This window comes from Hyperoodon ampullatus (assembly GCF_949752795.1).
Source record: "Hyperoodon ampullatus genome assembly, chromosome: X".
Lineage (NCBI taxonomy): Eukaryota > Metazoa > Chordata > Mammalia > Artiodactyla > Ziphiidae > Hyperoodon > Hyperoodon ampullatus.
Genome location: NC_136913.1, coordinates 14,059,065 through 14,203,243, shown reverse-complemented (window position 1 = coordinate 14,203,243; position 144,179 = coordinate 14,059,065). Strand labels below are relative to the sequence as shown.

The 144,179-nt window shown below is 43.0% G+C and overlaps 5 protein-coding genes and 2 pseudogenes across 9 annotated transcripts in view; 3 read left to right on the top strand and 4 right to left on the bottom strand.

Annotated features, from left to right (window-relative positions):
* Nucleotides 1-29, top strand: part of AP1S2 (adaptor related protein complex 1 subunit sigma 2) — a gene marked incomplete at both ends in the record, with an annotated part of 25,079 nt that extends 25,050 nt beyond the window's left edge. For both annotated transcript variants that reach the window (XM_079728299.1, XM_079728301.1), the window contains one exon: nucleotides 1-29. This exon is cut by the window's left edge and continues 19 nt beyond it. In XM_079728299.1, the coding sequence (XP_079584425.1) occupies nucleotides 1-29 (29 nt within the window).
* Nucleotides 30-4,253: 4,224 nt separating this feature from the next.
* ZRSR2 (zinc finger CCCH-type, RNA binding motif and serine/arginine rich 2) lies at nucleotides 4,254-30,178 on the bottom strand. 2 transcript variants are annotated; one of them, XM_079728296.1, is made up of 11 exons: nucleotides 30,015-30,178; nucleotides 29,527-29,606; nucleotides 26,071-26,164; nucleotides 21,701-21,809; nucleotides 21,421-21,507; nucleotides 18,557-18,595; nucleotides 17,832-17,950; nucleotides 11,786-11,999; nucleotides 7,671-7,726; nucleotides 6,783-6,892; nucleotides 4,254-4,754 (listed from the first exon to the last, which is right to left on the bottom strand). In XM_079728296.1, the coding sequence occupies exons 1-11, from the start codon at nucleotides 30,053-30,055 to the stop codon at nucleotides 4,303-4,305; spliced, it is 1,401 nt and encodes a 466-aa protein (XP_079584422.1). In that variant the 5' UTR covers nucleotides 30,056-30,178; the 3' UTR covers nucleotides 4,254-4,302. The 2 variants fall into 2 exon arrangements, with proteins under 2 accessions (XP_079584422.1, XP_079584423.1); XM_079728297.1 differs by having other exon boundaries at nucleotides 11,786-11,945.
* A 7,512-nt stretch (nucleotides 30,179-37,690) lies between these two features.
* On the bottom strand, nucleotides 37,691-121,846 carry LOC307069568 (carbonic anhydrase 5B, mitochondrial; the record flags this gene model as incomplete). Its single annotated transcript, XM_079727961.1, has 8 exons — nucleotides 121,738-121,846; nucleotides 64,264-64,450; nucleotides 53,768-53,965; nucleotides 46,851-46,969; nucleotides 44,775-44,870; nucleotides 44,175-44,237; nucleotides 42,963-43,118; nucleotides 37,691-37,885 (listed from the first exon to the last, which is right to left on the bottom strand). The coding sequence occupies exons 1-8, from the start codon at nucleotides 121,795-121,797 to the stop codon at nucleotides 37,691-37,693; spliced, it is 1,074 nt and encodes a 357-aa protein (XP_079584087.1). The 5' UTR covers nucleotides 121,798-121,846.
* On the top strand, nucleotides 90,692-91,350 carry LOC307069037 (phosphatidylethanolamine-binding protein 1-like; annotated as a pseudogene). Its single transcript has one exon. The product of its transcript is annotated as a phosphatidylethanolamine-binding protein 1-like (transcript).
* On the top strand, nucleotides 97,770-119,973 carry LOC307069036 (collectrin-like; the record flags this gene model as incomplete). The annotated part of the gene is made up of 4 exons (XM_079727188.1): nucleotides 97,770-97,827; nucleotides 98,144-98,202; nucleotides 102,798-102,883; nucleotides 119,862-119,973. The coding sequence occupies 4 exons, from the start codon at nucleotides 97,770-97,772 to the stop codon at nucleotides 119,971-119,973; spliced, it is 315 nt and encodes a 104-aa protein (XP_079583314.1).
* Nucleotides 121,847-122,348: 502 nt separating the features above from the next.
* LOC307069567 (carbonic anhydrase 5B, mitochondrial-like) lies at nucleotides 122,349-138,029 on the bottom strand (the record flags this gene model as incomplete). The annotated part of the gene is made up of 3 exons (XM_079727960.1): nucleotides 122,349-122,605; nucleotides 128,564-128,761; nucleotides 137,888-138,029. The coding sequence occupies 3 exons, from the start codon at nucleotides 138,027-138,029 to the stop codon at nucleotides 122,349-122,351; spliced, it is 597 nt and encodes a 198-aa protein (XP_079584086.1).
* On the bottom strand, nucleotides 135,500-136,212 carry LOC307069949 (ferritin heavy chain-like; annotated as a pseudogene). Its single transcript has one exon. The product of its transcript is annotated as a ferritin heavy chain-like (transcript).
* Nucleotides 138,030-144,179: the final 6,150 nt, after the last annotated feature.

The following is a 144,179-nucleotide window of genomic DNA, read 5'->3' as shown; positions in this document are numbered from 1 at the left end:
GCGTTCTTGAAGAAATTGGACTGACATAACTCTCCTCCCCTGTTGATGACTTCTTGTGGCATTTCACACACTGTAGATGGTCACTGCCTTCATGTCCATGTTAGCTAATGGTGTAAGATGACGTCTTGTCAGTATTACTGTTCTGCTAAGCTGCTTCATTCAGGCCTACACAATCTTTTTTTAAAGGGAATTTTGGTTAATCAAGTGATAATAAGGGACTTAAATACGAATTAGAACGAATGCAGGAAAAGAAAGATACTTTTTCTGGCTATTTTAAAGTTTATAGGTCTGTTTCTCTTGAATAGATTATTATCATTACCTTGATTATGTGTATCTATGAATATGACACAATCAGGCAATATACATTTATTAATTACTGTCTTTGGCAAAAAAGTTAAATTATGTGAAACCTGGTTTTATGAAACCAAAGACTAGTGCATTTTAGTATATGTGCGAATAAAGGGAATTGACATGTCACATATCAAATGAATAAAAATTTCACTCTATGTTGAAACTTTAGAAAAAAAACAAATGTATACCAAAGACCCTTATTAGAAACTAAACACCTTAAGACAAAGGGAATACACAAAAGACTACGGGAATGATGCTGTTTTACACTAAAAATTATTTCTTAGGCATTCCAGACCTGGGACGAGGAACAGAGATCAGCTGTTTCGTAATAGTAAGCACGTTATTTTTAAGGCCAAGGAACACTTGACTCCTGAGATGTTTGTTGTTGTCATAGTCATTTAGTCACTTAGTTGTATTCTTTTTGATGCCCCCAAAATAAAATGGAAATGTTGACTTACCAGGGATTCTTAATAACAGTATGTTAGGGAAAATGTTTTACTCCCTTCACAAAGTGTTGCATAAGTCATTGTTTAAAGCACGAATATTCCTTCCAGGGTGCTTGTTACAGCCAAATTTATTTTACTCCCCTATTGCTTCCCTCCACTTAGAAGTGCAGCAAACTTTAGGGCAGCTTCCTTCCCTTCTGTGGCACTGCCTAGTTATTGGAAGTCATAAATATAAAAACAGATACCACCTCTCATATGAAAGTGTGAGTTGAATGAGGTAAAATGGCACTAGCGGGCTCTATATTTTTAAAGGATATACAGTTGTTTCAATGTCACTTTTATACATCTATGTATGTAAACATGTCTTCACAGTTTACACTTTCATTTGTATCTGCTGGGCTGGATTAAGCTTTGTTGTGATTGTGACCAATATTCAGGCCACATGAGCACATCTTATCACATCGCCAATTAGTTGTAATAAATGTCCAATGTACACCACTGTTGTGTGTTTTTATCTGTCTCTTTCCAAAAGTTTGTCAAATTATGAAGAACTGCTGAAGGAAGAATTTAAAGAAAAAATTTTTTGAGTAAAATGTTGAAAATTCACCCACATTTGAATGTGGTGGTGGTTAAAAGCACACACAAGATAAATGGCGGAAGATTTAAGGAGTCTTCATGTACTTCAAGCTCATTAAAAAATAATGTGGAGTCCATGCTACTGAGAGCTTATCTACACATTTATTTTCAATCAATAAATACTGCTTTTAAAACCTTGATGCAGTTGACTCTTTCTGAATGAGCAACTCAGATCACTCCAGGTAATCAGAGGTATTCCAAATCAACTGGAGTCCCCCCCACCACTAACTGGAGGTGCTAGCACACTTGCTGAAATGGACAGGTATGTGCCAACTACTGCCTAGTATGAGTAGCAAATCAAAATTTTGGTTAAGGGACTGCCTATTAAGTACAGATAGGAAATGTTACATACAAAAGTGGATTTTTTTTTTTTAAAGTATACTCTGATTTCTGGAAAAAATAGGAAAACAATGAAATGAGGATATTTAAGATCAAGGAAACAACTACCATCAAATGAATTTGCTAGTCTGCTAAAAGTAGATATGTGTGCAATTAAAAGAAAAGGATACGTGTAGATTTAAAGAGCCTCCAACATGCAGCTATCCACTGAAAACAGGCATATGGCCTTCTGCTGGCAATGTAGAGTTGGAATTTTTGAATCACAAATAGTAATCAAATTGTAAGTTTAAAAATGCATTAGTAAGTCTAAGTTCAAGATGGACATTTATCAGGATAATGACCCAGTCAGTGGTTTAAAAACTACTTCCTTCCATCCCTCTCATACTACCCATTAACACTTGAGGGAAAAGTCACCAACATCTTTGCCTTGAGGGCAAGCTGGTGTTCATCTCTTTTTTTCCTCCATGAGCTATTAAGATGAATATTCAGCTTTGAATGCCCACTTTTAATTGTGTATGTCTTGGCTGTATTTAGAAAAGGATTGAAAAATTTTGAATTTAGTGAGAATTATTCAGCATTTGTGAATCCAGTAGATACAGAAAATTTTCAGTCATTTTTAGGGTAGAGGCATTTAAATTCTGGAACAAATCAAATTTTCTTTTTCTTTTTTTTGGCCGCACCACATGGCCTGTGGGATCTTAGTTCCCCGACCAGGGATTGAACCCCGGGCCCACGGCAGTGAAAGCGCTGAGTCCTAACCACTGGACCACCAGAGAATTCCCACAAATCAATTTTTAAAGTAAAATGTGTTCTGGACCACATAATTCCTTTCCTTTAGACTACAGATTAAAGAACTTTCATTTTCCACAGATACCACTCAGAAATCCCAATCTTGAAGAAATTTCTTTTCCTATTTCTGTTAAACTCAGTATTTTGTGCATCCTTAAGTCATTTCCAAATCTCAAGTTGCCAAATGCCACATACTCGGAAACTCGAGATCTCCAGTACGTCAATGGAGAGGAGGTTACTAAGAAAATAAAAAATTTATAAGGAAGTATGAGAGCATATTTTCTTTTTTATGATCTGAAACCTAAGAATGATATTTTGTCTTAAGCTTTTTATTTATTTATTTTTTTGGCCATGCAGGGTATCTTAGTTCTCCAACCAGGGATTGAACCTAGGCCCCTGGCAGTGAGAGCGTGGAGTCCTAAGCACTGGACCACCAGGGAAGTCCCTAATTTTTTTTCAAGCAAGTTTCTCTGACCACTCTTTTTTACCAGAATTGCTTTAACACCAGGCATATTCAGTAGCAACAAACTCTGTAACACTAAAAAAGACGAACATCCTAATGGAAAACTATGGGGTAGGAGGGAGGGGAAAAAATTGACTCCACCCTTTAGTACTTAAAGTGAATTTTAAAGTAAAAAAGCTATTCGGCTATTAACATGTAAAAAATCCAACAATTATTAATAATTTGGGGCAACCAACCAAACTTAATGCCCATTAAATACAGAAAAATGTGTTTGGCTTAGCCAATATGTGCAGAGATGAATAAACATAAAATTTACCAAACCGGCAAAGGTTACAGTAATTTGGTGCAGGAACAGCAAAATTTATTGTTGACGGTAAATTTTTTTGTAGTCTTTATGGAGGGCAAATCTGGAAAGACTTCTGTATTCATATTTCTTGATATAATTTATCCTAGGGAAATGACCAGTAATGTATGAAAGTATTTAAGGAAATCCACCACAGGATTGTTTATAGCACAGGATTCTTTAATAGTTCAAAACTTAAAATAACTTAAAAATCCAACAATAGGGATACTGTTGAATAAATTGATAGATCCACACTATGCAGTGAGTGAAAATAACAGTAACACTAGGGCTTGATGAAATAGGACAATGTTTGGTGTGAAAAAAAGCATATTCACTGCAGACACGTTATCTTTGTGTAAAAAAAATGTGTACACACCCATACACCCATAAGAGAAAAAAAAAAGACTTAAATAAAGCAATGCTCCAGTGTTAATTGGTTTTTTGTGTTTTTGTTTTTTGTTTTTTTTTTTTTTTTTGCAGTACGCGGGCCTCTCACTGCTGTGGCCTCTCCCATTGCGGAGCACAGGCTCTGGACGCGCAGGCTCAGCGGCCATGGCTCACGGGCCCCGCCGCTCCGCGGCATGTGGGATCTTCCCGGACCGGGGCATGAACCCGTGTCCTCTGCAAAGGCAGGCGGACTCTCAACCACTGCGCCACCAGGGAAGCCCAATTGGTTATCTTTAAGGGTCAGGATTATAAATAATTTTTGTGTTGTATACATTTTATGTTTTCTAGGTTTTCTATAGTAAGCACACTGTGATTACCAGAGAATAGAAGTATTTTTAAATAGGGTTCCAGGCTACATAGGCTTTTGCCAGACTTGCTAACCAACGTGAGCTGAGAGCCCTCTATCCAACTACGCAACCGCCATAATAAAGGGTGTACAATCACTGAAGGACGTGGTAAGTTTATTTGGATTTGGGACTCTGCAGAGTTCAGTCTCGGCTCCCCGACGTCCTCCTGCCACGGCTCCTGGACCTGGAGGAGCTCCGGCTGCGGCTCCGGCGGCTGCGGCTGCCCCGGCCACGGCTGCGGCCCCTTTTTCTTCCTCTGCTTCGGGAACTGTGCCTCTCCCGGCTTTTGGACGCGTGCTTGTGGGATTTCTTGCCCCCGTGGCTCCTCCTCCTCCTCCTCTCGGCCTCCCCGTTCCTCTTGTAGGAGTGGGCCGGCCCGGGGCTCCTCCTCCTCCTCCGCGGCCTACTGTAGTAGTCGTCGTGGCGGCCCGGTCGGTTCCTCCTGTCTGAGTTCTTACTGAAGCAGGAGCCAGTCCGATCCGGAGACAGGTACATGTCTCGATTCGCTTCCCAAAATTCATTGTTGGGATTTCTGAACACGTGAAGAAAGTTGCAGTGTTTCCCTCTTGGACACTGCTGTATTTCAAATAAACCTGCAGTGGCACAGTGAGGAAACGGCATTTACTGCTGGCACTTCATCCTTTTCAGAAGGTACATTTCTGATGTTCGCTTGTGATAGGACTATTTTCTCCTTACGTACATTGATGTCATAGATTGGGTTCCCCGAATTTCAAAAATATTCAATGCTCTAACAAAGGGCACTGTGAAAAGTAACAGATAAGAACTTTTAATTAACCAGAATGCCCTGTACCCCTACTGGATTATGGTGTGGAGTGCAACCGAACCAATGGCGAACACATTATTTTTTCTAGGCTTTTACCATTCTGCTGACTGACAATGTAGATTCCTAATTAACACTGAAGAACCAGCCCTGGGAGTCCCCCTGGCAACATGCTTTGAGGGCACGGTGGTGGGAGGACCAAACCACTGACCAAAAGAAAGAGCCTATCATAAGTAGAAGATCCTGTATTTTCTTATACTTCAAGAGGATGATAAACACTGGCCTAATGCTTTAAATTTACCAGGTGCTTTTAGCATGGAAGATTTTTGTCAAAGGTGAAATCTACTTGAACAATTTAGAGATCTTTTGGGAATTTTCAAACTTTTTTAAAAGCGGTGAATTCCCTAAATATGTAAAAGAGTTAAAAGTGAAATACCTCCATACCACACACTATATACAAAAAGTCAGTCGAAATGGATCAGAGTCCTAAACGTAAGCTATGAAACTATAAAACTCTTTGAGGAAAACATACAAGTAAATCTTCGTGACACGGGCTAAGCAATGGATTCTTAGATATGACACCAAAAGCGCAAGCAAAAAAAGAAAATAGAAAAATTGGACTTCCTCAAAATAAAAAAATTTTGTGCTTCAGAGGACAACATCAGCGTGAAAGGGACCTGTCTGTAGAATATATCAAGAACTCTTACAACTCAATAAGACATATAACCTAATGAAAAATGGGCAAAGCATCTGAACAGACATCTGTCCAAAGATGATATACAGTGGCCAATAATCCAATAATAAGGACACGACAAAATGCTCATTAGTTACTAGGAAAAATAAAGCTGTTATTTAAAAAATAACAAGCGCAATAAATAGTCTCCTGCTTTGGGGGAGTCAAAGTCACACTCAGAAGCACCTCACTGAAATGGAGAAAACGGACCCATCGCTTTCAGCACCCCAGTCTTTAAATCAGGCATAATGGTTCTTCTGCTTTGCCAAAGCAAGGAATTCTAAATTCCTTTTTTTTCTCCCTTCAAATAAATGGTTTTTAAGTGAGAGCATCCATTAAGACCAGGTTGCCAAAGATTCAGACTTTATAAATTATAGATTTTGAAATAAGAGGTTTTAAGCAGGCGAGTATAAAGCAAAGCAAAGCAAAGGGTAAGGGAAGTGGTCCCCTAAGACACGGGCAGCTCCTCTCGTAGCTCCCGGATCACTTCAACAAGAAGTGGTTCCGCGAAGCCCATCTGATAGAAATCAAAACAGAATGAGCCCTTCAAAACTGCCAGCTACTCAAAGGACTGACTCATTTCCTGACTTGGCAGCCACTGTCTGATGAGTCAGCCTGACTGAATGTGCCCTGACCAGGTTCTACAGCTATAATCAATCTTTACAACACAAAAGCTTGTATTTCAATAAGGCAGGAAGTGTCACAGGTAATGTTTTGGTGGCAAAGATGACAGAAGGTTCATTAGGGATAAAGATGGGAAAAAACCCAGCTCAAGTGAGGAGCCAATGAATAGAAAACACTTCTGAGACTGCAATCAGGAGACGGCATCCCTGATAGACACAACTTCTCAGGCTTCCTGCAGAGCCCAGGACTTCGAGCACCGACTCTGTCACCTATACATTGTGACCCCAGTCACCTCATCCATAAAGTGACCCACAAGGTCGGTTACAGGTCTGAACTGTGATGTGCTTTATATAATGATCTCTGCTCATCTACCAGGTGACGCAAAAGCTATGCTTCACACCTTTAAAAGGCTGGGTTTTTTCCTAAAGCTATCCCTTTATATGACAGTGGAACAGTGGGGAAAAAAGTCATGTTGTATTTTACCACAAATTGCCATTTTCCATCGGGTCACTGGGCAGAATTCGCACTGAAGCTGTCGTCCTGCGTACCACCGTCCATTAAACAGAGAAAGGGCTGCTTGGCATTCTTCTTCCCTTTAAACCACAAATTAAAGGATGCACTTTAGAGTAACTTTCTAATATGCAGATTAACCCTATTGTTAATTAACCCTTGTATTTGTTTACTGTAGGACCACCTAGTTCACTGCTTTTGTGCTACCTAGGGAGTCCTCATTACAGCATTCAAGGTCCTGAAGCTCACAATTTATTCAGGAACCGTTTTGTTTTTTAGTCTTTTTTACTAACCCTCCCAGAGGTTTTGATGCAAGGAAGTCGACTTGAGTCAAAGCTTCTTAAACCAAAAGATTGGACCATTAAAAATGCAGAAGGTTTTCCATTGTCACTGCCTGTTCCTTCTCAGCTCAGATCACTGTCCTTCCTATTATTCAATACAATGGTTAATTTATCCCATTAGCCATGGTGGCACAGGCAAACAGCAAGATGAGCAGAAACAACACACTAACTGCTTGCTCTCTTAGCGGGCCAAATGCACACTGAAATTATTTGGGGCTTTTATTCGGGGTTCTCTATTCTAGTTATCCCTTTTTAGTTTGTGTTTTAATTTTAAAATTATATAAGTAAAAAATTAACTATACTGCAAAAAATTAAAAACTCTCTAAGTATACGAAAAATGAAATACAAATGTATAATTTTCTAATCCTTTCCATATTTCTAGGTCAGCTCTTAATATTTACATTTTTAAAAATACCATGCATATGAAAGCTATATATTCAGTGGAAAAATCCCAGATGTCAATGTAATCACAACACTATATTGTGACAAATGTGAAGATGTTTATGTTCAGAATACTTACGATTGATATTGAACATACACATTGCCCCTGAGATGAGGTTCCAAGTTGCAGCTGACCTAAGGAGCAATGAAGAATTGCATCATTAAAAAACAAACAAAACAAGACAAAAACCTAAGGAAAAGAAGCCCTCCAGTCATCAAATGCATTTTTTGTCCAGGCCAACATTACCAAAAGTTGTTATCAATTGAAGATTCCAAAATTAAGATACTACCCCACTCTCACGTCTATTTAAGGCGTACTTCAGCAGATGGTAGTGTTGCAGGCCCCAATTACCTGATCCCTGTTGATCCTGATTCTTTTTTGTCCAAAGATATGAAATGTTTCACACATGCATAAAAATAGAGACTATTTAAAAAAAAGTAAAAAAATATAGAGACTAGAAATCAGCCCCTATATACACCACCCAGATTTAACACTAACATTTTCCATTTTTGACTGAGAATGTTTAAATACATAAAACATGAAAGACCCAGTTGAAGCCCTTCCATCCTATTCTTCTCCCTCCTCCATCACATAGGTGAACACTATCCTGAGGTTGGGTGTAACCTTCACATTCCAAACACACACACACACACACACACCCATCTACACAGACACAACACCCACAGCCATACATACACACACACAGGCATATACACATATATCATATGTGTGCCATAAAATATATACATATATTATGTATAGACATACAAAGAAGTGTATGTCTGTTATGTACATATGGGTATACACATTTATGTACATATATGCTAAGAAGCACGTATATATATTGATAAACAATATACAGTATGGCTTTGTACATTTTAAATTTTTATATAAATAATATTTATTTCACATCCTTTTTTCAAGATGTAATCATGTAAACTTAATGACTCATTTTAAACTACTGAATACTGGCTATATCAAATTATCAAATTTATTTATCCACTCCTCTAATGATGCATATCCAAGGTGCTTCCAATTTTTCATCAACAAACAGCGATGCAGTCAGCATGCCTGAACGCATCTCTGGGCGGTAGGACTTTGTCTAGTGTGCATGACCGGAAGTAGTATGCTGATTTGTAGGCTCCATGTACTTTCAACCTCACTAGGTACTGACAAACTGCTCTCTAAAGTGGTTTTACTGGGCTTCCCTGGTGGCGCAGTGGTTGAGAGTCCGCCTGCCGATGCAGGGGACACGGGTTCGTGCCCCGGTCCAGGAGGATCCCATGTGCTGCGGAGCGGCTGGGCCCGTGAGCCACGGCCGCTGAGCCTGCGCGACCGGAGCCTGTGCTCCGCAACGGGAGAGGCCACAGCAGTGAGAGGCCCGTGTACCGCAAAAAACAAAAACAAAAACAAAAAAAACAAAAAAAAATAAAGTGGTTTTACTAATTTACACAACCTCGCCCATGCTTGATATTAGAATTCATAATTTTTTTCCCGATGGGTATGAATAACATCTCATTTTAATATGCACTGTTCCCATTACTAGTGAGGTTGAACATTGACCACTTGTCTTAAAAAATGACAAATCTGATTTCGTTTTACATAATGGTATAAAAAGGTCCTCAAATATTCATACTAATGTTTAGCATTTCTTTTCAAAATGAATCTATCAATATAATTTTACAACTTAGTTGCAGAGTATTTTTTTTTTTTAAATGTTCTATTAACGTGCAAGCATTTTTTTTTTAATGTTCTTAATTAATTTATTTATTTTTGCTGTGTTGGGTCTTCGTTTCTGTGCGAGGGCTTTCTCCAGTTGCGGCGAGTGGGGGCCACTCTTCATCGCGGTGTGCGGGCCTCTCACTGTCATGGCCTCTCTTGTTGCGGAGCACAGGCTCCAGACGCGCAGGCTCAGTAGTTGTGGCTCACGGGCCTAGTTGCTCCGCGGCATGTGGGATCCTCCCAGACCAGGGCTCGAACCCGTGTCCCCTGCATTAGCAGGCAGATTCTCAACCACTGCGCCACCAGGGAAGCCCCAGAGTATTTTTATTAGAGCATCCCAAGAGAGGCAGGATGCCTACCGACTGACAGTACTGACTGACACCATCCTTAGAAGGAAGACTGGGGGGGGGGGTACCTAGTGGCGCAGTGGTTAAGAATCCGCCTGCCAAGGCAGGGGACACGGGTTCGAGCCCTGGTCCAGGAAGATCCCACATGCCGTGGAGCAACTAAGCCCGTGTGCCACAACTACTGAGCCTGTGCCCTAGAGCCCGCTTGCCACAACTACTGAGCCCACGTACCTAGAGCCTGTGCTCCGCAACAAGAGAAGCCACCGCAACAGAAGCACACATGCCGCAACGAAGTGTAGCCCCCGCTCACTGCAACTAGAGAAAGCCTGTACGCAGCAACAAAGGCCAACGCAGCCAAAAATTAAATAAATAAATACATTTATTTTTTAAAAAAAAGGAAGATTGGGGACTTCCCTGGTGGGCCAGTGGTCAAGACTTTGCCTTCCGCCTTCCAATGCAGGGGGTGCGGGTTTGATCCCTAGTCAGGGAGTCGGGGTGTTAAGATCCCACATGCCTCTCAAAATCTTAAAAAAAAAAAAAAAAAAAGAGAGAGAGAGAGAAGGAAGACTGAAAGGCCTCAGGAGGCCACGTCAGCCGCACCAGGGCCCTTAGAGATCATTTAAGCCAGTGGTTCCCAAAGATCCGTTATTAATTTTCCATGATGAATTTGATGTTTTGGAAATTTTTCTACTAAAAATTTATTAAACAGCTTTCCATTTATAACTGCCAATGTGATTAGCATGAGCCTGGCTGACAGAATTCTCAACAAAAGGAAAAAACAAACCCATGGTTAGTAGGTACGGCCTGTTGCAGATAATGGGGGTGATTTCCATTAAGCAGCCTGAGGTGTTGAAAGCAGCTCCAGCACTAACTTCCCAGAAGCAGTATGATGTAGGGACCCCATGAGGGAAAACACTGATGTAGTCCAGTCCTCGCCCTTTAGGGATGAGGAAAAGGCACAAAGAGGCAAAGGGCCCATGGCTAGTCACCACACCAGCTCCTCAGCGGCGCTTCTCACGTGGCACCGAGTCGTGTGTGGCCAGGCACTTAGAAGTACTGTGAAGACGGGAAAGTGCATGCAACAGAAAGAAAAGGTAAAGGGGAAAGAGAAATTTTGAAAGAATTTTTTAAAATCTTGAAATCAGTAGAAAGAAGGATAGCCTTGAATTTCACGAGGGCCGCAGTTGCTCTGTTTCTTGGCTGTTCCAACTTTCTACCGTCATTTCCAACTAGCAGAAAAAATTCACAGCTTTATTCCTATCTCTTTCCAAATTATGGGCCATTTCCCCCATCCTAACATAACAAAATCATTCAGGTTCGGATCTGATCAAATCGCAGACAGCAGGAGGCTTCACTGTGTTAGGATTTGACCAGTGGGCCCAGGAGCAGCAGCCATTACACCTGACTTCATGCTTGCTTTAAGGAATGTTTTAAAATAACTCTAATCTGAACACTTCTTTTACCCCCTATGCTGCATCACGAACCATGACTCTGGGAACACTATGTTCAGTATTGAGAGTATCCAGTGAATAAAAACAAAGTAAAAATAAAAAAGGAAAAGGAATCAAGGTTTATGTTCTTGGGTAGCTCCAGAAGAAAGAACATGCACCTTGGGTGGAAGCTGGAAGCAGGCACCATCAACACAATACAGTAACAACAAATCAACCACCTCGGTAGGTGGAGTAAGTAGAGGATTGTCACACTCTGCTCTCCACGGCTGTAGGGGAGACCGACCACGGGAGGGAGGGCATTCCGCATCATACGCAGCCCCTAAGCAAACGCTTGGATACCTATCTGCAGAGGACCTTATGCAGAGAATTCACAGGCTGCAAAACAATGGGACCATAAAGGTACTGAATGGATGAAATATCTTTTCCCATCAAAACCTCAGAACCCAGGAAATGTCATGCTAGTACCTGTTTAAGGTTTCAAGTAGTACCTCTACCGTACCGGCAGTGAGGTGGATGGAGAGGGAGAGAGAAAGAATTAACATTTCCTTCCAACATGGCGCCAGGCCCTGCACCATAGCGCACGTCCCACCCAGGCGGAGAGCCTGTGCCCTCGCTTTCCCATCCCATCCGGTGCTTCAGAGGGAGGCGAACTAGTCCCGTCCTCCACGCCCACCTTGAACTGTATCACTTTCCCCACGTTCTTGAACTCGGGGAGCACGTCGTCATAGAAGTCCAGGAACTGCTGGTAGGTTTCCTCTTCGCTGTACTCCAGACTTGCGTCGGGGTCATAGTCGTCCCTTCTGCACTGCTCCATCCCAAATGTCGTAAACATGCTTTTAATAAGAAGGGTGGGACTTGATGCCGGGAAATTGTGTTTACGTGAACACCTGCGTATGAAGGAAAAACTTCAGCATTCCAATGTGAGAAATTACACATAAAAGGCTTGCTTTAAACTGTGAGATAAAGACTCAAGCAACTTAGCTGTTTCAACTGAACTGTAAGATAATAAACCCCATTCAGACTTTAAATTTCAACACTTAAAACTGTTCTAGGGCTTCCCTGGTGGCGCAGTGGTTAAGAATCCACCTGCCAACGCAGGGGACATGGGTTCGAGCCCTGTTCCAGGAAGATCCCACATTTCATGGAGCAACTACGCCCGTGCACCACAACTACTGAGCCTGAGCTCTAGAGCCCGCGAGCCACAACTACTGAAGCCCGCACGCCAAGAGCCTGAGTTCCGCAACAAGAGAAGCCACCACAATGAGAAGCCCGTGCACCGCAACGAAGAGCAGCCCCCGCTCACCGCTACTTGAGAAGGCCCGCGCGCAGCAACAAAGCCCCAACGCAGCAAAAAATAAATAAATTTATATAAAAAAAATAGTATCCAGCATTAAAAAAAAAAAAAAAACTGTTCTAAAACTGACCGATATATTGGGTCTCATTAAAATGTAAGGTTGGGAATTATTTCCAAGTTCAGATGCCATTCAGCTGCCTTTTACTGAAGTTCAGGAAGCCTTACACATGTGGAAGCACTGGGAAAGAGGAGATGCGTGGGCATGACGGACGGTGATGAAAGGTGCACAGACACCGAGCATGGGACTCCGGACAAGGTGAGAACAGTGCAATCCTGGTTCCATACAATCGCCAACAAACCCGACACTTACAGAACAGGGTATTCTGAAAGTTTCAGCCAAATGGAACGCATTTGATAGTTTTCATGGCATTTGTATATTCTTTTTCTGATCCTTGCAAACTGTTAGGACAGCCAGGGCTAGTATTTTCTCCACTTTGAAAGAAAGAAAGTGAGGCCTAGAGAAGCACCCGTACCCAGGTCACATGGCTGGGGAGAGAAGATCGCAGAGATCCGAGCTAATCGACAGTCTACTGCCTGTGTGTTATATGATGTGCTAAATGTAAGGAATATTCTCTTTAATGAAGGTTAACCATTGTGAAGAACAATTTTCTTTTCATAGCTTAAACTGGACCGGGTTGTAACTGAGTAATTTTTCTTTTAAATCTTTTTTTTTTTTTTTTTTTTTTTTTTTGCGGTATGTGGGCCTCTCACTGTCGTGGCCTCTCCTGCCGCGGAGCACAGGCTCCGGACGCGCAGGCCCAACGGCCACGGCTCACGGGCCCAGCCGCTCCGCAGCACGTGGGATCCCCCCGGACCGGGGCACAAACCCGCGTCCGCCGCATCGGCAGGCCGACTCTCAACCACTGCGCCACCAGGGAAGCCCTAAAAAAATCTTTTATATGAGTTTACTTTCTTATTTACTTCCTTCTCCTCAAGTAAAATGAAGGAAAAAAAATGCAGTTTAAGATTCCAAATCATCAAAATTTTCCTGGTTAAATTTCTAGTTAAAATCTAGTAAAAATTAGTTAAAACAAAAATTTTAGAAAAAAATCCCCAGAACTTTGGAAGAAAAAAAGTTGAAAAACAAGGCAGGTGTTAGAAAAAAACAATGGCCCTGAAATGAATAAATGTTTAACTCATGCTCACTTTCCATTGTCTGTAACATACATCTGTACACCTAGTGAGACAATGCACACAGAATGCCCTGCATACACCATGCCCAGCTCAGAAATGTGCAATCTGTGTTCATTAAAGTGAAATTTTCCATTTTTCAAAGGACCCTCCTAGATTATTCAGAGACCTTGTAATGAGATCCATCTTCCCAAGGACAAATACCCACAGACAAAAGAACGAGAATTCAACCTGGTTGGCAGTGTTAGCAGAACCAGAATTTTACAAGTATGAAGCACATACAGAATTAAATGAGAAACCAATTTAACAAGGTTAAAATTCTCATGGGATTTCATGAACGAACTTGGCTCTAGTACCCAGGATGTCAAATGAACATTTGTGAGTTTTGGAACAGTGCCAAAGTCCCCATCTAGGGAAAAATCCCACTTGGCCTAGAGATAGTCCATATAATCTGCGGGTACTTAAGGCCAGCCCTATAGGTTCTACTGAAAAGTCAGCTAAGACAAGAGATATTTGGGAAGGCAGTCTAAAAGTTGTGGTACCAAACCCATGTGATTCTCAGAATCACCTGGGAAGAACTGAGAGTTCTCAGGTCCTGCCCTACACCATCTGTTCAGACCTCAAAGAGTGGGGAACCCATGTTTTCAGAGTAACTCCCTGGTAACCTGGTCCTGAAGGTTAGCCATGTTTGGGGACTCCTGGTTTAGGCCATGCTATTTACTCAGATCCTTGAATCAAGTAAGACTGCCACAAAATCATGTAGTTGGACATTACCTTAACCAAAGGACAGCTAATAAATGGCATGGGTCTCCAAATGCCCCCTCAGGTAGAGCTAACTGACTATACCTCTTTTTCTTTTTTCAGGGGAGCACTCCGGGCACCCACTACCTTTGTCCTTTATGGAATCAAGCTACATGCTAAAGGTAGGCTGTGATTATTTACTGAAGGTCTTTGTGAGAAATATTCTCATGAAAATTACATATGCAACTGTTAATAAAACATCTATGAAAGTTACTGTCCACCTTCCTACTCAATGTCTTTATACAGTATTCCATGGGAGAAACATTTAGACTCTGATGCCTGGAAAATCTTTCTTTCCAGAGATCCCACTCACTTCCTTTTTGCTAAGAACTACATAGCTCATTTCTGCCTGGGATGGATACAACTCCAAAGCCAAATGTATTGTACGTTCACAATAACTCACTTTCTTCTCCTTTCCTTGCTTTCAATTTCTTTTATTTTATTAAACTTAGTGTAGTAGATTGTGAGCCTTCTTTATTTTATTTTTTATAAATTTATTTATTTATTTATTTATGGCTGTGCTGGGTCTTCGTTGCGGTGCGCTGGCTTCTCATTGCGGTGGCTTCTCTTGTTGCAGAGCACGGGCTCTAGGCGCGCAGGCTTCAGTAGTTGTGGCACGTGGGCTCAGTAGTTGTGGCTTGTGGGTTCTAGAGCTCAGGCTCAGTAGTTGTGGCGCACGGGCTTAGTTGCTCCGTGGAATGTGGGACCTTCCCAGGCCAGGGATGGAACCCGTGTCCCCTGCATTGGCAAGCAGATTCTTAACCACTGTGCCACCAGGGAAGCCCTGTGAGCCTTCTTTAAATCACTTCTGGGAACAAGTGAGGTATAAATAACTACTCTGATTAATAAATTTTACTTTTCATCAGTAATTATGTTCTTTTAGGACCAAAAAAAAAAAAAAAATTGAACTCCCCTCAAAGCTGTGACTCCAAGTGCAGAAAGGTTCTAGAATCAAACTCGTACTAATTACAAAAACAAAGCAACCAAAGAAATGCTTAGCTTATGGGAGTGCTCGATGTTGTGACAGACCTTAACAGGAAAGAACAGTTGTATGATCTGGAGCAAGTCACTGGGGCTCTCTGTGAAAGGGGAGCAGTATCTTTGTTTGAAGGGATGGTGCTGGATTTTGTAACTGCTGGTTTCATGGAATCTTATTTCACAACTGATCACTTGAATCTTGCAAATATGCAAATCGCTCTCATACTTTTTTTTGATAGTTGTGATGGTGAAATTTCACATGCCTGTGAATATATTAAGAAAGGTTCACAAACTAATCTGACTACCGTCAATATTTCCTTGAAATGGCTCTCAGGGATGGGTTTTGAGAGCCTGACAGTCCATTCCCCTTTTCACAAATAAGTACTGTCAACTGATTTCCTGAAACCACTTAGGACATCTCCCCTTCTCTCACTTATGCCCAACAGAAGACTCCAGAATCCGATGACCACAAGTCTTCACATTTAGGGAAATGTTAGAAACATATCATAATTGAGGACTCCTGCAGCTGGGAAACCTTACATACAATTTGGTTCAATCCCCCCACTCCTACCCCACCCCCGCCAATGCAAAGGTGAACTCACATTGAGTCTCAACTGTCTTTCAAAGCTAATTCACTGTACACTTTTTCTTTGGTGGGGGATGTTTTACATCAATCAATTATTACTATTTTGATGAAATTAAACATACATTTGGGAAGCACTTCTAAGGATACGAAGGGGGGTAAAATCTTTCCCCCCTCCTTAGTTCCCAGTTCCTCAAGAGGAGACTTTCACTATTGACCAGATCCTGTGAATCCTTTCACAGATATTCTGGGCATATACAATCCCAGCTATAAAATATAAGAGGAGTCACAAATCCTACATTAGTGACTCTCAATCCTGGGCACATCAGAAACACCTGAGCACATTTCAAAAATTAGGGTGCCCAAGTCTCAGAAACTCTGATTTACTCAATTTGAGGTAGGACATAATTTTTTTCAAGCTTTCTAAATGATTCTAGTGTGCATCCAGGGTTGAGAACCACTGTTCTTAAAAAATGTAAAATGATGTGAGGGCTTAAATTAAAAAAGAAAGAGAAAGCTAGAGAAGGTTCATATTTTCAAAGAAGGAAATAAAACAGCATGGATAATTTTATGAATAAAATAAACATGAGAGGGCTTCCCTGGTGACACAGTGGTTGAGAGTCCGCCTGCCAATGCAGGGGACACGGGTTCGTGCCCCAGTCCGGGAGGATCCCACATGCCACGGAGCAGCTGGGCCCATGAGCCATGGCCGCTGAGCCTGTGCGTCCGGAGCCTGTGCGTCCGGAGCCTGTGCTCTGCAAAGGGGGAGGCCACAGCAGTGAGAGGCCCGCATACCGCAAAAAATAAATACATAAATAAACATGAGAGACAACATACAGTTTTTCATTAAATACATATGAATTTGCCTATTCATATCCCTTTTTATGATGAATAGGACAGTAAGATATAATTAGATCTTTTCTTCTGCTGAATGAAAAGTAATAATTAGATTTTGCCTCAGATGGATTTATTCACCATTATGAATTATTTATCTACTTTAAGCTGTTCATTCATAAACAAGCCAAATTATAAAACTCACCATTGCCTGGCATACAGCTGGTATTTAAATATCTGCTAAATGAATGAAAACATCAACACTTAGTTTTCCACATGGATGTCTTGTTTTAAAATCATTGATCCAAAAGAGGGAGGGAACCAGAGTGTCTGAGAGAATAAGGGCAACAGTAACGAAATGAAAATACGAGCAAACACTCAGAACTTGCCATGGGCCTGCCATGTTCTCCCTGCTTTCCCTGCATTCACTCACAACCGCCTTAGAAGAGGGGTACTGCTTTTAATCCCCATTTTACAGGTGAGGGAACTAAGGCACAAAGGGCTTAAGTAACTTTCCCACCTTGACAGCCGCTAAAGCCAGATGTTGAACCTGGTGTCTGTTCCTGAATCAGAGCAGACTGAGAACGCGTATTAGACTTTTCCTCTACTCACTCGGATCCTGTCTTTCACAGATATCCCTTTGGGCATGCCAGTTTTTAAAGCCTCTTTTGTGTACAGTGTTTGCCATTCAAAAAATAAAGGCAGACGGCTCCAGTCTTTTGAAATAGATTATCTCCCCATCCCAGTTGTCCCATGTGGACTAATACAAGTGCAGGAAGGAAATAAAAGCAAAAGGTCTTCAGATAGCTGTGGGAGGAATGCAAAGGAAGCCCTGCCAGAGAACTGGACGAAGCCCACCCAGAGAAGAGGTATGGGGGTGTGGAGGGAGCAGGGGATGCTCAGCTGGGGGAACCGGAGCAGCAGCAAGAATGCAGCAGACGCCTGACTATGAACATTTCAAACTCCAGCCCGTGCCAACTCAAAAACCTGAACATTTTGAGTCACTTAACTCTGACACAATAAAGCAAAATTGGTTACCTATCTCCGAATCTGCAAGCTCCTGTTTTACTGTAGAATGGACAATTAGCTCGATCTTTTTCCATTACTCTTAATTCCATGGGTGGTTCTGGGTTTTGCCATGTGGTGCCATTTTCCAACTGTTAAAAATAACCATGACTTTACTTGGTGTTAAAAATCCACGAAGAAGTAAATGTTTAAAAGGTATTCAAATATTTTGGTCAAAAATAAAAACATATTCATGTAAGAATATGCACATTCAAGTTGTATCACACAATGTAGACTCTACAAACAATTGTCGTGAGACAGGGGCTATATGTCTTTCTTGGCTCCCGGTCACTGCCCATCTTCAGGCATTGATATGGCTACCAGGAGCAGTCACCAAGGTTTCCCTTCTGTCCATCCATTCCGAAAAGGGTTGAAGGACTTCTTAGGGAACCACCCCCTGAGAGCAATCTAAGTTACTGTGAATCAAGTTAAACCATCCATCTGGGCGTAAGAGTGTGTGATGATGGTTACACACACTTTAAGGACCATAAACAAGTCCAGTCCACCAGGGTGACCTTTGCTTTTGTTCATCAGTTCAATTTTGTTGTTGCTGCGGTACAAAGCACAGAGCCACACAGGTGATTCCCACATTCAGACAGGATCTAAGTAGCTTACCACGAAATTAACATTATTGGAGATATTGTTTTTAAAGAAATGTTCATCGGTCTCAAATTCTTAATGAAAGGTTTTGAAAATACCTCATTTTCAGCCTGCTCCAGCATCTTCTGCACAGCTTCCTACAAATGGTGCAAACATAGGACTAATGAAAACCTCAAAGTCAGGTAAGTCACATCTGGTTTCTCTGGTTAAGAATCTCATGTGTCACAATTTTAAAAAAACTTATGCACACAAAAGGCTTCAGGTTCTAATTTGCTTTCTACAGCACAGATCTTCTGAAAAGCTTTCAAAAGACATATAGCTGAGAATCTTCATTCAACTAGGACATTTAACAGCACACATTGCAAAACATAGTCTTCTAATAATTTCAGTAAGAGTAGTATTTAGTAGATTTGAACGTATATTCCACATTCTAGTTTTTAAGATGAGGTATTAGTGAATATCATAAAAGACAATGCTAGCTGAAACATCACAGACATTTAACAGACGCTACATTATGACATGAACAGCAGCAACTGGGATTGATGAACAATCTCAAACTTTCCGATAAGGCAAAGTCAGTCCTGCAATATGCCAGTGAATTTTGACCTCCTTGGCATTTAAGTAAGTTTTCAATTATGTTTGACAGGCTTCTCTTCCCTAGCTCCTTAAAGCATTACATAGCAGACTCATATGTCTAGCTGCTTACTTGATTAACTCTGCCTGGCCACGTAAGGGTCCTCAGTAACTTAACGTGCTCAAAACGAACCTTACTCTTGCCTACCCCTCACCCATCTAAATGCCCATCTCAGTAAATGGTGTTGCCATCTGACCACCTGCTCAAACTAAAAAGCTAAAAGTGTGCCTTGAATTCCCTTCCTCGTCCATTCAGCCTACCAGCTAGAGTTCCATTGACTGTGCCGTGACTCACCCCATATCTCTGTACTTCTCTGTATTAAGCACTACTGTCATCCAAACCACCATCATGTCCTGTCTGGAACAGCAGCCTTCTAACTGGTCACCACATATCCACTCTTGCCTCCTTGGTCACCACTCCCCACCCCCATCCCCCATTCTTTATACAAAAGTTAGAATGATCTGTTAAAGGTAAAGATATAAATTAGATGAAGTCACTCCCTGATTAAAAACCCTTTAATGGCTTCCCATGATACTTTAGGTAAAATCCAAACTCGTCCTTCCCACCCAGGAGGCCTTACACGAATGACCCTGCCTACCCTCCTGACTTCCTCCCCACCCCTGCCACCGCTCTTTCCTTTGGTCTCTAGGATTCAGCCACCCTGACCTCCTTTCAGCTCCACGCTCAGGGCCTCCCCCCTCTGCCTAGAGCCCTTCTCTCTGAGATCTCTGCATTCGGGCGTCAGCTCACACGTCGGCTCCTCCTTGGAGAAGTCTTCCTTGACAGGCAATTGAAAGAAGTACCTTCCTACCCCAATCACTCTGTCACGTGACATTCTTTCTTTTTTTTCCCCTAATGCTTTATTCCTTTATACCACTTAACATTACCTTAGAGCACTTAAAATGATCTTTTTTGCTTGCTTATATTCAGTTCCGCAATCTAGAAACCGAACTCAATGAGTACAGATCTTTTTCGCTGCCCTATCTCCAACCCCTAGAGAAGCATCTAGCTCACAGGAGAAACACAGAATGCAGATCCCTTTATACATGCTTAGAATCGACTTCATTTTACCCACTTCTCCTTAATGTCTCACCAAACTTCCTTTGAAACAAAAGCGTTAGCTTTTATCTGGTGCCAGAAAGACCTCAATTGAAGAGCACTCCACTGTTAAAATGGGTATTTATTACTCTCTATTAAAAAAAATGACAAGCTCCAAACAATTTTCCTGCCCCCTAAAAACGTAGCATGATCTTGCCTCATCTGGAAAGCAGTACTCAAATAAGGGTGTTTAAAATTTGCACTGGAATTAACTGATGGCCTGAGACAAAAGAAACAAAGGTTGCTCCTACCCCATCATGACCAGGATGTAAACAAATGCATTTTTCCCCATAATCTGGTGATTACCCAATTTATGCTATTCAAACATAGCATTATCACAGAAAAGATACATCCTGATGAATCAGTCAAGGAAAGATGAGCTGTGATATCTTTGAAATAAATACACTGTTAAGGAACAGCAGCAAAATAGACCAAAGCAATCTTTAAAAACAATCCTGGAAGATATAGAAGATATATACATACACCTTATAGATTCTTTTTGTGTGTGTGAGCAACTATAGGTTAGCTACAATTGCCTTTATAGCACAAGTTAGAAAGGAAGTCAAGATTTAATAACAAAAAATATTTCCTCATCCCTCAATATCTGAGTTTCTGATTTCTTTCAATCTATTAGTTCTTGCTGACACGTCCAAAGCAGTGAAGTCTATTATGAATCAAACAAAGGTGGAAACTATACAAAATAGTATTCTCTAAGTAAGTCAACCCATATACAGTAAAACCTCCGAAGAACACCATTTGCCTTAGAGTGGTACAAAGTGTAAGGCAGGGGCCAGCTGCCGGTTTTTAATCAATAAAACAATAAGGTTTTATTAGAACATGGCCACACCCTTCATTTTCGTGTTACCTATGGCTGCTTTCACGGGACACTGGCAGAGTTGGACGTTTTCAACAAAGACCATACAGACCATAAAGCCTAAAATGTTTACTTTGGCTCTTTACAGAAAAAGTTGGCCAATCCCTGGTATAGAGAGTAAGATAGGCAGAGATGAAGAAAAACCTTCATTTAAGGCATCTGCCACAGCACCCACCCAAAGAAGAGCATCATAAGGAAATGCTAGTGTATATCCAAACTAAAAACATGTCTCTTTCTAAAGAAAACACCAAGTCCAAACCTGACATGCCTACAGCTTATCCTTCAAGCCCATCACCCGCCCTATCCGCTCACTAAGAGGATACGCAGGGCATTTATCCTCCTGTGACGGGAATCACCTCTCTTTCCTTCTTCTCTTGTAGCTTCTGCTGTTCCTCTTCTCTCTCTTTTCTCTGCTGTTCTTCCCATTCTTCCTTTAACTTCCTCTTTACAGAGGAAAAAAGAAAGAAGAAAGGTAATTTTTTTTCAGACTCACTTTTTTACAACATTTCACATATGGGGCAAATAAATGAAACACTTTAACACTGGTAAAATGGATAATATCCGATTTTTAAAGTTCAAGGTATGTAACTCAATGAGAGGCGTTTTGGTTAACTGGTTATCTGATTAATACCATACCTCTTGTTCTTCCTGCCGTTTTCTAGCTGCCTCTTCCTTTTCCTTCTTTATTCTGAATTCTTCTTGCGCCTTCTGTTCCCGCAGCAACCACTCCTCGTGTAATTTTTGCCTATTGATGTAACGATGTGATCAGATAAAAGGAATGGGCACTAATCTACAAATACATCCACACACATATACGATAGCAAATGGGATTTTGGGAATGACGAAAGTATCATGAAAGATATTTTCTAGAAAGCAGTTAAGTGGAGGTTAAGAGGATCGAGAGATGAGTAGTGATATTGGAAAAGCACTACATTTTAGCAACTATCCTCCTAGAGGGTGACAGCATAAAATCACTACTTCTACATTTTCTATCTGTAACATCTTTTACACAAAACAATGACACTCTAGCTTTCCCTTTAGGTTGACCACAGTGATGTGTAGGTGCCAATAAAGTGAGTAACATCCAGCTTTTCACATTCAGAAAGTATCACCCTTCCTGTTCTATGCATTTTGAAAGTGCCCATCACAGGATTGCAGCACGATAAAAACCTGACATCTCCTGCTGTAAACCCTTGGACTGCTACTCTTTAAAGCTGAGAGACTCCTGTGGTTTGCCCCAAGCACCTAACTGCTGAGAGAAGGAAAATAGAACTACATCGTGATCGTGTCTTTAAAATAAAGAAAGCTATAGGTTTTAAGAAAAGATGACAAGGAGTTACAAAAACAGATTAGTGGGTGTCTAGTTTATCTTTAGAAATGACCAATTATAAAGAGTGACCTTATCTTAAAATGGTGTCTCAGATATCCAATACCACAAGTTTCCAACTTAAAGATGGGTTATATTTCAAAAGTTTATTAGCCGATTAAGTGTTTAAAACCTAGACTGCATTTTCCCACTGAATTTGTAAAAGGAAAATGAAATATGAGAAATTGTTCTATATTACTTCAGGACATTAGGAGTTATGTCTAGTCAAATACTTGATGGGAAAAAGTATTCCAACTACAGATTCCAGGAACCCATCTTTTAGCCATAGTAGAGACTGGCATGTTGCATATGTCAACATTCCTGTGTATGTCATAGAGTATATGTAAATGTTTCAGTGTGCAGAACTCTGATTCATGAATCTTTTGAGGAAGATATTCATTGTAAATAAACTGAACCAAAGTGTATTATATTTAAGACCACAAAAAAGTAAAATGTTACAAACTTTAAAACTTAGTAACTTGGATATAATACTGAGAACTCTAGAACTCTGGACACATAACTCTGTCAACCCCCTGCACTAAGAGTCTTGAGTAAACTCTAGCATGGCTTTTAGCAGCATAAGGCTGTGTCCCTAGGATGATCCCATCACCTCCCACGCCCCAAGACATTAAAATGCCTGCCTGAGAAAACTCAATGCTGCCTAGAAAATGGACTGTTTGCTCTAGCCAACACCTGATAATAGGCCTCTGCCTTCCCTCTCCTAGAGCATTACTCAAAAGGGCTCGTAATTATGAATATGTGTCTCTTACAGCTCATAAGGGTCTCTCTCAAGGGCCTGAGAGCCATTCCTGGGAAATGCAGTCATTAAGAAGGATGAGGCCTCTGGCTCCCAGTCTCTGTGGGAGGATAAAGCCCTAACTTCCCTAACTGCCCACTAACGAACACAGCTTCCTGGTCACCTTCACAGGGACCAACTCCTGGTACTGTTCACTTTCCTCATTCTCCCTTTTACATGCCCAAATCGCCTCTGCACAAACCAGAATGGAGCTCAGGTCTTCCCCTACTGTCAGGAGTCACTGAATGAAGTCTGTTCCTGCACTTTAACTAATGTCCGGCTCTGTTTACCTTTGACACTATACATCTGCTTTTAAGTAGTATATAAAGCCATTCAGTATTTTCAAATAATTTTCCTGCTTTTCAACAATAAAGTATTATGCAACTCGTATAGGAATAAACAAAAATCAAGGGAACACAGAGACATGTCTGATTTGTATGTGATTTAAAAGACATGTATGTGATTTAAAAGAAGCATCTAAGTAAATGGGAAAGCAAGAAAAATGACTTCCCTATTTCATGCTATACATATCATTTTTTTTTTTTTTTTTGGCGGTACACGGGCCTCTCACTGCTGTGGCCTCTCCCGTTGCGGAGCACAGGCTCCGGACGCGCAGGCTCAGCGGCCATGGCTCACGGGCCCAGACACTCTGCGGCATGTGGGATCTTCCCAGACCGGGGCACGAACCCGTGTCCCCTGCATCGGCAGGCGGACTCTCAAGCACTGCGCCACCAGGGAAGCCCTATACATATCATTTTTATCATTACAGAAATCTCTAGTAGTAAGAACAACCAGAGATATTACAGCACCTCCTATCTGCTCACACTACGTTAAGCGCTATACACTTACCACCTCATTAATCTCATTTAATCTCCCCAATTCTATGCTGTAGGTACTATGATTGATGTTGTTTTTTTTTTTTTGGCTGCATCATGTGAGATCTTAGTTCTCCAACCAGGGATCGAACCCGTGCCCCCTGCAGTGGAAGCGTGGAGTCCTAACCACTAGACCACCAGGGAAGTCCCTGTTTATGTCCATATTTAAGGCGAGGAAATTGAAGCTTAGAGAGATTAAGCAACTTGAACACAGCTAGTAAGTAGCAGGGCCAGGACTGCAATGCAGATCTGGCTGAATCCAACTCCCTGTTCCCAATCATTACTACTTTTTTTTTTTTTTCAGCATTTTGATATTTCCACCTAATTATGTACTTAGGTGGGTAACAGGAATTAATTACAAGAAAAGAAGCAACACTTCCAGTGAACACACTAAATAGCTAGAGAGGACCTATAAAGTTTTTTCTCCTTTAAAAAATTATTTATTTTTTATTGTGGCAAAGTATACATACCATAAAATTTACCATTTTAACCATTTAAGTGTACAGTTGAGTAGCATTAAGCAGATTCGTATTATTGTGTACCACTTGGGGAAAAAAAAATAAACTACCTCCTGAAAAATACCAAAAGAGAAAAAGAGCAGCATATTTTTGTCATCTTGGGATGGGGGCGGCCTTTTGAAGTCAGACATCAAGGCCAGATATCATGATGAAATTGACAACATGGAGATCAAATTATGTGAGTAACACCATAAGCCAAGTTAGGACTGATGACAAATGAGAAAAATATACATCACACACAGGACAGATAAAGGATTAATATCCTTAATCAAGTAATAACATTGCTTACACAACAAACTTTAAAAAAATGAATCCCAAAAGAGAAAGGTGCAAGACCTAAGCAAGCTACAAATAGATAATATATAAAAAGATACTCAACCCTACTAATTACGAAGTGTACATTTGAACTCTTCTCAATACTCTGTAATGGCCTACATGGGAAAATAATCTAAAAAAGAGTGGATATATGTATATGTATAGCTGATACACTTTGCTGTACAGCAGAAACTAATGCAACATTGTAAATCAACTATACTCTAATAAAAAATTATTTAAAATGTACATTTGAAACAATGAAATATAACTTTTCACTAAAGGAGTTTTAAGAATTGATAATGCCTAGTGTGAGTGAAGGTGCGGAGAGATGGGCACCTTGATTCACTCTTGGAAAGGCTGCAAACTGCAACCTGGATGCCCTTTCTACCTGCCCATCTACCTTTTACGTGTACTTCTCCTCTAGGCATTTTCCTAAGGAAATAATAGGACAATTACCATGGATTTATAATCATGGACACTCACTGCAACTTTTTTATAATAGTAAAAAGCCTGAATGTAAAATAATAATAAATTAATAGTAAATAAGAGTAAATTAATAGTACATGGTAAGTGAATGTTATTTAATAGTAAATAACCTGAATGTCCATCAGTAGAGAACTATAAATTATGAATAGAAAATAAATTATGCCAGTCATACAATGGATACTGTGTTGCTATTGAAATGGTTGAATTAGATCTCTGCACCAACACTGAAGTAAATGTCCTATATAGCGGAAAAAGCAATTTATAGAAAAATAGGTATAAATATCATCCCACGATAGAAATATACATATATAGTACATCTACAGTTTCTTTCTTACCTTCTTATTGGGGCTATCTTTGGTGTATTGAGTTTATTGAAGCCCTTTCACTGTTTACACTTCTTAATTATTTGGATTTTTTTTCAAAAACATTTACCAATGAGCAAAAAGAGTGAATAATACTTTTTTTTTTTTTTTTAAAGACAATATCTTTCTTCAGCCCATCAGCTAGCGGTTTAAACAGTTTATCCAGGGTATTTTATAAGACCTATTTTGTATAGGATTGTATAAAGAAGACCCGTCCTAGTTAGTGAAGACTTAGGATATTCAAGTAAAATAACTGGGTTCGCAGGAAGCGCTTCAATCAGTGCTGACCTCTCTCTCTCCAACAGCCTCTCTTCTTCTCGTCGTTGTTCAATAAAAGCATCCGCCGCTGTCTCCTCCTCCTCCTCCTCCTTCTGTGACAGTCCTGAAGGAATGTAAATGTTTTAGTACACTATCTGTATATTATAAAACCTTGGCCAATAACTCAGGAAAAAAATTATATACAATTTTTCATCTTTACAATTATGGTACAAACCTGTTTTCAAAACTTTCTAATAATAAAGGGCCCCAATCGCCCAAATTGGAACAACATGAACATTGAAAAGAACAATAATGGTAGTAGATAACACATTAAACTTAAAAAATTTATTGATGGTTCCATAGTGATACCCCAAAAGATGGTGAGGTGTGGGAGGGAACATCCACCTGTATAGAAGAATGGCAACTGAAAAATGTAGAAAGACTTAAGTAGAAAAGTCCTCACTTCTGCACCCCACTGTAGGAAGAGGATATTTATTGGGGAAGAGGATATTTATTTACACTATCTCAAAATATCAGCCCTCAGATGAGTACTAATTATAAAGGCAGGAACATCTTTTACAATGGAGCCATCTGACTGGCAACACTTAGACCACACTTGCATCATTAGGAGTGGAACAACTTGACATGAGAGGCCCCCTGATGTATGCAATGAGAGCTATACAGCATCAGCTTTGTAGTATTTTGCTATAGAGTGTAACCTGAAGCTAATCGGGAGAAGACAGGCTAATCTAGAATGCAGGGCATTACACAAGACAACTGGCTTGAGCTTTTCAAAATAATCAAACTTGAACTGGGAAAGTTTAAATATGGCCTGTATATCATATTACTGAATTAATTTTCCTTTATTTGTTTAGTATTATGGTCCTTATTCTTAAGAGATGCAGGCTGAAGTATTTAGGGGTAAGGGGTATGTATATGCAACTGATATGCAAAGGGTTCAGAAAAAATTTGTACATATGTATCTATCTATATATATAGAGAGAGAAAGTAAGGCAAAATGTTAACAATTGACAAATCTAGGCAAAGGGTTCGTGGATGTTTATTGAACCATTTTTTCAACTTTCTGTATATTGGAACATTTTCAAAATAAAAACATGGGAAAATAAGTTTTAATATAATAAAAATTTATATCATCTTCTACTCAATTTAAATTTGAGGGAAAAAAAGGAGGAAAACTGAAGTGATCTTAAGGAAATATAACAGAAGATCTCAGGCTAAAAGGAAAAAGATATTGTCTGTCACATATATTAAGTATAGGTCTAACCAAAGGCTCACCCAGTCCTAGATAATCACAATACAGCTGACCCTGAACAATGCAGTGGTTAATGGGCACTGGCCCTCCACGCAGTTGAAAATCCATGTATAACTTAGAGTCAGCTCTCCACATCCACGGTTCCTCTGTATCTGTGGTTCTGCATCCTTGGATTCAACCAACTGCAGACCATGTAGTACAATAGTATTTACTATTGAAAAAAATCCACACATAAGTGGACCTGTGCAGTTCAAAACCCATGTTGTTTAAGGGTCAAGTGTGTATCTAATTGTATTATACATGTAACTGTATATGGAATCATGCTACAATTTTGCAACTTGCTTTTCATCCTTCATGTTACCTTAATTTCTGATAATGCAGCTCATTTCAGATTATTTCAAGTAGAACTGGGGGCTAAAGAGGCTATACCTGTAATAGAGAGGTTGATACTCCAGAAATTTCTACCAATCACTTGCCAATTCACTCTTATAGCAATTCTTACAGAATATTTCTATATTCTAGCCTTCTGTAATGTTTGCCCATGCAACGTGTGCTACAACCCACAGCAGTATTTGGTAGACCACACTATTCATGAAGCACCACTAAGTAAAGAATTGTGAGTTGGAGTAGGCCAAAGCAGGAGCAGCCATCCAGAGAAAAGCGCTTAGTCTTGGATCTGCCATTAGCCATATATAATCACGAGCAGACCAGTGAGCTGCATCCTTCAATTGACTAAACTGCCAAAGGCACATCCACCTGCCTATTCACAGAGGCTCACTCTAAATGCACTTTACAAAGTTAAAGAGGAATAAAAAATCAATGGAATACGTTGGATTTAAAATATGTAAAGAAAAAGAAGACTTTTTAAAAGTGGGGGCATGTTACAAGAAAACAGGTTAACAAAGTAAGGAAGCTGAAAACGTTAAGGAGGGTGGGGAATCACTAAGGGCATCAATAACGCCAGCCTAACCTGTTTTCCCTTTTACCCCTGACGCTTTATCCTGCCTCTAGTGGGCCAGTTTTGAACGAATAAAACAGAGATCCTAATCCAGGCTGCAGGGCAACGCACTGCCCCTTCCATTCTAAATATCCCAAGTATTGCTACTGAAACAGTTACAGAGTAACTCCAGTGGTAAGTAAAACCTCCATGGCTATTTTCTCAAGGCCAGAGAATCCTGGTTCCTTGAGTCTGTGGACTTCAAGAATTGTCTAGGGTAATTTAACAGGCATATTCTGGCTAATGTGTATGGTAACCATTATAACTCAGTACTCCTGCGTGATTTCAGTGCTTCCATCTGCATTTATAACTACACTATACAACTTTACAACTAAGTTCATTAAACAGGTAGGTTTAATATACAAATGTTAGATTCTGCCATGAAGGCCAAATGACACCACCACCAGTACAGATGAAGGTTCCACAGTATTTTAATAGGAAAAAAAGTGATAAATAACCACAGGGCAACAGTAGTAGTGGCATTCTAAGCTTCACTCAGTACCATATTCACGTTGTGACCATCTATTTCCCATCATCCCTAACATTACATTAATGTAGATATGGGGACTTCCCTGGAGGTCCAGTGGTTAAGACTCTGAGCTTTCACTGCAGGGAACGCTGGTTCAATCCTGGTCAGGGAACTAAGATCCCACATTTCACGACTTGCAGCCAAAAAAAAAAAACAGGTAGATATGAATTTTACTGGATGTATAATTGTATAATTTCACTTGGTTTTGTGATCTGTAAGTATATTATTGCTTTATAAGTCAAGCAAGTTTCACAACTAATTTTATGCATATATATTTAAATAATGTCAACAAGGGGTCTCTCATGTTAGTGAAGTTTAAGAAAAACTTGCAAAGTGTCTAAAACCTTCGACTCCTGCTGGTTTTACAAAGAAAAATATTCACCGAATACTTAGTATGTGCAAAGGCTGTGCTAGCTGCTGTAATTCGTAATGCCTGCACCTGTAATATTAGATACTTCATAAATACTTAACACGTAATCAGTGGGTGATGATTCACCGTGACTCCCCCCCCGCCCCCTTGAGTACGTTAACATTGTTTCTGACATGGGTCTAACACAACTTTTTGAGAGGCCGTGGCCACAGCAATTCTTTTTCGGATACGGTACTTGGCTTCCTTCTGACACTGGGGCCTCAGGACGGGAGTCGGGGGAGCAGTTTCATACACAGAAAACAGGATGAATCCATTACCTGAGTCTCTCAGTCGAGCGAGTTCCTGCCGACGTTTCTTTCGTTTCTCCTTCTTCAGGGCGGCCCTGTACTTTTTGTGGCTGGAAAAAGAAGACACAAACACACTCCAGCGTCAGTGGCCGCCACCTGCAACGCTGCCTGAGCTCCCCTCTCCTCCGCGCCCAATGACAGGAACTCGTTTGGGTGCTCGAAAGTGAAACTTTGCTTCCCGTGTTTTAATTACAGAGCATGCTTTTACCATCGCCTCGCCATCCCATGCGCAGACGGCAGGTCTTCTCCATCCCATCACCTGTACCCCTCCTCGCCTCCCTGAGCCCACAGATGCCCGCGGACAGTCCGGGGCGCGCCCAGGGAAGGGATCGAGCTGCCGCGGTGGCTCATCTGCTTGGCCCAGCTCCCCTTTCCTTCCTGCCTGCACATCCTTCATCCCAGCCTCGGTCCGCTCCGTCCCCTTTTCTTGTCAGCTCATCTCCCCCAACCCAGCTCACCTTAGTTTCTCCGGAAATATCATTTTCTCGGACGCCGCCATCTTGCCAGCACGGCCACGCCCCGCAAGAGTCGGCCGGAAGGGGCGGGCTTGAGGGTGTGCGCAGCCGCGCGCAGTCGCAGTCGCTGCGCGGCCTCTTGGGCTAGAGGGGCGGGGGCGTGTCTGCACCCGAGCGGACCAAAGATGGACGACGGGAGGTAGTTAGCTCGTCTTCCAAAATTCTGCACAAGTAAATGTCTCCTTCTCGAAAAATCCTCTGGGTCTCCTAACCCGTCTTGTAAGTAATTTTTCCCTCCTAGCGCTTCCCCAGTGCGTTATCACTCCCTCTCGCTACCTCATTGTGAGGTGTCTTGTGGCCAAGAGGTTAAAGTCACACCTCCCCTTTTCTCCTCGTCCATTCACAAAGCCTCATCTCTCACACACGCTGCCCGCCTTGCTTTCCAGTCCGAGGCTCTGCCTCCTTCCATGGTTCCACCTATCAACGCCTTAGACAAAGCTCCATACGCCGCCCCTTTCTATTCACACCTGCCGGCTCTATAGGCGAAATTAACTACCGAGGCTGCACAGGTGCAACCTCTACTCCCAAGGAATTTACAATCTAGAGGCAGAGAAGGACCAATTCATAGATTAGATAATATGGTACAGGCAACTAAGATTGCTCAACATAGTCCGCCTGGAGATTCAGGGAGAGCTTTCTGATGCCTGAGTTGTTTTTTTTTGTTTGTTTGTTTGTTTGTTTTTTTGGTGGTATGCGGGCCTCTCACTGTTGTGGCCTCTCCCGCTGTGGAGCATAGGCTCCAGACGCGCAGGCCCAGCGGCCATGGCCCACGGGCCCAGCCGCTCCGCGGCATGTGGGATCCTCCCGGACGGGAGCACGAACCCGTGTCCCCTGCATCGGCAGGCGGACTCCCAACCACTGCGCCACCAGGGAAGCCCCCTGAGTTGTTTTGAAGGCAGACGACCTTTACTCAGGTGGAGAGGGTGGTAATGGAATTGCAGGTAAACCAGCATAAGCAAAGGCACTAAGAGGTGAAACAAGGTGGGATCTGCCAGAACCGCGAGAATTTTGGCCATCGAATATAAAGGGCAATTTGAAAGTTTCAAGGAATACAGCGGTATTTCTTGAATACCGCTGGGGCTAGGTTGTGGAGGGGGGCCATTCCAAGAAGCCTTAATTATGCTCTGTAGGGAACAGAGAACCGTTGCAAGATTTTAAGTTGAGGCTTGTTGTGATCATATTTGTGTTTTAGGTAAATTACTCTGATTTGCAATATAAAGGGTACAGCCGGAATAACGCAATCTAGGTGAGAGGTGACAAGGAATTAAACTGGGGCAACTAGAGTAAGGGACTGAAGAAAGCAAAATAAACCCTGCTCATAATTAGACTGTGATTTACACATACAAGGCCAGGGACAAGACCAAGAAAAAAGTGTTTCTCCCAAGGACCGGTTGCGACTGCAAAAGGATTAACAACCCCCATCTTTTGATAATTGGATAACTTCCCTGGCTTACCTTTTTCCCTCTCTCCTCCAAATCACAATTACTGAAATACCCAATTACTAAGCTGCCGGTTTCTCTAGCCCCCCCTTGAAATCATTCAGCAGAAGCCCAGACTCTTCATAAACTGCCCTGCACTCTCTTACAAAGACACTTGCAGTAACAAGCCTCCAAGTGGACCTTGTCCAGCTCAGTGCATCGGTAATTAGGGACATAGACTTTGGAGTTGGATGGACTGGGAAACTCAAGCCTTGGCTCTCTGATCTTGAGTAAATTCCTAATTTTTTTTTTTTTTTCTGGCCGAGTCCTAACCACTGGACTGCCAGGGAACTCCCAGTTCCTAATGTTTAGTCTTCAGTTTTCTCATCTGTAAAAATCAAGGGAATGCTATATGTTGGCATAGTGCCTGGTAATAGTTAGTGTCCCCAAAACTTTGTCTGTTATCAATGGCAGCGGCAGCGGGAAAACTTCCCAACCCCCTCAAGAGTGGGTTAGGTACTTGTCCTGCGGGTGCTCCCAGCTCAAGTATTTCACCTTTTATAACACCTATCACACTATACTGTACTTTGTTGCCTTCATAAGACTGCATCTGGCACTAAATCTTAAACTTCTTGAAGGTGGAGACTTGGCAGTTACGGCCTCTAACTAGAGAATGCCCTGGGTGGCACAAAATATAGCTGTGCAAATCTCCAATTTTGCTGGTTCCTGTGACCAGGACTTATGCTGAGAATTGCTGCCATTCTGAAAGCATCAGTGTTTGGGTTGCTGTAACATTTCTTATGAATCAGACCAGACTTTCATGTCAGAATAACTAAGAATGTCTTCTAGGAAGATACTTCTAATTAAAAAAGGATACAGATTTCGATTTTATTCTATTATGATTTAGAAATGAATGCAAATCTCCTTTTATAGGAGTTAGATGTTTATCTTCAACAGTTAACCGCTGCATTCATTTTCATGAATAAGCTTAAACTGCTCAAGTTAATTTCATTACAGAAGTTACTCTAAAAGCCAATTCCATTTCCAAACTACAGTTACCATCATTTGAATTCGATAAATCATAAGATAAAAATAAGGTATGTAAAAATGTAATTCAAAGATACATTCTACTATGATATTCTGATAAATAGAACAAGTTTATCTTTATTCTGCAGTGTAACATGTATTTTCTGTTTTTCTTGGTGCCTGAAATACAACATCTACTTATTCTCAAATACGTATGTTTTGGTTTATCCCCTCTCTATGGGAAAAGGCCTAAACTTTTGTCTTATTTTGTCAGTAGAAAATAGCTGATTGTCCTTAAAAAGTTAAAGAAAATATTTTACTCATATAAATGATGTAATAGACAATGCTGTTACTAAATATGAGGGTTTTTTTTTTTTTTTTTCTGACCACGACATGCTGGATCTTAGTTCTCGGACCAGGGATCAAACCCGTCCCCTTAAGTGAGAGTGCGGAGTCGTAACCACTGGACCACCAGGGAAGTCCCTAAATATGAGTCTTAGTTATTATAAAGTGACCAAAGAATGATCCATAAATGTATTTTTCATTTATTGCAAGCATAAAGGGAGAGCAAGAAATGTCTACTCTCTGAATGCCAGGTTGGAACTCTTTCAATTAATTTGTTTTTTTTCTTGCTCTAGTAGAACAATGGTACTAGGACTCACTGAAAGGTCAATGCAGAAATTCTCAGGAAAGAACATTTCATTTCTCACCTACCATTAATTTCAGTATTAATCACCAGATTTATTCAAGGACATAAAGTGGGGTCTCAAGTCCTCTCCAACACTCTTTGCTATGCCAAAGGCTTTATATATTTTCTAGATTACAGTTATCACTTAAAATAGCAAGATAAGGGTGCTTCCCTGGTGGCGCAGTGGTTGCGAGTCCGCCTGCCGATGCAGGGGACACGGGTTCGTGCCCTGGTCCGGGAGGATCCCACATGCCGTGGAGCGGCTGGGCCCGTGAGCCATGGCCGCTGGGCCTGCGCGTCCGGAGCCTGTGCTCCGCAACGGGAGAGGCCACGACAGTGAGAGGCCCGCGTACCGCAAAAAAAAAAAAATAGCAAGATAAGATACTTATAAATGCATATTAATATGAAAATGCATGCAAATCTATATTTGTGCAACTGATTAAAAGTTTTCTTTGGAGCAGGGAACTATCCAGTGGTAGTTATTCTTTTTTTTTTTGGCTCATGGGCCCAGCCGCTTCGTGGCATGTGGGATCTTCCCGGACCGGGGCACGAACCCATGACCCCTGCAAAGGCAGGCGGACTCTCAACCACTGCACCACCAGGGAAGCCCGGTAGTTATTCTTTATTCAATTCTTTATTCAGTCAGTTCTTATTCAGTTATTAGTGAATAAAGTTATTCTTCATTCAGTTAATATTCTTATTGATTCTTTTGTCTAGTGATAAGCTCAAAGCAACACAACTGCTGGAATGGTGGCAGAGTTGATATCCCCACCTAGAACCGAAACCAAAGTACCATTTTCGAAGAGTAGGTTGAATTTGATAAGCAGGGATCAAAATGTACACAGGGACAAGTGTCTTAGTCTGTTCGTGCTGCCATAACAATATACCACAGACTGGATGGCTTATAAATAACAGGAATTTATTTCTCACAGTTCTAGAGGCTGGGAAGTCCACAATCAAGGTGCTGGCGGATGGTAGATTCAGCGTCTGGTGAGTACTTCCTTACTGATTCATAGATGCCCATCTCTCTGTGTCCTCACATGGTGGAAGGGCTGAGAGAGCTCTGTGTGGTCTCTTTTATAAAGGCACTAACCCCATCATGAGGGCTCCAACCTCATGAGCTAGTCACCTCCCAAAGGCCCCACCTTCTAATAGCATCACATTGGGGGTTACATTTCAACACAGGAACTTTGGGGGGATACAAACATTCAGTTCCTAACAACAAGAATGCATTACTATTTACATGTAAAGTAGCCAGTATTGTTAATATGTACTAATTACATGGTCAAATTGAGCTTATTTGCTTAATTGAACTGTAACCATTTTGATCAATAAAATTTTGCATGAAAGAACTTAAAGTTGAATTAAAAAGACAATAAAACATTAAATAGAATAGGTATCAAAAGTTGAGTCTTCTAGTGAACAGAAAAATACCTAAAGTGATTACAGTACTGTAGTTTTGCTGATACTGTGCCAAAAGAATGTGTCCCCAAAGTGAGCAAGGGAAAGACATCTTCCTAAACTTTTTTGAGGTGGATGCCTGGTTTTAGAATAGCCAACCTCACCTTAACCCATGTAGCCCTGGGAAAGAAGAAAGGGGCTAGAAGCTTGCCCTACTGGTGATGTCAGCAGATTGTGCACTGGTTCCATAGAAATTGGTGAGCTGGGGAGCAGTGGGTGGATCTTTCCATTCCTGCCTCTCTAGTAAATCCCTCATGAGTTTTCCAGTCACTCTCTGATCTCATGTTGTCTCGCTAATTGTATAGATACCTTACATGCTCAAAAAAACTAATAGGAAGAAAAAGTCATTAAACAAATATTAATAGTGTAAAGAAAGGGTTTTATTATATTATTTAATGAAGATAAGCAGCAATTTTAGTACAGAATTCTTTCTCAAGCCCTTTGACAGCCCTCAAGCCCACTTTCCCCCTTCATGTCTAGGAAGGCACAAGTAAAACACTTTTTGGAGGCAGAAAAGACATGAAAAGTTTCCCCTGAGGGTGTATCAGTAGCCAGGAAATTTACATCACCCCCTTGGGGGTCATCTGACTAAGGCATGGAAGAAACCACATCCCCAAGGCATTTTGCATAACCTCTGCAGAGAAGGTGACCAAGAATTTGTCATGCAAAGCAGGACATGGTTGAGAGTGAAAGAGGGTGCTGTTAATAACTATACCAGAACACCAGATGTAAGTTGATCAGGGATGGCCAACAGGGACACACCCTATGAATACATCCTTTGTATCTCTGAGATAGAAGGGCAAGTCAGGCATTCTGAGAGTCAATTTGGAAGACTCACTGCAATTGAATTTTGCATTAAGAATTTGCAAGGGACCTAGGAGGGAAGCCTGTGTGCCCTGAAAAATGCATATCTTGTGTGTTTACCTTTTAAAGATAACTATGGTTTAAAACAGATAAAATGTATAAAGTTAACATAACTTTTTCCCCATATTAATCTTTTAAAGGATTTTACTCATTTCCTAGAGCATACATGCTTCCCTTTTCCAGAAAAGGCATGCACTCTAGAAGCAATGCCTTTACCCCCTTCCTTTTTTAAGAGCAGAGATATGCCCCCAAACTTACACATACAACTCCAACCCTATTTTTTTCCCTACTGAATTTATTAGTTATTTTTAATTGTGGTAAAATACAGATTAAAATAAAACTTGCCATCTTAACCTTTTTCGGTGTATAGTTCAGTAGTGTTAAGTATATTCATCCAACCTTATCTTGCAGATTGGATGACTAGCATACTAATGAAAGAAATATACTAGTAAATGCAGTATTGATTTTGAACACAGGCATAGGCAATTAAAAACATTCCACGTATTTAGAAGCAAGGGCAACAGTGGCATGGATTCCTCAGAATATGTAGAATTATCTAGGTTTTAGCCTATTTGACAGCTTTCTCTCCCTATTATTATAGCAAAAGTCTTCTAAATGTTTATTTATTTTATTATTTATTTATTTTATTTTGGCTGCACCAGGTCTTAGTTGCGGCATGCAGCTTCTTTGTTGCGGCATGCAAACTCTTAGTTGCGGCATGCATGTGGGATCTAGTTCCCTGAGCAGGGATCAAACCCGGGTGCCCTGCATTGGGAGCGTGGAGTCTTACCCACTGGGCCACGAGGGAAGTCCCTGAAAAAGTCTTCTAAACCACTGTATAAATTAGGAGATTTATGTTGATCACCTGCCTTGCACAGAACCTCAACTAATGAAGTAAAGTTCAGATAGTTTTAAAGGGAAGTCAAGATAGTTCTGTCATTGTGGAAAATATTATTGCATTCTATGAAACAATGTACAAACAATTCAAAATAATACTATAAACCATAGACTATTATATTACTAGCCTTTTGAAAAGTATTTCTGTAAATGGATCATGAAAGAATTTTAAGTTCTAGGCACTTAAAGCTTTTTCTTTAAAATATTCTGCATGTGCTTTCTATATGACCAAGCCTTTAAGTAAAACATCTGACTTTCAGAAATGCAAAAGGATTTCCGGATATAAGTAAACCCTTGTGTTTTTAGGATTACAAAATATTTTTTCTTTTTTTTAAAAATAAATTTATTTTATTTTTATTTATTTTTGGCTGCGTTGGGTCTTTGTTGCTGCGCGCGGGTTTTCTCTAGTTGTGGCGAGCGGGGGCCACTCTTCGTTGCGGTGCACGCGCTTCTCATTGCAGTGTCTTCTCTTGTTGCGGAGCACGGGCTCTAGGCGTGTGGACTTCAGTAGTTGTGGCACGCGGGCTCGGTAGCTATGGCTCACAGGCTCTAGAGAGCAGGCTCAGTAGTTGTGGCGCACGGGCTTAGTTGCTTCTCAGCATGTGGGATCTTCCCGGACCAGGGCTCGAACCCATGTCCCCTGCCTTGGCAGGTAGATTCTTAACCACTGTGCTGCCAAGGAAGCTCACAAAATATTTTTTCTATATTATAAATTGATAGTAAGTAATCATATCCTGTACTAGTAATGACAAGTGAAAATCAAGGCAAATATACCCATTGAGAAGGCCTTATAAAAGAATACTCATTCATGTTTTAAAATAAAATATAACTAAAACCATAGCCAACGTTCAGCCAAGAAGTACCAATCTGGGTCCTGTGGCTGTTTCTGAAAAGCCTGCATTCTGGATGGTCAGTGTCTGTGCCTTACCAGTTGTTAAATATTTTGATTATCATCCCTACTTATAACTGTAGAACCACCAATTGATAAACATATCAATAAAAAGACAGCTCAAAAATGTCACACATAAAAAGACATTACAATTACCAGCAGGTTGCTATAAGAGAAATTTGTGTCTCTTGCTGGTACTTCAGTGATAAACATCATTATCAATAAAAGTAAGAATTTGTTTACCAAAGAGCTTCCCTCAGACTAAGGAGCGCTGCCATACCAAGAAAGGCACATCCATAATTATTAAATGCAGGCATTTAGAAGAGTCTAGTTAGCAATTTTTAAAGAACTAGTATATATTTAAGCAAGAGACCACCTAGACAATGGCGTCTAAGGGGGTCACTTGGCTGGTAGACGACTTGGGTTTTGCTTGTATGTTCAGCACATAGTCGTGAGGGAAGGATGAGCGGACAGTGCGGTTCATTAGGGGCTGAAGGGGGCGGAAGTTGTCCACCATTCTTTTCTCCTTCTCCCCCTCAGAAGTGGAGAGCAGGGTCCGAAATTGCTCAAGCTAGAAACAGAAACAGGAAGCATAAATAATTTCAATAGAAAAACAGCTTTACTTCATGAATAAATTACTTTCATTTTTACTACCCTGAAACACTCGTCTAAAATTGGATACAGAAGGAGAATTTACTTCTGGGTAGGAATCCCTTTACTGCTAGACAGGGAATAAAATGTTGTGTGAGGAGAGTAGCAGGACGTGGTGAAGCCAGTGGGGCACTTGGGATCCAAAGACTGGCGGTCAAAGGCCCTGTCCCCCACGTATTAGCCATGTGCCAAGTCCAAGTTACTTCATCTTTGGTTCTCAGAAACCTCATCTTTAAATGGGCAAAATAGCCAGGCTACAGGATAATAAATAAAAGGCTTGATGCATATGGTAACAGTGCCAAAAATGTTTTGTATTTTCAAAATTTAACTGAATCCTTAACATAAACAACGTAGTCTTGATTGCTTACCGCACCTGGGCATTGCGGACAAGGCAATGCAGGTGGAGGTCTTAACAGGCAGTCGCATGCCTCCTGCCAGCACTGTCCAGTAGAACTCTCCGCGGTGAAGGAAAGGTCCTATGCAGTGTTGATTACAGTAGCCACAAGCCACATATGGCTGGCTGCTGAGCGCTTGAAATGTGGCCATTGTGACCAAGAACTAAATTTTTAACTTAGTTTCAATTTAAATGTATTTATACTTAAATTTAAATGCCCACACGTGTCTTGTGGCTAAGGTACTGAACAGTGCAGCTCAGTATAAAAGGAGTGATCCCAAATCAAAGGCTTGTTTTCCAGTGTGGCAATAGCATCAATCAGTAGCCCCTTGGCTTTCTGAGCAACCATGTTATAGAACACTTGACTTCAAGCCAGCTGGAAAAGCTCTTTGTAGCATTTTTCCTCACTCAATCAGGCACACTGTAGCTACAGAGAGGACAGTCTAGGGCACAGCAGGCAAGCATGGGAAGATTTGTTTGGATTAAAGACTTCAGGCCAAGTAGACCAGGGACAAGTACCAAACACAGTGACCGTACTTGCAAATCACACATATACCCTCATTAATTAGGAACATGTCTGAGTAGCTCAGGTTTATTTTTATTTGGCTAATTGCAAAAGATTAGAAATAGCCCAAGTATCAATAATACATTTCATTAGAGCTATAAAATGAGCTAGTATATAGCCATTAAAAATGATATTGAAGATAATGTTTATTATCTATAAAATGTTCCACACATCACCGAGTGAAAAGAGCAACAAAATGGCATGTACAGAATGATTCCATTTTGTTCAAAAACTTGTATATATTTATATAGATGAAAGAACAGAAGGATTTATGTGTATCTGTATAAGTAAAAGACCAGAAGGATTTATCCAAACAATGATTAACACTTAGTGGTAAGACTGTAGGCAACTAGGATTATTGATGACAGCTAACATTTTTTTCTTACTGAATTTTCTGTGTTGAAATTTCATTTGAAAAGTCCTCACATGGGCCACTGACCCTCTGATTTATTTATTTTATTTATTTATTTTTCAGTGTTATGTCAATTTTTAAATATGAAGGATAGTAGCGGAATAAATGTATAGGCCGCCAAGCCCAGGCTTATGAGCAAACTCTGTATTCTGTCATTTGTTTATGGTGGTTTTCATGACACAGAATTTTTTTAAAAATTATGTAGTCTACCTTACCAGTTGCTATCGCTGTGACTTCCGGTTTTGATATATGGTTAGAAAAGCTTCCTCCATTTGGACGTATGAAAAGATTTTCCTATGCTTATCCAAGTACTTTTATGGCAGTATTTATAACATTTAATATGTCTGGAATATATTCTTGTGTAAGGTTTGAATGGTCAATCCAACTTTTCACCCCCAAATGTCTGCTCAATTGTCCCCATCGCTCTTACTGAATAATCTCATCTTTCCCTTTCACTGGGCTGAGATGCAACCTTTATCATAAACTAAATTCTCATATGTACTTGGACATATTTCTGAATCTGCAGTTTTCATCCTATGATTGATCTCTTTGTGTACCAGTACAGCACTATTTAACTATTGAGGCTTTATAACTTGGTTGATTTAATCATCTTTCATTTTCTCTTTCACAGTTTTCCCTGGCTCTTTATTTATACTTTTCTTTTTCCACGTGAGGTTAGAAGTAGCATATCTATTTTAAAATCCTATTGGTATGGGCTTCCCTGGTGGTGCAGTGGTTAAGAATCCGCTTGCCAATGCAGGGGACACAGGTTCAAGCCCTGGTCTGGGAAGACCCCACATGCCACGAAGCAACTAAGCCCGTGTGCCACAACTACTGAGCCTGTGCACTAGAGCCCACAAGCCACAACTACTGAGCCTGCGTGCCACAACTACTGAAGCCCACGTGCCTAGAGCCCATGCTCTGCAACAAGAGAAGCCACCGCAAGGAGAAGCCCACACACCACAACGAAGAGTAGCCCCCGCTCACCACAACTAGAGAAAGCCTGCATGCAACAACGAAGACCCAATGCAGCCAAAAAAAAAAATTTTTTTTAATAAATTTATATTAAAAAAATCCTATTGGTATATTTATCGGGATTACATCAAATTTATGAAGAATAAACAATTCATGGCCAATAACAGCTTAAGGAGAATTGACATCAAAGGTGTCTATGACGTCTTCCTATTCAATAACATGGAATGAATTTTATCAACTCAAGTCTTTTGTCCTTCAGAAATGTTTTAAGTTTTCTTGTTAAGCTGATTCCAAGGTATTTTGTATTTTTTTTCCATTATAAGTAGCATTCTTTCTTCCATTATATCTTTTTTTTAAATTAATTTATTTTATTTACTTATTATTTTTGGCTGCATTGGGTCTTTGTTGCTGCGCGCGGGCTTTCTCTAGCTGCGGCAAGCGGGGGCTACTCTTTGTTGTGGTACGCAGGCTTCTCATTGCAGTGGCTTCTCTTATTGTGGAGCACGGGCTCTAGGCGCACGGGCTTCAGTAGTTGTGGCTCGCAGGCTCTAGAGCACAGGCTCAGTAGTTGTGGCGCTCGGGCTTAGTTGCTCCACAGCATGTGGGATCTTCCCAGACCAGGGCTTGAACCCGTGTCCCCTGCATTGGCAAGCGGATTCTTAACCACTGTGCCACCAGGGAAGCCCTCCATTATATCTTTTAACTGATTGTGATTTATACATGTCCAGTGTACTGATTTCTAGAAATAAATATTGTACTCCACTATTTACTGAATTATCTTTGCAGTAGTTCTTTTTATTGTTTCTCTAATTTATTTTTTCTTTTCTGGTCTAATTATATTGACTACTTCCAAAATATAACTTCAGTTAAAATTTAACATAGTAATACTGTTTTCCGTATTAAGCATACTATATACTTTAGAACTGAGATCAATCTCTTTTATCAAGTTAGGGAAGTCTCCATACATTCCTATTTTATTGAAAATTTTTTTAAAAACTGAATGTTGGGGCTTCCCTGGTGGCGCAGTGGTTGAGCGTCCGCCTGCCGATGCAGGGGACACGGGTTCGTGCCCCGATCCGGGAAGATCCCACATGCCGTGGAGTGGCTGGGCCCATGAGCCATGGCCACTGAGCCTGTGCGTCCAGAGCCTGTGCTCCCCAACTGGAGAGGCCACAACAGCGAGAGGCCCGCGTACCACAAAAAAAACAAAAACAAAACTGAATGTTGAATTTTGCTAGTGCTTTTTAAGAATCTATGGAAATGATTATTTTTATATATATTTAGATCCACTGATATGATGAATTAATATCATTCGTAATATTGAACCATCCTTGCATTACTGGAATAACTACTGCTTGGACAAAATATATATTTCTTTTTTTTTATTTTTGGCTGTGCTGGGTCTTAGTTGTGGCATGCGGGATCTTTTTTTTCAGTTGCGGCATGTGGACTCTTAGTGCAGCATGCGAACTCTTAGTTGAGGCATGCATGCAGGATCTAGTTCGCCGACCAGGGATTGAACCCGGGCCCCCTGCATTAGGAGTGAGGAGTCTTACCACTGGACCACCAGGGAAATCCCTTTTTTTTTTTTTTTTAAATTGGAGTATAGTTGCCTTACACCGCTGTGTCAGTTTCTGCTATGCAGCAACGTGAATGAGCCATATGTGTACATATATCCCCTCTTTTTTGGATTTCCTTCCCATTTAGGTCACCACAGAGCACTAAGTAGAGTTCCCTATGCTATACAATAGGTTCTCACGAAGTATATATTTCTTTTAACGTACTGCTGGCTTCTGTTTCTAAAATACTATTTTAGCTTTTTTTTTTTGGCAATGCCATGCAGCATTCGGGATCTTAGTTCCCCGACCAGGGATCGAATCCGTGCCCCCTGCATTGGGAGCGTGGAGTCTTAACCACTGGACTGCCAGGGAAGTCCCTATTTTAGCTTTTTAAAAAATATATCCTTCAGACATACCAGTCTGTACATTTTTTTTTTTTTGGTCTGATCTTTGGTGGGTGTTGGTGTCAGTTATCCTGGCTTCATAAAAAAGGTTCTGGAACCTTTTGTTCTTGTGAAAATGCTTTGTGATTAATTAAAATCCCATAAAGCAAGCATAAGCAAATATTATTGCAGTTCAGTTATGTTATGAATTAAATAGAATATGTGTATTCACATAGTAATCACCACTTAGTTGCTAAGGAAAAAATAGACTCCAGGGTCAAAACAACTGACTTAAAATTTCTGGACGGACATTGTTGGGTTCTGCTTTTATCCTGAGGTTCCATAGCAAAATTCCCTTAAAGATTTTAAAGGGTTTGAGCACATCCATTTTCAGCCTTCATTCTTCCTTTTAAAAGGGTCTTGTTTATACAGAGATTCGATTTATATATAAAATATACAATGCACAAAACATATGTCATTGACAAATATGGAAGTAAAAAGCCTATGTTTCCTAAGTTTTACCTCTTCTCTCTAGTTAATTTGAAGCATTTCCTAATTCATATCCAAATTAACACAAGACATTAGCACATTTTAATAAAAATGTATGAGCATTACAAGATGTTAAGAACTGATGCCAAAGTTTGAGCCCAGCCTTGTTTTAAAGGGGCAGACTACAATTTCCTTACATAGAAATGTGGAAAGAACGTACCTGATCATGATCAACCTCTATGGGCTGCTTCTTAATGATCCAAGTGACAGACTCGGAGAGTGGTGGGGTAGTCAGGGACCCTGAGTAGGTCCAGTAATCTGGGCAGGTAGGCATCAGACAGGAAGGGTCGAATGACCCAAGTTCCACAAGCATGTCCTGGCCAAGAGAAGGGGTCATCGAGTTATCATTTTATGGTGAAAACCACTCAGGAATCAGATGATGTGGTGATGATTCTAGGGGAGTCTGAGGACCAGCAGCGGTCCAGATAAGCTCCAGGTACCTCTGGGCACCTTAGGACAGAATCATACCCATGCTTTGTTCCTGCAATTAACCATGTATTTCTGATAGTCCTCAGTGGGAACACAGCAAAAACCATTTTCTCCCTCTGTTCTAGCGAGCTTATAGCAGGTGGTCTCCTCTGAACTCTTTGGGAGGCATTAGGTGGTAGCTGGTGCATAAACAAGGAGGCTTTTCCTTTTCAAGAGAGACTAATAGAATTCACCTTTCTAAAATGCAGTGCAAATTAGGAGGAGACAGGATCCTGGACAGAGAGAGGGACAGAGGGGAACAGGGAGGGAGAGAGAGGAAAGGAGATGGGGGTGGGGTGGGGGTGGGAGAGGGAGGAGGAAAAGGAGGGAGATGGAGAGGGAGGGCAGGGTGCAGACAGAGGCAGGGAGAGGAGGGAAGACAGACTTCCAGAGAGCAGCCCCTCTGGGATTCTGAATATTGAACAATTAACCTTGACGGCTGGACAGAGGTATCCACCCTGAAGGATGTGGGTAATTGTTCTGTGAAGCTGGACAAGCCAAGTTTCTGTCAAACTTTTCTGTGCCCCCTGCCTATGGGAGGGTAGCTAGAGCCCAGAAGGCTTCCCTGAGTGTTTGCACAGGACTGAGAAGGAGCAGGGGTCGGGAGCGGAGGAGGGGACTCATGTTCCAGAGTCCCTGAGTGCTCAGTGGCGTGGCAGCCAAACCAGAGCCGTCTGTGCCCACCAACAGGATCACTTCTGTCCTCTGCAAAGTGTCCCAGGGCCAGGGGCTCTCTCAACACAAGCATCATAAATGGCAAGTTGTCTTAAGGGGCAGCTTTCAAAGAGAGCCTGAATTACACTGAGACGAATTACATTTTCCCAATTCACAGTGCCTTGTTAGTGTCTCCACTCTGAGATTGAGACATAAACTATATTTCAAGTGATTTAGGAAAAAAAATTACCTTGTGCTTAATTGATGGCAAAATATCCACCAATTTCTGTAGCTCTTTATGATACTTGCCTAGCTAAAGAAGCAATGAGAAAATATTAACAACAATTGACATCTCACTTTTGAAACTGCAACAGAATGAATTAAAATTAACCACCCGGTGATTATATAAAAACAAACCAACCACACTGCTTAAGCTACAATTAAACTGGTAATTTAGAATGGTTTAAGCATCACTGAATTCAATTAGACACAGAACAAATGAGCAGGCTGTTCGCTGACAGGGTCAGCGTGCCTGCAGGTGAAGGTGTCCTCCAGTTAAGCATCAGTTCTTCAATTAATATTTAAATTAATTAAAATGAAAAATTGTTCCACAAAGTAGCCACATTTCTTTTCTTTTTTTTTAGGAGCCACATTTCAAGTGCTCAGTTGCCACATGTGGCTTGTGACTGCTCTGTTGGACTGTGCATTTCTATACCATTTGAAATATATTCATAACAATCTTGTATTTTAAACATTGTCTCAATATTCTTAGAACTTAAAATTACAGTATTGTATCTTTTCATCCTAGGATACAACACATCACTTAAAGCTAGTAAGATTTTTTTTTTACCTTTAAAAATACTCCTATCACAGCCAAACCATTTTCTTCCAGTGCTGCATCCTCAAAGTTTTCAAATTTGACTGCATTCCAATGCACCAAGTGCAGCTGAAACACCATTAAAAGATGGTTTTACACATGACCATGTAGGATTGCTCCAAAACAGACAGCCTTATTCACATATGATATTTTACTGTGCTTCCTCACCAAAAATAAAGCCACTGAGAAAAGCATATGACAGTCTGGTGCAAAATGAGATAGAATTAAAGAACAGGAAGAAATACGTGCAGGAGCAGTAATTAATACTACTTTGGAATACAGGGATTTATTTGGGGGAGAAAATTTTATATACATATATATGTGTATATCTCCAAGTGAATAACATTTCAGTGAGGGAGCAACATTTGTCCATTCCCATCCTGATTTGCCTGAAACACTCATATCCAAAATCCATTTGCATCTAAATGAGAGATGTTTATATTGAGAGAAATAGATTCTCCCTATGTGAACTAGGAGTTGAAGACAAATTTGTTCAAGGGATAACCACTTAAGATGTGTTTCTTTTTAAGGTAACATTTAAAACTAAATTAGGGGGAAAGTTGTGAAGAAAAAATTCTGTTTCCTTTGGCTCCCTTTATTTCCCTACAAATTATTCCTTGTCCACCATTCACGAATCCTCACCTAGCCTCCCAAGTAACACCCTCAAGGTCATGTTTAACTTCTGCCTCTCCTCTCCCGAAGAGGACCCTGCCTCCAGGTCCTGTTGCTTTTATTTCAGAAATGCTTGTCAAAACTGCTTGTTAGTGCTTCCCTGGTGGCGCAGTGGTTGAGAATCTGCCTGCCAACGCAGGGGACACGGGTTTGAGCCCTGGTCTGGGAGGATCCCACATGCTGCGGAGCGGCTAGGCCTGTGAGCCACAACTACTGAGCCTGCGCGTCTGGAGCCTGTGCTCCGCAACAAGAGAGGCCACGACAGTGAGAGGCCCGCGCACCGCGATGAAGAGTGGCCCCCGCTTGCCACAACTAGAGAAAGCCCACGCACAGAAACGAAGACCCAACACAGCAAAAATAAATAAATTAATTAATAAACTCCTACCCCCAGCATCTTCTTTAAAAAAAAAACAAAAAACAAAAAACAAAAACTGCTTGTTAGGGACTTCCCTGGTGGCACAGTGGTTAAGAATCCGCCTGCCAATGCAGGGGACACGGGTTCGAGCCCTGGTCTGGGAAGATCCCACATGCCACGGAGCAACTAAGCCTGTGTGCCACAACTACTGAGCCGACGTGCCACAACCACTGAAGCCCGCTTGCCTAGAGCCCGTGCTCCACAACAAGAGAAGCCACCGCAATGAGAAGCCCGCTCACCGCAACAAAGGGTAGCCCCCGCTTACCGCAACTAGAGAAAGCCCGTGCACAGCAACGAAGACCCAACGCAGCAAAAAGTAAGTTAATTAATTTTTTAAAAAATGCTTGTTAAATCGTGCTCTTTTTCTCTATTTCTATTGCCACTGCCTTCATTTAGGCTCCCACCTTTTCTCACTTGGGTTCATTTGGCCTGGTGGCCCTGCACTGTTGCCTGAGTTATTTCTTTTTTTTTCTTTTCTTTTTTTTTTTTTTTTTTGCGGTACGTGGGCCTCTCACTGTTGTGGCCTCTCCCGTTGTGGAGCACAGGCTCCGGATGCGCAGGCTCAGTGGCCATGGCTCATGGGCCTAGCCGCTCCGTGGCATGTGGGATCCTCCCGGACCGGGGCACGAACCCGTGTCCCCTGCATCAGCAGGCGGACTCTCAACCACTGCGCCACCAGGGAAGCCCTGGGTTATTTCTTTAGGCTATCATTTGAGCCTAGCGTAGAATTCGGGAAGAATTCTGTTTCAGGCTCTTAAAGTTGATTTCTGCTATATTATTTGAAATGAGGGCAGTTATCATTTTTACATGTGTAAACTGGGAATAATCAAATATGCCCCCAAGAGAGCTACATAGCATTTATAGGAATTACCTGATTCTTCCTGATAATTTCTTAGAACTAGAAACTCAGAACTATCCCCTATTCTCCACTGTTGTCACTGTTCCCACACTTCTCAACTTACCTCTGCTGGGTAACATTTGCTGTCCACAGTATGCTCAGAGCCCCAGGCATCAACGGCCCCCCAGTGAAAATGGAACTGCTTTAATCGGTGGTTGTGTTCCAGGGGTCCTCCCTTGATCACTGAAATGGCACATCCAACAATTCAGGGGACAGTTTTTCATGTCGTGGAAGAATGTGGGGGAAAGGTGGAATCTGTGGGTGGACCTTCTATATGAACTGTCTTAAATGGAGCACACTGTATCATATACCAGTGTTTATAAAGTTGATTTCCACACACTTAATACATGTGTAAGGGCGAGACCTGCCCTCTGAATGACACCAAGATTTAACTACACTCCAAGCTGCATACAATTGTTAAAGGCCAATTCTTGCCTTAGTTTTATGTTCTATATTTACTGTGCCCAGTGTTTTTTATGCACAATAAAATGCAAATTACTTTCAGCATATTTATCTAACCCAATCTCATAAAACTGAAATATGGGTACAAAAGATACTCTCTTTTTTATGCACTGATACTTTGCTTTTCAATTTTTGAAGATGCTAGCATTTCTTTTCCTTACATTGAAATGGAAAAGGAAATATGCAAGTCAAAAATTATCACCCATCTCCCTTTAGACAGAGTGAACAATGTGAGTCACCCACACACTTTACCACTGGTGTCACTCTGCTGAATAATAAATACCTTTTGTTTAGACTAGAGTTTTCTGGAACTAGTGAAATCAATACATGATAGGGGAAATATTCAGATACGAGTTTTGAAAGTCACCCTTCCTCAGGCTTTGGGTTGTGCTAATTTTTTTTTTTTTGCTTGACTTTGTTAAAGCCTGTTGGGTCCTCATTTCTGCCATCTGATCAGACCCTGGCGATGTCTGTCCGTGGTTAAACCATACAACAGCACGAAAACCTTCCATCTCATCTGTCTTAATGATTTTAGAGATTATTGCCTCATTAGTTGAATCTTATGTATGCAAATGATTGAGTACAGTCATCCTGAGGTCCAAATACACTGGATATGTCATGCAGTGGTCTACTGTATATCTTACCGGCTTTCATAAATATTTCACGTCATTTCCTTTTTTGAAAAAAGTTTTGTGAGAGGTGAGCAAAAATACCAATGACTACTTTTCTTTGAGGGGCAAGGGAAGTGCAGAGAATAATACCACATGATTCACTAAATTAATAGGAGGATGGTACAAAAGTGTAGTGAAATAAACATAAAATATCTTCCAAAAAATTCTTATTTTTCTATGCCAGCTCCATATTGTGAGCATGACTTTGGCAAATGTTCAGTATAATCTGTTGGAATGAAATTGAAGTTCTGGTCCCAAGTTAAGTGACCGGGGCAGAGGAGCGGGCCAGCATTTCCCTCCTATCCCCAGAAAAACACTGGCAACATTTCCTGGACACTTACTGTGCATCTCCTCCAAAGATGATGAGCAAAGCCGAGAGGAGATGTCACCTCTGGGTGGCTGCAAGGGTGGGGGGCAGAACTGGTCTTCAGGTGTGTTTTGATTCACCCACACAATACTAAACACATTTTTCAATTCATTGCCAACATTTAAAGCTGGCTGATTTCATGTAAAAATCCACATTTCCATCTTAATGAGACACCCTGCCCATGTTGAGCACAGGCCTCCACCAGGTGACAAGAGGCTGGATGGGAGAAACGGCTGCCCCTTTAGATGATCCCGCCAGTTCTTCACAGTGGCTACCGCTGCCATTTCTCTTAGATGCTCCCAGCCTGGCCTATTCTCATTACTTCTCCAGCACTGCAGGTACATCTGCGTCTGTGATCCCTGGGAGAGATGTTAGATACCAGGCATCTGACTTGGGCTCTTGCTAGCTAGAAAAGTCCTCACATCTCTATATGTGCTGGGCACGATACCTATATGAATTGTACGGGGGAGAGGGGAGACAGGGAGGTAGCCTCCTGTATGGTGTGGTTAAGAGCATGCATTTTGCAGGAAAAGGACTTCAGTTTGAATTAACTGGCTTTGTGTCATTAGCCAGGAGTGTTGGCAGTTTCTAAGATGACTCCCAGTTATCCCCAGTCTCCTGGTATTCACACCCTCGTGTAATCCCCTGCCCTGAGTGTGAACTGGACCTTGTCACTTGCATCTAAGGGCAAAAGTGATGGGATGTCACTTTTAAGATTAGGTTACAAGAACACACCGCTTTCCATCTTGCTTGCCCTCTCTGACTCCTCTTGCTTATTTGCTCTCATGAAGCCAGCGGTCATGTTGTGAGCTGCCCTCTGGAGAGGCCCACTTGGCAAGGAAATGAGGGTGGCCCCTGGTCAACAGCGAGCAAGGAACTGAGGCCCTGGGAGAAACTGAACCTGCCAACAGCCACTTGAGTGAGTTTAGAAGAGGATCCTTTGCCAGAGGAGCCTTGAGATAAGACCCCAACCACAGCTGACACCTTGATCACAGCCCAATGAGAGACCCAGAGCAAGAGGACCCAGCTAAGCTGTGCCCAGATTCCGAGTCTCTGAGTGTGGTCTGCAGAACTCTGTGAATCGGCTCTTGCCTATCTCAGGACTTCCTTGTCTGCCACTTCCTTCATGCACTGTACACAGAGTAACACCTAATACGAGCATCACACCGCTTCACACCTTCACCTCCACACGGAGCACCCAGGTGTCACCTCCATCAGGAAGCCTTCTCCCACCAGATCCTACTTCTCTCACAGCACTTAGCCCTCTTCATTAGCATCATCTTTTCCAGGGTCTGCCTCCCCACCACACTATAAGCTCCTTAAAGGCAGGGACCATCCCTTCCCCCTCTTTCCCATCCAAATACTAACCAGACCCGACCCTACGTAGCTTCTGAGATCAGACGAGATCGGGCATGTTCAGGGTGGCATGGCCGTAGACCCTTCTTCCTCTTTCTATTCTGAACACCTGGCATAGTGCCTGGCATTTAATGGATCCTCCTTGAAACCAGGAACTAAAGAAATGCACTGTAGGGGCTTCCCTGGTGGCGCAGTGGTTGAGAGTCCGCCTGCCGATGCAGGGGACGCAGGTTCGTGCCCCGGTCCGGGAGGATCCCACATGCCGCGGAGCGGCTAGGCCCGTGAGCCATGGCCACTGAGCCTGCGCGTCCAGAGCCTGTGCTCCGCAACGGGAGAGGCCACAATGGTGAGAGGCCCGCGTACCGCAAAAAAAAAAAAAAAAAAAAGAAAAGAAATGCACTGTAAACTGCCTGTTGGGTTTGTTAATTGAAACATAATGGTAAATTCAGCAAGAGCGAGGAAAAGGGTGGGACCAGGCAGGGCAGATGCATGGATGAGGGGCGGAAGTACAGTTGGCAAGAAACAGGGCATAGAAGGGAGACAGTGAATTAGAAAGCACATCAGTCATAAGCTATATCAAATAAATATATACTTATTTATTTGAGGTCACTGATATTTTGTTCTTTCTGTGCTTTAGGATGGGAAAAGCTTGGAAAAAATTAGGTAACAAATATAAAACATCTAGCATAGAGTCAGGCTTCTAGTAAGCGACCTATGTAATGTTCACTCTCTTCTGTTGTCTTGAATGTGGAGGCGAAGGAGCTAGCAGAGAAAGGGCTGATGAAGGGAAAGGTAGTACTCAGGACCCATGCAAATTAAAGCAAATGCAGGAAATGGGTGGGAAACTTGGGGTGATGGAAAAGTTCTAAAGTTGGATTGTAGCGATAGTTGCACCACACTGTAAATTTACTAAAAATCATTACATTATTCTTTTTCAAAAACAGTAAATGTAGGACCAAAAATAGGGAAGGAGAACTTAAAATATTTGTGAGGGCATTCTTACTAGGGTCAGAGGTGATGCCTTTTAAAAGTGTAAAGTAAGTGGAACAAGGTGGGGGGCAGGATGCCCCCTTAAGAGAACAGCGGGACTCTTCTCTTTAATGCCTAGTGACATTGTCGATGAGATTGATTTCAGAGGAGGTGATGATTTACAGGGATCATCCATAGGACTCAGCCCAAGCATAATTTAGTGTCCTTCCTCACAATATTTTGTATCCATCACATACACTCATTAAAATCAATAACTGTGTCCTATTCAGGGAGCCAAATGACAAAACAGTACCCAGCAGAGGGCAGTGGTATGAGATGCTCACACCCCTTCTCTTATTATCCTCTCCTTTTCTGTAAAGTGGGTTGTGATGGCCCCTCTTTCATTCCTGATTTTAGTAATTTGAGTCTTCTCTCTCTTTTCTTCTGTTGGTCCACCTAGCTAAAGGTTTGTCCATTTTATTGATCCTTCCCAAGAACCAACTTTTGGTTTCATTGATTTCTGTTCTGTAATCCAACATAGGCATTTTCATCTATAAATTTCCCTCTAGACACTGCTTTAACTGCATCCCATAAGGTTTGGTATGTTTTGTTTTTGTCACATACTTTCCCCAGCCCCTTTCCTTGTATGCTTTATCCCCAGGTCTTTGTAAAGCACACTGTAGCATTATTTCCTACTTTTTTTGAAATTTAGAGACATTGATATTTATTAGACCCTTTCTTTTCTAGAATTAGAATTGTTTCTTGCCTTTCTTCATTACTAGGATGTACTTCTTTTCCTTTTTCTTTATTTTTTTATGTTCATTTACTCTTTCTTCCTCTTTGAATGCTATTGATTATTTTGCAACAGCATGGAGAAATAGCAGTGAAGAATAAGCAGGAAATAGGAGGCAGTCACTGAAACGTGGAAAAAGAGAGACAGAGAAAGTTAGGTACTTATTAAAGATTAATGGTATCCTAAAATAATTATTAAAGCATAATGAAAAGGGGCTGTTTATTTGGTCCTTCCTGACAAAATAAGTGGAGAATTAGCAACATCTGTACAATTTTTCTTGCATATTTTGTAAAAATAGTGTGACCGACTCATCTAGGGAAGGTAAGATCAAGGAATGATTTAGTTAGTTGTGTTTGGAGGTAGCTAAAGAACAATTATGAGGAAAATGTTGGTCAGTCATTTTCCAAATGAGATTGCCCAGGCAAATGGGTGGATAAGAATTCTTGAATCTATTATTCAAAAGAAAAAAAGATGACTAAAAAATAAAACAAAAAGCTATTTGCCTTGAATGATCTTGGGGATTAACTCACTTGGTTAAGAAACCCATTAAATAACTTGCCAAGATTTGCAACTTGATTAAAATATTGGCAACAGATAGTCCCTAGACTGTCAAAGAAAGGAGAAGGCTGACCATTATTTAGGATCCTCAGAAGAAAGGAAAAAATGTTGCCAGGGACCTAGATGGGACTGAGACTCATTAATCAAGAGGACTGCTGCGCATGCAGAGTAAACGAAGGAGAGTTGGTGTTCTAATAGACTGGGTCTGCCCATTCTTCTAGTTCTGGCAGGAGTAATGGTAGAGCTCAAAAGGGAGACGAGTAGAGCTCACCACAGTGCAAGATGGCCATCTGGAAAACAGGAATTTAGCTTGCTGTTTGGAAGATTTCTGGAATCCTTATACACAGTGTAAATAGGTACTGATGAATCTGGGAGGAAAAAGTAATTTCTTTTTAGTTTGAGAAATGAAAGTAAGATGTTCAGGGTTTGGGGGGCATGTCATACCATGGAGGAGAAAGAGGAAGATGGGGGATATAGAGAAACCTAAGCCCTTAAGGGCAGACTTGAACACTTCCTGAATCACAGCAGAGAGGTGTGTCAGAGGGCAGAGAACCAGAGAGAGAGGAATCCCACTGGAGGAGCAGTCTGTTTGCAGTTGGGCCAGAGGGCCATACCTAAGTATCAGAGCAAAATGCAAAGAAAACCAAGATACAGTTGAGAATCCTAGACCCAGGATAAATACAGGAGTGAACACTTCTATTTATACTTTAAGATACACTTTTAACTTCATTCATTAACACTTTCATGGATGCATTTCTTCAACTTCATGAGAGGAATTCAAGTTTCTCAATCTCAGCTCTATTGATATTTGAATCTGGATGACTCTACGTGAATGCTGTCCATTGTATTGTAGGATCTTTAGCAGAGTTCCTGGTCTCGACCAATGAGATGCCAGTAGCAACCCCCCCCCCCCCCCCCCCCCGCAGTGTGACAACCAAAGAGGCCTATAGATGTTACCAAGTTTCGCCAGTCCCTGGGGAGGGAGGGGTAACAAAATTGCCACTGATTGAGAACCATTCCTTAAGATACATTATTTCAAATAACAGTTACTTCAGACAAATTAGGACAATTTGATACTATCAAATTCGGTTTGAAAAAAGAAAAAAGAAACCTGCATAGAATTAATCACATTCTGTTTTCAATAGACACTAAAAATTTCAGATAAACTTTGAAATCATTAGATTAGTTTATATCTCGGTAGGCTAAAACAAAGATACAAAAGCAATATAATATTTGAATTTAAAAATCTCTTAAATTGTGTTTCTTTTAAACTAGGTAACATTGTTTAACAAAATTAACAGAACACGAGTTTCCATTTTTCTTACATACCACTGGTCTTAACTAGTTAAGACTATAACTTCATGCACACATTAGTATGCTTTTTTGCCCCATTTCAAAGGTATTGTAATCTCATCAGTTAAATCCGATTAAATAATATTACTATCTAAATAAAAGTGTCTTGTAAAGTCAGCAAGCAGAGAAAATTAGTACATATGCAATACACATATGCAAAAGAAACATCTAGCAGAGCTTTAATTTCATAGCCTATCTTTATATCACTTATAGACTCTCTATATAAAGATATATATGTTCACTAATAAAAAATACTACCTATACTGGAAGAAAACGTTCATAAAAACCAGAAAGGACTTTTTCCATACATTATAAAGGTCAGTCCAGTGAGTCCCATGCCACTGCTAACAAAAGAGGTCCCCGCTCCCATGGAGGCCTTGTGATGTGGCCTGTGCTGACATGAAACTGTCCCTTTAACTCCAGATGAGACCACAGACAGGTCTGGCTCTCACCTGAGTTATCTGCAGAGTCTTCAAATTCCACGAGGAAAGAGTACCCGTTATTCCAGACGCGGAGGCAGGTGGTCGGGTCGTAAGAGATGGTGAGCGGTTTTAAGCCAGGATCGTAGACACTGTCCCTCCACCGGATGTTGATGGGCGACTGGCGCTCACCCCCCGGGACCAGGTCCACGCTCTCCCAGAGAGGGTGCACTAGGAGAAAGCACATCGGGGGCTGTCCTCGAGATGACACTAGCTGGAATCCCACTGGGGGGATGATCTGGTCCCATGTAAGCGTGTATGCCGGGTTCACCTCTTATGTGAGCCAGCTGTGAGGATTAGGCAGCCATCCTGCAAAGCCTGGGTAGAATGTTAGCATTGCTAAGGTCCCTGGAGGCCTGTCACATGAATCGCTATGACACTGTGTATTAAGGTGCACACGCACACTCTGTCCCACACGGGTGCTGATGACATCACTGACGGTGGTTTTTCTACCAAAGAGTCAAGCGCCAGGTCTTTGTGGCAAGTCCATGATAAATCTCAGGAAACTTCTTATAACAAAGAAAGAGCTATCCACACACGATGGATAGAACCCACATGTATAATTCGGGTGGTCCAGCTCTCTGCCCTTTAGAATCAGCACGGATGGGCAGAACCAAGACCAACAGGAAAGCTGGACAAAATATGAATCAAGATGAATCAATCATTACCAACGACCCTCTGCACCTCACCCCACACTGAGAATGAGTCTGAGGATTGGAGAAGGTGACAAGGCAGCTGCTGCCCAGTCAAATCCCCCTGTGCATGGCAGGGCCACTGGCACTCCACTTGTCCTAAACAACAAGCTTGCCTCTGGTTTCCTCTTACAGAGGAGACGGTGAGATGGTTCTCTTCCTGAGATAGCTGCCCAAAGCAGGATCTTAACCTTGGATTTTTTGGTGCAGGTGCCCCAGCAGCATAGACACAGAGCGCTCCAAGGCAGTTTCTGGACCAGTGGTTCTCAAAGGAGGGAGCGATTCTGACCCCGGGGGACATTTGGCGATGTGTCTGGAGACACTCTCGGTGGTCAAAACTGGAGGAGGGTGCTACTGACATCTAGTGGCTAGAGGCCGGGGATGCAGCTAAACATCCTACGTATGTAGGCTGGGCTTTCACAGGAAAGAATTACGTGGCCCCAAATATCATCATTAATGCCAAGGTTGAGAAATCTTGGTCTAGAGCAAAAAGCAATAGGCAAACTCAGGGCATTCCCTTTTTTTTTCCCCGCTCATTTTTTTTTTCATATAATGCGGTAATCTCATCTCTAGAGAGGTCTGAACCCAACGTTTTGGGTTTTCTCCCTTAGTGTAAAATAACTTCTGAACAACAAGAACTTACTCTAGAGAAGGAGGACTTTCTGTTTCAGAAATCGAAAATGAAAAATGCATATGAATTGGTACAATAGTCATATTGTTATCAGATGAGAATGCAAATTCCTTGCAGGGAGGAGCCATACCTCCCTCCCTTTTTTTTGTGCCCTGTAGCGCCCTACGGGGTATATGCCCTTTGAGTACTGATTATCCAAATGCTATTGTTGGGATAAAAAGCTGTATTTGATTAATTTTTTTAAATCGTTTTTTTATTAATTTTTATTGGCGTATGGTTGCTTTACAATGTTGTGTTAGGCTCCACTGCACAACACAATGAATCAGCCATACTGATTCATTTTTAATTTGATATTTTAAAACTTCCAGAAACCCCGGGAACAGCCATGATTCAGTCTTAAAGCTGCCCGCCGGCACAAAGAAACCTGACAACATTGTCCGCTCTGAGATGCTCAGACTGAGGCTGAGGGTGTGAGCATTCACACCCTTCAAAACCAGCTCGTGCGGGTCTCCTAAGGAGACTAGGGGAGAAGGGAAGAAGGAGCAGATCCCTAAGACGATGCCCTCTTTCACCCAAATCGTCCCCCACTTCATTCAGGAAATGGCCCAGGGTCTACTCTCTCACCCACACAAACACCAGCCCAAGGGAACTGGGCCTGTTCCTTCAGCTGCTCTTTTATGGTCATAACGCTCCTGTCACTTTTTATGCCCCTCGGTTCACAAGTTCAGCTTCCAGGTTTTCTTTCCCCCACCCACCTCCTCCTCTAGGAACCCAGAGCATCCCCCCACCAGGGAGCCCTTGGTCACTGTCCCCTTCGTGAAGCCAGCTTTTGCCCAGGGCTCGTTTTGCTAAAGATAAATTCACATTTTTGTTCTCTCCTCCCTTCCTCTTCCTCCATTTTAACAAAATACAGATTAAAACGATTTCTTGGTTGGTTACTCAGACTTCCCCTCAAAGTTGGAAGGTGATTACGTGTTCTGACTAACGGAGCCTGCGTTTCCAGCTTCTTCTCGTGTGGGGAGAATGAAATTATCAGAGAGAGTGATTCTGTCAACCATGGTTTAAGGGCACGACGTCACACTGTCACACTGTCGTTAGGAAGGTGTCATTAACAAAAGCCCTTTAGATTCCATATGGTCGGCTTGGCTTTAGTTCTTGTTTACATGACTGGTCCTGTCTTTGATTTACTTCGCGCCGGTGGGTACAGGGAAGGGGTCTCTTTTAGCCTTTGAAATGTGGAAAGCTCATTCCTGCCTTAGCCCCTCAGTTCCAGCTCCTTCTCCTCCTCAGAAGTCAGTTTCCCCTCATTGAGTTTCGGGCTGGCTCCTATTATATTTTGATATTGGGCTTGTCACTTCCTCAGTGAAATTTTCTCTGACTACCCTCTTATAATATGATCCTCTCTTCTTATTTTTTAATCATAGCACTCTGATCTTTTCCTTCATAACATTTATTACGCAGGTGTAGTCATAATGATATGCATATGAAGGGTAACACAATATGCCGCTGTAGGAGAGTAAAAATAATTTTCCCTCAACCTTCTAGGTCCTTACCTGAGACCTCCCCGTAATCAAAAGACAGATGAACAGGAGGAAAAAAAATTAATTACCTATTTACTGATAGGAGCCCCCACAAAGATATGGGACTCAAAAGGCATGTGGGCGGTTGTGGCTTAAATACTATCGTGAGCTAAGGACTGGGAGGGGTCTGGGCCTTCCGAGGGGAGGAAGGAATTCCACAGGAAGGTGAGAAAAGGAAATATATCCTAAACGAAGTTTAAAGAAGGTTCTCTCGGGTGAAAAAGTGATCTCTGGTAATAGCTCTCTTCCTGGTGCAGACCCCCTTTCTAATGTAAATGTACCTTGCAGAAAAACTGGTAATTTATACTCTGTTTCCAGAGCTTCTCTTGTGTCTGCAGTGTCTCAAAATAATCGGCTCAAAATAATCCATAGGTCAAAGAGGCATATTTTGGGGTGGTGAAAGAGAGCCGAATATGCCACCCCCAAATATGTCTCTTCGGCATAAGGATTATTTTGAGCTGATTATTTTGAGAAACAGCAGACACAGGAGAAGCTCTGGTAACAGAGTGGAAGTTACCTGTTTGTAAGGGAAATTTACATTTACAGCGGAAATCTCCATTTGTAAGGGTGTCTTCCTCTCTGTATCTGGAAGAGGAGGATGACTAAATCACCAGGAACTCATCAGTGGAGAATGCAGGACTTAGATCTGCATAACAGCCTTACCCTTGTTCAATGTGCTTTTCCTGGTCACCTCCAATAATGCCCCTTCCCCAGCATCTTCTTTTCTTTTTAGCTGGAGCGGGTATTGAAGGTGGTATCTAGGGCCACCTAGAGCAGTTACTGTTTTCCTGGGTCTCTCCCGTGTCATCAAGGAGGTATACATGTTATTAAAGTCCTGTTTGCTTTTCTCCTGTTAATCTGCCTTATTACAGAGGTCTCAGCCAGGAACCTAGAAGGGTAGAGGGAAAATTCGTTCTCCTCCCCTGCACAAAGACGCTTAACTATCTGCCTCCCCCAGTTCTGCTGTCCAGAACTGAGCTGCCTTTCAGTCACTTGCGGATTGAGCGTATGAGATAAAGAGCATTGCTGGGAAGGGTACATTCTTTTATCTTTACTTCCTATTACCCTGCTCATCATCACATTATTTTTCCTTTAATCATCCTTCAAATTTGTCTCTTCCTTGCCTTGCCCGAGACCACCAGCCTAGTTTAGGCCTCTCCGCCCCACACTTCATACCACATCTCTTGGTTGTTTCTCCTCTCTCACTTCTCTCTACTCCATCTTCCCAAACTGGTCTTGACATCTTCTCCAACCACTCTGATCTTTCCTTCTTCAGAAGTCACACTGCACTCACTCTCAAACCATTTAGCACCCAACCATTCCTCATGTAATGTGTATTTGCTTTATCTGCTCAAAGGGTCTGTGTCCTACACTTCTTCTACAGCCCAGGGCTGAACTTGGTACCAGGTACAAAGGAGGCACTGAATACTCCAAACAAGTCCATGCCAAGGCTCTCTACCCTTCCCTCACACTCACAGTCTCTCCAACCAGGCAAGCAGGTTTACCCCAGAACACCTGTGTTCAGGAGCTCGCCTCTGCCTGTTTCTCTCTCATTTCTTAAAACCCTACCAGGCTCTCAAGGTCAGTTCAAGCCCCTTCCCTAACAACCCCACACTATATCAAGCATCCCTTCATCTGCTGTTACTCTCTGAACCTGCACTGTCTAATATGGTAGCCACTCGCCCTGTGTCGCTAGTTTAAATTGAGATGTGCTGTAAAACACCTAGGGACTTTGAAGACTTAATACAAAACAAAGAATGTAAAATAGTTCATTTATAATTCTTATATTCACTTCATGTTAAAGTGACAAGATATATTTTGGATATACTGGGTTAAATAAAATATATTAGTAAAGTTAATTTCCCCTCTATACTATATTTCACCTATATATTTGATATATTAGTAGAATTAATTTCACAAATGAATAAAATTTATTTCTTCTTTTTTCCCCCCAAGTTGTTTGTTTGTTTTGTTTTTGGCCGCGCAGCAGGGCATGTGGGACCTTAGTTCCCGACTTGGGATTGAACCCGCACCCCCTGCAGTGGAAGCGTGGAGTCTTAACCACTGGACCACCAGGAAAGTCCCTTTCCCCCAGTTTTATTGAGATGTAATTGACATACTATTTGTTGTTTTTTAAATGTGGTTATCGGAAAATATAGAATTGCCTATATGGCTCGTATTTGTGGCTCACAGCATTTATCTACTGGACACGGTTGCTCTATACCCTCGTTAGCCTTTTCTCCTATGCCTTACCCTGTACTATCCTTTTTCATGAGATGGGCTATTTCCTCGTCAAATTGAACACCATCCTAGCAGGCCTAGGGCTTATTGCAGTGATGGGATACACAGGGACCCTCCATGTGATTTTGTTGGGGATGGTCACAGAATCACAAATTGCCTTGTTAGAGCATCAGGGTTGTAAAAGGCACTTTCATGCTGAGCCCAGGTAACCACAGCGTCACATGCAGTTACCAGTGCAGGAGACTAAGGCCCACGTTTCCTGGTGGTCATTTCAGGGCTATTTGTTAGTTCCTTGTAGCTGCAGATACTCCTGAGGTCGTTAATTAAATCCAAAGGGCTCTTAATCGGTCCATTGTTTCTCAAGATTATCTAACTGTTAATGAAAAGACTCAATCTGGGGCATCCTGAGTCTGGATTATCTGGCGATTATCAGAGTTCTTTGTGAAGACATTGTAAAATAAGCTTTTTTTCTTTTTTAAAAAAATTTATTTATTTATTTTAATTTTTGGCTGCATTGGGTCTTCGTTGCTGAGCGCAGCCTTTCTCTAGTTGCAGTGAGCGGGGGCTACTCTTCGTTGTGGTGCATGGGCTTCTCATGGCGGTGGCTTCTCTTGTTGCGGAGCACGGGCTTCAGTAGTTGTGGCACGCGGGCTCAGTAGTTGTGGCTCACATGCTCTAGAGCACAGGCTCAGTAGTTGTGGTGCACGGGCTTAGTTGCTCTGCGGCAAGTGGGATCTTCCCAGACCAGAGCTCGAACCCGTGTCCCCTGCATTGGCAGGCAGATTCTTAACCACTGTGCCACCAGGGAAGCCCAAAACAAGCTTTTTAATACTCTTATTCTCCAGGCTTTGTATCCTTCAAAATTAATTGAAGAAATAACCGAACAACTTTCTAACACAGTTCAGTTATTATTAGATCAGTGCTGTAAAATAGAACTTTCTCTGATGATGGAAATGGCCAGTATGGTAAGTCCTAGGCATTTGTGGCTATAAAATTTTAATGAATTTTAATTTACTTGTGAATACCCATGTGGGTCTAGTGCCTACCTTTTATACAGTACCATTCTATTCCAATGTATCCTAAAAATAAATTTCTCTTCCTTCTAAAATGAGAGATCATGAACAACATGAATCATTGGAATAATAGCAATTAATAAATATGTGCCATTTCCATTCTAGATGATATTCTTTATATTTCATTCAATTAAGAATTAACATTATTACATTTATTTTCTTATGGTCTAAGGTCTCATGCTTAATTTTTAAAAGACTTTATTATTTAAGGTACAGTGATTTCCTATATAGTGCCCATGCTCACACGTGCATAGCCTCCCCCATTATCAACATCCCACGTCGGAGTGCTACTTTTATTGCAATTGACAAACCTACACTGACACATCAGAATCACCCAAAGTCCGTAGTTTACATTGTGGTTCACTCTTGGTGTTGTACATTCTGTGGGTTTGGACAAATGTATAATGACATGTATCATTCATTATAGTATCATACTGAGTAGTTTCACTGCCCTAAAAATCCTCTGTGCTCTGCCTGTTCGTCCCTCCCTCCTCCCAATCCTTAGCAACCACTGATCTTTTTACTGTCTCCATAATTTTGCTTTTCCAGAATGTCATATAGTTGGGATTATACAGTATGTAGCCTTCTCAGATTGGCTTCTTTCACTTAGTATATGCATTTAAGTTGTCTCCATGTTTTTTCACGGTTTGATAGCTTTCTTATTAGTGTTGAATAATATTCCAGTGTTTGGATGTACCACTATTTATTTATCCATTCACATACTGAAGGACATCTTGGCTGCTTCCAATTTTGGCAATTATGAATAAAGCTGCTATAAACATCTATGTGCAGGTTTTTGTGTGGACATGTTTTCAACAACTTTGGGTAGATAGCAAGGAGTACTAATGGATGCATTGTATGGTAAGAGTGTATTTAGTTTTTTTTTTTTTTGCGGTATGCGGGCCTCTCACTGTTGTGGCCTCTCCCGTTGTGGAGCACAGGCTCCGGACACGCAGGCTCAGCGGCCATGGCTCACGGGCCTAGCCACTCCGCGGCATGTGGGATCTTCCCGGACCGGGGCACGAACCCATGTCTCCTGCATCGGCAGGCGGACTCTCAACCACTGCGCCACCAGGGAAGCCCTGTATTTAGTTTTGAAAGAAACTACCAAACTGTCTTCCAAAGTGGCTGTGCCATTTTACATTCCCACCAGCAGTAAATGAGAGTTCCTGTTGCTCCATATCCTTGTCAGCATTTGATGTTGTCAGTGTTCTGGATTTTGGCCATTCTAATAGGTGTGTTTTGATGTCTCATGATTATTTAACTTGGATTTTGCTGATGATATATGATGTGGAGCATCTTTTCATATGCTTATTTGCCATCTGTATGTCTTCTTTGATGAGGTGTCTGTTAAGGTCTTTGATCCTTTTTTTTTTTTTTTTTCCCGTACGCGGGCCTCTCACCATTGTGGCCTCTCCCGTTGCGGAGCACAGGCTCCGGACGCGCAGGCCCAGCTGCCATGGCCCACGGGCCCAGACGCTCCGCGGCATGCGGGATCCTCCCGTACCAGGGCACGAACCCATGTCCCCTGCATCGGCAGGTGGACTCTCAACCACTGCGCCACCAGGGAAGCCCTGATCCATTTTTTAATTGGATTTTCTTACTGTTGAGTTTTGTTTTCTGATCTACTCTAACCCTAAATTTTTTTTATGTGACAATTAGGCTCAATTTCAGTAAATGATACATGAAGTGAAATTAATTTTTTCACCTTGGGTAACGGGTATAGGATTTTATCTTTATTTTATCATATTACCAGTCCGCAGGGTTAGGACTGTCAACATTTACTGTGTGCAACTTGCGATCACAGCAAACAGCAGTTTAAGTTGACACCAGGGAATACCTGGGGAGGGGGACAGTGAAGGCAGAGCACCGGGCACAGGCCCCAGTGAAATGCTGCTTCTAAACTCGCCACAGCCTCCTCCTTCAGTCACTCCCTACTCGGCTCCCGGATCCTAACAATGGTCAGACGTGTGAGGGAGGTGCTGAGCATATGACAGTGATGAAGATGGTGATGATGATAACAATTATGGTACTAGAGGAAGCTGCGAACACCAAGTTCTCACTGTGTGGCAGGCGCTAGCTAAGGACTTTGAACATTATCTTTTCTAACCCTCAGCAATCTTGGGTCATCCTTGGTCATGAGTGTATACTGGGGTACTGAGCTTCCAGAAGCAATGAGTATTGTCCTTACAGCTAAACAGATGAGGAACCAGGATATACAAATAGGACATGCTCAGTGGCCCAGGACAGCAAAGACCAAGTATTATCCTTGGTGAAACAAGGAGGGACAGTATAAACACCAAAAGCAAAACCAAACCATGTCTGTCATCTGTATGTCTTAGTAACCTACAAACAAGAACATCTGATGTGGGAAATTAATCAAGGGAAGCCCCTCATCCCTAAGTCACTACCACTTTTTGTTTTTGTCAGCACCGAAAGGAGCAAACTAATCTATCTTTTTTTTTTTTTGGCTGTGCCATGCGGCTTATAAGACTTTAGTTCCCTAGCCAGGGATGGAACCCTGGCCCTCAGCAGTGAAAGTGTGGAGTCCTAACCACTGAACTGCCAGGGAATTCCCTAGGAGCAAAGTATTCTTTGAGCATACTGGATTTTAGACCCTTAACTTTCAATTTTCTGTTAAAAACACTTTCTGTTAGTAACTAGATACATATGACTACTTTTTTCCATTTTAAGCCTTAGACCGCAAAGTGCCAGTGTTGAGAATAAGCCAGTCCGGGTAGGATGTGGGCCTGATGGTAGGAAGCCGCACCCAGCAACCAGAAATTTATTATGACTCAGACCAGTTCAGTTTAATGAGAACACAGTCAATATCGGAGGAAACAAAATAAACTTAACAGTAAAAATATATTTATGAAGCAGTTTCAAGGCAATAGATTTAGCTAGATTAGCATTACTAATAAATTCCTTTTTTAATGTGCAAAATAGGGTCAAAGAGAGTAAACCCAAGGAGGAAAAGTTGAGAAAGCTAGAATCTGGAAGCAAACCAACCCTGGAAAATGCTGTGTGAATTCACTGTGAATGGTGGAAAATATATAACTACTTAGCAGATATGCTTAACCATTTCATTAAACTCATGTGTCCACCAACACACACATTATCCTCTCCGATCATCTCAGGGTTCTGTACCAGGGTTACTTGGCGCCCCAGGGGACACTTAGGGATGCCATGCAGCATCTGCAGTGCACAGTCCACCCCGACAGCACAGGACGACCCACGCCCATGGCAGTAGCGCCGTGGTGTCAGGGAGGACCATCTGCTGCCTCACTTGATCTGCTGGGTTCACAGCGGAGCACACACTGGCGAGCTGGTCAGCTAGAAGCAACTCTTCTGCAATTGGTAACAAGGGACGGAATATTCCAGAGTATGAAGGTACTGAACTGCTTGCAAACATGAATATGCAAATTCCAGAATGTTCAGACTCACAGAAATAATTCGCAGTCCGTGGATCAATTTTAGTAAAAAGACAATTGCTAACAGAAAACAAAGAACAAGTTCAAAGTATCTGATACTTGGGACTTCTTTGACCTATTTCTGCATGACATCATTTTAACAAGTTAAAATTGGTGAAGAAAACACCTTTCCACACGGTACTGTGGTAATCATTTCACAGTACGTACGTATATCAAATCATCATGATGTACACCTTAGACTTAGGTCAGTTATATCTCAATAAAGCTAGGGGAGAAAAAGGCTTTCCATATTTGAACAAATAGAGAAATAATGGGTTATCCTCTGTAGCAGGGTAACTGAGGACATGGGAAAAGACGTGACCCAAGAATCGGCTCACCTAACAAGCTGGGTGCATGAGAATGTTTCAGGACTGCAAGCAGTACTGATTGCTCTGGGCACTGATCCACGCATGTCCTTGGTATAATTGGGAACATAAGGAAATAAGGAGGTGCATTGCTTAGATGTTCAAGGACGACACAGCCTGTGCTAAAAAGAACCTTTTTGTATTAGATAAAGCTTAAATAAATACGCCATAGTGGACTGAGGGCTTTGCTGTTTTGCCTGAGCGAACAACAGCCCTCTACCACTCTGCTTTAACGCATACATCTCGTGTGTTGGACTCATTTTCGTCCCTGACTGAACAACTGCAACATCCTCACAGTTCTCAAGGCATCTAATCCCAGTCTGGAATGCCACTGACATCAGAGCTGCAAACACTCAACACACGTGACTGTTAGGAAACAACCAGGCTTCTGCTCTCTCCAGGCAGCCATGTACTCACAGGCTCGGTTCCGGGTTTTGTAAGTGCAGGTGTAGAGGCTGCAGGGCCTTGCTAGCATGGTGCTCGGAGTCTGGAACCTTCTCCACAGTGCCTTGCATGGAGAGGCTTGAAGAATGACCCTCAGGCGACTCATCATCACCATCTTTAGCTTGAAGTCTTGATCAGCTCCCAAGTAACTTGCAGGAACCTAATAATCCAGAGGCACAAGGAGGACAGAGGAGGAAAAGCCTTAAACAACAGAGGTGGCCCATCCTGTGGAAAACATCATTCAGATTATTAGTATGGGGGAGGGGGAGGCCAAATGAGAGTCAGTCGTTTATCCACTCTTATTCCTCAAACTCATTGGTCACCTCGTTGGCAGGGTCCTGATGACTGACTTAGGCACCTTGCCTTTCCCTTAGGGTTACTAAATGTTAGAGGTCCAGAGAAACGACCCTCTTCATCCACAAGAATGAAAAACTGTTTACAGTACAGTTTCTTAAATTAAAAAAACAAAAATTTACTCCCTGAAATCCAGGTTAATAGTCCAGTATGTTATTTATATATAAGGAGAAACCAAAGATTAAAGTTCCCTCCAGGGAGCCTGAATTAAAAAAAAAAAAACCAATCTGCATCTGGATTGCTAAAAAAAAAAAAAAGATATATCCTGCCAAAATAGTCATGAGCAGTTTTGAAATTTAAGCTTAAATATAATCTGTGGCTCTTTGCCAGTTTTCTTTTTTATTAATTTAATTAATTTATTTTATTTTTATTTATTTTTGGCTGCATTGGGTCTTCGTTGCTGCACGCGGGCTTTCTCTAGTTTCAATGAGCGGGGCCTACTCTGCGTTGCGGTGTGCGGGCTTCTCATTGCGGAGCATGGGCTCTAGGCGCATGGGCTTCAGTAGTTGTGGCACATGGGCTCAGAAGTTGTGGCTTGCGGGCTCTAGAGCACAGGCTTGGTATCTGTGGCACACGGGCATAGTTGCTCCGCAGCATGTAGGATCTTCCCGGACCAGGGCTCGAACCCGTGTCCCCTGCATTGGCAGGCGGATTCTTAACCACTGCGCCACCAGGGAATCCCTCTTTGCCAGTTTTAGATGTAACACTCTGTTCCTTGATCATGGGGAAAATGGAGAAGGCTAATCCTGAACTAATCTACAAGTACATTCAATTTGAATATACATTTATGATTGCACTGATGGCCTCTCTACCCCCCTCCCCCGCACATGCTCACAGTGAAAATCTCTGAAGACGATGCTTTCCAAGGCATTCACTAGAGTGTTCTGAAATTATGGTAATATTAATTTTGAATGCTTCTTCCCCACCATACTCCTCCCACCCACCAATATTGCTTATCCACTTTTCCTGAAAACTCCTATCCCTATACCAAGTGAGTAACCAAGGTCAGAAATGAAAAAAAAAATTTTTTTTGGATTATACATTCACTCCACTATAAATTTCAAACTCTTTAGAGTGATTACTTGAAATGCATTCAAACACTTGTTCAGGACACCGTGTGCCCTGGCCCTGCTGACCTCTCTGCCTTACGTCCACTTCACGCTCCTGCCTGCACACCAGCCACGTGGACTTTGGTTCTTCCAATTCCTGATGCTCCCTCTAGCCTCAGGGCTTATGCAGGTGCTCCTCCTTCCCTGGACCTCCCTGGTTAATTCCTATCCACCCTTTGATGATCACATCCAGTATTACTTCCTAGAAGCCCCCCCTTGATCGTGCCCTCTCTTGGTGAGCCCAGCGCCTTCTTCTTGGTCATGGTGCTTACTGCAGTTGAATTAAATAATTGATCACAAATCTACTTTGCATCTCCATCTCTCCAACATTGAAGCCCCATGGTAGTAGGGACCGTGTCTGTCTCCCTCATGACTGCATCTTTTAGGGACATGGCGCCTGGCACACGATGGCTGCTTGATGACTATTAGTGGAATGACCCAAGGAGGCTTCGTTGGTGATGGAGAAGATGTTGATCCTAATTTCAAGAACTCAGAGCTATGAAGTGACTGCCACCATGTTCTCGGATGATAGTAAGGGTTTTTCCTTTTCCTAGATGCCATCGTCACCCATTTGTAGGGTTATTTATACTTCTGAAACACTTTTAAATGCTAGTCCTTTAAGAGGCACGTCTCATATCCCTATGCGTAAGACCTGAAGGACCCCCAAAGTCCTGCCTGATCTGAAAGAGAGACCTTCCTGAATATGAACCTAACCTAGCCTCTCAGGTTGGGAATTCTGCCACTAAGCATCTTCACTTCAACATTTCTTTGCTCTAAACACTGTGTTGGGTGCTGGGATGTAGTAAAGATGAAGTAGGTCATAAAAAGGAATGAAGTTCTGGTACATGCTGTAATGTGCTGAACCTTAAAAACATAATGCTAAGTGAAAGAAGCCAGACACAAAAGGTCACATGTGGTATGATTTCATTCGTGTGAAATATCAGAACAGGGAAATCTATAGAGACAGAAAGCAGGGGTTGGGCAGAGGGGGAAATGGGGAGCAACTGATTAATGGGTATGGGGTTTTCTTTTAGGGTGATATAATTGTTTTGGAAGTAGACAGAGGTGGTGGTTACATAACATTGGGAATGTACTAAATGCCCCCGAATTGTACACTTTATAATGGCTAATTTTGGGAATTCCCTGGTGGTCCAGTGGTTAGGACTCCATACTGCTACTGCAGGGGGCCTGGGTTCAATCCCTGATCGGAGAACTGGGATCCTGCAGGCCACGTGGTGTGGCCAAAAACTTAAAGATAAAAAAAAAAAAAAGGCTAATTTTATGTTATGCAAGTTTTACCTCAATAAAATAATGCACATCATACAGGAAGGAAAACACACACCAAACCAGTTCTCAGCAGGTGTTGGTACCTCCTTGGAGTCCGCCTTTTCCTGCCAAAGGAGGCCTCTCAGCAATTTGGCCTTGACTGGGGTGCAAAGGCACCAAAAGGGAAACTGAGGGGACAAGAAGACATGTCACTTACTGACCTGAACTTTATTCATTCGTACTATCTTTCCAAGAAGGGTGTTAGATACCAAAAAAGCACATTATGGCCCCAAGCGGTGCTGAGCAAGGAGGCACACATTCTCATTTCATCCTCCCTCTGTTGATATACTTCACTGCTATTAACTAGCCATGAACTAGCTCTTCTCCCTGTACTGCTGCCCTTGACACTGCTAGCTCTGAGCTGGAGGAGAGGAGGCTGCACCCAAGGGAAAGGAGAGAAAATCACACCTGAGATGTGTCCAGTGAAAGCAGGAAGCAGAGTTACTTCCTATCGCTACCCTGCAAGGCACAAGTAAGAACTCCAGACAGATCTCTTTATAACTGGCTCTCCACAAGCCGTGTGCCCACACAAGTATTGTAACATGAAGCACAGTGTGGTGACAAGCCAGCCTTTCAGCCCAGGGCCATGCCCTCTGTTGTACACGTCACTTTGCCAACGAACGCACTGAACTAAGGGAGCGGGGATGCATGGTCGCCACGTTAAAGGGGACTGATAGGGAGCTTGTGACTCCCAGGGAGGCTCCTCCCCTGCAGGCCTAACTCCCTACCTGGGGTCTTTAGGCCTGTGACACATAAAGTATGTCTGCGTTGCCAAAAGTTGTTTGATATTTTCAAACCAAGTTAAAATCACTTTTGTTTATAGTTTTATGTGTGTTTGTATATATACATTTTTGGAGGGAGTACGTATGCCAAAATGTACCTTATTTAAGATATGCAAAGTCTGACACGATTTCAAATAGAGACTGGTAATGAACTTTCAAGATACTATCTTGATAGTGCCTTGAACCAAATGAGTATCTCATTTTCAAATATCTTAATATTTGAAATATCATTAACTGAATTAACTGAGCAGCCTTAGAGAATAGACAATTGGCCACCTCAATTCAGAATCTATTTCTGCTTTTAAAAAATTTTTTATTTTGGAGAACTTCAAACTTATAGAAACAGTGAAAATGCTGTAATAAAACCACCTATGTACCTAATACTTCATTTCAACAATTATCTGTTGGTGGCTAAGCAAGTTTTATTTATGCCCCGCCCCCCACTTCCCCGCCCTGGATTATTTTGAAGCAAATCCGAGATATCTTAGAAACTTATCCATGATTTTATTTTCCATAGGAAAATATCCTCCAAATTCATAGTTTCTTCTCCATGAAAATTATCTGTATGAAATAGTCCTTGGTAATACTTTATTGACAGAATATGAAAACTATCAGGTTTTCAAACTTAAAAACATAGCACAAAAGCCCAGTAACAGGATACTTTCCCAGTGCCTACCTATCCCTTAATGTAAACACTTCACTTCTCTCTTGATATCTCCACTCTAGTCTTGGATGAGCACTCAGGTTCAGAACTTTATGCTTCTAACTTTTATTTATTTATTTATTTGCGGTGCGCAGGCTTCTCATTGCGGTGGCTTCTCTTGTTGCAGAGCTCGGGCTCTAGGTGCGTGGGCTTCAGTAGTTGTGGCACGCAGGCTTCAGTAGTTGTGGCACGTGGGCTCTAGAGCACAGGCTCAGTATTTGTGGCGCACGGGCTTAGCTGCTCCGCGGCATGTGGGATCTTCCTGGACCAGGGCTCGAACCCGTGTCCCCTGCATTGGCGGGCGTATTCTTAACCACTGCGCCACCAGGGAAGCCCTATGCTTCTGACTTATAAGACTATGTCCAGCAAGAAACAGCACAGTTTATAATCGCAGATCAGCAGGGTAAAAGGATTATATGAACTGAAATGTTTAAGATTAAGACTTAAGGGACTTCCCTGGCAGTCCAGTGGATAAGACTCCACGCTCCCAATGCAGGGGGCACGGGTCCAATCCCTGGTCGGGGAACTAAGATCCCCGCATGCTGCACAGCACGGCCAAAAACAAACAAAATAAAACAAAACAAAAAGATTAAGACTTAATGTGCACCCTCCAACTTATGCAAGAAAGAATCCAGAACCAGAGGAGCAGGAAAAACAGTTGTTCAGTAACACTGTACAAGAAGTTGACTCTCTGTGACTTCAAATGGTGTAAGGTCTGAGAAAAATCCCAGAAAATCCTGTTACGTATTATGTAAATGGAAGTTACTATTACTCAAATTGAGTTTGCTAAAATGCTGCCCATGATATAAGTACAAAAATTAAGAAAATAGCAGTTTTTTGTTTTTTTTTTTGCTGTACGCGGGCCTCTCACTGCCGTGGCCTCTCCCGTTGCGGAGCACAGGCTCCGGACACACAGGCTCCGCGGCCATGGCTCGCGGGCCCAGCCGCTCCGTGGCATGTGGGATCTTCCGGGATCGGGGCACGAACCCGCGTCCCCTGCATCGGCAGGAGGACTCTCAACCACTGCGCCACCAGGGAAGCCCAGAAAATTGCAGTTTTAGATGGTTTTTAATGTCATGTTTTTCTTTTTAAGACAGTATCATCAAATAATTCCAACTAAATAGGATTCTCTCTGATAAAATCAATTTGTAAAATTTCAAAAATTGGTAAGAGATATGGGGAAACCTTGCCCTAATTCTGTGCTCCTTTCCATTGACTTCCATTCCTGAATTGGAGCAATAATGAGCGATTATCTCATGCAAAGCACTGTGCTGGGTTAAGATGAAAAAGTTGTGTTTTCTCCTTATTTTCACAAGCTTGCAATCTACATAGAAAAACTATTTAAACAAATAACTTCTCTTTTTTTAAGTTACCTTTTTTATTATAGTAAAATAAACATACTTATCGTTTTAACTTTTTTAAAGTGTACAATTCAGTGGCATTAAATACATTCACAGTGTTGTGTCACCATCACCACTATCTATACCCAAAACTTTTTTATCATCCCCAATACAAACTCTGTACTCATTAAACAGTAAGTCCCCATTCCTCCCCACCTCACAGCCCCCAGTAACCTCTGTTCTACTTTCTGTCTCTATGTATTTGCCTATTCTAGATATTTCATATAAGTGGAATCATACAGTATTTTTGTTCTGAGTCTGACTTATTTCACTTAGCATAATTAAACAAATACTTCTTAAAGTCAGATGTGATGACAGCGCTGACTTAATTCAATGAGAACGTAGAGGGCAGAGGTTCTAAGTTTCAGGAGGGGTAGCATCTGAACCATGGGTCAGAGGGGAGAGACAGTTTTAACAGGAGGAGGCGCAAAGGCAGAGAGATGGACAGGAATAATGTCAGGGGTGATTAGGACATTTAAGGGAGGGCAGGGGTGCTTAAGAGCCAAGGCCAGAGAGGACAACTGGGGTTGAAATGGAAAGAGGCTTGGGTTTGTTCAGTAATCAATCTCAGTGTCAGGGGAGGTGGGCAAACATGTGGAAAAGGATGCCTTTCTTGCTTACAATCTAGATGAAAGAAGAAACTTACTAATTTCCAGGAAGACAATGCCAAGTGTAAGGTACACTCAACAGAAGGGACATGCTGGTTTGTCCTTCAAAGGGAAGGTCGTGATAAGACAGGGCCAAAGGCATGCCTGATGGCTGAGGGAGTTGTACAGAAAAGTGGGCACGCACTTGGCCCTGCGTGTGGAGCTGTGGGGAGGTCTGAGGCCTGTTGACATGGCACCTGGAGAAGTCTGGGTAAGTGATCCTTGGTCTAGCTCCATGGAGAGCCGTCAGGAAAGCACTGAGGCCAGGGTGAGCTGACACTACAGGCTGGGGCTGACTGCCAGGGCCATGACCATGCCTTGGGGACTGCCCTGCACTCTGCAGTCATGCTGCCTGTGCACATTGCTGAGGCCGATGACACCGGGCCCAGAGGAAGTGTCTACTGCCCACTTTCAGACTGGCTCTCTAGGGCTAGGGGGCCACGAGAGCTCCAGAGGACCTGACATCACCCTCACTCTTGGTCATCTTCCCCATTGCCCACCCAGTGGCGGGCTGCATGTAGTGGCCTGGAGAGCTGAACCTCTGTCTGTCCCGTAAGGATGCTGCTGACCTCACTGCAGGGAGACACTGACTCTGAAGATTACCTTTTGTATTTTTAGACAAAAAAACCCCAAATCCTGTTTTTTGTAACAAAACCAAATGTATCTGAGCTTCTCATCATCCCAAGTCTGCTGTGAATATTTTTTAAGGTGTTGGCTAAGTAGATACCCAGGGGACACAGTGGAAGGTAGAGCTGCATGGGGATTTGAGATTAATTCAGGGAATATGAATTTCCAAGAGACAAGAAGGCTTTCAGGTGTTATTCTGTGTGCATAGAATGAAGCACTGACAGTTTCTGATGACTCTGTTAGCTCAGCACAGGATGGATGGGAGTGGGCAAAGAGGGGAGCCAGGAAAGTCAGTGAGGAGGTGATTCCTTCTACCATCGTGCATTCAATCCATCACTCTTATTCTGTCATTCATCAGGACACCAATCAAACATTTATTAACTGCTAGGCACTGTTTTAGGCTCACGAGGGGAATAAAACAAAGTCCCCATCCTTGTAGAGTTTACGTCCTAGTAGGGGGAGACAGACTAATTGAGTGGGGCAGGGTAAGGTGAATTTGGAGTGCCACAGGGGAGGGGGTGTTGCATTTTAAATAAATTGCTCAGGAAAGGCCTTATTGAGAAGGTGATACTTGAGCAAAGGATTGAAAGAGGTGAAGGGATTAGTTATACGGCTCTCAGAAGAAAGGGTATTCCAGGCAGAGGGAAATGCCTGTGCAAAGACCCTGAGGTGCGAGCTTGTCTGGCACATTCAAGGGACAGTGAGGTGGCCAATATGGCAGGAGTGGAGTGAAGCCAAAGTAAGGTGGTAGGAGATGAGGTCCAGAGGTAATGGATGCCAGATCAAGGAGAAATCTAGGCCATTGTAAAGGTTCCCCACTGTGGAGACAGTGGAGTTTCTGAAGTAGAGGAGGGGCATAATCTGATTTACGTTCCTTAAAGCTCATTCACAGTGCCCTACTGGAAACTGACCAGGGTGGAAGAAAGAAGCAGGGAGCCCATTCAGGATAACCCAGGGGCTGGAACTAAGGATGTCGCAGTGGACGTGGTGAGAAGTGGCTGGGTACTGGATGTATCCTGGGGATACGGCCCGTAAGATGTGAAAGAAAGCAGTCAGAGATGACTGGCGGATGCTTGGCCTAAACAACTGCGAGGATGGACTTGCCACGAACTGAGATGGGAAGACTGTGTACGGAAAAGGTTTAGCGTGGGACATCAGCAGCTCAGATTTGGGCATGTGGAGTTTGAAATGAAATTCCAATAATTCAAGTGAGGGAATATGGTAGAATATTCCACCTCATGGTAGAACGAGGATGAACCCCCGAACAAAGAAACAGAACCCGGCACAGGAGCTGGCGGGGAGGGAAAGATGGCACTCTTACTGCTAATTCTGTTGGGTTTGAGGTGCCAAGGGGGCAGGCGAGAGGAAAGGGCTAGGGAGAGTTGGCAGTGCAGCTCTGGTGGTCAGGAGAGGTTGTGAGGCTAGAGAGAGAAGAAAAATCCCCTCCCCCCAGGGGTAACAGGTGTATAGAGACTAACAAAATGGAGTGATTAAGGAGGCCAAGAGATGGAGAAGGAACAGTCAAAGGCAACCAAGGAAGGAACGGAGCATGGAAGGTCAGGGGCAAGGAGGGTTCCAGGGAAATCCTAATAGAAAGGAAATGTAGCTAATGCTAGGCTCCAATACCTGTAGCTTTTAGCTTTATGCTGAAGCCAAAGGCCAATCCTCTCTGTTACATTAAAAGTTAGAATTTATTGAGAGGTGGTTATTTAAACTTACCCATGGGTGTTATAAAGCCCAAGCTAGTGAAACCACAGATGTTTAATTATCAAACATAATACGTAGCAGTGAACTACTAGCAGACATTACTGGATGTCACAGAAAATCTGTCCTTACTTAAGTCTGTCCTTAAAGATGGGACCATGGGTTGGAGGGGCCCCAGAAGAGCTAAGTTTTCTGTACTGTATACCTTTGCTTTCACTAATAATTTATGTATGTCTTTGGATCTTACTAATACATCCCTTATCTGTTTTGCAGACTTGGAAGTGTGTGAGGAAAAAAAAAGATTCTGAAAGCCTTTAAAAAATCATGTATAAATCATGTATTTATTAAATGACAGTAGTTTGAACTCTGCCTGATTAAGCCATCTATATTATGCAAAATGGCAAAAAAAAATACTCTGACTAAACGTTACAATTACATTGAAAAAAGAATTCCTTGATTCTCATCAAACTGACCTTTCCTTTTCTCACCTCCTGATTTCCAAAGGAAGCAAGGCTTTTGCAATTCCCTGAAATGGAAATTAGAGGTTATGTTGCCATGTCTTGACTGAGAAAGCTGAACTTCTTCCTCTCAGCCACTTCTCTGAGAGCAGGATCCCAATCTGGGGTTGCCAAAGGTTTCACAATACGTTTCTAGTAACGGCTTTGTGTGCTGCAGTTAACTACCCCAGTGTGGCCAATTGAGATGAAATGCATTTCCCTCCTTCCGTCAGATTTCCAAAATTCATATTTACTCATAATTTACTCAGTCTTTATTGAGTTCTGTGAGTAGTCACAGCCTTTTGCCTGGCTCCAGGGACAACAGGCCAGGTGTGTACAGGCAGAGAGAATGGTCCCTGCTGCGCTTGGCCTTTTGGTGAATTTCAGTCCTGGTACTATGTAAAAATTGTCTGAGTAAAGGAGGAAGGCCCTAGATAGCTGAAAGGTTTTCCATTCCCAAAATGTGTAAGAACAGTGACTGTTCTGAGGGATGTGGAGGGGCAGACAAGGGATAGGGTCTGGGGCAGCTTCCCTCACCAGAGAAATCTGCTACTCCTTTCCATATTCCAGCAAGGCTTTTTTTTTTTTTTTTTTTTTTTTTGCGGTACGCGGGCCTCTCACTGTTGTGTCCTCTCCTCTTGCGGAGCACAGGCTCTGGACGCACAGGCTCAGCGGCCATGGCTCACGGGCCCAGCCGCTCTGCGGCATGTGGGATCTTCCCGGCCCGGGGCACGAACCCGTGTCCCCTGCATCGGCAGGCGGACTCCCAACCACTGCGCCACCAGGGAAGCCCTCCAGCAAGGTTTTTAATAGCAGAGCGAAGATGGCCAGACTAGCAGTAAAGGAAGAAGGGGAAGGGGAAAGCAATGTGGTTTTCAGTGGCCGGGTGAGAACAAGCTTTATCCAGATTAAGGTGTGCACATTAACTTCTCGTATTTCTCAAACTTCCCCAGTGAAAATATGCCAGAGAGGAGGGCACTTATATTAACAAGCTGCACCAGCCTCAAGGCAGTAGCATTTAACACTGAATACCACAAAGACTCACAGACATCAACAATGTTTGTATTTCGGAGGTTCTCCTCCAGTTCTGGGGCGGGGCACACACAAAAAAAAGGCAAAAGAAATTTCGGGATGGAGAAGGCTCAGATTTGTCCACGTGACACAGCTGTGCTGCAGATCCCCTGCCCTGGGGGTGTTTGTGACTCCGTTCTCAGACCCAGGCATATTCCGAGGTGGTGAGTGGGCGGGGAGAAACACAATGAAGACCCAAGTCAGTCCCAGCTTGCCGCGCCTCGGTTTCTGGAACTGCAGTCTCAGATTTGTAGCTCTTATTCCAGTCTTCAGCTATTTCACAGCAGGTTGGACTTTTGAGTTATTCACATCCAACCACCCCTAGCAAAACCTCCCTCCTAAGGAACTGCCCTCACGCCCTGACAAATTCCCTGAGACAGCTGTTTACCCGTCGAGTGCAAATAATCCTAAAGGAGGTGCAGCCATCTGGTTGGTGACTCCCACGGTAGAAGAAGAGGGCTGTGGGGAGGGAGGGAGAACGGGTTGGGGGGGCGATGCCCTACTGGCCTCCGTAGTCCCCAGGCAGCTACTCGCAGGACCAACAGCTGTCTGGGCTCCGAGACCTGGCCTGCCCCCACAATAGCCCCCATTCCACTCGGCTGCCCACCCTTACCTGAGCCTTTCCCCAGAGCGCGGTCCTTGCAGCTCGCTCCGGTACCCTCGGCAGGAGCCCTTGGCCCTCGTAGCCACGCCCCTATTATGCCCACAGCCCAGACCACGCCCATGCCCCTCTAGGTCACGCCCTTCCAGACCGAGCCGGTCCCTGCCCTTTGGCCTGGCGCCAAAGTCACGCCCTTCTCTCCCGGACCACATCCAGAGTTCCGCCTGGGCCAGCCTCTCCCCCTTGGTTACGTCCCTGCGTTCCGCTCTGGTCCCTCCCCTCAAGACGCGCTTAGCCCCTCACGCTACCCCCTTGGGGCAGGACTTTGTCGCGGGAATTCGAAGTCACGTGGGCGGCCCCCACCTTGTCTCTAGAGAAACCCTCCCAGGCCCTGGGAACTGAGCTCTGGCGAAGTTTTGTCGGGTGAAATCAGACCGCAGGCTTAAAAAATTACTTTCCTGAGGTTTCTCCCCATTTCCAAACATCAAGACTAGATATACTGAGAGCAGGTGGCTCAGGGAAACGCAAACACTGGACGGGTCTTGCAACCGTCATTCTCCCTCTAGTTTTCATGTCCAATTTATCCGAGTTTCTTCGACCCAGTTTTCATATCCTCTGAACTGGAATTATGGAACCGTGCTTTTTCCAGCCAGTTTTCACGTTCTTTAAGCCAGAAGTGTCACTAGTGCTCCTTCTAGTCCCTCATCGGACCTTAAATGCTAGGCAGATGAATGGAGTAAGTAGAACTGTATTTCCTGATGTCTCCGGCTGGTGACCTTTCCAGTGAGTTCTTGCTGTCTAGGGCCTGTCGAGACAGTATTACGCTTAGACTCAAACTCTGGTTGCCACCCTGAATGCGCTGAGATTATTCTGCTAGCCTCATTCTCTCCATTTTCAACTCTGGGTCCACAAGGAAAATGTGTAGAGGTTATAACCAGCTTTTCCACCCCTGTACAGAAATCTCAGATTCATTCATTCAAATCATATTTATTGAGTGCATGCTCCCTTGACAAATAAGCCTCAAGGAGCTTACAGTAAGAAGTTGTCCCAACTTGGATTTGGACATGACAAGAAATGAGGAGCAAGAGATGTGGCAAGAGGTTGATAGGTAGAAAAGGATTTGGTAATCACAGGTCTTCTTGATTGGATTAGTAGGAATATTTTGGGTGGCAAACATAGGAAGCCACTTTTATAGGACTTAGTACACTTCTTTACACAATAAATTCTAAAATCTTCATTGAAACCCTATTTGCATGTGTAGAAAGATAACATTTCCACTTCTTAGCAGTAAGGTTTGCTGCTTTTATTTCTTCATATGCCAACAATAAAGATTTTATGGTAGCATATTTGGTTACTTTTTCTTCTCTTCCCACCCTCCATTGCATTTCTGGCTTGAAGATAGTGGGAATATTCAACATGCTGTGCTAGAAGGAACACAGAGAAAAGAACACTTTCAACAGAACTCACCCTGACCCCAAGAACGCTGCCTCATTTATAAAATGTTTCAACTGTTAGTCATTTTTGCCTGGAAAGTGAACTCACAGAAATTGGCCCAAATGCAGCCTGTACAAATTAATGAGTTGATTTTGTACAGTTAGTTCTACCTCACCTTCTTCCATAAATGATTTGAAGCACCTTACTAAAATATAGACGTTACTGGATAAACGAAATAGTGGAAGGAGCCAGGGAAAGGGGGAACTTAATGGAAGGAGAATAATGCAGCTGATGATAAGATTAGCATTTAAGTGAATAAGCCATCAGATCCAAAATAATTGTTTAAGATGGACCAGAGATTTGCCCCCAAGCTTATGAATGGCAATAGAAAAGAGGAAATAGCTATCAGTTTAAGGTCTTCCAGTGTTCATAAGATAAAAATCAACCTTTTGTTCTTTTAGAAACACAGTTTTGCTTGAATTTTAGTCCTGGGAGAAATCCCATTTCTTCAGTAGAGATGTATAGATCTATACAGTATAGATGATGTAGTGACCTAAGTGGGAAATAAAGAGTTAAACACAGGTCCCCTCAATGTAAACTGTTGGTGCAATTACAAAGCACAGTGCATTAATCAATTCTTTGAACCGTCAAAAATTTTCTGTTCATCCAAGTACACAGGCCCTTAATGGTCTGGCTTAATTCAGGGTAGCAATTTGATAATCGTTCCCCAGGATGGCAAATAGGTTTCAACTCATACGTCAACTTTGAGCCATGTGTAGTGGCTGCTTAAATAACTGTGTTGACTTTCGTGGCTTTGTCTAGGCTCAGAAGGAAGAAGTTCTGTGATTGATTAGCAATGTCTGTCATGGGTGCGGAATGGATGAGTGGCTGCATGCAAAACCCTATTTGGTGTCCCTGATTTGTAGAAAAGAGGTCTTGTATCCAGGACTTTTGTGTAGTCACTCCAAATCAACAGTTCTTGTTATAGGGCTTTTGATAAATACCCGACAGTAGAGAGTTCAAGGTCCCTATCTCACTCTATCCCATCCACACTGGCCTTCCCCTGTCCACTCCTATCTCAGAACATTTTCCTATGCTGTTCCCATTGTTCAGACCATTCTTTGCTAGATTTACATGGCTGGCTTGTTCTCATCATTCAGTTCTCAGCTAAAATGCCACCTCTTTAGAGATGTCTCTCTTGGCAACCATATCTGAAGTTATATCCAGAACCTCTCAATCTGTACCGGGTATAGGGATCACCTGGAGGTCTTGTTACAATGCAGACTGACTCAGTGGTTCTGGGGTGTGACCTGAGATTCTGCCTTTCAAGCAGTCTCCCAGGAGATGTAAACCTGCTATTTACAAAAGACACCTTGAATAGTAGCCCCACTTCTCCCTCTCTGTCACATTATCTGTTTCATTTTCTTCATGTTATATCTCATGATTTGAAATTATTTGTTTATCTGTATATTGGATTGTTTGTTGGTTGTTTACTAGAAAGTAAATTCCACAAGAGCAGAGACTTCGACAAGTTAGTTCAACTTTATATTCCCAGCACTTAACACAGTACCTGGCACATCTGTGGATGCTCTTTAAATATTGCTAAATGAATGATGTTGTTCAAGATTCATTGATTCCTTTATCTCTTCAGTGCCTGCTTGTTGACTACTTCAGTGACTGCTTATTTATACACCAGGAACTAGATTATAAGTGAAAAAAGGCAGTGCTGCTCAGGTGCCAGTCCATGAACTGCTGGTTACTGGTCCAAGCTGAGATAAGAAACTTGAACTAGAATGTAAATCTGATCTGTCACTAAGCACATTGTTTAGTTAGGATGACAGTTTTTTTATTTCATAGCAAGACTTTATTGATGAAGGAAGCAATGAATTGTTTTCCCTTCTGGGGCAAGTTCCTCTTCTCATCCTAGTCTGGTAACAGTGTCTGTACTGGCACCTGCTGATGGGACACATTTTGAGTAGCATTGAGGAGAGAAATATATAGTATGTTATATGAAACTTACATATTTATAATTTTTCCATCTTCAGAAAACTCATAGGCAGGTAGAAATACACATTTAAAGACAGAATTATAAGATTTTTAGTCACTTGCTATAATAAATAATTGTGTGAGAGAGCAGAGACTTGTGAGAGAGAATGAACACTTTTTTGACAGAAAGAATTGCAGGAGAAAATGGGGACTTGTGGGATAGAACAGAAGATTATGGTAGAAAATGGATAATTATAGAAGGGAATGGAGAAGTGTGGGAGAGAATGGGGAAATTTGTGAGTAAAAGAAGAATTGTGGGAGAAAAATAATTGTGGGATAGAAAAGAATGATGGGAGAAAGAATTCTGGGAGGGAGTGAAAGATTGTGGGCAAGAACAGAGAATTGTGGGAGAGACAAGGAATTTTAGGAGACAGGGTGTGATGGTTAATTTTATGTGTCAACTTGGTTGGGCTACAATGCTCAGTGCTCAGTGTTGGTCAAACATTATTCTGGATGCTTCTGTGAAGGTAGGGCTTGGGAGGGGGATGATATTAACATTAAAATCAGTGGACTGAGTAAAGCATAGTGCCCTTCATCATGTGGATGGGCCTCATCCAACAGCTGAAAGCCTTAATAGAACAAAGACTGACCTCCCCTGGAGAAATTCTATCAGCCAACTGTGTTTGGACTCAGCTCAACTTTTCCCTGGGTCTCCAGCCTGCCAGCCTACCCTGCAGGTTATGGAGTTATCAAGCCTCCACAATCAGTCGAGCCAGGGGTCCCCAACCCCTGGGCCATGGACCGGTACTGGTCCGTGGCCTGTTAGGAACTGGGCTGTACAGCAGGAGGTGAGTGGCAGGCGAGTGAGCGAAGCTTCATCTGTATTTACAGCTGCTCCCCATCGCTCGCATTACCACCTGAGCTCCGCCTCCTGTCAGCATTATGGTGAGTTGTGTAATTATTTCATTATATATTACAATGTAATAATAATATAAATAAAGTGTACAATAAATGTAATGCGCTTGAATCATCCCCAAACCATCCCCCACCCCACCCCCCATCCGTAGAAAAATTGTCTTCCATGAAACCGGTCCCTGGTGCCAAGAAGGTTGGGGACCACTGCCTTAAATAGTTCTCTTTCTCTTCTTCTCTTTCTCTCTCTCTCTCCCTGTATATGTGTGTATCTCTTATTGGTTCCGTTTCTCTAGAGAACCCTAATACACAAGGTATTGTGAGAGAGACAGAGAATTGGCCCCTTACACCTTGGCCTTGCCACCTGAGCTCAGTCCTAATCACTGCCCCCTGTGCCTCTCAGACTCAGGACGTTCCCTTGGCTGCTCCTATGCTCCTTCATGACCATTCCCATCCCTCTAGAATCTCACCCCTGCATTCTGCCTGACCAAATCTTTCTCATCTGAGCCACTTCCCATCCCTCCTCCCTTCCATGTTCCTACTTTTCCCAGACAATCTTTGCACTCCATGTTAGCCACACAGCCTGGGTAAGCTTCTAACATTCATCTAGGCCATGTCCTTTTCCCGCTTATTGCAGTAAGCTAAGCCTTCTGCTTAATGCTGTGACTACAAAGCTACTGCCAGAGCTACACCTGCTGCATACCTTAAATCACATGCTGACTACCAAGGCACCACAAAGAATTTTGGGAAAGATACAATTATGGGATAGAACAGAGAATTGTGGGAAAGGTACTTTGTGGGAAGAAATAGAAATCTGGAAGAGACAAAATTGTGGGAGAAAACCAATTGTGTGACAACATGGAGAATTGTGGGTTAAAACAGAGATACATAAGAGGTAGGGAATTTGGGGAGAGAGAAGGAATTGTGGGAAAGGCAGGGTATTATGGGAGAGACTGAGAATTCACCCTTTGCATTTGCCCTGCCTCTTCTGCTTTGCCATCTTTGCACCTTCATGATCACCATGCCCCCTAAAGCTGCCAACCCACCTCTCCCGCTATGGCCACTTCCCCAGATGTTTCCTTGGCACTTTATTCTCCATTCAGAACCACTCTGTGCTGCATTATACCCATGTTCCCTACCTAAGAGTCAAAGAGAGTTAGAAGAGACATGAAATTATGGGAGAGAATTCTGGGACAGATAGGTAATGGTGGGAGAGAATGGAGCATTTTGGGAGACAACAGAGAATTCTGGGAGAAAACAGAATTTGGGGGGAGACCTACTGGAATGATTGTGGGAGAGTGTGGAGGATGTAGGAGAGCACATGGGATTGTGAGAGAGCCACAGCATTGTGGGAGAGCATGGGGAATTGTGGAAGAGTGGGAGGATTATGGGAGAAAACAGAGCTGTGGGAGAGACAAGAAACTGTGGGAAAAACAAGGTATTGTGGGAGATCAAGAAAAAGAATTCACAGGAATTCCCTGACGGTCCAGTGGTTAGGACTCCATGCTTTCACTGCCGAGGCCCCAGGTTCCATCCCTGTTCAGGGAACTAAGATCCCACAAGCCATGCAGCATGGCCAAAAAAAAAAAAAAGAAAGAAAGGAAGAAAAAGAATTCACTCCTACTCTACCTGTATCCTTCCTGCAGGACCACTCCTCACCTTCTGGCCATGCCCTCTTGCTATGAGTCATGCCCTCTCTCCTAGGTTATGCCAGTTTTGCTCCTTCACGATCACACATCTCAATCTAGCATGCCTGTTCTGTTAGGGCCACACACCAGTTATCCATAGCCATACTCTGGCACTTATAGCCAAGACCCTTACCTACCCATCAGGGAGAATTGTGGGTAAGACATGAAATTATGGGAGAACAGAGGCTTGTGGGAGATAATGAAGGATTGTGGGAGGGCATGGAGTATTCTGGGAAAAAAGAAAGAATTATGAAAGAAAACAGAATTGTGGGAGAGCACAGGGGATTGTGGGACAGCCCAGAATTATGGAATAGTGTAGAGGATGAGGGAAGACACAGGATTATGGGATAGCATGGAGAATTGTGGGAGATCCCAGAGGATTGTGGGAGAGCAGAAGGATTGTGGGAAAGCATGGGGAATTGTGGGAGAAACAGAGGATTATAGGAAATCACTGGAGGATTATGGGAGAGCACAGGATTGTGGGAAAGTATGAGGAATTGTGAGAAACCTTGGGGAATTGTGGGAGAGCAGGAAGATTGTGGGAGAACTGTGGAAGAGACAGAAGATTGTGGGAAAGCACTGGAGGGTTGTGGGAGAGCACAGGATTATGGAAGAACATAGAGGATTGTGGAGAGCACCAAGGATTGTGGGAAAGCATGGGGGGTTGTGGGTGAGCAGGAGGATGTGTGAAAGCATAGAAGACTACAGGAGAGAGGTAACATTGTGGGAGAGCACAGAGGATAATGCAGGAAAACAGAATTGTGGAAGAGCAAGAGGATTCTGGGGGAAAACAGATTTGTGGGTTAGTATGGAGAATTGTGGGAGAGTCAGAAAATTTGAGAGAGAAAATGGAATTGTGGGAGAAAGAATTCATTTCCTGATTTTCTACCAGTCTTTCCCTGAGGACCCATGCCTGTCGCATTCTGGTCATGCCCTCGTTGCATCATATCCCTCCCTCCCAGGTCACACTACCTCCTGCCCCACAAACTCAAATAAATAACCTAAGTTTACACCTTAAGGAAGTAGAAAAGGAAGAAAGCTTGTGGAAGCAAGCTATTGCTAACTACATAAAAATTAACACAGTGACTTACAGTCTGTATTTGATCTCTTTTCCTTTTTTTTTTTTTTTTTTTTGGCTGCACTGTGTGGCTTGAGGGATCTTAGTTCCCTCAAACTGAGGCCCAGAGCAGTGGAAGTGTGGAGTCCTAACCACTGGACTGCCAGGGAATTCCCAAATTGCCTGTTATTTTTTAAGGTAAGAAATGAATGACATTTGGTATTGGCAATGATTTTACAGACCTGACTCCAAAAGCAAGGGCAACAAAAGCAAATAAACAAGTGGGACTACCTCAAACTAAAAAGTTTCTGTACAGCAAAGGAACTCGTCAACAAAATGAAAAGACAGCCTACAGGATGGGAGAAAATATTTGCAAATCATTTTTCTGAAAAGATGTTAACATCCAAAATATATAAAGAACTCATACAACACAATAGCAAAAAAAAAAAGTGATTAAAAAATGGGCAGAGCACCGCAATGAGAAGCCCGCGTGCCGCAATGAAGAGTAGCCCCTGCTCGCCGCAACTAGAGAAAGCCTGCGTGCAGCAACGAAGACCCAACACAGCCAAAAATAAATAAAATTTAAAAAAAATGGGCAGATGATCTGAATAGACATTTTTCCAAAGAAGACATACAAATGGTCAGCAGGTACATGAAAAGATGCTCATCATCACTAATCATCAGGGAAATGCAAATCAGAACCACAGTGAGATATCACCTCATACCTGTTAGAATGGCTATTATCAAAAAGATAAAAAACAACAAGTGTTGGTGAGGATGTGGAGAAAAGGGAACCCATGTGGGAATATAAATTGGTGCAGCTACTATGGAAAACAGTATGGAAGTTCCTCAAAAAATTAAAAATGGAACTACCATATGATCCAACAATTCCACTTCTGGGCATTTATTTGAAGAAAATGAAACGATTAATTCAAAAAGATAAATGCACCTCCGTGTTCATTGCAGCATTATTTACAATAGCCAAGATATAGAAATAACCTAAGTGTCCATTGATGGATGAATGGATAAAGAAAACGTGGCACATATACACAGCGGAATACTATTCAGCCATAAAAAAGAATGAAATCTTGCCATTTCCGACAACCAACATAAATGGACCTCGAGGGCATTATGCTAAGTGAGATAAGTTGGACAGAGAAAGACAAATATCGTATAATCTCACTTATATGTGAAATCTAAAACACCCCAACAAACAAACCATCCAAGCTCATAAATGTAGGTGCACTCTGTCTCAGCCCCACCCTATCATGCGTGCTATACCCCCTTCACCCCCCCCACCTGTCATACCTGTTCCCTGGAACCTCGGGGGGCACCTGTGCGGAGGCCCAGGTCTCCTGAGAAAGCGGCTCAGGCCCCAGAGCTTGGTTCCGGTGGCATTTGTATAATGAAATGAGGCTATGGACCCATGGTCCTTGTCTAAAAACATGAAGGTATGCCCCTTCAACTCAGGTGGAGTGCGACATTTTTCTCCTCCACAGTAGCAAGATTTGCTACGTATAATTCTTCGTATGCCAGTAATAAAGAGTTTAGATCACGTATCAGTTCCCTTCTCTGCCCCTCCTCCCCTTCATTCCATTTCTGCCTTGAAGACAGTGGGAACATTTACAATGTTGAACTAGAAGGAACACAGAGAAAAGAACAATTTCCAACAGAACACTTTTATTAAGCTCACTTGGACCCTGAGAATTCTGTTTCATTTATATAAAATGTTTCAAATGTCATTCATTTCTTGCCTTAAAAAATAACAGGAAATGAGACCAAATACAGACTGTGTAAGTCACTATGTTAATTTTTATGTAGTTAGCAATAGCTTACTTCTATGAACGTTTGAGGCACCTTATGAAAATATAGACAATACTGGATAAAAGAAATAGTTGAAGGAATCACGGAAAGGGGAACTTAAAGAGAATGATGCAGCCAATGATAAGGTAAACCAGTAGGCAAGCCATTGGATCCGGAACTTTTTCCTCGTGAGCACAGAGGAAAATGTCCTTGTTAAAGGTGGGCCAGAGATTTGACTGTAAGTTTCTGAATGCCAATTAGAAGAGAGAATGGCAATCACTTTAAGGTTTTCATGAATGGTCTGGCCTAATCCAGGGTAGCATTTAGCTTACTGTTCGTTAGGATGGCAAGTAGCTTTCAACTCACATTTCAACTCTAATCCATTCGTGGTCGCTGCCTAAATAACCTTGCCGGGAAGTTTTGTGGCTGAGTCCATGCTCAGAAGGAAAAAGTTTTGTGATTGATTAACATTGCAGGATGGGCGAGTAGCTGCAAGCAACAATCTCTCCGGCATCTCTGATTTGCAGGAATACAGATCTTGCATGCAGGTCTTTTACAGTCCTCCAAAAATGACATTTCTCATTATAGGCTGTTGATAACTATGGTAGAGAGTACAATGTCATGGTCGCTAGCCAAAACTTAAGGGCAGAAACTTTGAGATAGTGATTAATTCATATGCTTTGTAGATCAAGCAGGAGGAGAGTAGTTTAAGGTTCTATTATGAAAATGAGAGCAAGTAACCAAGTGGTACATGGCCGATGCCCCCTCTGCCTCTTTGTAAAACCTGGTAAAGGAGGTACATGTAGTACAGGTAGCAGCAAACACCTCTGGGTAAACTCCAACAGGCAGCCTAATAGGCAATTAAAGACCGAAAATCCTACTCCGTACATGGTTGCAAAAATTTTGGCCTAGGGACTTCCCTGGTGGTCCAGTGGTTAAGACTCCACGCTTTCACTGCAGGGGGCATGGGTTCGATCCTTGGTTGGGGATTTAAAAAAGAATTTTGGCCTAGGAAAACAAGCATTATGGGCCAAGACCATGAAAAACGTTCAATATAACATCCAAGAAGCAGTGTAGATAATTAAACATCTAGGAGGAAATATCAGAAGACTCAGTGCAGCCTTGCTTTTACTTCATGGGGCTCATTATAATTTATTGGTCTTATTTCACAGGGTGAGACACACAGACAGGCATGCATGCATCCCTTTTAAGAAAGTGTTCTTTAGATCCCCACTTTAGGCATACAACCTTGGCAAAATTACAGTTACTCAGTTTGTCTAATTTTTGTTTCCAAGCAGTAATGACTAACTTTCACTGAAGTAAAACAATGTTAGCCTGTGAAAAATAAGTTAAAATTCATAGTGGTTATGGCTGTTAACCTACAAAATTTGATGAGCCTTTTGAATATCCTAGGATTGAATATCATAAGATTTTCTCATCTTAAAATGGGGCATAAAATATAAGGATAAAGACAAAAATATTCCAAAGCCTTGTTTATGATAAATCCTATCATAAAGTTGGTTTTCTTTTTTCCCATCTAGGAATTTTTTTTCTTCTATCTAAGAATGAGAAAAAAAATTGTAATGCACCCCAAGACACTTCATTAATTAATTAATTATTAATTAATATTAATAATTTAAAAAATACCATTATCCATTATACTTATTTCCCCGCTAGATCTCTTGGAACCACTCAGTATATCCAAAGCTACACAAACTCCAACTTTCCATCGAGAATCTGTAGTTCAACATTATTATTAAAAACAACCTTTGAATAATTATTAAATGCAAGGGACAAGCATTAGGTATGAGCGCAAGATGGTGCATGGAATGCACAGTGATACTGGCAGTATACATACGTTTTAGTTAGAGGCATTTTTTTTTTTTTTTTTTTTTTTTTTTTTGCGGTACGCGGGCCTCTCACTGCTGTGGCCTCTCCCGTTGCGGAGCACAGGCTCCGGATGCGCAGGCTCAGTGGCCATGGCTCACGGGCCCAGCCGCTCCGCGGCATGTGGGATCTTCCCGGACCGGGGCACGAACCCGTGTCCCCTGCATCGGCAGGCGGACTCACAACCACTGCGCCACCAGGGAAGCCCTAGTTAGAGGTATTTTTGATCAAGTCCCAAGGTAATAAACTGGAGGATGTTGTGGAGAGTTAGGGCCTGCAGTACCCCAGTGGGGACACAAGGAGGGGAGAGGTGGCTTCCTCCTCAGACAGCGTTAGTGGGAATCAACCCACTGGTCCCAAGAGGAAGGTGCTGCCAACATGTGGTCTCTTCTTATAAAGCATTTTTAATCTTGTTACTTAATACTAACAGTTAAATGTTGACTCAATAAGGGGATATTTAAAAGGAATAAAGTCTAAGTACAAAATACATATTAAAAATTGAAGCAAGATCTTTTCCATAAGCCTTAAACAGAAAAATAAAATGAAATATTGATTAGGTAAGTCAGATAAAGTAGATAAGGGAGGGTAAAATTAATCAGTTATAGTAACAATGATATTGAGATTTAATTAGAAATAAGGATTATAGGTTTAACTATTCTACTTTCTCATTAGCCATCTTAATAAGATAAATGAGCTTATTGTAACAGTAAATTCAGAATGTAGAGCAAGTGATAAATTATAGGCTTATAGTATGTGTGATGAAAAATTATGTAATATATATTATATAAAATGAGAGATATATAATTATATATTATAATATATAATACTATATATTATATAAAGTGAGAGATTAGTCTCTCATTTTAACCAGTATCCCATAAGTTTATTAAGTGATAATCTTTAGAGAAACATTATTTAGGCCTTTAACTGGTCCTTTCTTCCTACTTATTAGTTATGTTAATGGAATAACCCCAAATAAAAAGAATGGGAGTTAGTAAAGTGAAACAAAGATGGAGAAATTTATAAATTAATAAGTTAGGCTGATGGTGATATACGGGGTGGGAGGGGAACTTTTCATTAGAATATACCAAAATGCTATGGTCACCAGAGAGGAAAACAGAGTTTTAAAAGAGGAGAGACTCAAGTCTAAGTAAAAGCTCACTAGCACAAGCAGTGTAAAAAGTTAAACGCAAACTCCACGTTCTTTTCCACATAAGACTGACGTGTCCAAGTTGAGAGCTCTTCCAGGTAGACTGTGCACTCCTAAGAAGCAGCTTCTACACAGCAGTCAGGCATGAACCCGATCATTGGAACCTAAGCAGATAACAAGAAAACTGACTACATGTACAACTAGGAAGTTTTCCTCAGACTATGACATATGACCTATTTATTTGTACATGTGAACAATTAATGATGCCAATTAATGATGTCAGTGCCAAATATTGTCTCCAAAATACTAGATCCTAAGTTGCTGTTTCTGATATGGGAAACTAGGAAGGAACACATGGTCCATTACCCAAAAGCATCTGCACATGAAAGAGGCACCATTAGGTTAAAAGAGGGCTCCTCCGGCCTTGCACTATTGACATTTGGGGTTGGATAACTCTTGTTGTAGGGGTGCTGTCCTGTGTACTGCAGGATGTTTAGCAGCATTCCTGGTCTGTACCAACCCATTAGATGCCATGGAACTCTCTATCCCTGCCCCCCACAGTTGTAACAACTGAAAATGTCTCCAGACATTTCCAAATGTTCTCTGGGGGGCAAAATCACCCCTGACTGAGAACCGCTGTGTTAAAATATAATGGGTTTGCACAGAGGCAAAAATCTTTTATCTCCACATGTATCTTAACCTGATGATAGCTTAGGTGAGTAGAATCATTTTGTTACCTCTCTAATTATTCTGAAAATATTTGGGTAATTATTAGAAACTTCTTGAAATTGCTTATTATATAGATATAGCAATTACACTCTAATTAAACTATGAAGGATCACATTTGATTAAAAATCTACAACTTCTATTCTAGAGAATGAGTGGCGCTAAATGTAATTGAGACGCTAGTTTTAAAAGTGCAGGGTTTTTTCTTACAAAAGGTTTCCATATTCATTGATTAAAGGTTTCATTTGATTTCTTTTAATGTGTCACGGCCAGATACATTATCCAAAAACCAATAAAAATGTACAGAATAACATATCTTAAACGGTTTTACAGTTTACTGTATTAGATTTAGGTGCTCTAGGTTTAGTAAATTTGTTTGTGACAATGAAACGGAATAATCAGGGTCAAAATTCAAAAGGGACATTGGCCCCTACTACATCTTGTTTCATTGCAGGTAAATGGAGCGTACATATCCCCCATATCTGTTTACAACTCTGATGAACTTTAAAAGGCATCTTGCATGGATCAAAAGAACAACTCATGTGTTTTCGTGTGATCTCATATTTAATTCACCCTCCAGAGCAGTAGATTAATAGTTACGTGCTGAGAAACTGCTTTCCAGTAGTGTTGTGGAGTATGAGAAAGCACAGAGAAATCAATTTCTCTTTCCTGTCTCAGGAGACTCAGTGCCTTTCGTATTGCACATGGCAACAGTAGTCTCAACTTTTTATCTGCATTCTCTAAACTCTAAACATTGGCCGTAAATAGGACCATATTCAGAATGATTGAAAATGCTTTATTTGTCATCATTACCACCGTTACTATTAAATTATTAAGCTCCTATATGTGGAATTGCTGAAATGAGCATTGTATGAAGCAAGTTACATAAAATATGAGACCTCTGGAAGTTCAATGCTTAACACTTGTACATCAAAACAAACACAAATTTGTGCAAGATTTTGAAGAATGTAAGAAAGTAAAGATAGTATGTTGAGAGGCAAGAATCTTAGTGTCTAGTTCTGTTTTCCATCTATTTTATTGAAATCTTCATCAAGCTATTTAATAATCTATTTTTAATACTTTCTATGTGATGTGTAACTTGTGGTGTCTTTGGATTCAAAGTGGAGCTATTGACAGTGTCTCATAATTGTCCCTTGAGCTTTTGTCTTTCTAGTAACCTGACAGGATCTATAAAAGTCAATATTTTGAATCATGTCATTTTGGGCCACACATTTGACAATTCCTTTTGCTGATGTCAAACAAATCCAAACATATGAGCACATCAGCTCATACTCAGGAATTTGCTTTATCCTGATATAAAAATCTTATTACCTTAAGAAATTTTCCATTTCGTAGCTCTTTAATATTATGATATATCTGCTTTAAAGCAGTATGAAACGTCACCTATAATGCTTTTATTCTAGAAAAGGAAATTTACTCAGCACAGTGTTCATTCACAATTCCTTTAAAAAGAATATTGTTAGATGCTCGTTTGAAGTTATTAATGAAATATCTTTGGATACTAATGGATCAGTTGTAAGACTACCTCTTATAAATCCAAGATTAAAAATGAATTACTGGGGCTTCCCTGGTGGCGCAGTGGTTGAGAGTCCGCCTGCCGATGCAGGGGACACGGGTTCGTGCCCCGGCCCGGGAAGATCCCACATGCCACGGAGCGGCTGGGCCCGTGAGCCATGGCCGCTGAGCCTGTGCGTCCAGAGCCTGTGCTCCGCAAGAGGAGAGGCCACAACAGTGAGAGGCCTGCGTAACGCAAAAAAAAAAAAAAAAAAAAAAAAAGAACTACTGTATTGGATTGGCCAAAAAGTTCGTTTGGGTTTTTCGGTAAGATGTTATGAAAAATCTGAATGAACTTTTTCGCCAGCCCAATACTTGAGATTAATAAAAATACTATTTAAAATATAACATATACATATATACTTATAGTTAAATCTGAAAAGGACTTAGAAATTTAGAAAACACTTTTCTAAGTAATTACTGGGTTATAGAATAAATGAAAACTATAATTATAACTATTTTGAGAACTAATCGTAATGAGGCCACTGTACATCTACACTTCCTATGTCATGTGGCCAGAGCAGTAGTACTCAGAGTAAAATTCATAGCCATAGATGTTTTCATTGTTAACTAAGAATAAAAATAAATGAGCTTCTTAGTTAATTCAAGAGTTATAAAAAGAACAGCAAGACAAGTATAACTAGGGGAAGGACTTAATAAATGTAAATAAGATGGATAAATCAAAAACCAGAAAGAATAGAAACAAAAATTAATCTAAGAACATATTCTTTGAAAAAAATAGCAAAACTTCTGGCAACTCTTAATGGAAGATGAGAAAAAATTAATGTATTCTTTATCAAATATGTAGGGAGAAGAGCAACAAATATTGATCTTTTATGGGAAATTTTCTATAAAGCTCAAGAGTTACTGGAAAATCTGAATGAATGAAATGATTTTCTTAGAAATTATAAGGAACCTAAATTGATTCAGAAAAAAGTATGAGATCTGAAATAACTAACAATGGAAGAAATGGAAAGTTTCTGAGAACTCCTTGCCCCAAATATGTATGTATGGTCCAGATTATTTACCTGTAACATTTTAATTTCTTACGCTTTTAAAATATTTCTATACATAGAAAATGTTGGAAATATTTCTGTGATTTTCAAGGTGGCAATATAATGACAAAAAAAGACTTCAAGAATTAGCACCTGAAAAGGAACTCACATGCTATTCTTCTTATGAAAATAAGTCCAAAAATCCAAGGGAAGGTCGGGGTGGTGGCTCTGGCGCATGCACTCACCGTCTGTCCGTCCATGGGGCCTGAGTTGCCTCGGTAGTTTGCAGATGGCTGGGAGTCTGGACTGCTACCCTGCACGAGTCCTCCTGCTGCTTTTCCTGCTGTCCGCCCGTCTTGGCTCCGCGATGCCGGTGGACCTCAGCAAGTGGTCCGGGCCTTTGAGGCTGCAGGAAGTGGACGAGAGGCCGCAGCAACCACTGCAGGTGAAGAACCGGCCCACCAGCATTGCATGGGATGGCCTTGATCCAGGTAAATTGTATACCTTGGTCTTGACAGACCCAGATGCTCCCAGCAGGAAGGACCCCAAATGCAGGGAATGGCACCATTTCCTGGTGGTCAACATGAAGGGCAACGACATCAGCAGTAGCACGGTGCTCTCCGATTTTGTGGGCTCTGGGCCTCCCAAGGGCACAGACCTTCACCGCTATGCCTGGCTGGTTTACGACAGGACAGGCCACTGAAGTGTGATGAGCCCATTCTCAGCAGCCGATCTGGAGACCACCGTGGCAAATTCAAGGTGGCGAATTTCCGCAAAAAGTACGAGGTCGGGGCTCCGGTGGCCGGCGCGTGTTACCAGGCCGAATGGGATGACTATGTGCCCAAGCTCTGCGAGCAGCTGTCTGGGAAGCAGAGGAAAGGCAAGAGATGGACACCGTCCCAGAGTTCCCAAGCAGTGTTTCAGTTTAGTGATGCATGTAGATTTTCTCCCCTTCCCCCTGCCCAAACCTTGAGCGACCTCAGACTTATGTTTAGGGTGACTTTTCCTTCTGCCTGTCCTCTATAATTCTAGGGGGTTTATGTTTTGATCAAACTTGAACTCCGTTTTGGTGGGGGATATTTTGGTACTAGGATGGGGTCATCAGAATGTTAATATAAGAATAACAACCCAGACGTTAAAGAAGAAAAAAATTCTGGTAAAAAGACCAGGTCTGCAGTATTAGAACAGAGCATCAAAGAATCTTTACGGGAGGTTGAGAAAAGAAAAGATTGATTGCCTCTGCCTTTGTGAGCCCGAGCCCAGGATTGTGTGTGATGGCATCTTCTGGCATGTGTTTTCACGGCCCTGTCTTTCACTAAGAGAACCAGGGGCCGGCACGTCCACTAGCCCCCAATGTGATACATCTCAGGCTGGTTATTGGGTGTCAGTGTCCCGCTCTGGCTCCTTTAAAGAGCAATACTGAAAAAAGCAATAGGGAGAGCTGCAGGGCTGAGTGAGAGGTCATCAGAAATCCGAGTCTGTGCCTGTTAAATTGATCGCTCTTCGGTGTAGGAAAAGCCAGTCTGGAGTTGCTGCATGTTGTGTTAATTCTGCTATTTGCTTATAGTTGAATAAAAATAAAAACTGTGTAGATGAAAAGAAAAAAAATATCCAAGGGGAAAAGTAGCAAAATAAGTCCAGTAGCATGTTAAATATAATCAACTGAGTTTATCTAAGGGTTGTATTAATGTAAAGAAATTTACTACTTTAATGCACCAAGTGGTAAATAAAAAGCCAATGATTATACTAATAGATGCTGAAAAGGCAGTTGTTAAAATTCAACAGAAATTATTATTACTATTATTTTTTAAAATAAATTTATTTATTTTTGGCTGTGTTGGGTCTTCGTTGCCACGTGCAGGCTTTCTCTAGTTGCGGTGAGCAGGGGCTACTTTTCGTTGCGGTGCATGGGCTTCTCATTGTGGTGGCCTCTTTTGTTGTGGAGCTCGGGCTCTAGGCGCATGGGCTCAGTAGTTGTGGCACGCGGGCTTAGTAGTTGTGGCTCGGGGCTCGAGAGCGCATGCTCAGTAGTTGTGGTGCACAGGCTTCAGTAGCTGTGGCACTCGGCTCAGTAGTTGTGGCTCGCCGGCTCTAGAGCGTAGGCATGGCGCACAGGCTTAGTTGCTCCACAGCATGTGGGGTCTTCCCGGACCAGGGCTCGAATCTGTGTCCCCTGCATTGGCAGGCAGATTCTTAACCACTGTGCCACCAGGGAAGTCCAACAGCAATTACTGTTAGAAGGAATTTTTCAGTAAACTAGGAATAAAAGGATACTTTTATCTCTATGACAAAACAGGATCAACAGCTAGGTATTACTGTTGAAAAGTAAGAGAAAAATTTTAAATCATTTTTAGATGACATGAAATATAGGACTGCTTTCCAGGAAAATGCAAGAGAATAGGTTGAAATAGGTTGAAAAGGGAAACTAACAACTGACAGTGTATGCGCACACACAAATTCATGCCAAAAGAAAATTGAGAAAAATGAACACTTTGGCAGTAAAAAGGGCAAAGGATCAAATAAGTAATTTATAAAAAAAGAAATACAAATGGCCATTCAACATATAAAATGTTCAGCTTTACTATGAAACAAAGAATTGCAAATCAAAGCAGTATTTATATACTGCTGTAGCATTTGTTTTGCCAAAAGAATTTCGAGGAGCATAATGTCTGGTTCAGGATACTGGAAAATGAACATGTATATACTGCAAAAAATATGTACACTGACATATACTTTTGAAAGGAAATTAACATGTATCAAAACCTTACATTTTTGCATAACTTTAAAAAAATTGAAGTATAGTTGATTTATAAGATTATATTAGTTTTGAGTGTACAGTATAGTGACTCAGTATTTTTACAGTATTACAGTACTCAGTATTTCATTATTATACTCCATTAAGAGTTATTACAAGATAATGGCTATAATTCCTTGTGCTGTACCATATATCTTTGTTGCTTATCTATTTTACACATAATAGTTTGTATATTTTTTAAGTTGAATTATAGTTGATTTACAATATTATATTAGTTTATTTTTGTATAACGTTTGACCTCAAAATTTAAATTTTAAGAATTTATGCCAAAGATATTCTTATAAATGACCAAAAAATTGTTACCTTCCAGAATATTTATTACAACATTTTTTATTATAGTAAAAAAGAAAAGAAATTACATTGAAAAGCATATGATATATCCATAAAATGAATGCAATATTAGACCATCATTAAAAACTGTATTAAAGGGGCTTCCCTGGTGGTGCAGTGGTTGAGAGTCCGCCTGCTGATGCAGGGGACACGGGTTCGTGCCCTGGTCCGGGAAGATCCCACGTGCCGCGGAGCAGCTGGGCCCGTGAGCCATGCCCGTGAGCCATGGCCGCTGAGCCTGCGCATCCGGAGCCTGTGCTCCGCAACGGGAGAGGCCACAACAGTGAGAGGCCCGCATACCGCAAAAAAAAAACCCAAAAAAACTGTATTAAAGAGGAATATTTAATGATATGGAAATACATTAAAAATAAACTGTTAAATTCAAGAAAGAAGGTGACAAAGCTTAATAATAGTATAATCCCAGTTTCTTTGAGATATAGTTGACATATAACTTGTAAGTTTAAGGTGTACAACATACTGATTTGATACATTTTTATATTACAATATGATTACCACTGTAGCATTAGCTAATACGTCTATCTCATAACATTATTATCATTTCTTTTTTGTGGTGAGAACAATTAAGATCTAATATCTTAGCAGCTTTGAAGTTTACAATGCAGTATCGTTGACTACAATCACTATGCTGTGCATTAGATCTCCAGAACTTATTTATCTACTAGTTGCCACTTTGTACCCTTCAACATCTCCCTAATTCCCCCAGCTCCTGGTAACCACCATTCTACTCCCAGTTTTATTTTTAAGAAGAAATTTATCTGTATTTACACACACACACACACACACACACACACACACATGAAGACCCAAGGCTAAGAAAGATATATTCCAAATATTTAGAAAACATTAACAATGGTCATTGATGCTGGTGGAATTACAGGTGATTTCTACTTTTCTCTTCTGGCTTTTCTGTTATTTTCTTTTTTTTTTTAAACTTTTAACATGTAAGATTTTTTTTTAATATTTTATTGTGATACACATACAGGAAAGTGCACATTTCTTAGGTGTAAAGCTTGATGAATTTTTACATATGTTCATATCCATGCATGCACCTCTGTTTTTTCTATAGAAAACCTGTATTGCTCTTTTTTCTACCTTTAAAAAAACAATACAACGAGCATTAGGAAATCATAATTCAAAAGAGAAGAGATTTTTCTTCTCTTTTCAAATGAGTGGCTTACACTGACAAAAACTCAGCATTTTACTGTCTTCAATCCTCCTCACATAAGTGACTAAGTAAAAGCAAAAGGGAGACATTTGATGAAGTTTTTGGGTTTTTTTGTTGTTGTTGTTGTTTTTGCGGTATGCGGGCCTCTCACTGCTGTGGCCTCTCCCATTGTGGAGCACAGGCTCTGGACACTCAGGTTCAGCGGCCATGGCTCACGGGCCCAGCCGCTCTGCGGCATGTGGGATCCTCACGGACCGGGGCAAGAACCCGTGTCCCCTGCATCGGCAGGCGGACTCTCAACAACTGCGCCACCACAGAAACCCTGAAGTTTTTTTTTTTTAACATCTTTATTGGAGTATAATTGCTTTACAATGGTGTGTTAGTTTCTGCTTTATAACAAAGTGAATCAGTTATACATATACATATGTTCCCATATCTCTTCCCTCTTGCATCTCCCTCCCTACCACCCTCCCTATCCCACCCCTCTAGGTGGTCACAAAGCACCGAGCTGATCTCCCTGTGCTATGCGGTTGCTTCCCACTAGCTATCTACTTTACGTTTGGTAGTGTATATATGTCCATGCCAATCTCTCACTTTGTCACAGCTTACGCTTCCCCCTCCCCATATCCTCAAGCCCATTCTCTTGTAGGTCTGCGTCTTTATTCCCGTCTTACCCCTAGGTTCTTCATGACCTTTTTTTTAATTTTCCTTAGATTCCATATATATGTGTTAGCATACGGTATTTGTTTTTCTCTTTCTGACTTACTTCACTCTGTATGACAGACTCTAGGTCCATCCACCTTACTACAGATAACTCAATTTCGTTTCTTTTTATGGCTGAGTAATATTCCATTGTATATATGTGCCACATCTTCTTTATCCATTCATCTTTTGATGGACACTTAGGTTGCTTCCATGTCCTGGCTATTGTAAATAAGCTGCAATGAAAATATTGGTACATGACTCTTTTGAATTATGGTTTTCTCAGGGTATATGCCCAGTAATGGGATTGCTGGGTCGTATGATAGTTCTATTTGTAGTTTTTTAAGGAACCTCCATACTGTTCTCCATAGTGGCTGTATCATTTTACATTCCCACCAACAGTGCAAGAGTGTTCCCTTAAAGGAGGCAAGAATATACAGTGGAGAAAAGACAGCCTCTTCAATAAGTGGTGCTGGGAAAACTGGACGGGTACATGTAAAAGTATGAGATTAGAACACTCCCTAACACCACACAGGAAAATAAGCTCAAAATGGATTAAAGACCTAAATGTAAGGCCAGACACTATCAAACTCTTAGAGGAAAACATAGGCAGAACACTCTATGACATAAATCACAGCAAGATCCTTTCTTATGAAGTTTTAAGGCGAAAAGAAGGCTGAATCAGATTTCTGTCTCCATAACAGGGCTTTGTTCCTTGATGCAAATAATCAGCTTTGGTACCGCCTCTGTCTATTCCCTCCCCGCCCCCAGGATGCCTTTATCTAGTCTAACATTTCCTGAGATAACTTCATCTAGTCTGACTTTGTTTTCAGGGGTCAGTTATGAGGGCCCTTCCTTCTAGGAAATTTCCGTTTCATCTAATAGTGAAATTTCTGGAATGACTAGGCTAACTTTTGGCCACTTCTCTCTCTAGTACAACTGTTCCTGACTCTGTGCCCTGGCAACCAAGGTGAAGGAGATGAGGAAAAGCTCCTTAAGTGGAGTTAGCCAACAGCAGTGGGTCATCCATGATAAGCTATCACCCTAACCAGGAAGGGGAAGTGAGAAGTGTAGCTGTTGATATGTTTCTTGTTGCTGCTTTAAAAATCCAGATTTTCTGTTTATCAGCGGGGTCACCCGATCTAATATTTCCATTCATGGTTTTCAGGCAACGAGGTGGAATCTGGGGACTGAACACATGCAGAGGCAGCGTGGTAGAGAGGAAAGTCCCGACACTGACCCGCTGGGGGTCTTGATTGGCACCTGTAGAATGCCCACTAGGGGAAAGGTTCTTCTCCACTCACTGCCGTAGTCCTCAGAGCATCTCTGAGGTTTCGTTACAGTTTCAGTTTTGATCAGTGATGACCCTGAGACACAGTCGGGTTCAGTGTGGTGGAGATAGGGTTCACGTGTAAGTCATCCAGGCTGGTAAAGTGACACCCATTCCACTCCCTGTTGCCAGCAATGCCTTAAATACTGGATCCTCGGTTTCCTCGTATGTAAGATGATTATACCACAGCAACTGTGGGGTGCTGTTTGGAGGATTAGAGAAATAATTCGGCAAAGCTGGTTCATGGTCGGTAGCTCCTAATTACTGTCGTATAGCTGCGCTGAGCAATGTAGTTGCCTAGCCACATGTTTCTACTTAAATTAACTTAATAAAAGTTCATTTCCTCAGCAGCACTAGCCCCATTTCAAGTGCTCAACAGCCACCTATGCCTAGTGGGGCCCGTATTGTACACATATTGTATAGTGCAGATATAGAACATTTCCATCATCACAGAATGTTCCATTGGATAGCACTGCTGTACATCATTAACTTTTGATTTTACACAACTACCAGAGCTTAGCGCTGAGCAAAACCATTCTCTTTGAATTGGAAACTCGCCTGAATGTTTACCTGTGGAGGAGAGGGTCTAATGAGGCCAGTCTTGGAGGGGTGTCCTTTGTTCACCAGAGATAGAAAGGGGTGATGTTTGTTTCCTAAATTAAGAGAGTCTATCTATTCACCAGAGATATTTCAGCCCTGAAAAGATGGGAAGTTCATGCCAAGGTAAACCTCCAGAAAGGACTCATTCTTTCCACCGTGCATTTAACCAGACAACAACAGAAGCAAGGTGGGGGGAGGATTCCGACTTTTGGGTCAGCAGAGAAAACATTCTTTGGAGGTAGAGTTTGGAAAGGACAGCTAATCTGTTTTCCAAACAGATTTTCATAAATAACTGACAGGAGATGGGCTGCTTCTCTCCAAGTATTAACCCAGATGATGGGGGTTAATCATTAAACCTTTCAGGTGGTGGCTTGCTTGTTTGTCTGATATTCTAATCCGGGTCACAGAATGGCTAAGGCAGCTTTAAGTGAAGGGTGGATTTTTTTCCCCTCCGTTTGCCTTGTGTTTTCCACTTTGAAAGAATGTTGTGGCTGCTCTTTTTTCTAGTGACTGCTATTCATGCCGAACTCTGTCAACCAGGTACGTAAGCCTTGAAACTTCAAAATAGATGAACAGTTTTCTAAATGATTGACAAGTCTCTGCCTGAAAGACTTCTTTATTTTTCTAAATCTGCCGTCGTATCATGGCTGGAAAGTTGAGCCTGTGAATGTTTTATGAGTTTGAAATAAACATTTCAACCATTGAAGATGATTGCAGTTAAACTTTTGGGAGTATCTGGGGCAGTTTACTTGCAATTCTGTTGATTCGAGTTGCATTAAATATTAGGATTTATCAGGTTCCATTTTGGCAGATTTTATCATCATATAGTGCTCTCTCTCTTTCTTCTCTCTGGCAGATGCAGAAAATGCTTTTAAAGTGAGACTTAGTCTCAGAACAGCTCTGGGAGATAAAGCGGTAAGTGAAGAAACTTGTATGTTCCTTTAAAATTTTGTTTGCTAATAACACTGCTTTCTCTGCATAGTTATCTTAAACTTGTATAGGTTGCTTCTAAAGACCTCAAATCTGATATTTTCTTAAAGCAAAAAAGATTGTAGTAAAATGAAATTGTTAATAAAGTGATTTTGCCTGAAGTATTTAATGTGCAGTGTGTGCTGGAAAATATGTGAAGTTCTGTGCTACCCAAAACAGTTTTGCAAGCCTGCACGTGTCCACCTAGCAGAGCGGAGCACAGGGGCCTGAATCAGGCTCTCAGGTATGGGTTGGGCTCCGCTCCCCACCGTTGTGGTCATTTGAACTTTGTCAGTGACTTTTCTCATCATCGAAAGGAGGGCATGTTTCACCCGCATGAGATCTTTCATAGCACAAAATGTTCCAATTCTCAGGTGAGGTTTCTTCAATTCTTCTCAGATATCAAAATAATAACATGAAATATATGCTTATGAAATTAAAGTTAACAGAATACTCACGGGGCTCCGGTAGCTATAGGAACAGTAAAGACTGTTGAATTAATAAGATGGAGTTGTGTCCTTCTAGTTTCGGTTTTCCGGCATGGTCTGTGACAGTTTTCCCGAGTAGAAGGTGATAGACGCCTCAGGCTAGAGATGACACAAGAGTGCTAAAGATACTTGGAAGTGTTCAGTTTGCAGGGCAATCCACCGTTTTGTTCGCTCGGTGAGTGATAATCATTCTAACCGCCAGCATTCCTTGAGAACTTAGTTTACTTTCTAGCTGGGACCCTTCTAATCACTTTGCTCACGTCAGCTCATTTAGCCCTCACAACAACCCTTTGAGGAAGGTGGCATGGGTATTCCCATTGTCGTTAGGTGGGTGAGAAAACTGAGGCGCAAAGACATTACGTGGCCTACTGAAGATCTCAAGTCAGCAAGGGGCAGGGGTCAGTTTTGAACCCAGGCAGTCTGACTGCACAATCCACCATCTCTGCCAGTGCGTAGGGTTGCTTATCCCAGGTTGCTCTGAGGGCAGGCACCAAGCTGGATGCTGGGGATGCAGTGCAGCTAAAACCAGGCTTATCCTTGCCTTTGGGGAGCTTATAGTAGTGGCATTGGTTGCATATTAATGAACCAAATGCAAGTGTGTAATCTTGACAAGCATTACAGAGAGGAGAAGTATGTAGGGGCTTTGGCCTCATGAGGGGCCGCAGTAACTGGCACTTGCTGTGAGGTCTAAAGCATGAGTAAAAGTGAACCAGGGGATGAAAGGAAAGAGGGTGGAGGGACCAGCACATGCAGAGGCTTACTATAGGAAAGAACTTGGGGAGAGTGAAGGGTGGAAGGAAGGGCGAGGTGCCTGGAAGAGGAGCAGTGAGGAGGAGCATGGTGCATGGTGAGTTTCCAGAGGAAGGAGGGGTCAGGCCAAAGAATGTGTGGACCGTGTTGAGGAGTTTTGATGTTATCTTCTTTTTTTAAATTAATGTACCTATCTATCTATCTATTTATTTATTTCAGGCTGCGTTGGGCCTCCGTTGCTGTGCACGGGCTTTTATCTAGTTGCAGCGAGCAGGGACTACTCTTTGTTGCTGTGCACAGGCTTCTTGTTGCGGTGGCTTCTCTTGTTGCAGAACACGGGCTCTAGGCATGCCGGCTTCCGTAGTTGTGGAACGCGGGCTCTAGAACGCAGGCTCAGTAGTTGCGGCTCACAGGCTCTAGAGCGCAGCCTCAGTAGTTGTGGCGCACGGGCTTAGTTGCTCCACGGCATGTGGGGTCTGCCTGGACCAGGGCTCGAACCCGTGTCCCCTGCATTGGCAGGTGGACTGCTAACCACTGCACCACCAGGGAAGTCCCTGATATTATCTTTAAAGTGACCAGGAGTTTTGTGGAAGGGGTGTCATGACAGAATTTGTGTTTACAAGGCACTCTGGCCACAGTGTGGAAGACAGAGTCAAGGGGACTGGAGTAGAGAGGGGGAGCCAGTTGGGAGGCAGTTGGAGCAGTGCAGGTGGGAGATGATGGCTATTTGGAGTGCGGTGTGTTGGTGGAGAGAGGGCGCAGTGAAGGGATTTGAGAGCCACGGGGATGGGATGACAAGGAAGAGAGGACGAGGGGTCAAGGATAAGCTTTGGTTTCTAATTATGCAACTGGATGCATGATGGCCCATTTACGAGTCAGGGAACCAAGAACCAACAAGAAAACCATGGCTTTAATTTTGGACTTACTGACTTTGAGGTATTATTGACAAACAGGCAGGGACAGAAGTGGCTTGAGATACACATTCCTGTGTCACCTGCACTGAGGTGGTAATGACAGGGCTGAGGAAGAAAGCGGAGGGTGGCAAGAGGAGAGGGGCTAGCCTTGAGCTTAGCGATTCTCGAAAGCTTAAAGCCCTTGTAGAGGAGGGTGAACCTGCAGAGGAGGCGGAGGGGCAGGAGGAAAACCAGGACGACGCTGTATCACGAAAGGGAAGAGAGCGCTTTCAGATGAAGGGGCTGTTCAAGAGCATCAGATGCCGTTGAGAGGCCAAGCGAGGCGTGACTGAAAACTGCTCATTGTGTTGAGCAACGTGAAGGTCGTTGGTAACGTGAGAGAGCTGCTTTGTGGAGTGGAGGGATTGGAAGGCAGATGGTGGAGGAGGTTAAGAATAAGTGGGCAGTGGGGCTTCCCTGCTGGCGCAGTGGTTAAGAATCCGCCTGCCAATGCAGGGGACACGGGTTCGAGCCCTGGTCCAGGAAGAGCCCACATGCTGTGGAGCAACTAAGCCTGTGTGCCACAACTACTAAGCCTGCGCTCTAGAGCCCGCGAGCCACCACTACTGAAGCCCATGTGCCACAACTACTGAGCCCGCATGCCACAACTACTGAGCCCACGTGCCTAGAACCTGTGCTCCGCAACAAGAGCCTGTGCTCCGCAACAAGATCCGGTGCTCCGCAATGAGAGGCCCGCTCACCACAATGAAGAGTAGCCCCTGCTCACCGCAACTAGAGAAAGCCCACTCACAACAACGAAGACCCAACACAGCCAAAAATAAATAAAATAAATAAATTTATATAAGAAAAGAGTAAGTAGGCAGTGACCATGTAAAGACAGAAGGATGGATAACTCCTTTGGGAATTGTGGCTGTGAAGGGCAGGAGGGAGACAGCAATGGGTAGAAGAAGGAGGACTGAATAAAGTGATTTAGTTTTGCTGTTGTTTTAATGGGAGAGACTTGAGCATGGTTCAGAGTCAGTGGACAGCCTCCAGTCAGCACTGAATGCACAGAAGAGAGGGGAAAACTGTATTGTTTAGATCCTGGGAAGGGCCGAATGGAAGCGTTCCTAATAGAGGTGGACAGATCAGCCGTTGACAGGAGGAGAAACACCACATCTGGCCCTTCGGGGGAGGACGTGGATAAGACATGTGCCTATGGAGGAAGTTTTGTACTTGGTGTCAGGAGGGCGGGGGAGTGTAAGTGGATGACTCGAGATGTTATCAGTAACTTATAAAACAAGAGCGCCTAGTGAGAGTGAGGTTTGAGGGGAGCACTGAGATTTGGGGAGGCCTGAAGGAGCTTTGAAATAGTCCTTGTGAACCATGAGAGAGAGAAAACTGATGGAGAATCCTAAGGGGATCCCAGGCAATTTGGGAGTAGGTCATCATGAGTTTAGACTTAAGCCACAAAACCTGTTTTGTGATTTTCTCCCGTTACACTTGATTACCACCTAAAATGTGGGGTCAGCCACTTCAGTTTGCTAGCGCTGCTGTATGTAACACAGTACCACAGATTGAGCGGCTTAAACAACAGAAATTTGTTTTCTCTCATTCTGGAGGCTGGAAGTCCAAGATCAAGGTGTCAGCGGGGTCGGTTCCTTTTGCGTTCTGTGAGGGAGGGATGTGTTCCAGGCCTCTCCCCTTGGCTTCTAGATGGCTGTCTTCTCCCTGTGTCTACACGTCTTCCCTCTGTATGTGTCTGTGACAAATTTCCTGTTCTTGCAAGGACACCCGTCATATTGGATTAGGGCCCATCCTAGTGATCTAATTGTAACCTAATCACCTCTGTAAAGACACTATCTCCATATATGGTTCCATTCTGAGCTACTGGGGGGTTAGGATTTTAACATATGAATTTCTTTGAAGGGGGGTACAATTCAGCCCATAATACACACATACACTCAAGTTTTCAGCTAATAATATAAAAAGTAAAATTGTACCAGTGTTAATAAAGGGAAGGAAGCTGAGAAGGGGAGTCAGTTTATGAGGGAAAGGTGAAAGGAAAGAAGGGAATCAACTGTTTATGTCCAGGATGAGATGTCCAAGATGAGATGTCCAAATGCCCTATTTGTTGACTGGCTACTAATACTGCAGATTTGGAAGAAGATAATGCCATGGGAAACACACCACACTTACAATGATAGAATAGCCAGGAAACTCTATCCTGAACATTATGCTGACATGATTTATCATGGTCTTCAGTCTTTATTGTATGAGGAAGATGAGAGAGAGACGCAGACAGACAGACAGACACACACCAACACCAGCGTGGCCACAGTTAGAACCCAATGGACCAATTTTTACCCCATGCCTCTTCACTTTACCTTCGGTTTTACTTCTCTTTCAGTATGCCTGGGATACAGATGAAGAATATCTCTTCAAAGCGATGGTGGCTTTCTCCATGAGAAGAGTTCCCAACAGAGAAGCAACTGAGTAAGTAAGCAATGAAAAGTCTAAATTGATTGTTTGCAGTATTATTTGAGACAGGACATTAATTCAAAACTCAATCTTGAAAATAATGTACACATCTAATTTTTAAGGGACCCACATTTTAATTTAACATTAAAAACAACCTTTATAATCTAGCTCTGCTTATAGTTTATATCATGTTCTAACAATGCTCTTCATTCAATAGGCACTATGAAGACAATATAAAAATTTGTAGTTACATGTCATAAGCTTTCTACATTTCTCTCTCTATATATGTATAAATATTTCTCTTGCAGATAGATAGATAGATAGATAGATAAAGATAGAAAGAAAAGAGTTCCCTTCTCATTGTATTGGTCTGCTCTGGCTGCCATAACCAAATACCGCAGACTGGGTGGCTTACACAACAGAAATTTATTTCTCACAGTTCTGGAGGCTGGGAAGTTGAAGATTAAGATGCTGACAAGGTAGGTTTCATTCTGGGGCCTCTTCTTTCAGCTTGTAGGCAACACCAAATCTTTGTATGCTCACATGACCTCTTCTTTGTTGAGGGGGAAGTGGCAGGGGAGAGAGTGAGCATTCTGGTGCCTTTCTGGATGAGGGCGCTAATCCTCTCTATCAGGGCTCCACCATTATGACCTCATTTAACTGTAATTATCTCCTTATAGGCCCTATCTCCAAATATTAGTACATTCACATTTGGGGTTAGGACTTCAACATATGAACTTGGGGGCAAGGGGATAAGTGCACAGCACACTCCTTTTGAAAATAACTTACATATGTATAGGTTCATCGCACTGTTGGTATCTGTCACAGCACCTTGTTTATTTTCTTCAGAGCCTTAGTACAACTTCTAATAGTTTTACATTTGAATCTGTTCTTCCGAAGGAATCTTCCCTATTTGTGATGTTTCCGTCCATCTCCATTTGTGATTAGGGTAACACTCCTGGTTTCTCTCTACTCCCTACTTCACTCTTCCCTTGAGAGGTGAAATGACTGATTTGATTGGTGGGCTGGAAGGATAAACGGGGCATGGGTTCCCTTCTCTTGAGGAGCCGGCCTGCCCTCAGCACGCATTTTTCTGTGCTGCTCCCCACACTAAGTACAGAATCAGGCCCTGCCTGGGCAAGCTTACACACCCACACGGCTGTCCGTGCTGTCTGTAGCTGTAGACTGTTTAGATTGGTAGGGGCCAGATCCTAAGGTGTTAAATATCTTGCATATGACACCAGAATATGATGATACCTGCCTCAGTTCAGCTCTGCCCGGGTCACTATAGATGAATTTATCTCATCGCAGGATATTTTTAAAATTAGGAAGGAAATTTGCCCGCTGATAAAAGTCATATCCTCCAACGCAGCCTTTTATTTTGGTCTCCTGTCTGCTTCATTCTTTTGTCTTAATTTTATTGAGCACTTGGCAAAGAGGGTTTCTATTTATTGTCTTCCTCAGACCCACAATGTATCATGCATGGGCTGTGAATATAAGGGATAAAACAGAAGAGTAACATTTGGGGGAGCAAAATAAATATATGATATGTGGATTTGTGTGTACACAAACACACACATATATACACAATACACGTATGTATTTTAAGATATGTAACGTGTTCACATGATTCAAAAAATGGAAAGAAGGAGGTGTAAGGTAAAAAAAAATGATGCCCTATGTGAACTTTTCTCCTGTTTTATAGATTTTTAGAAAAGATATATTTGCCTTTATCTTATGCCTTTAAACGGAAGCATTCTTTCCAAAACAATTTATAATAACCTTTTAAAAATAAAAATGAGAAGATTGCCTTCCAAAAAATAAAAAAGGAAAAATATAAGGAGAAGAGGGAACCCAGGTACACCGTTGCTGGGGATGTAAATTGTACAGCCACTGTGGAAAACAGTATGGAGGTTTCTCAAAAAACTAAACATAGAACTACCATATGACCCCGCAATTCCATTCCTGGGTATATATCAGAAAAAAAGAAAAACCCTAACTCAAAAAGATATATGCACCCCAATGTACACAGCAGTGTTATTTACAATAGCCAAGACATGGAAGCCACCTAAGTGTCCATCAACAGAAGGATGGATAGAGAAGATGTGGTGTACACACACACACACACACACACACACACACACACACACACACATATACATATACATACAATGGAATACTACTCAACCGAAAAAAAGAATGAAAATTTGCCACTTGCAGCAACGCAGATGGACTTGGGAGGCTATTATGCTTAGTGAAATAATAAGACAAGTACTGTATGTTATCACTTAGATGTGGAATCTAAAAAATAAAGTAGTGAGTGTAAGAAAAAGAAACACACTCAGATATAGAGAACAACCTAGTGGTCCCCACTGGGGAGAGGGAAGGGGGAGGGGCAAGATAGGGGTAGAGGGTTAAGAGGTACAAACTACTATGTATAAAATAAATAAGCTACAAGGATATATTATACAGCACAGAGAATGTAGCCAGTATTTTATAATAGCTATACATGGAGTTATAGCCTTTAAAGTTGTGAATCACTGTGTTGTACACCTGAAACTTATATAATATTGTACATAAAACTATACCTCACTTTTAAAACACGAAAAAAAAGAAGAATATAAGGAAAAAAGCCGCTGGTCATCTCAATGCTAGCCCCTCAACTAGTCTCTTTTTATCTTATTGTCATTTTTGATCAACAGATTTTATACATTGCTGTGTTCATTGTATTATTCCTTCCTCTTAGTACCTACATTTCACCTTGTAAATGACTGTGTTATATCACATTTCCATTCTTAGGAAAAGTTAATATAAATATGTAACATTTCAGATTAGTTTTGAGGAATTCACTTTGGGAATTTGATTTTTTGGAACCGGACATTGTAGGAGTCTGTGAATATGTAATCTGGTTTATTTGCAAAGGTGTTTTAATTGGAACTGGGTGCTTAGGCTATATAGAGGCTTTTGTTGCCAATGTCAGTTGAAAAATTGAAAAGTGCAAACCTAGATTGGGGTCAACAAATTGTTTTCAGGCAGCTTGAGTCCCAGCAATACTGCTCTCAGGGGGCTGAGGGCTGAGGGCTGCCTCATGAATCAGGATGTGTTTAAGATGCAGTACACGTGCTGCCCCCTAACGGTGGCTGCTTCTTTACATGAGCAGGTTTCCTCTATGGGAAAGGGCACCACATAATGCAAGATGAATTGAAAACAGCTTCCCAGACAGGCTGCCTCTCCCGAGTGTGGTGGGTAATAGAAAGACACCACTAGCTTGGCAAATGGATCAGATTTTAAATGTGCTTTTCAGAGGTCTTTTGGTGCCAGTGTGAGGCAGAGTGGATTCTAGAGGGTGGGAAGTATGCCTGTTAGGATGGCTTTAGGGATTCAAATCTTGAACATTGGCCCGTTTTTTAAATCGATTTTTTCCTATCCTGTCACTGCTTATTCTATGGATACTGCAGAATACTCAGAGCTACTGAGATGCGCTGGGTGGAAGATGTAAAGAGTAACTCACTAAAGACAGTCAAATAATGAACAGAGTAATGAAGACTCTTCGTCCCACCTTTCACCCAGTCCAAACGACGGCATCTCATATCAAGCGTGATCACCTCCAGTGACACAGGGCTCAGTGTCTCCTCTGCATATTTGGGAACCTACCGCCAGCCTACCGTTGACCCAGTATAAGCTGGATTGACTCTGCAAGAGGGTGTTGTTTCTAAAGCGAGGTCCTGGCCACATCCATGAAGGACTTGCAGGAGAGCTGAACGGGTGCAGTCACCATGACCCCAAGCGGGCAGTGGAAGAGAAGGTCGAGGGTCCGAGAGGCAGAGGGCGAGGCCCTGCAGAGAGGGTGTGGCGTGTCCACGGCTTCCCCGCAGGACAGGGGCGGGGATGGGCCCCAGTGTGGGTGCACCACGCAGCCCGCTGGGAGCTGACAGCTGGGTCCATGTGATGAGTTAGCGCCCAGGCCACACTAGTGGCCCCCTTGCGTGTTCCCCCGCCCACCTCAGGTCAGGCAGCGCTGCTAGTGGAGAGAGGAGCCGTCTGTGAGAGGAGAGGGGCACATCACTCCCCAGCTTGCACACGTTCCCAGGGCCACTTCCAGCTGCTGCCACCAGAGTAGCAGCACCTGGAGCGCGAGCCACCGTGATGGTGTCCCCAGCCACTGAGACTGTCCCGTGGGTGGAACAGAAACTGGCGCCTGCCTCTTAGCTGGAGAAGTCTGAAGGCAAAGGCTGGCTTGAGCCTCCGTGGCTGGGTGAGAGAGGGCGGCTTTGCCAACAGCCTGCACTCGGCCGGCTGCCCGGGGCCAAGCAGAGGCCTCCGGAGGGAGCTGCACGAGTCGCTGCCTGTGGGGCCCGAGAGCCAAGTGCAGGGCAAAGGGAAGGCGGCAGAGCGGGCAGGGAGGGGCGAGACGGAAGCCTTCGGCCAGACTGCGTCGTCCTTGTCAGGGGAAGGGGCAGTGCGCAGGCCCCCAGACCTGTCTCCTGGGGCCCCCCGGGTGCACTCTGGGTGGAGAACGCGAGGACCCGCCCCGGCAGGGGCCACCAGCGGCCAGCGGGCAGCACAAGGAGCCTGGCTTGGGAAAAAGAGGCTTGCCTTTTTCTCTCCTGTCGGATCCCCGCCCTCTCCCACCTGCCTTTTCCATCCCCCAGTGAGCAGGACTGCGGGGAGGTAAGGGGCGAAGCGCAGGAGGGGTGGAGCCAGGAGAGTCAACGAACAGAGCACGCCGCTGAGGCCAGCACGGCCGGCCGGGGGAGGGAAGCTGTGTGTTAGGGGCGGGAAGACAGTGTGTCTAGGTTTTGATCAGACCGGCCTGAGCTCTTTAAGGGCCAGAAATGACAGGCGAGCTCTTTAAGGGCCAGACATGACAGGCAAGCTCCATCGCGCCTCCTCGCGGTGCTGTCAGGGAGTGAGGGAGAGAAAGAGCTGACAGCGCCCAAGGCAGTGGTGTGAGAAGCAGAAGCCTCTTCTTCACGGCGCTCTCCTGAGGCCGCCTGTGGGCTGCACTGCTGGATGGGGGCCAGAGAATTAAGTAACCTGTGTTGGAAGCCTGCTGTGTAGGCGGCTAGGTAGGCCCTGAGATTTAAATGATGGGTAAATCCAGGTCCCACACAGCACAGGCCCACACCCAGGAAGCCGGCCCTGGGAGTCATGGAAGACGGACGAAATGTGTGACAGAAACGAGACAGTTCCTTTGAAAGCATTACTTACAAATCTTGGTATCAAGTGGTTTTCTTGCTCTTCCCTGGATTTTCTTCAAAGTACAATGGAAGAGGGAAGGACAAGTTTAACTGGTGGGAAGGACAAGTTTAACTGGTAGAAAGTTCTGGTTTCATTAGATCAGATTACTCGAAGGTTTCTTGGGACTTTGATTGAAGATGGTAAACAGGTGTTTTCAAGTTTTTATAAGAAGGTTTAGGCCAGACTTTCTAAAATCGTTTCATAGGAATTTTTTAATGTTGAAAGTATTAGTATCTCAGGAAAATATGATTAAGTTTAAACTTCAGTCTATTTTCCAGGTACACTGAGAAATCTAATTGCCTAGTTTACTCCAATATTGGTTTTTTAGAATAAAAAAGGAGAAAATAAAAAAGGAGAAAATAAAAAAGCAGGAGAGGCAGAAGTCTAACGCAGGCATAGTGTTCTCTTTCTGAGTAAAATGATGTAGGGCACGGAATGGATTTCTTCCTCTGCCTAATTAGGCAAGGATAAGCCTTGTGATCTAAGAACGAACAACATGCTCTTGTATCCACGGTAAGGGGATGAACGGTCTCATGCCTGTTAAACAGCAGCCCAGCTCCTATTTAGTCCTTTGATTTCCAGAAACAAGAGGCTGATTCTTCCCACCCTAGTTGGCCCTGTCTGGCACCACTGATGAGAAGTGGTAGTGGAGCCAGTTCTTAGACAGTTACCTTCAGACCAGGGCTCCCCACACTCGAGGAATGGGAGTGGACATTTCTACCCTTTTAGTGATTTGCTGACAGGAGCCATTGTGTATGTATAAATATTACAGCTTTGTGAAACAGTCGGACAAAATTGTTATTCCAGTGAATACAAAGAATTCCATCAGACCCATCTATATTTACAAATCTTGAAAGTGTAGGTTTGCTGTTTAGCTGTGCTAATGCCATTTCAGTGATTTATTTATTTTTATTGAGGTATAATTGACAGATCACATTATATTAGTTGCGGGTATATGACATAATGATTTGATATTTGTGTGTATTGTGAAATGATCACCTCAGTAAGTCTAGTTAACATCTGTCACCGTGCATTGTGATATAATTTTTTTTTCTTGTGATGAGAAGTTTGTAAGATTTAGGCATTTCAGTTTCTTGATTACATCAAAACGTACTTTAAAAGACATGTTTAGTTCAGTCAGTGCTGTTGGCTGATTAATTTTTCCTTTTGTGCAAATCTTAGAGGACATTCAGTGTGGTCACATTTAGAAGAAAGGGCATGGAAGAAGTCACGCTGGTTGGACATAATCTGTCACTGGAAGGAATCTGCATCTTTTGGTCGCTAAGTCAGTCATCTACTGAAATCTGTAAATCCATCTTCAGGTTACTTCCTTTAGCACCCACTTTCCTTCCATGGACACTTCCTCTCGGCTACCTCTACCTGCACTGTATTCAGGCGGCTTCTTTTTTTTTTTTTTTTTTTTTTTTTTTTTTTTTTTTTGTGGTACGCGGGCCTCTCACTGTTGTGGCCTCTCCCGCTGCGGAGCACAGGCTCCGGACGCGCAGGCCCAGCAGCCATGGCTCACGGGCCCAGCCGCCCCGCGGCATATGGGATCCTCCCAGACCGGGGCACGAACCCGTATCCCCTGCATCGGCAGGCGGACTCCCAACCACCGCGCCACCAGGGAGGCCCCAGGCGGCTTCTTATACTAGAGAGTTGTCTGTGTTTTGTCGTCTGAATATTTGCGACTGGGTAGGCAAAGTTTTAGGGAATTAATCTCCCTCCTTTCCTTTCTCCCTTTTCTATTATTGCTGTGCTGGCCCAATTTACTTTCTCAGTTACTCTCTCTTGGAATAATGTAGAAACAGTGAGTAAAAACAATGGAGCTCATTACTGCGTTCTGTTAGTTCATTCATCCATCTATTCATATCATGGTCACTGAGTGCCCACACGGGCCACACTTCAGGAATACAGGGCCGCACAGTGCAGGGTAGACTTGGGCCTTGGCCTCATGGCGCAGGGCCCAGAGAAGTCTTGTGTTGCAGATGGACAGAGTGTTTGATAGGCTCCCAGGGAACGCTCAGCTGATAAAATTGAAAACGGTGCTCAAAGCTTGGAGACCATGAAGTTCTACTGTGGGTAGAAATTAGAGCCCCTCCTGACAAAGACCGTGGACAAACCACGTGGAATCCAGAAGCCCTGTGCCCTCCCCTCTATCCTGGGTCTGTTCTCCGATGGAGCATGGAGTCTTGTGGGCAGATTCGGGCATCTCGGGAGTTTTGGCTCCCACTTTGGTTTTAATCTTCTGGTGAGCTCACACTGTGACCTTGATCTTCAAGCGTCTTAATAGCACTAAACTCCTAGACCCGGCACTTATGGGCAGGGTCGTGCAATCTGAATGCCCCTGCAGTAGAACTCTTCTCCTAACCCTCCCTAACCATAGTGGCTAATCATTGTTAGCTCTTGGTAAACATCTGTGAGTGAATGAAGCATGCTTAACGTCGTGGCTCTTAAACCAGTGGCCCGTCTCCTGGGCTGCGGTGGACACAAGCAGACGGTGTCCCACCCACCATTTCTCCCTCGTGTTGCACCTGAGTCCCCTGGGCGGATACTCCCACGGTGAAGGTGGCGGGAATGGCCACAGTAGAAGGAGCTCCCCACCGCCTGCATTTTATCTCTTGTTGGACCTCAGTGTCTTACTCTTGCGGTAGCCAGGACATCTGTTAATTTCCCAAAGGATCATCCAGACAAGGAGGAAGCCCCAGCCCACGAGGGTGTCTCCATCGTCCTGTGCAGCCTCTGCCTTGCAGCTGGCTCCAGAAGCAGGGGTGTGCTTTGCCCTGGCCCTTTCCCCACAAGCTGGCTACTTTGGCAAGTGGGTTTACTCATTACCAGTTCAACTGCCTAGATTGGAACCAAATGGAAACACATCTCTGTAGTTTTGTCTCTATAGGTGATATTTGTAGAGCAGAAGCTTACTGTTTTGTGGGCTTAAAATCTTTGACTTACTTTTCCTGGCCAAACCATCATGTAGGAGGGATACTTACTCCTCTTCTATCGAGGAAGCCCCTAAGCAGTTAACCGTACCCTCACTGACACACGAAGGTCTCAAGCCCTTTCTGGTAACTCATGCAGAGTGCAATGCCTTGTCTCCTGTCTAGCAAATGGCAGGTAGTAAACTTCAAAATGAAAGCTTGATATATAGAGTTTCAGCCCAGGATGTTTTGTATGTAACAGTAACTGTCTCCATTGAAAATGTTGAGTTTAATATTTTCAACCAACAATTTTAATGTTTTGGACATCTTTATTTCTAAGTAGATAACATATTTTCCTTTTATTTGCTGAGGTGCCGTGTTAAAGCATGACGTGTTGCCCCCCAGTGGAAACACGGAATGAAGGCCTTGAATTTGTAGTAAGGGATAGTGGGTTCCATGGTGATGGGGACAGAGGAAGCGCTTGGGCCACAGTGTGTCGGTGCAGCTGTGTGCATCCCTCCTCCTGCCTTGGTTTCTTCATAGCACATCTCCCCACCTGTCAGTGTGGACATGTATTTAAATGTTTACCTTCTGTCTCCGCCCCCTTAGAAAGCGTGCTCCATGGGAGGGAGAAGGGACTTTGCTATGTTTACAGCTCATTCTCTGACTCTCTAAAGGGGAAACCTTGAAATTCATGTTTGAACAGTATTTGAAGAGGCTTTAGACGGAAAGAACAACACAGGCAAAGTGTCCAAATGACCATCTACTTGGTTTCCGGCCCCCTCTTATTATGCCCGCAATGTTACTTTGTATTTTTTTTTTTATTTATATAAATGGCTTGTGGGCAGATTCGGGCATCTCGGGAGTTTTGGCTGGGGTGGGGTGGCAGACAGGGAAGGCTCAGTCAGGGCTGCTGGTCAGGCTGGGGCTCAGTGTCCTCTTCTCAGAGGCTGTTGTCCTGGGAGCAGAAGCTGCTTCTCAGAGGCCCCGGCCTGGGCACAAAGGCAGTGACCACTCCATGCCTCCACCTGGGCCGGAAGGCCCGATGGCCAGGGCTCGGGGCTCTGCCTTCTTCTCTTGGGCTCGGGGCTCTCAGACCTGAGAGGCCCGTCGAGCCGCCTTTTCCTTTTCTCGCATCGGCTGAGGGCCCTCAGCCTGGTCTCCTTGGCACAGGGGTCCGGGGAGTCCTGGCTGGGCGCATACGTGTACAAGCTGCCTAGGATGTCACGCGGGGCGGTACGGATGTCCACCAGGCTCTGCGTGTGGCGGGCGTTCCACAGGGACCTCATCGTTAAAGTGTTGCCATGGCCGGAAAACCCCAGCCCCGAGAAGGTGTGGACGGGCGGCCCGCGGGGAAGGCGCCTCGAGCGCTGGGGCGCCGAGGACCCGCGGACCCAGTGGCGCCTCCAGCGGCGCAGGGCGGCGGGGAGCGACCTGCGGACCCGGAGCCAGCAGTCCCGGCAGCGGCGGTGGCGCAGGATTTGGCCCCCGTCCCGGCCCAGCGGGAGGCAGGTGCCGCGGGCGGGCCCGGTGCATGGGAACCTTCGGAAGCTTCGGAGCCATGGGAACCATGTGGACCGGCTCTTCCGAGCGCAGGCTGGCTGCCTGGCCTTGACTGTGCCCAGGTACCTGGTCGGGGAGCTGTCCATGCTCGCGGTTCGGCGGGGTTGCACCTTCGACGGGCTTTGGCTTCTGGGCGGCCCCGAAGTCTGTAGACGCGAAGCTTACGGCGCTGAGGCGAACGTTGGCATCGGGCTTTGTGACGGCTCGTGTGGCGTCGGAACCTCTGGGCACGAGGTTCTGCGCGCGCCAGGCCAGCGCCCCGCGGACTCGGGTCCTCGCGGGGCGCCCCTGTGCTCTGAGCACAGGGGATCCTTCCGCTCCCCCTGCTGGCCCAGGCGCTTGGCTCTGGGTGGCGGGGGAGCCCTCCACTTTTTGCCCTTGACATTTAAAGGGAGAAAATATAATAATTTGTACCAGGTCCTGAAAATTACAGAAAATTGACTGAAGGGCACTCTCTTTCACTATTGTAAAAATGAACAAAATGCACTTGAATGCTCCTTTAAGGGAAAAGAGCGAATTTACTTGTATTTCTACAGGGGCTGTGTGTTTCTTCTAGAATGGTTGCTAATGTCACTTTTTGTAATGTTATTCTTAAGGACCTGATGAAAGCCTTTCGGGACTTATGTTTTAACCCTGACAACACTGATTCTATGTGGACTCTCCTAAAGTTTTCAGTCCTCATCCATTCACAGATAGATAGTGTTCTCTCTCAACAGTAATCACATTTCTGTTCTTTCATTTGTACTGATAATGAATAGTTGAAAATTTCCTACTTCCAAAACAAACTTTCCAAGGGCTGTTGGGTAACTGATTATAGTGCTGAGGTTTGGGGGTCTGTTCACAGTGTTGTGAATCAATCTCTTGTGAAAATTTCCCTCAAAAGCACACGCAGAAGGGACCTACTCAGCCAGCTCCATGGCTGGCATGGGAGATGGAAAGTAGAAGCCTGCAGTGAATCCAAGAGCGGCCAACAGATTCTGTCCACATGTGACAGGTGGATGGTTGAATGGTGAGGACACTAAACAGAGTTTAATGAGGAAGCCCCAGAAGGTTTCTGAGGTCAGAGAGAGGCCACATGTTTTGGGATGCCACGGTGTGGTCAGCTGGTGAGTGTGGGGGATGTGATCCCTAACACTTTCTGCTCACTGATGAATTCCTGTTGTTATTCTTGTTTTGGTCTGATTCCTTATTTAAGAATGATCCCCAGGTATATGATTTTGAAAACAGAGAAATTCCAATGGTATAATTTTCTTTTTCTTTTTATTTATATTTTTCCTTATTAGTCATCCATTTTATACACATCAGTGTATCCATGTCAATCCCGATCGCCCAATTCATCCCACCACTACCACCACCACCCTGCCGCTTTCCCCGCTTGGTGTCCATACGTTTGTTCTCTACATCTGTGTCTCAATTTCTGCCCTGCAAACCGGTTCATCTGTACCATTTTTCTAGGTTCCACATATATGCGTTAATATACGATATGTTTTTCTCTTTCTGACTTACTTCACTCTGTATGACAGTCTCTAGATCCATCCACGTCTCAAAAAATCACCCAATTTCGTTCCATTTTATGGCTGAGTAATATTCCACTGTATATATGTACCACATCTTCTTTATGCATTCGTCTGTCGATGGACATTTAGGTTGCTTCCATGACCTGGCTATTGTAAATAGTGCTGCAGTGAACACTGGGGTGCATGTGTCTTTTAGAATTATGGTTTTCTCTGGGCATATGCCCAGTAGTGGGATTGCTGGATCATATGGTAATTCTATTTTTAGTTTTTTAAGGAACCTCCATACTGTTCTCCATAGTGGCTGTATCAATTTACATTCCCACCAACAGTGCAAGAGGGTTCCCTTTTCTCCACACCCTCTCCAGCATTTGTTGTTTGTAGATTTTCTGATGATGCCCATTCTAACTGGTGTGAGGTGATACCTCATTGTAGTTTTGATTTGCGTTTCTCTGATAATTAGTGACGTTGAGCAGCTTTTCATGTGCTTCTTGGCCATCTGTTTGTCTTCTTTGGAGAAATGTCTATTTAGGTCTTCTGCCCATTTTTGGTTAGGGTTGTTTGTTTTTTTAATATTGAGCTGCATGAGCTGTTTATATATTTTGGAGACTAATCCTTTGTCCGTGGATTCGTTTGCAAATACTTTCTCTCATTCTGAGGGTTGTCTTTTTGTCTTGTTTATGATTTCCTTTGCTGTGCAAAAGCTTTTAAGTTTCATTAGGTCCCATTTGTTTGTTTTTGTTTTTATTTCCATTTCTCTAGGAGGTGGCTCAGAAAGAATCTTGCTGTGATTTATGTCATAGAGTGTTCTGCCTGTGTTTTCCTCTAAGAGTTTTATAGTGTCTGGCCTTACATTTACGTCTTTAATCCATTTTGAGTTAAGTTTTGTGTGTGGTGTCAGGGAGTGTTCTAATTTCATTCTTTTACATGAAGCTGTCCAGTTTTCCCAGCACCCCTTATCGAAGAGACTGTCTTTTCTCCATTGTATATCCTTGCCTCCTTTGTCATAGATTAGTTGACCATAGGTGCGTGGGTTTATCTCTGGGCTTTCTATCTTGTTCCATGGATCTATGTTTCTGTTTTTGTGCCAGTACCATATTGTCTTCATTACTGTAGCTTTATGGTATAGTCTGAAGTCAGGGAGTCTGATGCCTCCAGCTCCGTTTTATTCCCTCAAGGCTGCTTTGGCTATTTGGGGTCTTTAGTGTCTCCATACAAATTTTAAGATTTTTTGTTCTAGTTCCGTAAAAAAATGTCATTGGTAATTTGATAGGGATTGCATTGAATCTGTAGATTGCTTTGGGTAGTATGGTCATTTTCACAATATTGATTCTTCCAATCCAAGAACATGGTGTATCTCTCCATCTGTTGCTATCATCTTTAATTTCTTTCATTAGTGTCTTATAGTTTTCTGCATACAGGTCTTTCGTCTCCCTAGGTAGGTTTATTCCTAGGTATTTTATTCTTTTTGTTGGGAATGTTGCCTAAATTTCTCTTTCAGATTTTTCATCATTAGTGTATAGGAATGCAAGAGATTTCTGTGCATTAATTTTGTATCCTGCAACTTTACCAAATTCATTGATTAGCTCTAGTAGTTTTCTGGTGGCATCTTTAGGATTCTCTATGTATAGTCTCATGTCATCTGCAAACAGTGACAGTTTTACTTCTTATTTTCCAATTTGTATGCCTTTTATTTCTTTTTCTTCTCTGATTGCCATGGCTAGGACCTCCAAAACTATGTTGAATAACAGTGGTGAGAGTGGACATCCTTGTCTTGTTCCTGATCTTAGAGGAAATGCTTTCAGTTTTTCACCATTGAGAATGATGTTTGCTGTGGGTTTGTTGTATATGGCCTTTATCATGTTGAGGTAGGTTCCCTCTATGCCCACTTTCTGGAGAGTTTTTATCATAAATGGGTGTTGAATTTTGTCAAAAGCCTTTTCTGCATCTATTGAGATGATCATATGGTTTTTATTCTTCAATTTGTTAATATCGTGTATCACATTGATTGATTTGCATCTATTGAATCCTTGCATCCCTGGGATAAATCCCACTTGATCATGGTGTATGATCCTTTTAATGTGTTGTTGGATTCTGTTTGCTAGTATTTTGTTCAGGAATTTTGCATTTATATTCATCAGTGATACTGGTCTATAATTTTCTTTTTTTGTAGTATCTTTGTCTGGTTTTGGTATCAGGGTGATGGTGGCCTCATAGAATGAGTTTGGGAGTGTTCCTTCCTCCGCAATATTTTGGAAGAGTTTGAGAAGGATGGGTGTTAGCTCTTCTCTAAATGTTTGATAGAATTCACCTGTGAAGCCATCTGGTCCTGGACTTTTGTTTGTTGGAAGATTTTTAATCACAGTTTCAATTTCATTACTTGTGATTGGTCTGTTCCTCTTTTCTGTTTCTTCCTGGTTCAGTCTTGGAAGGTTACACCTTTCTAGGAATTTGTCCATTTCTTCCAGGTTGTCCATTTTATTGGCATAGAGTTGCTTGTAGTAGTCTCTTAGGATGCTTTGTATTTCTGCAGTGTCTGTTGTAACTTCTCCTTTTTCACTTCTAATTTTATTGATTTGAGTCCTCTCCCTCTTTGTCTTGATGAGTCTGGCTAATGGTTTATCAATTTTGTTTATCTTCTCAAGAACCAGCTTTTAGTTTTATTGATCTTTGCTATTGTTTTCTTTGTTTCTATTTCAGTTATTTCTGCTCTGATCTTTATGATTTCTTTCCTTCTGCTAACTTTGGGTTTTGTTTGTTCTTCTTTCTCTAGTTCCTTTAGGTGTAAGGTTAGATTGTTTATTTGAGATGTTTCTTGTTTCTTGAGGTAGGCTTGTATAGCTATAAACTTCCCTCTTAGAACTGCTTTTGCTGCATCCCATAGGTTTTGGATCGTCGTGTTTTCATTGTCATTTGTCTCTAGGTATTTTTTGATTTCCTCTTTGATTTCTTCAGTAATCTTTTGGTTATTTAGTCACGTATTGTTTAGCCTGCATGTGTTTGTGTTTTTTGTTTTTTTCCCTGTAATTCATTTCTAATCTCATAGCGTTGTGGTCAGGAAAGATGCTTGATATGATTTCAATTTTCTTAAATTTACTGAGGCTTGATTTGTGACCCAAGATGTGATGTAGCCCGGAGAATGTTCCGTGCGCACTTGAGAAGAAAGTGTAATCTGATGTTTTGGGATGGAATGTCCTATAAATATCAATTAAATCTATCTGGTCTATGATGTCATTTAAAGCTTCTGTTTCCTTATTAATTTTCTGTTTGGATGATCTGTCCATTGCTGTAAGTGAGGTGTTAAAGTCCCCCACTATTATTGTGTTACTGTCGATTTCCTCTTTTATAGCTGTTAGCAGTTGCCTTACGTATTGAGGTGCTCCTATGTTGGGTGCATATATATTTGTAATTGTTATATCTTCTTCTTGGATTGATCCCTTGATCATCAATGTAGTGTCCTTCCTTGTGTCTTGTAACATTCTTTATTTTAAAGTCTATTTTATCTGATATGAGTATTGCTACTCCAGCTTTCTTTTGATTTCCATTTGCATGGAATATCTTTTTCCATCCCCTCACTTTCAGTCTGAATGTGTCCCTTGGTCTGAAGACGGTCTCTTGTAGACAGCATATATATGGGTCTTGTTTTTGTATCCATTCAGCAAGCCTGTGTATTTTGGTTGGAGCATTTAATCCCTTCACGTTTAAGGTAATTATCGATATGTATGTTCCTATGACCATTTTCTTAAGTGTTTTGGGTTTGTTTTTGTAGGTCCTTTTCTTCTCCTGTGTTTCCCACTTAGAGAAGTTCCTTTAGCATTTGTTGTAGAGCTGGTTTGGTGGTGCTGAATTCTCTTAGCTTTTGCTTGTCTGTAAAGCTTTTGATTTCTCCATCGAATGTGAATGACATCCTTGCTGGGTACAGTAGTCTTGGTTGTAGGTTCTTGCCTCTCATCACTTTAAATATATCATGCCTCTCCCTTCTGGCTTGTAGAGTTTCTGTTGAGAAATCAGCTGTTAACCTTATGGGAGCTCCCTTGTATGTTATTTGTTGTTTTTTCCTTGCTGCTTTTAATAATTTTTCTTTGTCTTTAATTTTTGCCAATTTGATTACTATGCGTCTCGGCGTGTTTCTCTTTGGGTTTATCCTGTATGGGACTCGCTGCGGTTCCTGGACTTGGGTGGCTATTTCCTTTCCCATGTTTGGGAAGTTTTCGACTATTATCTCTTCAAATATTTTTTCGGGTCCTTTCTCTCTCTCGTCTCCTTCTGGGACCCCTGTAATGCGAATGTTGTTGCGTTTAATGTTGTCCCAGAGTTCTCTTAGGCTGTCCTCATTTCTTTTCATTCTTTTTTCTTTATTCTGTTCCGCGCCAGTGAATTCCACTGTTCTGTCTTCCAGGTCACTTATCCGTTCTTCTGCCTCAGTTATTCTGCTATTGATTCCTTCTAGTGTAGTTTTCATTTCAGTTATTTTATTGTTCGTCTCTCTTTGTTTGTTCTTTAATTCTTCTAGGTCTTTGTTAAACATTTCTTGCATCTTCTCGACCTTTGCCTCCATTGTTTTTCTGAGGTCCTGGATCATCTTCCCTATCATTATTCTGAATTCTTTTTCTGGAAGATTGCCTATCTCCATTTCATTTAGTTGTTTTTCTGGGGTTTTATCTTGTTCCTTCATCTGGTACATAGCCCTCTGCCTTTTCATCTTGTCTATCTTTCTGTGAACGTAGTTTTTGTTCCACAGTCTGCAGGATGATAGTTCTTCTTGCTTCTGCTGTCTGCCCTCTGGTGGATGAGGCTATCTTAAGTGGCTTGTGGAAGTTTCCTGATGGGAGGGACTGGTGGATGGTAGAGCTGGCTGTTGCTCTGGTGGGCAGAGCACAGTAAAACTTTAATCCACTTGTCTGCTGATGGGTGGGGCTGGGTTCCCTCCCTGTTGGTTGTGTGGCCTGAGGCGACCCAACACGGGAGCCTACCCGGGCTCTTTGGTGGCGCTAATGGTGGACTCTGGGAGGGCTGACGCCAAGGAGCACTTCCCAGAACTTCTGCTGCCAGTGTCCTTGTCCCTTGGTGAGCCACAGCTGCCCCCTGCCTCTGCAGGAGACCCTCCAACACTAGCAGCTAGGTCTGGTTCAGTCTCCTGTGGGGTCACTGCTCCTTCCCCTGGGTCCCGATGCGCACACTACTTTGTGTGTGCCCTCCAAGAGTGGAGTCTCTGTTTCCCCCAGTCCTGCTGAAGTCCTGCAATCAAATCCCGCTAGCCTTCAAAGTCTGATTCTCTAGGAATGCCTCCTCCCGTTGCCGGACCCCCAGGTTGGGAAGCCTGATGTGTGGCTCAGAACCCTCACTCCAGTGGGTGGACTTCTGTGGTATAAGTGTTCTCCCGTTTGTGAGTCACCCACCCAGCAGTTATGGGATTTGATTTTATTCTGATAGCGCCCCTCCTACCATCTCATTGCGGCTTCTCCTTTGTCTTTCCATGTGGGGTATCTTTTTTGGTGAGTTCCAGTGTCTTCCTGTCAATGATTGTTCAGCAGTTAGTTGTGATTCCGGTGTTCTTGAAAGGGGGCTTGAGAGCATGTCCTTCTACTCTGCCATCTTGAACCAATCTCTAATTTTCTTTTTAAGACATTTTTCATGATAGAAATGACTCCATACATATCTAACATATCTCTTAAGGTGGTAATAACATCAGATCGGATGGTCTAATGCCATTGGGTATATGCATTTCTCATAATGTATTTTTCTTTCCAATGTCTACAGAATTTCCCACATCCTAATCTGCGGTATAACCCAGTGGGTATCATTCTGGTTTTTGGCTAAAGACCCTCCAACAAACCACAGTCTTCTGCTAGTGAGCTACAGGCACTTATAAGTGAAACAACCACATACCTTTACTGGTAAATCAATATACTGATTAATTAAAAGCCATTTTCATAGACTTTGAAGATGTTTGTTTTTTCTCACACACCAAGAGGTAAAGGATTTCACTGGGCAGTTAATAATGGAGATTAGCATACATCAGTGGTGCTCAACCAGGGGTGAGTTTGCAAAGGACATTAGAGAATGTCTGGAGACATTTTTGGTTGTCAGAACTTGGGGCTACTACTGGCATCCAGTGGGTACAGACCAGGGATGCTGCTAAACATCCTACAGTACACAGGACAGCCTCCCATAATGTAACTGTTGGTATATTTATTGGGACCACATAAAATTTATGGAAAATAAACAATGCATCGAGAATGACCACTTAAGGAGAACTGACATCAAAGGCATCTTTATGATGTCTTCCTATTCAGTTACATGGTATGAATTTTATTATTTCAACATTCTTGTGTCCCTTAGGAATATTTTGCAGTTTTCTTGTTAACATTTTATGTTAAGTTCATTCCGAGGTATTTCAGTTTTTTAGTTTCCATTATAAGTAGGGTTCTTTCTTCCATTATATCTTCTGTGATTTTTATATGTCAAAGGAACTGATTTCTATAAATTAACATTGCACTCCACTAATCAGTTTTCTAATTTCCTTTATGTTTTTTTGGTCTAACTTTATTGGCTACTACCAGAATTTAATTCAATTTAATATTCAGTATGCTAATAATAGTGGAGTTAGTAGGTATCCTTTCCACACTAAGCATACTATTTACTTTTGAGCTGATGTTAATGTACTTTATCAGCTTAGGGAATTCTTTTATTTCTGTTTTATTAAAAACAATAGATGGTGACTTTTGTCAAATATGTTTTAGGAATCTGTGAAAATGAAAATATGAGTTTTCCCTTTAGATTTGCTAATGGGATGAAGTACATTAATCATAATGGTATCATTCCTAATATTGAACCATCCTTGCATTACTGGGAAAAAAGTCCTACTTGGACAAGATGTATATTTCTTCTAATGTACTGATAGATTCTGTTTCTAATATTTTATTTAGCTTCCTTTTTTTCCTTAAATATTCTTGAGAGATATTAGCCTCTTGTTTACTTTTGTCAGGGGAGGGTCCAATCTTTGGTGGATTTTGGTCTCATTGTTATCTTGGCTTCATAAAAAGGAACTTGGAAGCTTTTGTTCTGGTGAAAATATTTTAATCAATAAAAATCCAATACATACAAGTAAAAGCAGTTATTATTATTATAGTTTAGTTAGTTTATGAATTAAACAGGATTTTCTGTGTTAATGTATTAACCAGCAGTTAATCTTAGTGCCTAAAGGAAAGAAAAATAGCACGTAAAAACTCCCGACTTAGAATACAATTTCTGTATAGGTGTTGTTGGCTTCTGTCTTTAGCCTGAAATTCTATAGTAAAATTCCCTTAAGGAAATTAAAGGGTTTTGAACACATCCATTTCCAGCCTTCATTTGTTCCATTTAAAAGAGTCTTAATTTTTATAGTGATTCTACACAATGCATATACAGTAAAATATATATTACTGTCAAGAATTTAAAGTAAAAAGCTTATGTTGTTTTATGTTTTAACTCCTCTCTCTGGTTAATTTGAAGTATCTCCAAATACATGTCCAAACTGAGACAAGACATTAGCACATTTTAATAAAAATGTATCAGCATTACAAGATGTTAAAAACTGATGCCAAAGTTTGAGCCCAGCCTTGTTTTAAAGGGGCAGACTACAATTTCTTAATACAGAAATGTGGGAAGAACATACCTGATCATGATCTACCTCTATGGGCTGCTTCTTAATCATCCAGGTGACAGACTCCAAGAGTGGCAGGGTAGGTAGTCAGGGACCCTGAATAGGTCCCCAGGCAGGTGGGCATCAGGCAGGAAGAATCAAATAATCCGCAAGGGCATTCTGGCCAAGAGAAGGGGCCATCAAGCTATCATTTAGTGGAGAAAACCACTCAGGAATTGGTTGATGAGGTGACGATACCAGCGGAGTCTAGGGAACCAGCAGTGGTCCAGAGGACCTCCAGGTACCTCTGGACACCTTAGGACAGCATCATGCCCACGCTTTGCTCCTGTAATTAACTACATATCTCTCTTTTTAAAATTTAAATATAATTGACTTTAAAAAATTGAGATATAATTGACAACTGTGTATTTCTGATAGTTCTCACTAGGAGACATTAGGTGGTAGCTGGTGCATAAACAAGAAGGCCCCTTTTTTTTCAAGAGAGACTAATAGAATTCTTGTTTCTAAAGTGCAATGCAAATTAATCTTAGGGGCTGGACAGAGGTATCCACCCTGAAGGATGTGGGTAATTGTTCTGTAAAGCTGGACAAGCCAAGTTTCTGTCAAACTTTTCTGTGCCCCCTGCCTATGGGGGGGTAGCTAGAGCCCAGAAGGCTTCCCTGAGTGTTTGCACAGGACTGAGAAGGAGCAGGGGTCGGGAGCGGAGGAGGGGACTCATGTTCCAGAGTCCCTGAGTGCTCAGTGGCGTGGCAGCCAAACCAGAGCCGTCTGTGCCCACCAACAGGATCACTTCTGTCCTCTGCAAAGTGTCCCAGGGCCAGGGGCTCTCTCAGCACAAGCATCATAAATGGCAAGTTGTCTTAAGGGGCAGCTTTCAAAGAGAGCCTGAATTACACTGAGGCGAATTACATTTTCCCAATTCACAGTGCCTTGTTAGTGTCTCCACTCTGAGATTAAAACGTAAAATATATTTCAAGTGACCTAGGGGGAAAAATTACCTTATGCATAATTGATGCCATAGTCTCCACCAATTTCTATAGCTCTTTATGATGTTTGCCTAGCTAAAGAATAATAAATGAGAAAATATTAAAAACAATTGACATCTCACTCTAGAACTGTAATAGAACGTGAATTAAAATCAGACACCTGGACTTCCCTGGTGGCACAGTGGTTAAGAATACGCCTGCCAGTGCAGGGGACACGGGTTTGATCCCTGGTCCGGGAAGATCCCACATGCCATGAAGCAACTAAGCCCATGAGCCACAACTACTGCGCCTGCACTCTAGAGCCCGTGAGCCACAACTACTGAGCCCACGCGCCACAACTATTGAAGCCCACGCGCCCTAGAGCCCGCACGCAACTACTGAGCCCATGCGCCGCAACTGTTGAATTCCCGCGCTCTAGGGCCCACGTGCCACAACTACTGAAGCCCGCGCGCCTAGAGCCCGTGCTCCGCAACAAGCGAAGCCACTGCAATGAGAAGCCCACGCACTGCAACGAAGAGTAGCCCCCGCTCGCCGCAACTAGAGAGAGCCTGCGCGCAGCAACGAAGTCCCAACTCAGCCAAAACTGAATTAAAAAAAAAAAAAATAAAACATATAAAAAAATAAGATAAAATCAGATACCTGGTGATTACCTAAAAACAATCCACAGTACTGGAACTGCACTTAAATTGACAATTTAGAATGTTATAAACATCACTGAGTGAAAGTAGATAGAAAACAAATGAGCAGGCTGTTTGCTGATAGGCTGGAACCCACAGTCTGCAGGAAAAGGTGTCCCTTACTCCATCTGCTTCCCCCTCTGGGTCTCACTGGTGCTTGGCGCACAGCGGCTCTGGAGGCTGAAGCTGTCAGGGCGAGCCAGAGCGCAGTAAGGCCCAGCTTTCAGTTCAGGCCCCTGAGTCCTGAGGAGCTTCAGTGCAATAACTATGTTTTCCAGTTTCTGTATTTGATGCTTTGATATCTGAGGCCTTGCTCATGCTAGAGGGATCACCTCTCCCAGGGTTAGTCAACTGCTAGAGAGAACAAACAACAGGGGGCATGCGTTTCATATACAAACCAACCAATCCAGAGCTCATACCCCAACTACTTCCTTTTTGGGATTCTTAATACTCTGAGCTACTATTCCTCTGCCCTAGTCACCCCAGGGCCACATATCAGACAACTTGGGAAAGCCTCTATGCCCAGAGCCTGCTGAAATTATCCGAAGTGGCCAATCCTAAGCCTGCTTATGTTGTCTCACCCATTCCTTCCCATGGAAACCCCAACAAAGGTTCTGTCCATGTCTTCCCCTGCTCTCTCTGCCTCCTGACCACCCCGGGTGCTTCCCCATGTGGCCGTGCATGGCATGCCATGTCTCCTCTTTTTAGGTATTGGTGAGTATAATAAAATTCTTCCTTCATGATAGCCATTTCCATGTCTGTGTGTCTTACCATACCTGACTAAACTAAAACCTGGGTATCCTTAAAACACTCAGCATCCAGAGTGGACTAAGGCAGGGAGCCTGCAGGAGGCCTGTACCTATGGAACCTGCAGGAGCTCAGAGGTGCTGTGCAGAGTATGGTCCACAGATCTCCAATCCAGTTCTCCAGGTGCTAGCTGAGTGACCTGGCAGGAAAGCACTTAACCTCACTGACCTTTACTTTCTCCATCTAAAAAAATGGAGATGAGGGTCCACCACAGAGACTTCTATGGGAGATAAATGAAGCACTCAGCAAATGTATAGTCACATCACACTCATAAATGTTTAGTTCCTTTCCTGAATTTCCCTTAGTTGTTTGCCTTTATCTTTTTACTCCATTTAAAATATATTCTTATGAAATCTCACATTTTAACTGATATTTATTTAGTATTATTTGCTTTTATCCTTTTATACCAGTGCCTAAAAATAGAAATGTAACGCAAACCACAGAGGTAATTTTAAAGCTTCTAGGAGCTCCATTGAAAAAGTTAAAAAAAAAAAAACAGGTGAACTTAATTTTGAAAACATTTCATTTTACCAAATATATTCAAAATATTGTCATTTCAACATATAATCAATGTGAAAAGTTGCTAAGTCTTGAAAATCTGTTGTGTATTTAATACATACAGCACATATCAATTTGGATGCTAAATTTTCATCAGAAATACTTGATTTGTATATTTTACACTTGAAAATGTAGATAACATACCCAAGCTGTTCCAAACATTTTTAAGTTTTCCAATAACTGAATTGTCAGTTCCTAAATTTAAATGACAGTCAACTGAAGCAAAATTTAAAATTCGTTTCCTCACGTACAGTAGCCACATTTCAAGTGCTCAACAGCCACACATGACTTGTGGCTACCATATTGGACAGCCCAGTTTTATACCATTTGAAATATATTCTTAACAGTCTTGTTTTTTAAGCATTGTTTATCTTACCAATCTATTGATCCCCATATTCTTAAAGTAAGTAACAATATTCTAATGTTCTATCTTTTCATTCTAGAATACAACACATCATTTAAACTTGGTAAGATTTTTAAAAATATCTTAAAAAATATTCCTACCATAGCCAAACCATCTTCCTCCAGTTGCTGCCTCCCCGAAGCTTTCAAATTGGATTGCCTTCTGATGTACCAAGTACAGCTGAAACACCACTAAAAGAATTACTGCCTGACCATATAGGATTGCTCCACAATAATTCAGCAGCCTTATTCAGCCTACACTATTTCAACATGTTTCCCTACCTGAAATAAAGCCACTGGGAAAAACATGACAATCTGATGCAAAATGAGAGAGAAATAAAGAATGGGAAGAAACTCATGCAGGAGCAGCAATTAATTCCATGTGGATTAATATTACTTTGGAATAAAGGGATTTATCTGGGGAGAAAAATTTTTTAAATTATATAGTAAAGTGAGTAACATTTCAGTGAGGGATCAACATTTGCTCATTCTCATCTTGATTTGCAGGAAATACTAAAATCCAAAATCCATTTGCATCAAAAGGAGAGAAGATGCTTATCTTGAGAGAAATAGATTCTCCTTATGGGAATTAGACAGGAGTTGAAGACACATTTCTTTTTTGAGGGATAACCACTTAAAATGTATTTCTTTCTATTTTTAATGTAACATTTAAAATTAAATTAGGGGAAAAGTTGTAAGAAGAAATTTTATTTCCTTATACGCTCCCTATACTTCCCTACAAATTATTCCTTGTCCATCATTCATGAACTTTCTGGCATTGCCACCCCCAGAGCCTCCCAAGTGAGACACCTCAAGGTCATGGTTAACTTTGCCTTCTCCTCACTTGAAGCCTTCTCGTCTCCAAGTCCTGTTGCTTTTATTTTTAAAATGCTTGTTAAAACTTGCTCTCTCTCTTTCGACTGCCACAGCCTTCATTTAGGCTCCCACCGTCTCCCACGTGGATTAAGCTGTCCTGCACGATGGCCTGGGTCAATCTCAAAAAATAAAGCAATTGACCGATTATTTAGATGATATCATGCTATGCCACTCTGTTTAAAAATAACCAGTGTCTCATAAGCCTGCCTTCCACCTACCCTCTTTTTAAAAAAATATATTTTTAAAAAAATTTTTATTTTATTTATTTATTTATTTATTTTGGGCTGTGTTGGGTCTTTGTTGCTGCGCGCGGGCTTTCTCAAGTTGAGGCGAGCAGGGGCTACTCTTCACTGTGGCGTGTGGGCTTCTCACTGCGGTGGCTTCTCTTGTTGCAGAGCACAGGCTCTAGGCGCGTGGGCTTCAGTAGTTGTGGCACACGGGCTCAGTAGTTGTGGCTCACCGGCTCTAGAGCGCAGGCTCCGTAGTTGTGGCGCACGGGCTTAGTTGCTTCATGGCACGTGGGATCTTCCCAGACCAGGGCTCGAACTCGTGTCCCCTGCAATGGCAGGTGGATTCTTAACCACTGCGCCACCAGGGAAGCCCTCCACCTACCCTCTTAATCTTCAATGATCACCATTCTTCCTGCTTCTTCCCACAACACACATTCTTATTCTGGCCACTTTGGGTTTGGGCCACTTTCTGAACATCTGCTTCTGCACATGGTTTTCCTTCAGTCTGGAATGCCCTTCTAATCCTCTTGGCAAACTCCTTTTCATCTTTCAATACCCAACACAAATGTCCCCTCCTTAGTGAAATCATCGTAGACTCCTCTGAGCAGTCTACATCACACCGTCCTCTGTGGTCCCACACCACTTTCAGAAACCCTTTTTCAAATCACACTTGCTTTATAATTTTAACCTAATGTGTGCTTCTGTCACTAGACTTTGAACTCTGGGAGGTCAAGAATCGAGTTGTTATTCCTAGCACTCAGTGCAATGTCTGGCACATGGTTGGCACTTAGTAAATGTTGAACGAATAAATAAATCAATGAATGACAAAATACATACATGTTATTGGGTGACCACAAATATGAAAGGCCTTTTGCCCTGTACAGTTGACCCTTGCACAAAGCAGGGGCTAGAGGTGCCAACCACCTCGTAGTTGAAAATCAGCATATTTAACTTTACAGTTGGCTCTCCTTATCCTTGGTTCTGCATCTGTAGATTCAAGCAACAGCGGATGGTGTAGTACTGTAGTATGTATTTATTTTTTTAAAACCCATGTATAAACGGACCTAAACAGTTCAAACCTGTGTTGTTCAAGTCTCAACTGTATTGCAATTTTATCACTTAAAATCTGACTAAATAGTATTGCTATTTAATATAAAAGTTATTTGTAAAGTCAGCAAGCAGAGGAACATCACCACATATTCAACACACACAGAAAATAAACTTCTAGCAAAGTTTTAACTTCATGCCCTATCTTCTACATCAGTTATAGAATCTATACACAGAGATATATGTATTAACAGAAAATACTGTTGATACCAGTAGATGGAAATGTGCATAAAAATGAAAAGAGACATTTTTCATACACTCAAAAAAGTCCAAGGAGGATCCAGCAATCCCACTTCTGGGTATATACCCAAAAGAATTGAAAACAGCATGTTGAAAAGATATTTGTACACCCATGTTCACAGCAGCATTATTCACAATAGCCAAAAGGCGGCTGCAACTCGAGTGTCCACGAACAGATGAAGGGATAAACAAAATGTGGTATATACAGCTGACCCTTGAACAACACGGGTTTGAACTGTGCGGGTCCACTAATACGTGGATTTTTTTTTCTAAAGTAAATATTCCAGTACTACATGATCCCCGGCTGGATGAATCCGAGAATATGGAGGAACTGCAGATATGGAGGGCTGGCTATGAGGTATACTCAGATTCTCAACTTTGTGGAGGGTTGGTGCCCCTGACCTCTGTGTTGTCTACAGATTAACTGTACATACAATGGAATATTATTCTGCATTAAAAAAGAAGGAAATTCTGACACGTGTTACAATACGGATGAACCTGGAAACATTATGCTCAGTGAAATCATCCAGTCATAAAAAGACAAATACTGTATGATTCCACTTAAATGAGGCACCCAAAAGTCAAATCCATAGAAACAAAAGGAAAATGTTCATTGCCAGGGGCTGGAGGGCGGGGAAAAATAAGGAGTTATTAGTTAATGGGTACAGAGTTCTGAGGATGGATGGTGGTGACAGTTGCACAACAGTGTGAATGTGGTTAATACTGCTGAACCATATACTTAAAAAAAGGCTAAGAGAGTAAATTTCATGTTATGTGTATCACACAATGAAAAAAAGAAGTAAGTCCAGTGAGTCCCGTGCCACTGCTAACAAAAGAGGTCCCCGCTCCCATGGAGGCCTTGCGATGTGGCCTGTGCTGACATGAAACTGTCCCTTTAACTCCAGATGAGACCGCAGACAGGTCCGGCTCTCACCTGAGTTATCTGCAGAGTCTTCAAATTCCACGAGGAAAGAGTACCCGTTATTCCAGACGCGGAGGCAGGTGGTCGGGTCATAAGAGATGGTGAGCGGTTTTAAGCCAGGATTGTAGACACTGTCCCTCCACCGGATGTTGATGGGCGACTGGCGCTCACCCCCCGGGGCCAGGTCCACGCTCTCCCAGAGGGGGTGCACTAGGAGAAAGCACATCGGGGGCTGTCCTCGAGATGACACTAGCTGGAATCCCACTGGGGGGATGATCTGGTCCCATGTAAGCGTGTATGCCGGGTTCACCTCTTATGTGAGCCAGCTGTGAGGATTAGGCAGCCATCCTGCAAAGCCTGGGTAGAATGTTAGCATTGCTAAGGTCCCTGGAGGCCTGTCACATGAATCGCTATGACACTGTGTGTTAAGGTGCACACGCACACTCTGTCCCACACGTGTGCTGATGACATCACTGACGGTGGTTTTTCTACCAAAGAGTCAAGCGCCAGGTCTTTGTGGCAAGTCCATGATAAATCTCAGGAAACTTCTTATAACAAAGAAAGAGCTATCCACACACGATGGATAGAACCCACATGTATAATTCGGGTGGTCCAGCTCTCTGACCTTTAGAATCAGCACGGATGGGCAGAACCAAGACCAACAGGAAAGCTGGACAAAATATGAATCAAGATGAATCAATCATTACCAACGACCCTCTGCACCTCACCCCACACTGAGAATGAGTCTGAGGATTGGAGAAGGTGACAAGGCAGCTGCTGCCCAGTCAAATCCCCCTGTGCATGGCAGGGCCACTGGCACTCCACTTGTCCTAAACAACAAGCTTGCCTCTGGTTTCCTCTTACAGAGGAGACGGTGAGACGGTTCTCTTCCTGAGATAGCTGCCCAAAGCAGGATCTTAACCTTGGATTTTTTGGTGCAGGTGCCCCAGCAGCATAGACACAGAGCGCTCCAAGGCAGTTTCTGGACCAGTGGTTCTCAAAGGAGGGAGCGATTCTGACCCCGGGGGACATTTGGCGATGTGTCTGGAGACACTCTCGGTGGTCAAAACTGGAGGAGGGTGCTACTGACATCTAGTGGCTAGAGGCCGGGGATGCAGCTAAACATCCTACGTATATAGGCTGGGCTTTCACAGGAAAGAATTACGTGGCCCCAAATATCATTAATGCCAAGGTTGAGAAATCTTGGTCTAGAGCAAAAAGCAATAGGCAAACTCAGGGCATTCCCTTTTTTTTTCCCCGCTCATTTTTTTTTTTCATATAATGCGGTAATCTCATCTCTAGAGAGGTCTGAACCCAACGTTTTGGGTTTTCTCCCTTAGTGTAAAATAACTTCTGAACAACAAGAACTTACTCTAGAGAAGGAGGACTTTCTGTTTCAGAAATCGAAAATGAAAAATGCATATGAATTGGTACAATAGTCATATTGTTATCAGATGAGAATGCAAATTCCTTGCAGGGAGGAGCCATACCTCCCTCCCTTTTTTTTGTGCCCTGTAGCGCCCTACGGGGTATACGCCCTTTGAGTACTGATTATCCAAATGCTATTGTTGGGATAAAAAGCTGTATTTGATTAATTTTTTTAATCGTTTTTTTATTAATTTTTATTGGCGTATGGTTGCTTTACAATGTTGTGTTAGCCTCCACTGCACAACACAATGAATCAGCCATACTGATTCATTTTTAATTTGATATTTTAAAACTTCCAGAAACCCCGGGAACAGCCATGATTCAGTCTTAAAGCTGCCCGCCGGCACAAAGAAACCTGACAACATTGTCCGCTCTGAGATGCTCAGACTGAGGCTGAGGGTGTGAGCATTCACACCCTTCAAAACCAGCTCGTGCGGGTCTCCTAAGGAGACTAGGGGAGAAGGGAAGAAGGAGCAGATCCCTAAGACGATGCCCTCTTTCACCCAAATCGTCCCCCACTTCATTCAGGAAATGGCCCAGGGTCTACTCTCTCACCCACACAAACACCAGCCCAAGGGAACTGGGCCTGTTCCTTCAGCTGCTCTTTTATGGTCATAACGCTCCTGTCACTTTTTATGCCCCTCGGTTCACAAGTTCAGCTTCCAGGTTTTCTTTCCCCCACCCACCTCCTCCTCTAGGAGCCCAGAGCATCCCCCAACCAGGGAGCCCTTGGTCACTGTCCCCTTCGTGAAGCCAGCTTTTGCCCAGGGCTCGTTTTGCTAAAGATAAATTCACATTTTTGTTCTCTCCTCCCTTCCTCTTCCTCCATTTTAACAAAATACAGATTAAAACGATTTCTTGGTTGGTTACTCAGACTTCCCCTCAAAGTCGGAAGGTGATTACGTGTTCTGACTAACGGAGCCTGCGTTTCCAGCTTCTTCTCGTGTGGGGAGAATGAAATAAACAGAGAGAGTGGTTCTGTCAACCATGGTTTAAGGGCACAACGTCACACTGTCACACTGTTGTTAGGAAGGTGTCATTAACAAAAGCCCTTTAGATTCCATATGGTCGGCTTGGCTTTAGTTCTTGTTTACATGACTGGTCCTGTCTTTGATTTACTTTGTGCTTATACCACCTTCAGCTCCTGCCTCGGGGGTGTCGGTCTTTCAGGATCATTCCTGTCTTAGCCCCTCAGTTCCTGCTCCTCCTCAGAAATCAATCTCCCCTCATTCAGCTCAGGGCTGGCTCCTCTTCTTGGCTTAATTGTCACCTCTTCAGCAGAAGTGTCACCTCCGCACCTCCCTGTCCTCTTATGCGATCCCCTCTTATTTTTTTTATTAATCATAGCATTCTGATCTTTTCCTTCAAAACAGTTATTACATGGGTATGATGATAATTATATGCATAGATGCTTAGCTGTCTGCACCCTCACGGCTCTGCAAGCCCCATGAAGAACTGAGCTGGCTCTCAGTCCCTGCTTGTGGATTGAATGTATAAGATAAAGAGCATTACTGGGAAGGGGTCGTTCCCGTTTTATCTTTATTTCCTTTTACTCTACTGAGCGCCACATTGTTTTCTCCTTAAGGATCTTTCAGGTTTATCTCTTCTTTGTCCAGCCCATGACCACCAGCCTCATTCAGGCCCCTATACCACAGACTTTTCCTCAAGGAAAGGTCCTCTTGCTCACTTTTCCTCCTCTCTTACTCCCCTCTACTGTGTTTTGCCATCCATCAGTTTTCCTAACTTACCACCTTCATCATGTTGTTGCCATGTTAAAGACCATGTGAAGTCCAGGCTTCTGCATCCAAGCACCGAGGTTTTCCTAGTAGGAACCCACCTCGCCCATCTAATTTTATTTCTCCTCATTCTTCCCAGGCTCTGGTCTGGCCACGCTATTCCAGAACCTTGCCAGGCTACTCCCCTTGGTCAGTCAGTGAGATGTGCTGCAACTGTAGGATGATACCCCGCTGGGCTTTGAAGACTTAGGACAAAATCCTGTAAACTACCTCACTAATAATCTTTATATTGATTACATGTTACAGTGATAATATTTTGGATATAGTGAGTTAAAGTATATAACTAAACTTAATTTCACCTGTTTCTTGATCCCTTTCTTAGTGTGACTATTAGAAAATTTAGAAGTGTCTATGTGGCTCGCATTATGTATCTTTTGGACATTATTGCTCTATACCATCACTAGCTTTTTCTCCGGTGCCTTGCCCTGTACTGTCCTTTTTCTTGAGATGGGCTATTTCCTCGTCAAATTGAACACCATCCTAGCAGGCCTAGGGCTTATTGCAGTGATGGGATACACAGGGACCCTCCATGTGACTTTGTTGGGGATGGTCACAGAATCACAAATTGCCTTGTTAGAGCATCAGGGTTGTAAAAGGCACTTTCATGCTGAGCCCAGGTAACCACAGCGTCACATGCAGTTACCAGTGCAGGAGACTAAGGCCCACGTTTCCTGGTGGTCAGTTCAGGGCTATTGGTCAGTTCACTGTAGCTGCAGATACCCCCGAGGCCGTTACTGTAATTCCAAAGGGCTCTTAATAGGTCCGCTGTTTCTCAAGATTATTTGAAAATCAATGGAAGACAACACAGTCTGGGTATCCCAGCCTATATTATCTGGGGATTAACGGAATTCTCTGTGAAGACGTTGCAAAACAAGCTTTTGAATACTATTGTTCTCCAGGCTTTATTAGTGTTCTTCAAAATTAATTGGAGAAATAATAGAACAGTTTTCTAACACAGTTCAGTTATAATATAGACTTGTCCTGTCAAATACAAGTTTCTCTGATGATGGAACTTTCTAATATAGTAAGTGCTAGCCACAGGTGGCCATACAATTTGAATACATTTATAGTTACATGTAAGTACACACATGGGGCTAGTAGCTACATTTTATACAGTGCTATTCTACTGAGATTTGTCCTAAAAATAAATGTTCCTCTTCTAAAACTAGGGAGATCATGAACGTTAAGAATCAATAGAATAATAACAAATCTGTACCATTTCCATTCTAGATGACATTCTTTATATATTTCATTAAATTAAAAATTAATATTATTAAACTTATTTCCCTATGGTTTAAGATCTCTTGCCTAAATCTTTTTTTTTATTCAAGACCCATTTATTCTCTAGTTCTGCCCACATGGAGACACCCTCCTTGAAAAGGCGTTGAATCCTTCCGTTCACTTTAACACCTTGTGCTGAAGACACGTGTTCCGAGGTTTCAACTATGAGATCCACATTCTTAAAGCACTAATTCTTAAACCTCATCTAGATTTCTCCCCTTGGATGGGGGGAGATGACCCAAACACAGAGAAGAACAGCTCAGGACTGTGGGCTCTGCTCGTCCAGAAGACCTTGCAGCTCCCCTGACCACCCAGCTGGAGCCAGGATTAGGGCCCTGAGACGAGGGGCGCCTGCTGGGCTGCCGCCCCCGCCCCGCCTCCTGTCCTCTTCACTAGGCTGGCTGTCACCTCTAGTTTCCCTGGAGTTTGGGGATTCTAGACGGTCTCTGCTCACACTTCTGTGTCACGCCTGCTGCCTCAGCACTGCTGATCCACACCAAGGGGGAAAAGCACACAGAACTGCTTTTCAGCACACCAACGTTCCACACAAAAGTTATTCTATAAGCCTGCAGGTTCTTTTCCATCAGAGGACATTCGCAAGGCCATGACTTGCCCCGGCTCCCCACTGCCCTTGCCAGCAGACTGGACACGCACAGGCGGCCGTGCTGAGTGGCACACACCCCCCTGGCTCCATTCAGGCGCACTCTCCTGGAGAACTGAGGGCGGTGCCCTGGGCTCATCAGCAGGACCTGTCCCGAAGCCAGTCCTAGAGTGACAAGAGCCACACCTGCAGGTCTATTCCACTGACCAGCCGCACAGGACCGAGCTGGGCCCACGGACCTTCGTCTGGAGTGTGTTGGCTGGTCGTTCTTGCCTAGGTTCACAGGCCAACAGCCAGTGTCCTTCCTTTCCTGCTCATCACCGCACCAGCGGCTCACTCCTACCTGCTGCCGTCACACGCCTGGCAACCTCGTGTTCCGGGGCCAGCCAAGAACTGAGACCCCAACAGGCCCCTAGTTCCCAGCAGGCAAACTCCCCATTAAACTACTGCTGCCTAGCCGTGTTCTCGAGGCTGCAGAGCCGGGAGAGCGCGGAGGGCATAGCAAGCCGCGGCGCCCCCAGCCCCAGACCCGAGGTGCTCCGCGGAGGCGCCGGAACCTCGCCGCAGCCCCCCGCACCAAACACAAACGACCTCTGCGCCCGCCTATCCCGCGGACCCGGGCGCACCTCCTACCACCGCGACCCAGGACGGAGGCGCGGGGCCCGGGTCGCGGGGCTCGGCCGGCGGCGGGCGCTGGGGCCAGCGCGGGCGGGGACCCGAACTCCGGCCCCGAGGCCGCGCGACCCGCCAATCCCACCTCCGTCCCCGCCGCCCGGAAACCCTAAATCTTTTTTTTTTTTTTACTTTATGGCTGTGTTGGGTCCTTGTTTCTGTGCGAGGGCTTTCTCTAGTTTTGACAAGTGGGGGCCACTCCTCATCGCAGTGCGCGGGCCTCTCACTATCGCGGCCCCTCTTGTTGCGGAGCACAGGCTCCAGACGCGCAGGCTCAGTAATTGTGGCTCACGGGGCCAGCTGCTCCGTGGCATGTGGGATCTTCCCAGACCAGGGCTCGAACCCATGTGTCCTGCATTGGCAGGCGGACTGTCAACCACTGTGCCACCAGGGAAGCCCCCTAAATCTTTTTTATGTGACAGAAATTTAGGCTCAGTTTCACTAGATGATACAAGAAATGAAAGTGGTTTTATTTTCATCGTGGGTAATAGATGCAGGCTTTTATCTTTATCATATTACCAGTCCGCAGGGTTAGGACTGTCAGTATTTACTGTCTGCCACTTGAGATCACAGCAAACAGCAGTTTGAGTTGACACCAGGGATTCCTCGGGGAGAGGGGTGGTGTGGAGTGAAGGCAGAGCACCGGGCACAGGCCCCAGTGAAATGCTGTTTCTAAACTCGCCACAGCCTCCTCCTTCAGTCACTCCCTACTCCGCTCCCGGATCCTAACAATGGTCAGACGTGTGAGGGAGGTGCTGAGCATATGACAGTGGTGAAGATGGTGATGATGATAACGACTGTGGTACTAGAGGTAGCTGCCAAGGCCGAGCTCTCACTGTGTGGCAGGCGCTAGCTAAGGACTTTCCACATTACCTAACCCTCAGTGGTCTTGCGTCACTCTGGGTCACAAGTGTATTGGGCCTTCCGCTGGGGTACTGAGCTTCCAGAATCAATGAGTATCGTCTTTACAACTAAACAGATGAGGGACCAGGATATACAAATAGGACATGCTCAGTGGCCCAGGGCAGCAAAGACCAAATATTCTCCTGGGGGAAACAAGGAGGGACAGCGTAATATTCGAAAACCAAAATCAAACGGTGACTGTGACCTGTTTCTTCTAGTAAGTTACAAACAAGAACATTTCATCTGATGTGGGAAATTTTTTTTTTCGGGTGCCAAATTACTTTATTTGAAGGAATGGTACTAAGGAAAAGACTTGTAGATATTTTGGTACAACTTACAGAAAAGGTAAAGGTAACCCAAACATGCATGCACGGCCTTGGTGACCAGGGAAGTCACCCCTGTGGCTACGGGAAGCCAGCCTAAGGCTTAGCTCTCATTATCACTATTTCCCAGGGTGCGCTTGTCAAAGAGATACAGTGCCATGCCAGATTTGGGGGCCCCCATCGTGTGCAAGTTGGTTACGTGGTCACCCAATTCTTTAATGGATTTCACCTGCTCATTCAGATAATGAGTCTCAATGAAGTCACACAAATGGGGGTCATTTTTCTCAGTGGCCAGTTTGTGCAGTTCCAGTAGTGACTGATTCACATTTTTTCCAAGTGTAGTGCACACTCCATTGCATTCAGCCCATTCTCCCAGTCATCACGGTCTGGCTTCTTGATCTCCTGAAGGAAGATTCGGCCACCCCGTCGGTTCTGCAGCCTCATCAGTTTCTCAGCATGTGCCCTCTCCTCACAAGATTGGTGAAGAAAGTATTTGGCAAAGTTCTTCAAAGCCACATCATCGCGGTCAAAATAGTACGACATGGACAGGTAGACGTAGGAGGCGTAGAGCTCCAGGTTGATCTGACGGTTGATGGCAGCTTCCGAGTCCTGGTGGTAGTTCTGGCGCACCTGCGAGAGGGACGCGGTCGTCATGGCGGGCGGCTGAGGTGAAACGGTGGCGGTGGCTGCGCGGCGCTGTAACAGCAGCGGGGACCTTGGGGCGGTTGGAGGGCGCTGGGAGGTGGTGGCGAGGGCAGGCTCTGAGCGGCCGGCCGGAGCGGGGAACGAGCGCCGGGTTCCGTCCAAGCACCGTTGAAGCAAGAAACCGCGGCGACTCTCCGCGAGGACTGTCTGATGTGGGAAATTAATCAAGAGAAGCCCCTACCTCCCTAAGCCAATACTCTCTGGGTTCTGTCAGCACTAAAAGGAGCAAACTATCCTAAAGACACGAGCATACTGGATTTACTTCCATCCTTCTCTAAACAGAAACAAATACCTTCTGTAAATATAAACAAACAAGAAAATAAGGAAAGCCCTCACACTCACACAAAATTTAGTAAATATAAACAAACAAGAAAATAAGGAAAGCCCTCACACTCACACAAAATTTAGTAACTAGATAAATATGACTACTTTTTTCCATTTTAAGCCTTAGACTGCAAAGTGCCAGTGTTGAGAATAAGCCAGTCCGGGTAGGATGTGGGCCTGATGGTAGGAAGCCGCACCCAGCAACCAGAAATTTATTATGACTCAGACCAGTTCAGTTTAATGAGAACACAGTCAATATCGGAGGAAACAAAATAAACTTAACAGTAAAAATATATTTATGAAGCAGTTTCAAGGCAATAGATTTAGCTAGATTAGCATTACTAATAAATTCCTTTTTTAATGTGCAAAATAGGGTCAAAGAGAGTAAACCCAAGGAGGAAAAGTTGAGAAAGCTAGAATCTGGAAGCAAACCAACCCTGGAAAACGCTGTGTGAATTCACTGTGAATGGTGGAAAATATATAACTATTTAGCAGATATGCTTAACCATTTCATTAAACTCATGTGTCCACCAACACACACATTATCCTCTCCGATCATCTCAGGGTTCTGTACCAGGGTTACTTGGCGCCCCAGGGGACACTTAGGGATGCCATGCAGCATCTGCAGTGCACAGTCCACCCCGACAGCACAGGACGACCCACGCCCATGGCAGTAGCGCCGTGGTGTCAGGGAGGACCATCTGCTGCCTCACTTGATCTGCTGGGTTCACAGCGGAGCACACACTGGCGAGCTGGTCAGCTAGAAGCAACTCTTCTGCAATTGGTAACAAGGGACGGAATATTCCAGAGTATGAAGGTACTGAACTGCTTGCAAACATGAATATGCAAATTCCAGAATGTTCGGAGTCACAGAAATAATTCGCAGTCCGTGGATCAATTTTAGTAAAAAGACAATTGCTAACAAAAAAGAAAGAACAGGTTCAAAGTATTTGAAACTTGGGACTTCTTTGACCTATTTCTGCATGACATCATTTTAACAAGTTAAAATTGGTGAAGAAAACACCTTTCCACACTGTACTGTGGTAATCATTTCACAGCACGTACGTGTATCAAATCATCATGATGTACACCTTAGACTTAGGTCAGTTATATCTCAATAAAGCTAGGGGAGAAAAAGGCTTTCCATATTTGAACAAATAGAGAAATAATGGGTTATCCTCACAGTTCTCAAGGCATCTAATCCCAGTCTGGAATGCCACTGACATCAGAGCTGCAAACACTCAACACACGTGACTGTTAGGAAACAACCAGGCTTCTGCTCTCCAGGCAGCCATGTACTCACAGGCTCGGTTCCGGGTTTTGTAAGTGCAGGTGTAGAGGCTGCAGGGCCTTGCTAGCATGGTGCTCGGAATCTGGAACCTTCTCCACAGTGCCTTGCATGGAGAGGCTTGAAGAATGACCCTCAGGTGACTCATCATCACCATCTTTAGCTTGAAGTCTTGATCAGCTCCCAAGTAACTTGCAGGAACCTAATAACCCAGAGCAAAAGGAGGACAGAGGAGGAAAAGTTCCAAACAGAGGTGGCCCATCCTGTGGAAAACATCATTCAGATTATTAGTATGGGGGAGGGGGAGGTAAATACAGCAGGAGTGGAGTGAACCAGGCAGAGGGTGGTAGGAGATGAGGTCCAGAGGTATTGGATGCCATATCAGGGAGACATGTAGGCCATTGTAAAGGCTCTTTCTCTAACTCAGGGTTTCTCAGCTTCAGCATTGTTGACATTTTGACCAGGTAACTCTGTTGTAAAGGACTAGTCTTTGCACTGTAGCATGTTTAGCGGCACACTTGGTCTCTACCCACTAGATACCAGTGGCACCTTCCTTCCATTTGTGACAACCAAAAATGTCTTCAGGCATTGCAGATGTCCCTTGGAGAAGGGGAATCACCTCTGATTGGGAACCACTGTTCTAAGAGAAATGGGAACACAATGGAGTTTTCGGAGTGGAGGAGGGACATACTCTGATTTACATTTTTTTTTACATCTTTATTGGAGTATAATTGCTTTACAATGGTGTGCTAGTTTCTGCTGTACAACAAAGTGAATCAGTTATACGTATGTTCCCGTATCTCTTCCCTCTTGCGTCTCCCTCCCTCCCACCCTCCCTATCCCACCCCTCTAGGTGGTCACAAAGCACCGAGCTGATCTCCCTGTGCTATGCGGCTGCTTCCCACTAGCTATCTATTTTACGTTTGGTAGTATATATACGTCCATGCCACTCTCTCGCTTTGTCACAGCTTACCCTTCCCCCTCTCCATATCCTCAAGTCCATTCTCTAGTAGGTCTGTGTCTTTATTCCTGTCTTACCCCTAGGTTCTTCATGACATTGTTTTTTCTTAAATTCCATATATATGTGTTAGCATACGGTATTTGTCTTTCTCTTTCTGACTTACTTCACTCTGTATGACAGACTCTAGGTCCATCCACCTCATTACAAATAGCTCAATTTCGTTTCTTTTTATGGCTGAGTAACATTCCATTGTATATATGTGCCACATCTCCTTTATCCATTCATCCGATGATGGACACTTAGGTTGTTTCCATCTCCTGGCTATTGTAAATAGAGCTGCAATGAACATTTTGGTACATGACTCTTTTTGAACTATGGTTTTCTCTGGGTATATGCCCAGTAGTGGGATTGCTGGGTCATATGGTAGTTCTATTTTTAGTTTTTTAAGGAACCTCCATACTGTTCTCCATAGTGGCTGTATCATCAAAAAATCTAGAAACAATAAATGCTGGAGAGGGTGTGGAGAAAAGGGAACACTCTTGCACTGCTGGTGGGAATGTGAGTTGATTTACATTTTTAAAAGCTCATTCACAGTGCCCTACTGGAAACTGACCAGGGTGGAAGAAAGAAGCAGGGAGCCCATTCAGGATAACCCAGGGGCTGGAACTAAGGATGTCGCAGTGGACGTGGTGAGAAGTGGCTGGGTACTGGATGTATCCTGGGGATACGGCCCGTAAGATGTAAAGAAAGCAGTCAGAGATGACTGGCAGATGCTTGGCCTAAACAACTGCGAGGATGGACTTGCCACGAACTGAGATGGGAAGACTGTGTACGGAAAAGGTTTTGCATGGGACATCAGCAGCTCAGATTTGGGCATGTGGAGTTTGAAATGAAATTCCAATAATTCAAGTGAGGGAATATGGTAGAATATTCCACCTCATGGTAGAACGAGGATGAACCCCTGAACAAAGAAACAGAACCCGGCACAGGAGCTGGCGGGGAGGGAAAGATGGCACTCTTACTGCTAATTCTGTTGGGTTTGAGGTGCCAAGGGGGCAGGTGAGAGGAAAGGGCTAGGGAGAGTTGGCAGTGCAGCTCTGGTGGTCAGGAGAGGTTGTGAGGCTAGAGAGAGAAGGAAAGGTGTGACCATGAGCTGGATGGGCCCTACGGAAGGTAGGCTTTCTGTGCTACCTGCCCTTTGTTATCACTGATTACATATGCTCTTGGATTTTACTTACACAGTCCTTATCTGCTGTTTTGCAGACAGAAATGAGTGAATGAACAGATTCTAACAGCCTTTTAGAATCACTTGTAGATTGTGTATTTATTAAATGCCTTGGCTCTTCAACTCTGCCTGGTTAAGCCATTTGTACTTAGGCAAAACACCAAAAAAACCAAAAAACAAAGCACAAAAACCTACTAAAGGTTACAATTGCGTTGAAAAAAAATTCCTTGATTCTTATCAGATGGACCCTTCACTTTCTTGCCTTCTGATTTAGAAAGGAAGACAGCGTTTTTGCAATTCTCTGAAATTTAAATTAGAAGTTATGTTTCCTTATCTTGACTGAGAAAGTTCAGCTTCCTTCTCTCACCCACTTCTTCTCTATGATCCCAATATAGGGTTGCCAAAGGTTACATTTCTATAATTGCTTAGTGCGCTGCAATTGCTCCAGCGCACTAATTGCTCCAGTGGAATGATCTGAAATGCATTTCCCTCTTTCCATCAGATTTCCTCCATATTCACATTGAGTCAAAAGGAACTCAACTCATTGTATGCCAACTACGAGTGGTGGCAGCCTTTTGCCTGGCTCCAGGGACAACGGGGCAGGCGTGCACAGGCACAGAAATGGTGCCCTTGCTGCTTTCAGCCTTTAGGTGCATTTCAGACCTGGTACTGAGTTTACAATTTCTGAGTGAAGTAGGAAAGCCCTAGAAAGTTGAAAGGTTTTCATTTCCAAAATACTCAAGAACAGTGTAGCTCTTTATCAGGACCCAGAAGGGAGAGTGGGGATATGGGTGTGGGGAACATTGGTTCACTGTGGACTTCAGTGCAGGCTGAGAACAGAGCCCGTTCTGAGGGATGTGCAGGGGCAGCTTACGGGTAGCGTGTGGACAAGCTTCTTTCACCAGAGATTTCCAACTTCTCTCCATACTCCAGCAAGACTTTTAAGCAGCAGGGTGGAGATGACCAGACTTTCAGCAAAGGAAAAAGGGGAAGCAGAAAGCAGTGTGGTTTTCAGTGGTTGACAGAGAATGAACTCTACTCAACATAAGGTGAATACATCTTCATTATCTCCCCATATTTCTCAAGCTTTCTCAGCAAAAATAAACAAGAGGGAATTACACTAATAACAACGACTTTCCAGCATCCTCTGAGCAGTAGCTTTCAACTCACGCCACAGAGAATTACAGCCACCAACAGCGTCTGTATTTGGTAGGTTCTTCCCCTCTAGCTCCAGGACGGGGCACAAAAGAAAAAGGATAGAAGAAAGAATTGAGGAGTAGAGAAGACTCAGATTTGTCCACATGATATAGCTGCTGATCCCCTGCCCCGGGGGTGGTTGTGAATCCGTCCGTAGCCCTTGGTATAGTCAGGAAGAAAATCAACAACGCAAATATGAGTGAATCCAGTTTGCTGGGCCTCGGTTTCTGAAACTGCAACCCCCTTACTTCCCAGACTCTCTAGGACAGCGTTCTGCCTTTAAATGCACAAAACCGTAAGGGGGTGTAGTTTTTTGGTGACCCTCAGAGCGGAGGAACAGGATTAGAGTAGAGATGGAGCGACTCCCTGCCTCCCCTACCCCCATCGTACAGAGAAGCCCCGCCGGGACTGTGGCCATTCTAGCGGGGCCAACAGCTGTCCCGGCTCCGGGGCCCACTGCAGCGCGTGATCGTGTTTATGAGAGGATCCGTGTTTTCTCTGCTAGCCTACGCTCCCCTGCTGCCCACGCTCCACATCGCCGCCGGACTTTACCCGAACGTTTTCCAGAGCGGGAACCACTCTGCTCGCTACCGGGATGAGAGGCTCATGCGCGCCGCCATCTTAGCCACGCCCCCTTGTGCCTAGCCGCGCCCCTCACGCCGGGACACGTCATTTCGCTTATTCACGTCACGTCCCCGCGCGCCCGCCCCACGTCCCGATGAAGCTCAAAGTCGCGCCCTGGCCACGCTCCCCAGGTCGGAGCCCGAACCTGTTCTCTACCCAGCTCTGCACCTGCTCTCTGTGCTGACTACGCCCCTGCTGCCATCGCTCCGGGCCTCCGGCCGCGGTCACGCGCCGGCGCGCTAACTTGGTCCCACCCCTGGCCTCGCCGTGGGCCCACCCCTCCTTGGAGCCGGACCATCTTTGTTGCACACCTTAGAACTGTAAAGCCACTCCCCCACGGACACGCCGCGCCCACGTTCACGGTAAATCCTTACACTGCGCCTACACCAGGGCCCTCCTTTCTGTTACGTCACTTGCGTCCCATACGCTACTCCGTGGCCCCGCCTCTTCATCGGCGTTCACGCCCCTGATCCGAGTCCTTTCACATTCCTCTTATCCTCTGGGCCACGCTCGTTTCGCTGACCCCACGCCGCTCTCTTGTGCCCATTTCTCTGCTTTCCACTCTGGTAATTCCTCTGCCCTCTGCCCACCTCTCCCGCAGTCTCGACCAAGCCTGTCTTGCCTTTACGAGCGGCTACGCACCGATTGCGTCTCACATTTTCAGGTCAAGCCTCTGTGCTATGCCTAGGCCACGCCCCTCCCGAAGTGGCCGTCGCTGACGCTCCTTCCCACGGTGTCCAGACCCCGCCCCTCAAGCCCGGGTTACATTTCATCCCCTCTATATTCCACTCCCCTCTGTCCTGGCCAATCCCGGCGCTCCGCCCATGCCGCACTGTACGGCCCTGAGGTCCCCATTGATCACGCTAACTCCGCGCATGCGCGTTTCCTTGCATTCCGTCATGGCCGCTCCCTGGGTTCCCAGGCCATCCCCTTCTGGTTGGACTCTGGCCTGGTCCACGCCTCCTGCTCTCCCTCTGCTGGCCGAGCCTGGTCCTGGGAAGCCGCAGAGAAGCGGGCGGGGCTCACGAATTTCAGGAGAAAGTCGCCCAGGTCTCGGAGCTAGGTGTTAGTGGCGTGTATAGGGTGAGACGAGCCTGTGGATCTCTGCTCCTCGCCTAAAAATGGATTTTCTTCATATTTCTCCCAGTTCCAAACACCACAACTCCAAGAGCAGAAACCGGATAGGAAACGTAACTGAGGACCAACTGGAACTGTGTTTCTACCAGCTTCCCAGCCGACTTTAAATGCTAGCCGGCTACTTCCTGATGGATGTCTCCTTCAGACGACTTTTTTAGGTACCTAGTGCCCTCCTGCTGTCTAGGACCCGTGGAGAAAACACCACACTTAGATTTCTGCTTCTGGCCCCCTACTTTGAGGTTAATTTTCTGTACTCTCTCCATTTACAATTCTGGGTCCACAGGAGAAAAGTGAAGAGGTTATTACCAGCTTTATTTATTTATTTATTTATTTATTTCCTGCCCAGAAACCTCTGAGTGGGCACTCCTAGGGGAAGGGCACTTTCCATTAGCCATTCAGTTATTCATTCATTGAAGTCATATTTATGGAGTACCATGTTCCAGTGACAAGACAAACTTCAAGGAGCTTATAGCCTGAAGTTTCCCAGCTTGGGTTTGGATGGGACAAGAATTGATGAGAAAGTTAGGGAAGATGTGGTAAGGGGGTCGGTTATAGGTGGAAAAGGACTTGGTAAGTGCTGGTCTCTTCTTTTTAAATTGAGAGATAATTGACACGTTACATTTTGTTGGTTTCAGGGGTACACATAACGATTCAATATTTACATAATTGTGAAATGATCACCACAATAAGTCTAGTTAACATCCACACATAGCTACAAGTGTTTTTTCTTGTGATGAGACCTTCTAAGGTTTACTCTCTTTGCAACTTTCAAATATACAACACAGTATTATTAACTGTAGTCACCTTTCTGTACATTGCATCCCCATGGCTTATTTATTGTATCAATATAACTGGAAGTTTGTAGCTTTTCGCCACTTTCACCCATTTTACCCACCCCCACCCCCTGCCTCTGGCAACCACCCATCTGTTCTCTGTATCTGTGAGTTCGGTTTAGTGTTTTTTGTTTGTATGTGTGTTTTCTAGATTCCACATATAAGTGACATCATATGGTATTTGTTTTCTCTGTCTGGCTTATTTCACTTAGCATAATGCCCTGCATGTTCATTTGTTTGTTTTTGAGAAGCACAGTTTTTCTTGATTTTTAGTCCCAACGGAAGTCCTGATTCCTCATCATAATGATGCTATGAACTAAGTAGGAAACA

Excerpts from the sequence above, each read along its gene's own strand:
- ZRSR2 (XM_079728296.1), bottom strand. The coding sequence starts at position 30,055 with ATGGCGGCGTCCGAGAAAATGATATTTCCGGAGAAACTAAG. Across the intron at positions 21,810-26,070 it reads AGGCTGTTGGAGAGAGAGAG|GCAAAAATTACACGAGGAGT; the intron begins GTCAGCACTGAT and ends TTACATCAATAG. Across the intron at positions 12,000-17,831 it reads GCTTGCAGATTCGGAGATAG|GTGTTCACGTAAACACAATT; the intron begins GTAACCAATTTT and ends CTTCATACGCAG.